The sequence below is a fragment of the Cetorhinus maximus genome, chromosome 21 (genome assembly GCF_964194155.1).
Source record: "Cetorhinus maximus chromosome 21, sCetMax3.hap1.1, whole genome shotgun sequence".
NCBI lineage: Eukaryota > Metazoa > Chordata > Chondrichthyes > Lamniformes > Cetorhinidae > Cetorhinus > Cetorhinus maximus.
In genome coordinates, this window is record NC_135899.1 from 31,266,236 (window position 1) to 31,410,414 (window position 144,179).

At 48.8% G+C, this 144,179-nt stretch overlaps 2 protein-coding genes across 4 annotated transcripts in view; both read left to right on the forward strand.

The window, feature by feature from the left end:
- The first annotated feature begins 6,315 nt into the window (after positions 1 to 6,315).
- LOC144695822 (class I histocompatibility antigen, F10 alpha chain-like) lies at positions 6,316 to 111,230 on the forward strand. 3 transcript variants are annotated; one of them, XM_078566838.1, is made up of 8 exons: positions 6,316 to 6,498; positions 10,854 to 11,114; positions 102,129 to 102,404; positions 102,522 to 102,800; positions 108,879 to 108,995; positions 109,759 to 109,791; positions 110,258 to 110,293; positions 110,723 to 111,230. In XM_078566838.1, exons 1-7 carry the CDS (start codon positions 6,447 to 6,449, stop codon positions 110,287 to 110,289), a joined length of 1,050 nt encoding a protein of 349 aa, XP_078422964.1. In that variant the 5' UTR covers positions 6,316 to 6,446; the 3' UTR covers positions 110,290 to 110,293; positions 110,723 to 111,230. The 3 variants fall into 3 exon arrangements, with proteins under 3 accessions (XP_078422964.1, XP_078422966.1, XP_078422965.1); XM_078566840.1 differs by having other exon boundaries at positions 6,331 to 6,498; positions 102,615 to 102,800; XM_078566839.1 differs by lacking the exon at positions 109,759 to 109,791 and having other exon boundaries at positions 6,331 to 6,498.
- A 17,539-nt stretch (positions 111,231 to 128,769) lies between these two features.
- Positions 128,770 to 144,179, forward strand: part of LOC144695818 (uncharacterized) — a 21,038-nt gene continuing 5,628 nt past the window's right edge. The window contains exons 1-2 of the mRNA XM_078566830.1: positions 128,770 to 128,829; positions 142,937 to 143,995. Of these exons, the coding sequence (XP_078422956.1) occupies positions 143,342 to 143,995 (654 nt within the window). The 5' untranslated portion in view covers positions 128,770 to 128,829; positions 142,937 to 143,341. The remainder of the gene's footprint in view (positions 128,830 to 142,936; positions 143,996 to 144,179) is intronic.

Sequence of the window (144,179 nt, forward strand, 5' to 3'; positions counted from 1 at the left end):
ATAGCCACAGCGGCTATGAACTATAACAAAGGATGGAAACAGTGCTCTCTGGAAGGACACAATGTGGCCATTAACAATGTGACCTTAGACCTGGTTATCGGTGGACAAGTTCTGCCTAAACCAATAATGAGGATAGTAATAAATGAAAACCTCACAGTCCAACGTACCGATATAGACCAAGATCTGCGGAAATATGTTCCTACCGAGCTACCACCCATTCCGCACCTGACTGCAGATTGGATGCAAATAGTGGAGGGAGCCAATGAGATAATTCATCAATGGACTAAACACACTAAAATAATTAGAACTCATGCTGATAAAGCAGAGGAACTGCTACGGGACCCCGGGTTCTGGGATAAGTTTTGGAATTGGGGATCTAATGTTCAAATACATCCATGGGTCAGGATTTTATCACACGCTGCTGTAATTGTAATCATATGTGCTTTAATACTTGTCATATTCAACATATATCAGCTTAGAAGGTGGAAAATTGAAATTTTGCACCGATTGAATGTTAGTGCTATAATGAAACAGAAGAAACAATTATCAATATAAGGACACTGTGTGAACTATGTTTTATATACGCTTCTCTTTTATATTTTTATATAACCATATGATATCGCGGATGTAACATGCCCATTGGGGGACAATGACAACCTCAGGAGTGGTACATAGAAAGGGAGAATAATGATCCTAAGATAAGTACCTTTGGATCAAAAGTGGGGAGATGCTGGCCAGGAGCTGCAGCCTAACTGCTGACACATAGGCAAAAGCAACTTTTGACCTGATTCCAGTCACTGGCCTGAGCTGGCTGGAACCGGTCTGAAGTAGCTGAGTTTCTTGAAGAACAAAGGGAATGAGATAAGACACAAGTCCTTATTTAGGAAAGGAGTAATGAGGTAATGCTACCTAAGTCCTTGGGACAGAGCCAATGAGAAGATGACACAGACTAGGCAAGCAAGCTTAAACCAACGGGAGAGAGACAGCACAGCTTGAAGAGATAAGATTCAGTGTAAGAGTGGAGAATTTCAGGTGTGGACCCAGCGAGAACTCTGGAGTCCAACCTTCGCAGAAGCGGAAGAACCTACATCAACAATGTAGAGACGACGTCGAGAGAGAGAGAATGGAACACTTGGCCAGCGCCAGCTCTCCTTTTCGGGTATTAGCTTTTATATTCTATGACCACTCAGGGAGTGTCAGAGAAACCTAGTGGGTGTGCGTTTATATCCTAGTTTTGGGTATGAAACTGTATAACCTGCTGTAAACTTCATGTCTGTATTTAACCAGATGTATAAACTATATACAGATGATCTAACGACGTGAATAAAGCGAATTTAGAGTTAAGAGAGAAGTGACTCTTCTCCTCTTTGTACTATGCTAACAACCGTTACCGGTGACCTCCGGCAACAATTAGTTGGTACAGAGAGTATGAGGGGCCATGGTGGGGTGAGTGAATGGCATTAGTTGGTACAGAGGGTATGAGGGGCCATGTTGGGTGGAGTGAATGCCATTGGTTGGTACAGAGGGTATGAGGGGCCACGGGTGGGGGGCGGTAAATTAATGGCATTAGTTCATACAGAAGGTATGAGGGGCCATGGTGGGGTGAGTGAAAGGCATTAGTTGGTACAGAGGGTATGAGGGGCCATGGTGAGGTGACTGAAAGGCATTAGTTGATACAGAGGGTATGAGGGGCCATGGTGTGGTGGGTGAATGGCATTAGTTATTACAGAGGGTATGAGGGGCTATGGTGGGTTGAGTGAATGGCATTAGTTGGTACAGAGGGCATGAGGGGCCATGGTGAGGTGAGTGAATGGCATTAGTTGGTACAGAGGGTATGAAGGGCCATGGTGGGATGAGTGAATGGCATTGATTGGTATAGAGGGTATGAGGGGCCATGGGGGGGGTGAGTGAATGGCATTAGTTGGTACAGAGGGTATGAGGAGCCATGGTGGGGTGAGCGAATGGCATTAGTTGGTACAGAGGGTATGAGGGGCCATGGTGGGTTGAGTGAATGGCATTAGTTGGTACAGAGGGTATGAGGGGCCATGGTGGGGTGAGCGAATGGCATTAGTTGGTACAGAGGGTATGAGGGGCCATGGTGGGGTGAGTGAATGGCATTAGTTGGTACAGAGGGTATGAGGGGCCATGGTGGTGTAAGCGAATGGCATTAGTTGGTACAGAGGGTATGAGGGACCATGGTGGGCTGAGTGAATGGCATTAGTTGGTACAGAGGGTATGAGGGGCCATGGTGGGGTGAGTGAATGGCATTAGTTGGTACAGAGGGTATGAGGGACCATGGTGGGACGGAGTGGGTGGGTTTCTTCTATAAAGCTGGAGAACTGAGGTTGTTCTTTCGACCAGTGCACCTCCACACCCGGCACCTTGTGAACTCTTTCTGGGGTCGCCCACCATGATTCCCATTTTCACCCTCCCGCCAACTTCTCCTCCCCTCTACCCCCTGGAACCAAAACCCTACCTCCCAGGGCACCTTTCTCCAGGTAGGGTTTGTGGAGCAGGGTATTGTCCTGAGTCTGTGATCATGTCACAGGACTGAAAATTCAGGCCATAGTCTTCAGTGCGTTTTGGGCCATGTGGAAACTCAAGTTTGACTCTTGAGTCCTTGAGGATTAGTGTTTGGGAACTTTCCCTGTCCTTGTTTAGATCCTTAAACACCATTCCTGCCAACCAGACCTCTGGTACATTCCCTTTGACCTCAGCTGCTTTTACCTCAGCTCCTTTACATTCCTCTGCATTGGCTTCCTTAAATCCTTAAATCCTACTGGCTTTCCTTTAGCCTCTTTCACCTTTATTGGATCTATCGTGCCCTGTCAGATTTTTGGGACCTCCTCAGCCCGAGTGCACTGCTCCTGTTCTAAATTCACATGTTCATATGTAGAATGTAGCAGAGCTCTGATGCCTTCAAGCTTTCTATCCATGTCTATCTGCTCTTCTGTGCCTAGTATTAAGAAATAAATCCACAACCTGTTTACCCAATCCCTTATCAGTGATCGCTGCCTTTATATCGTTATCAAAACATGACAGTCATCACCAGGAAACATGTGGTGTGAGTGAATTCCGGATTGAAATGAAGAGAAACAGGAATATTTGGGAGGATGAAGTGTGATACCATAGGGGGCGAACAGTCACTGTATGAACAGTCTGACTGTCAAACAGGGTGATGGACGATTCAGAGCAGGATCTCCACTGTCCCTCACAGAGATTTTTAATCACCCCTTTATACAGGGTCAGGAGAATGTTGGTGGTCTGAGATAACCTGCTCTATTCAACCGGAAGGGCATCACAGCTGATCCTGAGGTGGGTTAAACATGGATTATCCTTCTCCTTCCCGTAGTGTTTTGAAGACTTTAGACCGGGAGTGATTAAACTGTTTTGCTTCTCCCAATCGATGTGAAAATTAAGAGTGTCCATTTGAAGCATTTTCCATTTGCTCCGAGCTTCTCTGCTCTCGGTGTTTCTACATCCTGCTGTCAGGAGAGCTGGACACAAAACCCATCAGAGTCTTACAGACTGTGCTGACTTCAATGGTGTAAAATATCAGAACAAAAACAAAAATACCTGGAAAAACTCAGCAGGTCTGACAGCATCTGCGGAGAGGAGCACAGTTAACGTTTCGAGTCCATATGACTCTTCAACAGAACTAAGGAAAAATAGAAAAGAGGTGAAATATAAGCTGGTTTAAGGTGGGGGTGGGACAGGTAGAGCTGGATAGAGGGCCAGTGATAGGCGGACATAACCAAAAGATGTCACAGACAAAAGGACAAAGAGGTGGTGAAGGTGGTGATATTAACTAATGATTGTGATAATAAAGGTACAGATAGCCCAAGTGGGGGTGGGGTGGGAGGCAGGGATCAAAATAGGCTAAAAGGCAAAGATAAAACAATGGATGGAAATACATTTAAAAATAATGGAAATAGGTGGGAAAAGAAAAATCTATATAAATGATTGGAAAAAAGGGGGATCGGAAAGGGGGTGGAGATGGAGGAGAGAGTTCATGATCTAAAATTGTTGAATTCAATATTCAGTCTGGAAGGCTGTAAAGTGCCTAGTCGGAAGATGAGGTGCTGTTCCTCCAGTTTGCGTTGAGCTTCACTGGAACAATGCAGCAGGCCAAGGACGGACATGTGGGCAAGAGAGCAGGGTGGAGTGTTAAAATGGCAAGCGACAGGGAGGTCTGGGTCACGCTTGCGGACAGACCGAAGATGTTCCACAAAGCGGTCACCCAGTCTTCATTTGGTCTCTCCAATGTAGAGGAACCCGCATTGGTAGCAGCGAATGCAGTAGACTAAATTGAGGGAAGTGCAAGTGAAATGCTGCTTCACTTGAAAGGAGTGTTTGGGCCCTTGGACGGTGAGGAGAGGGGAAGTAAAGGGGCAGGTGTTGCAGCTTCTGCGGTTGCATGGGAAGGTGATGTGGAGGGTGTTGAGGAGTAGGGGGTGATGGAGGAGTGGACCAGGGTGTCCCGGATGGAACGATCCCTGTGGAATGCCGCCGGGGGGGGTGAAGGGAAGGTGTGTTTGGTGGTGGCATCATGCTGGAGTTGGCAGAAATGGCGGAGGATGATCCTTTGAATGCGGAGACTGGTGGGGTGATAATTGAGGACAAGGGGGACCCTATCATGTTTCTGGGAGGGAGAGGAAGGTGTGAGGGCGGATGCGCGGGAGATGGGCTGGACACGGTTGAGGGCCCTGTCAACCACCATGGGTGGAAAACCTCGGTTAAGGAAGAAGGAAGACATGTCAGAGGAACTGTTTTTGAAAGTGACATCATCAGAACAGATGCGATGGAGGCGAAGGAACTGAGAGAATGGATGGAGTCCTCACAGGAAGCAGGGTGTGAGGAGCTGTAGTCGAGGTAGCTGTGGGAGTCGGTAGGCTTGTAATGAATATTGGTGGACAGTCTATCATCAGAAATTGAGACAGAGAGGTCAAGGAAGGGAAGGGAAGTGTCAGAGATGGACCATGTGAAAATGATGGAGGGGTGGAGACTGGAAGCAAAATTAATAAATTTTTCCAGGTCCAGTCGAGAGCATGAAGCAGCACCGAAGCAATCATCGATGTACCGGAGAAAGAGTTGTGGGAGGGGGCCGGAGTAAGACTGGAACAAGGAATGTTCCACATACCCCATAAAGAGACAGGCATGGCCCCCTTCGGTCTGTCCGCAAGCGTTACCTAGACCTCCCTGTTGCTTGCCATTTTAACACTCCATCCTGCTCTCATGCCCACATGTCCATCCTTGGCCTGCTGCATTGTTCCAGTGAAGCTCAACGCAAACTGGAGGAACAGCACCTCATCTTCCGACTAGGCACTTTACAACCTTCCGGACTGAATATTGAGTTCAACAATTATAGATCATGAACTCTCTCCTCCATCTCCACCCCCTTTCCGATCCCCCTTTTTTCCAATCATTTATATAGATTTTCTTTTCCCACCTATTTCCATTATTTTTAAATGTATTTCCATCCATTGTTTTATCTTTGCCTTTTAGCCTATTTCGATCCCTGCCTCCCACTCCACCCCCACTTGGGCTATCTGTACCTTTATTATCACAATCATTAGATGATATCACCACCTTCATCACCTCTTTGTCCTTTTGTCTGTGACATCTTTTGGTTATGTCCACCTATCACTGGCCCTCTATCCAGCTCTACTTGTCCCCCCCACCCCCTTAAACCAGCTTATATTTCACCTCTTTTCTATTTTTCCTTAGTTCTGTTGAAGAGTCATGCGGACTCGAAATGTTAACTGTGTTCCTCTCCGCAGATGCTGTCAGACCTGCTGAGTTTTTCCAGGTATTTTTGTTTTTGTTTCGGATTTCCAGCATCCGCAGTTTTTTGCTTTTATCTCATTGTAAAATATCAGGCTGGCCAGTGAGATCCATCAACAGGAACGACAATCACCCCCTCAAAGTCCTCCTGGTCTGTGACCACAACAAGAGCTCCCTCCATGTGATGTCTGTCGTGGGGAGTGTCAATCAGTCCCACACTTCATCTGACCCAGCTCCATCCCCACCCCCACTGGCTCTAAGTGGACAGGGAACCTGTCTCCAGAACACTTACAGGGGCAACCCTGTGAAAATCTGAACTTCCATCACTTTCCCCACCGGAGGCAGCTTCCTGACCCCAAAACACACCCGGATCCTGTTTCCTGCTGAAATTTCAGCTTTTATTCTTGTTTCCCAGCCTGAATCTCACTGTGTCTGTGTTTGATCTTCCTGGTAACTGGTGACAAACGACTGTTTATTTATTTAATTGGATATTTTTCTGAAACTAACCAATCATTCAGCCTCTGGTTCTGTAATCAGGAAATGATCAAGTCTTGTGATAAACAGTTTGTGTTGGTTTTCCCAGTTTATAAACAGTATTAGTTTCTCCCTCAGAGTGTTTCATTCCCAATCCCTGATTGGAACAGGGACAGTGGATTCCCAGAATGTTGCTGATCCTTTTCTCCATCTCCCTGTGTATTTCCTGGGTCTCTCCCGGTAAGTACAGAATTCAGCCCTCCATTCTCACTCTCTCTCTCTCTCTGGGGTGAATTGGAATGTTTTGGTGAGAGTTTGAAATGGGTGATGTTTGATCAGCCGCCTGTTATACAGTCAGCCTGATATTTTACACCATTGAAGTCAGCACAGTCTGTAAGACTCTGATGGGATTTGTGTCCAGCTCTCCTGACAGCAGGATGTAGAAACACCGAGAGCAGAGAAGCTTGGAGCAAATGGAAAATGCTTCAAATGGATAATTTTAATTTTCACATCGACTGGGAGAAGCAAAACAGTTTCATCGCTCCCGGTCTAAAGTCTTTAAAACACTACGGGGAGGAGAAGGATAATCCATGTTTAACCCACCCCAGGATCAGCTGTGATGCCCTCCCGGTTGAATAGACCAAGTTATCTCAGGCCACCAACATCCTCCTGACCCTGTATAAAGGGGTGATTATAAAGCTCTGTGAGGGACAGTGGAGATCCTGCTCTGGATTGTCCATCACCCTGTTTGACAGTCAGACTGTTCATACAGTGACTGTCCCCCCTACTATGGTATCACACTTCATCCTCCCAAATATTCCTGTTTCTCTTTATTTCAATCTGGAATTCACTTACACCACAAGTTTTCTGGTGATGACTGTCATGTTTTGAAATGATATAAAGGCTCCAATCACTCATAAGGGATTGGGTAAAGACACTGGGGTTCATTTCTGAAGAGGTTGACACAGGAGAGCAGATAGACATGGGTAGAAAGCTTGAAGACATCAGAGCTTTGCTACATTCCACATATGAAGATATGAATTTAGAGCAGGAGTAGGCCACTCAGTCCCTCGAGCTTGCTTTGCCATTCAATAAGATCATGGCTCATCTGAATTTAACCTCAACCCCACATTCCTGCCTACCCCCGATAACCTTTCACCCCCTTGTTAATCAAGAATCTATCTAGCGCTGCCTTAAAATATACACAGACTGTCCATCCATCGCCTTTTGAGGAAGAGAGTTCTGAAGACTCGCTGCCTTTTGAGAGAAAAAAATTCTCCTCATCTCTGTCTTAAATGAGCGACTCCATCTGCTCACAGCCAAGAGTGAAGCTAAAACTGTGACACACTTTCCTTCAGGTGATTTAGAGCGACTACCCCTTAAAAGTACATTACAACATCCCCATTTCTTTTTAAAGAGACTGTTCCCCCTTCCAAAGAAGTTGAACTATTTACAATACATGTTCATGTCTCATTACCATTACGCAAGGTGCAGAGCAGATGTATCTACCAGTCTCTAAAGTGTAGAAGTAATCTGCTCATACCTCCTGATCTTGTCATGGTAACCTTGTCTGGAGGTGTCTTTAATTGATCACAGTGATCTGTGGGATTGTCATTATTGGATGTTGATCCCATTTGGATTCGGGATCTTGTTTCAGATGCAAAAGGACTGTACGGTGGTTGGGGAGCTGGAGTGGATCTGATTTGTTGTTGATTTATGCTTCATCATTGTGCCTTTGTGTGTAATGACTTCATCGGAATTTGGTTCTGAACAAATCCTTGTCATCTCATCTGGTTGCCATGTACCTTCTGTGGGATCCTGGATGCAAATCTGTTGTCCCAGCTGTAAACTTGACAATTCTGTACCTGCTTTTTTATCTTCTACGTTGGTAATCTTCTCTTGCAGTTTTTATAGTTCGGTTCCAGTTTTTGAGAGGGTAGAATGGGTAAGAGTAGGTAAATTGGTGTGCACCGATCTATCAAACATGAGCTCTGCTGGTGATGCACATAAAGGTGTCACTCTCAGATGTAACATTGCAATGTGTAGACCTTGCTTGGTCGATCTACACTTGAGAATGAAGGATTTCATTGTGCAAATCATTCGTTGATCTGAGCCGTTAGAAGTGAAGAAGTAGTGTGATTGATATTCCACTTCCCCCACACATCCTGAAATGGCTTAGCAATAAATTGCAGACCGTTATCCAGAATGATCTCTCTATTCACACCAAATAAACTGAAAATAGCATTTAGTGTGTGTGCTACAGTTTTGCTTGATGTATTGTGCAATTGCTGAATAATGGGCTACTTTGTGAAGCAGTTGACGATGACGATGAAGTCAGTGTCATGGACATGAAAGAGGCTGAATGTGATTTTGGACCAAGGATGGGTAGGAACTTCATGTGGAATCAATGGTTCTCTGTGCTGACCTGGCATATGCTCTTGACATGCCTTGTCCTGCTTGACGATAACTTCAATGTCATTGTTCATACTCGGCCAATAGACGGTCTCTCTTCTCATCCGATCTATGCCCATGTGTGAGTGAATGATGAAATCTATGTTGTCCATGAGATTGACAGTGTGAAAACTGTGTTACTGCTCTTCATCTCATCCGGCACATTGTCATTCTCTGGTTGTTAATCACCTCATGTATATGTTTCTGAGAGGATACCGGATGGTCATTCTTATTGGTTGAAGATACCTGTTGTGTCCGGTCTGTTTGGATCTGTGCACGGCTCTTCACAGCTGCATCAGCCTTTGCTCTAGTGCACCACTGCTGCCAATGGCCCTTTCTGCCGAATGCCTTGCAGAATTGCTGGAAAGCCGGGCATTTCCTTGGTGTCTGGAGAAGGCCACACCTTCCACATGTCTTGCTAGGTTTAGATGGTCTAGTGAGTGCATCAATAACTGGGGATGTATTTAGGACCTGTAAGCTTTATTAACCTGTGAGGATCGGTTAATACTCACATCCATCCTTCAGTAGATCTCCAATGCTAAATGTTTTGGGTTTGTCTAGCAGATCTTTCTGGAAGGTTTTCATGGGAGTGGATGTGATCAGAAAATCAACAATTCTGTCTGCCAGCTCTGTGTTTGAAAACTCACAGTACGTCCCCTTTTCTCTGTATCTACTGACCAAGTGGTCTATGGATTCTGTAGACTGTTGTTGAAATGACATGAGCTCTTGTCGATGAATACGGAAGTTTAACCTGATTCTGAACCGGTCTTCCAATGTAGTCCATATCTCCTGGGGACCCTTTTGCTCTTCTGCTGTCAATCCTGATGTGTTCAGCCTGTGTAGACCTTCGTTCCCAATTGCTAGGTGAATTTTTATAGCTGGCTTGTCTGGTTCAGACACACATGAATCAAGAAACCATAGCTCTGTGCACTGTTTAAACATGTTTAATTCGGGCATTGGGTCAGCTGCATCCCAGTTCAATCTGGGGAATCTTGTGGATATTTTGACAATAACCCTTTGACATTCCTTCTTCTATTGTACCCAGGCTGAGTGTCACTCGAGCCACATTTACACACTTCGAATCACAACCTTCTCTGGCCGATCTTTATGATATGTTTGGGTTTTTTTGGTTTGACTTCCTCCACTCGCTATCAGGCCAGCCCACCCCCTGGACACTCCCCTTTCCCGACAGAGCTAACCCAGCGCTGGTCCTCTTGACGCACTGACCCACTTACTGAACTGACAGGCTTTGCACTGCAATCTAACCATGAGGGATCGGTCTGTTTCCCAGCTCTTTATTTGAGCACTATCCTGGCACTGTGCCTTCAAAGCTGATCTGTGCAGTCACCACATTGCGATTTCCACACTCTCCAACGCCTCGGCTTTGTTGCAGTCTGACCCAAACACCAAGGGTCATCTCACGCCATGTGGTACAATCTAAGCTGTTCATCATGTCGTATCTTAATCTCGCTGCCAGGCCATTTGACCACCACTGAACACCATGTTGTGTTTTGATAATGATATAAAGGCACCAATCACTCAAAAGGGATTGGGTAAACAGGTTGTGGATTTATTTCTTAAGACGAGGCACATGAGAACAGATATACATGGATAGAAAACTTGAAGACATCAGAGCTGTGCTACGTTCTGCTCATAGCCAAAAGTAAAACTAAAACTGGATCACATGACACACTTCTTTTCTAATGATGTAAGGTTACTATCGCTTAAAAACATATTACAACAAAGACGCTAAACAACAGACCAGCCCAGAGTGACTCTGATTCTGGGTTTACTCCCTGTTCTGAGAGGCTGCAGCATCTTAATTCTGACCCAGTTTAATCAGATTCTGTTTATAATATCAGACAGGATTCTGACCTTGTGATAAAGTGGTGGATTATTGGAGATTGTCACTGTGTGGATGGGCCTCACTTTGATCAGGTGGCAGTGTGTGCAAATGTTTATTAACCTGTCCCTTTAATTGTTTAAGTGTTTTACAGACACTAACACATTTACAGTGATTTTCACACCATCTGTGATGTTCCTGAGCTTTCTGGTATCATTATGATCAGAGAGGTTCAGGTGAGATGATTCTGATGCTCATGTTGGTGTTTATTAAACAGTCCCTTTAACTGTTTCCTTCACAGACACAAACTCACTAACTGCGATATACACTGTAACCTCCGGCATTGAAGGTTTTCCTGAGATTACAAATGCTGCGATGGTGAATGGAGTCCAAATCGGTTATTATGACAGTGATGTCCGTCGGTGCATCCCCAGGCAGCAGTTCATGGCTGAATATTTCAATGTGAAACACTGGGACTATGTCTCAAATCTGATAAGCTCACATTCAAAACTGGCAAAGGAGAATCTGAATGAAATACTGAAGATGACAAACCAGACATCCGGTAAGATAACAATGTAAAAATTCGTTGTTGATTGTCCCCCATTATACCCAGTGCCACTCCACTCAGCCCATCCCCCAGCGCTTACCCCTGGGTCACTGCAATCAGTTCGTCTCCCAGCACTGACCCCTGGGTCACTCCACTCAGCCGATCTCTCAGCACTGACACCTGGGTCACTCCAATCATTCCATCTCCCAGCACTGATCCCTGGGTCACTGAACTTAGCCCATCTCCCAGCACTGACCCCTGGGTCACTCCACTCAGCCCATCTCCCAGCACTGACCCCTGGGCTCCTCCACTCAGTCCATCACCCAACACTGACCCCTGCGTCACTCCACTCAGTCCATCTCCCAGCACTGACCCCTGGGTCGCTCCATTCAGTCCATCTCCCAGCATTAACCCTTGGTTCACTCCACTCAGTCCATCACCCAGCACTGACCCCTGGGCCACTCCACTCAGTCCATCTCCCAGCACTGACCCCTGGGTCGCTCCACTCAGTTCATCTCCCAGCACTGACCCCTGGGTCACTCCGGTCAGTCCATCTCCCAGCACTGACCCCTGGGTCACTCCACTCAGTCCATCTCCCAGCACTGACCCCTGGGTCACTCCACTCAGCCCATCTCCCAGCACTGACCCCTGGGTCACTCCACTCAGCCCATCTCTCAGCTCTGACCCCTGGTCACTCCACTCAGTCCATCTCCCAGCACTGACTCTGGGTCAGTCCACTCAGTATCCCCCCCACCACTGACCCCTGGGTCACTCCACTCAGCCCAACTCCCAGCGCTAACCCCTGGGTCACTCCGCTCAGTCCATCTCTCAGCACTGATGCTTGGGTTACTCCACTCAGTCCATCTCACAACATCTGACCCCAGGGTCAACCGCTCAGTCCATTTCTCAGCACTAACCTCTGGGTCACTCGGCTCAGCCCATCTCCCAGCACTGACCCCTGGGTGACTCCACTCAGTCCATCACCCAGCACTGACCCCTGGGTCACTCCACTCAGCCCATCTCCCAGCACTGACCCCAGGGTCACTCCACTCAGTCTATCTCGCAACACTGACCCCTGGGTCGCTCCATTCAGCCCAACTCCCAACATCTGACCCAAGGGTGAACCTCTCAGTCCAACTCTCAGCACTGACCTCTAGGTCACTCCACTCAGTCCGTCGCCCAGCACTAATCCCTGGGTCACTCCGCTCAGTCCATTTCTCAGCACTGACCCCTGGGTCACTCCACTCAGTCCATCTCCTAGCACTGACCTCTGGGTCACTCCACTCAGTCCTTGTCCCAGCACTGACCCCTATGTCACTGGCCTCAGTCCATCTCTTTGCACTGTCCACTGCAACACTCCACTCAGTCCATCTCCCAGCATTGACCCCTGTGTAACGCTACTCAGTCCATCACCCAGCACTGACCCCTGGGTCACTCCACTCAGTATCCCGCCACCACTGACCCATGGGTCACTCCACTCTGTCCATCAAACAGCACTGACCGCTGGGTTACTCCACTCAGTCAATCACCCAGGACTGACCCCTGGGTTACTCCACTCAGCCCATCTCCCAGCACTGACCCCTGGGTCACTCCACTCAGTCCATCACTCAGCACTGACCCCTGGGTGACTCCGCTTAGTCCTTCTCCCAGCACTGACACCTGGGTCACTCCGCTGAGTCCATCTCGCAGCACTGACTCCAGGGTCACTCCACTTAGCCCACCTCCCAGCACTGACCCTGAGTCACTCCACTCAGCCCATCTCCCAGCACTGACCCCTGGGTTGCTCCACTCAGTCCATCACCCAGCACTGACCCCTGGGTCACTCCACTCAGTCCATCTCCCAGCACTGACCCCTGGGTCACTCCACTCAGTCCTTCTCCCAGCACTGACCCCTGGGTCACTCCACTCAGCCCATCTCCCAGCACTGACCACAGGGTCACTCCACTCAGCTCATCTCCGAGCACTGACCCCAGGGTCAGTCCGCTCAGTCCATCACCCTGTACTGACCCCTGGGTCACTCCACTCAGTCCATCTCCCAGCACTGACCCCTGGGTCACTCTACTCAGCCCATCTCTCAGCACTGACCCCTGGGTCACTCAACTCAGCCCATCTCCCAGCACTGACCCCTGGGACACTCCGCTCATTCCATGTCTCAGCACTGACACCTGGATCACTCCACTCAGTCCATCACCCAGCACAGACCCCTGGGTTACTCCACTCATCCTATCTCGGAGCACTGACCCCTGGGTCGCTCCATTCAGCCCAACTCCCAACATCTGACCCAAGGGTGAACCTCTCAGTCCAACTCTCAGCACTGACCTCTAGGTCACTCCACTCAGTCTGTCGCAAAGCACTAATCCCTGGGTCACTCCACTCAGTCCATCACTCAGCACTGACCCCTGGGTCACACGGCTCAGTCCATCTCTCAGCACTGACCCCTGGGTGACTCTGCTTAGTCCTTCTCTCAGCACTGACCCCTGGGTCACTCCGCTGAGTCCATCTCACAGCACTGACTCCTGGGTCACTCCACTTATCCCACCTCCCAGCACTGACCCCTGAGTCACTCCACTCAGCCCATCTCCCAGCACTGACCCCTGGGTTGTCCACTCAGTCCATCACCCAGCATTGACCCCTGGGTTACTCCACTCAGTAGCCCCCCACCACTGACCCCTGGGTCACTCCACTCTGTCCATCACACAGCACTGACCGCTGGGTTACTCCACTCAGTCCATCATCCAGCACTGACCCCTGGGTTACTCCACTCAGCCCATCTCCCAGCACTGACGCTTGGGTCACTCCACTCTGCCCATCTCCCAACATCTGACTCCGGGGTCAACCGCTCAATCCATTTCTCAGCACTAACCTCTGGGTCACTCCGCTCAGCCCATCTCCCAGCACTGACCCCTGGGTCACTCCACTCAGTCCATCACTCAGCACTGACCCCTGGGTCACTCAGCTCAGTCCATCTCTCAGCACTGACCCCTGGGCCACTCCACTTAGCCCATCTCCCAGCACTGACCCCTGAGTCACTCCACTCAGCCCATCTCCAGCAATGACCCCTGGGTTGCTCCACTCTGTCCATCACCCAGCACTGACCCCTGGGTCACTCCACTCAGTCCATCTCCCAGCACTGACCCCTGGGTCACTCCACTCAGTCCATCACCCAGCACTGACCCCTGGGTCACTCCACTCAGTCCATCTCCCAGCACTGACCCATGGGTCACTCCACTCAGCCCATCTCCCAGCACTGACCCCTGGGTTACTGCACTCATCCCATCTCCCAGCACTGACGCTTGGGTCACTCCACTCTGCCCATCTCCCAACATCTGACTCCGGGGTCAACCGCTCAATCCATTTCTCAGCACTAACCTCTGGGTCACTCCACTCAGCCCATCTCCCAGCACTGACCCCTGGGTCACTCCACTTAGTCCATCTCTCAGCACTGACCCCTGGGTCACTCAGCTCAGTCCATCTCTCAGCACTGACCCCTGGGCAACTCCACTTAGCCCATCTCCCAGCACTGACCCCTGAGTCACTCCACTCAGCCCATCTCCCAGCAATGACCCCTGGGTTGCTCCACTCTGTCCATCACCCAGCACTGACCCATGGGTCACTCCACTCAGCCCATCTCCCAGCACTGACCGTAGGGTCACTCCACTCAGCCCATCTCCCAGCACTGACCCCAGGGTCAGTCCGCTCAGTCCATCTCCCAGCACTGACCCCTGGGTCACTCCACTCAGCCCATCTCCCAGCACTGACCCCTGGGTCACTCCACTCAGCCCATCTCTCAGCACTGACCCCTGGGTCACTCCACTCAGCCCATCTCCCAGCACTGACCCCTGGGACACTCCGCTCAGTCCATCTCCCAGCTCTGACCACTGGGATACTCCGCTCATTCCATGTTTCAGTACTGACCCCTGGGTCACTCCACTCAGCTCATGTCCCAGCACTGACACCTGGATCACTCCACTCAGTCCATCACCCAGCACAGACCCCTGGGTTACTCCACTCAGCCTATCTCGGAGCACTGACCGCTGGGTCTTTCCACTCAGTCCATCTCCCCGCAGTGACTCCTGCGACATTCCGCTCAGTCCATCTCCCAGCACTGACCCCTGGGTTACTCGACTCAGCCCATCTCCCAGCACAGATTAGTGGGTTACTCCACTTATCCTATATCGGAGCACTGACCGCTGGGTCTCTCCACTCAGTCCATCTCCCAGCACTGACCTCTGGTTCGATCCACTCAGCCCATCTCCCAGCACTGACCCCTGGGTCACTCCAATCAGTCCATCGCCCAGCTCTGACCCCTGGGACACTCCAGTCAGTCCATCTCCTAGCACTAACCTCTGGGTCACTCAACTCAGCCCATCTCCCAGCACTGACCCCTGGGTCACTCCACTCAGTCCATCACTCAGCACTGACCCCTGGGTCACTCAGCTCAGTCCATCTCTCAGCACTGACCCCTGGGCCACTCCACTTAGCCCATCTCCCAGCACTGACCCCTGAGTCACTCTACTCTGCCCATCTCCCAGCAATGACCCCTGGGTTGCTCCACTCTGTCCATCACCCAGCACTGACCCCTGGGTCACTCCACTCAGTCCATCTCCCAGCACTGACCCCTGGGTCACTCCACTCAGTCCATCACCCAGCACTGACCCCTGGGTCACTCCACTCAGTCCATCTCCCAGCACTGACCCATGGGTCACTCCACTCAGCCCATCTCCGAGCACTGACCGTAGGGTCACTCCATTCATCCCATCTCCCAGCACTGACGCCAGGGTCAGTCCGCTCAGTCCATCACCCTGTACTGACTCCTGGGTCACTCCACTCAGCCCATCTCTCAGCACTGACCCCTGGGTCACTCCACTCAGCCCATCTCCCAGCTCTGACCACTGGGACACTCCACTCAGCCTATCTCGGAGCACTGACCGCTGGGTCTCTCCACTCAGTCCATCTCCCCGCAGTGACCCCTGCGACATTCCGCTCAGTCCATCTCCCAGCACTGACCACTGGGTTACTCGACTCAGCCCATCTCCCAGCACAGATTAATGGGTTACTCAACTTATCCTATATCGGAGCACTGACCGCTGGGTCTCTCCACTCAGTCCATCTCCCAGCACTGACCCCTGGGACACTCCAGTCAGTCCATCACCCAGCACTGACCCCAGGTTCGCTCCACTCAGCCCATCACCCAGCACTGACCCCTGGGACACTCAACTCAGCCCATCTCCCAGCACTGACCCCTGGGTCACTCAACTCAGCCCATCTCCCAGCACTGACCCCTGGGACACTCAACTCAGCCCATCTCCCAGCACTGACCCCTGGGTCACTCCACTCAGCCCATCTCCCAGCACTGACCCCTGGGACACTCAACTCAGCCCATCTCCCAGCACTGACCCCTGGGTTACTCCACTCTGCCCATCTCCCAACATCTGACTCAGGGGTCAACCGCTCAATCCATTTCTCAGCACTAACCTCTGGGTCACTCCACTCAGCCCATCTCCCAGCACTGACCCCTGGGTTGCTCCACTCTGTCCATCACCCAGTACTGACCCCTGGGTCACTCCACTCTGCCATCTCCCAACACTGAACCCTGGGTCACTCCACTCAGTCCATCTCCCAGCACTGACCCCTGGGTCACTCCACTCAGTCCATCTCCCAGCACTGACCCATGGGTCACTCCACTCAGCCCATCTCCCAGCACTGACACCTGGGTCAGTCCGCTCAGTCCATCACCCTGTACTGACCCCTGGGTCACACCACTCAGTCCATCTCCCAGCAGTGACCCCTGGGTCACTGCGCTCAGTCCATTTCTCAGCACTGACCCCTGGGTCACTCCGCTCAGCCCATCTCACAGCACTGACCCCAGGTTCGCACCACTCAGCCCATCACCCAGCACTGACCCCTGGGTCTCGCCACTCAGTCCATCACCGAGCACTGACCCCTGGGTTACTCCACTCAGTCCATGTTTCAGCACTGACCACTGGGTCACGGCGCTCAATCCATCACTCAGCACTGACCCATGGGTCGCTCCACTCAGTTCATTTCCTATCAATGACGCCTAGGTTACTGCAATCAGCCCATCGCCCAGCACTGAACCCTGGGACACTCAACTCAGCCCATCTCCCAGCACTGACCCCTGGTACACTCAACTCAGCCCATCTCCCAGCACTGACCCCTGGGACACTCAACTCAGCCCATCTCCCAGCACTAACCCCTGGGTCACTCCACTCAGCCCATCTACCAGCACTGACCCCTGGGTTACTCCACTCAGTCCATCACCCAGCACTGACCCCTTGGTCACTCCACACCGCCCATCACCCAGCACTGACCCCTGGAACACTCAACTCAGCCCATCTCCCAGCACTAACCCCTGGGTCACTCCACTCAGTCCATCTCCCAGCACTGACCCCTGCGACATTCCGCTCAGTCCATGTCTCAGCACAGACCCCTAGGTCACTCCACTCAGCCCATCTCCCAGCACTAACCCCAGGTTCATTCTGCTCAGTCCATCACCCTGCACTGACCCCTGGGTCACTCCACTCAGTCCATCTCCCAGCACTGACCCCTGGGTCACTCCACTCAGCCCATCTCTCAGCACGGACCCCTGGGTCACTCCACTCAGCCCATCTCCCAGCACTGACCCCTGGGACACTCTGCTTAGTCCATCTCCCAGCTCTGACCCCTGGGACACTCCGCTCAGTCCATGTCTCAGCACTGACCCCTGGATCACTCCACTCAGTCCATCACCCAGCACAGAACCCTGGGTTACTCCATTCATCCTATCTCAGAGCACTAACCGCTGGGTCTCTCCACTCAGTCCATCTCCCAGCACTGACCCCTGCGACACTCCGCTCAGTGCATCTCCCAGCACTGACCCCTGGGTTACTCCACTCAGCCCATCTCCCAGTACTGATCCCTGGATGACTCCACTCAGTCCATCACCCAGCACAGACCAGTGGGTTACTCCACTCATCCTATCTCGGAGCACTGACCGCTGGGTCTCTCCACTCAGCCCATCTCCCAGCACTGACCCCTGGGTCACTCCAATCAGTCCATCGCCCAGCACTGCCCCCTGGGACACTCCGCTCCGTCCATGTCTCAGCACTGACCCCAGGGTCACTGCGCTCAGTCCACTGCTCAGCACTGATCGCTGGTCCTCTCCACTCAGTCCATCTCCCAGCACTGACACCTGGGTCACTCTACTCAGCTCATCTCCCAGCACTGACCTCTGGGTCACTCCACTCAGCCCATCTCCCAGCACTGACCCTTGGATCACTCCACCCAGTTCATCTCCCAGCACAGACCCCTGGGTCACTCCACTCAGCCCATCTCCCAGCACTGACCTCTGGTTCGCTCCACTCAGCCCATCTCCCAGTACTGACCCCTGGGTCTCTGCACTCAGTCCATCTCCCAGCACTGCCCCCTGGGACACTCCGCTCCGTCCATGTCTCAGCACTGACCCCTGGGTCACTGCGCAAAGTCCTTTGCTCAGCACTGACCGCTGGGCCTCTCCCCTCAGTCCATCTCCCAGCACTGACACCTGGGTCACTCCGCACAGTCCATCTCCCGGCACTCACCCCTGGGACACTCCGCTCAGTCCATGCCTCAGCACTGATCCCTGGGTCACTCCACTCAGCCCATCTCCCAGCACTGACCCCTGGATCACTCCACTCAGTCCATCACCCAGCACAGACCCCTGGGTTACTCCACTCATCCTATCTCGGAGCACTGACCGCTGGGCCTCTCCACTCAGTCCATCTCCCAGCACTGACCCCTGGGTCACTCCACTCTGCCATCTCCCACCACTGAACCCTGGGTCACTCCACTCAGTCCATCTCCCAGCACTGACCCCTGGGTCACTCCACTCAGTCCATCTCCCAGCACTGACCCATGGGTCACTCCACTCAGCCCATCTCCCAGCACTGACACCTGGGTCAGTCCGCTCAGCCCATCACCCTGTACTGACCCCTGGGTCACACCACTCAGTCCATCTCCCAGCAGTGACCCCTGGGTCACTGCGCTCAGTCCATTTCTCAGCACTGACCCCTGGGTCACTCCGCTCAGCCCATCTCACAGCACTGACCCCAGGTTCGCACCACTCAGCCCATCACCCAGCACTGACCCCTGGGTCTCGCCACTCAGTCCATCACCGAGCACTGACCCCTGGGTTACTCCACTCAGTCCATGTTTCAGCACTGACCACTGGGTCACGGCGCTCAATCCATCACTCAGCACTGACCCATGGGTCGCTCCACTCAGTTCATTTCCTATCAATGACGCCTAGGTTACTGCAATCAGCCCATCGCCCAGCACTGAACCCTGGGACACTCAACTCAGCCCATCTCCCAGCACTGACCCCTGGTACACTCAACTCAGCCCATCTCCCAGCACTGACCCCTGGGACACTCAACTCAGCCCATCTCCCAGCACTAACCCCTGGGTCACTCCACTCAGCCCATCTACCAGCACTGACCCCTGGGTTACTCCACTCAGTCCATCACCCAGCACTGACCCCTTGGTCACTCCACACCGCCCATCACCCAGCACTGACCCCTGGAACACTCAACTCAGCCCATCTCCCAGCACTAACCCCTGGGTCACTCCACTCAGTCCATCTCCCAGCACTGACCCCTGCGACATTCCGCTCAGTCCATGTCTCAGCACAGACCCCTAGGTCACTCCACTCAGCCCATCTCCCAGCACTAACCCCAGGGTCATTCCGCTCAGTCCATCACCCTGCACTGACCCCTGGGTCACTCCACTCAGTCCATCTCCCAGCACTGACCCCTGGGTCACTCCACTCAGCCCATCTCTCAGCACGGACCCCTGGGTCACTCCACTCAGCCCATCTCCCAGCACTGACCCCTGGGACACTCTGCTTAGTCCATCTCCCAGCTCTGACCCCTGGGACACTCCGCTCAGTCCATGTCTCAGCACTGACCCCTGGATCACTCCACTCAGTCCATCACCCAGCACAGAACCCTGGGTTACTCCATTCATCCTATCTCAGAGCACTAACCGCTGGGTCTCTCCACTCAGTCCATCTCCCAGCACTGACCCCTGCGACACTCCGCTCAGTGCATCTCCCAGCACTGACCCCTGGGTTACTCCACTCAGCCCATCTCCCAGTACTGATCCCTGGATGACTCCACTCAGTCCATCACCCAGCACAGACCAGTGGGTTACTCCACTCATCCTATCTCGGAGCACTGACCGCTGGGTCTCTCCACTCAGCCCATCTCCCAGCACTGACCCCTGGGTCACTCCAATCAGTCCATCTCCCAGCACTGCCCCCTGGGACACTCCGCTCCGTCCATGTCTCAGCACTGACCCCAGGGTCACTGCGCTCAGTCCACTGCTCAGCACTGATCGCTGGTCCTCTCCACTCAGTCCATCTCCCAGCACTGACACCTGGGTCACTCTACTCAGCTCATCTCCCAGCACTGACCTCTGGGTCACTCCACTCAGCCCATCTCCCAGCACTGACCCTTGGATCACTCCGCCCAGTTCATCTCCCAGCACAGACCCCTGGGTCACTCCACTCAGCCCATCTCCCAGCACTGACCTCTGGTTCGCTCCACTCAGCCCATCTCCCAGTACTGACCCCTGGGTCTCTGCACTCAGTCCATCTCCCAGCACTGCCCCCTGGGACACTCCGCTCCGTCCATGTCTCAGCACTGACCCCTGGGTCACTGCGCAAAGTCCTTTGCTCAGCACTGACCGCTGGGTCTCTCCCCTCAGTCCATCTCCCAGCACTGACACCTGGGTCACTCCGCACAGTCCATCTCCCGGCACTCACCCCTGGGACACTCCGCTCAGTCCATGTCTCAGCACTGACCCCTGGGTCACTCCACTCAGCCCATCTCCCAGCACTGACCCCTGGATCACTCCACTCAGTCCATCACCCAGCACAGACCCCTGGGTTACTGCACTCATCCTATCTCGGAGCACTGACCGCTGGGCCTCTCCACTTAGTCCATCACCCAGCACTGACCCCTGCGACACTCTGCTCAGTCCATCTCTCAACATTAAACCTGGGTGACTCCGGTCAGTCCATCTCCCAATACTGAAGTATGGGTTACTCTGCTCAATTCATCTCTCAGCACTGACCTCTGGGTCACTCCACTCAGTCCATCTCCCAGCACTTACCCCTGGGTCACTCCGCTCAGTCCATCTCTCAGCTCTGACCCCTGGGTCACTCCACTCAGTCCATCTCCCAGCACTGACCTCTGGGTCACTCCACTCAGTCCATCTCCCAGCACTGACCCCCGGGTAACTCCGCTCAGTCCAATTATCATCACTGACCCCGGGTCATTCTGCTCAGTCTGTCTCTCAGGACTGAACTCTGGATCACTCCACTCAGCCCATCTCTCAGCACTAACCCTTGGGTCACTCTACTCTGCCCATCTCCCAGCACTGACCTCAGGGTCGCTCCACTCAGTCCATCACCCAGCACTGACCCCTGAGTCACTCCACTCAGTCCATCACGCAGCACTGACCCCTGGGTCACTCCACTCAGCCCATCTCCCAGCACTAACCCCTGGGTCACTCCATTCAGTCCATCTCTCAGCATTAACCCTGGGCGACTCCTCTCAGTCCATCTCTCAGCACTGTCCCGTGGGTCACTCCACTCAGTTCATCTCTCAGCTCTGACCCCTGGGTCACTCCACTCAGTCCATCTCTCGGCACTGACCTCTGGGTCACTCCACTCAGTCCATCTCCCAGCACTGACCCCCAAGTCACTCCGCTCAGTCCAATTATCATCACTGACCCCGGGTCATTCTGCTCAGTCTGTCTCTCAGGACTGAACTCTGGATCACTCCACTCAGCCCATCTCTCAGCTCTGACCCCTGGGTCACTCCGCTCAGTCCATCTCCCAACACCTGACCCCAGGGTCAACCGCTTAGTCCATCACTCAGCACTGACCTCTGGGTCACTCCACTCAGCCCATCTCCCAGCGCTGACCCCTGGGTCACTCCACTCAGCCCATCTCCCAGCACTGACCCCTGGGTCACTCCAATCAGTCCATCTCCCAGCACTGCCCCCTGGGACACTCCGCTCCGTCAATTTCTCAGCACTGACCCCTGGGTCACTGCGCTTAGTCCATCTCCCAGCACTGACCCCATGGTCACTCTACTCAGCCCATCTCCCAGCACTGACCTCTGGGTCACTCCACTCAGCCCATCTCCCAGCACTGACCCTTGGATCACTCCGCCCAGTTCATCTCCCAGCACTGACCCCTGTGTCACACCGCACAGTCCATCTCCCAGCACTGACCCCTGCGACATTCCGCTCAGTCCATGTCTCAGCAAAGACCCCTTGGTCACTCCACTCAGCCCATCTCCCAGCACTGATCCCTGGATCACTCCACTCAGTCCATCACGCAGCACAGAGTCCTGGGTTACTCCACTCATCGTATCTCGGATCACTGACCGCTGGGTCTCTCCACTCAGTCCATCTCCCAGCATTACTTCCTGGGACACTCCGCACCGTCCATCTCTCAGCACTGACCTCTGGGACACCCCGCTCATTCCATGTCTCAGCACTGACCCCTGGGTCTCTCCACTCAGTTCATCTCCAAGCACTGACCCCTGGGTCACTGCGCTCAGTCCATTGCTCAGCACTGATCGCTGGGCCTCTCCACTCAGTCCATCTCCCAGCACTGCCCCCTGGGTCACTCCACTCAGCCCATCTCCCAGCACTGACCCCTGGATCACTCCACTCAGTCCATCACCCAGCACAGACCCCTGGGTTACTCCACTCATCCTATCTCGGAGCACTGACCGCTGGTCCTCTCCACTTAGTCCATCACCCAGCACTGACCCCTGCGACACTCTGCTCAGTCCATCTCTCAACATTAAACCTGGGTGACGCCGGGCAGTCCATCTCCCAATACTGAAGTATGGGTTACTCTGCTCAATTCATCTCTCAGCACTGACCTCTGGGTCACTCCACTCAGTACATGTCCCAGCACTGACCCCTGGGACACTCCGCTCAGTCCATCTCTCAGCACTGTCCCGTGGGTAACTCCACTCAGTTCATCTCTCAGCTCTGACCCCTGGGTCACTCCACTCAGTCCATCTCCCAGCACTGACCTCTGGGTAACTCCACTCAGTCCATCTCCCAGCACTGACACCCAGGTCACTCCGCTCAGTCCAATTATCATAACTGTCCCCGGGTCATTCTGCTCAGTCTGTCTCTCAGGACTGAACTCTGGATCACTCCACTCAGCCCATCTCTCAATACTGACGTCTGGGTCGCTCCACTCAGTCTATCACCAAGCACTGACCCCTGGGTCACTCCACTCAGTCCATCACGCAGCACTGACCCCTGGGTCACTCCACTCAGTCCATCACGCAGCATTGACCCCTGGGTCACTCCACTCAGTCCATCTCTCAGAATTAACCCTGGGCGACTCCGCTCAGTCCATCTCTCAGCACTGACCCCTGGGTCACTCCGCTCAGTCCATCTCTCAGCACTGACGCTTGGGTTACTCCACTCAGCCCATCTCCCAACACCTGACCCCAGGGTCAACCGCTCAGTCCATCTCTCAGCACTAACCTCTGGGTCACTCCACTCAGCCCATCTCCCAGCGCTGACCCCTGGGTCACTCCACTCACTCCATCACCCAGCACTGACCCCTGTTTCACTCGGCTCAGTCCATCTCCCAGCACTGACCCCTGGGTCACTCCCCTCAGTACATAACCCAGCACTGACCCCTGTGTCACTCCACTCAGTCCATCTCCCAGCTCTGACCCCTGGGACACTCTACTCAGTCCATCTCCCAGCACTGACCCCTGGGTCACTGCGCTCAGTCCATTTCTGAGCACTGACCCGTGGGTCACTCCGCTCTGCCCATCTCACAGCACTGACCCCATGGTCACTTCACTCAGCCCATATCCCAGCACTGACCCCAGGTTCGCTCCACTCAGCCCATCACCCAGCGCTGACCCCTGGGTCTCGCCACTCAGTCCATCACCGAGCACTGACCCCTGGGTTACTCCACTCAGTTCATGTTTCAGCACTGACCACTGGGTCACGTCGCTCCGTCCATCTCTCAGCACTGACACATGGGTCGCTCCACTCAGTCCATTTCCTATCAGTGAAGCTTGGGTCACTGCAATCAGCCCATCGCCCAGTACTTACCCCTGGGACACTCAACTCAGCCCATCTCTCAGCACTAACCCCTGGGTCACTCCACTCAGCCCATCTACCAGCACTGACCGCAGGGTTACTCCACTCAGTCCATCACCCAGCACTGACCCCTTGGTCACACCACACAGCCCATCTCCCAGCACTGACCCCTGGGTCACTCCACACAGCCCATCTCCCAGCACTGACCCCTGGGTCACTCCACTCTGTCCATCTCCCAGCACTGACCCCTGGGTGACTCCACTCAGCTCATCTCTCAGCACTGACCCCTGCGTCACTCCACTCATCCCATCTCCCAGCACTGACCCCCAGGGACACTCCGCTCAGACCATGTCTCAGCACTGACCCCTGGGTCACTTCGCTCAGTCCATGTCTCAGCACTGACCCCTGGGTCACTACGCTCAATCCATTGCTCAGGACTGACCGCTGTGTCACTCCACTCAGTCCATCTACCAGCACTGACCTCTGGCTCACTCCACGCAGTCCATCTCCCAGCTCTGACCCCTGGGACACCCCACTCAGTCCATCACCCAGCACTGAACCCTGGGTCACTGCGCTCAGTCCATTTCTCAGCACTGACACCTGGGTTACTCTACTCAGTCCATCTCCCAGCACTGACCCCTTGGTCACTCCACTCAGTCCATCTCGCAGCACTGACCCCTGGGTCACTCCACTCATCCCATCTCCCAGCACTGACCCCCTGGGACACTCCGCTCAGTCCATGTGTCAGTACAGACCCCTGGGTCACTTCGCTCAGTCCATTTCTCAGCACTGACCCCATGGTCACTCTACTCAGCCCATCTCCCAGCACTGACCTCTGGGTTACTTCTCTCAGCCCATCTCCCAGCACTGACCCTTGGGTCACTCCACTTAATCCATCACCCAGTACTGACCACTGGATCACTCCGCTCAGTTCATCTCCCAGCACTGACCCCTGTGTCACACCGCACAGTCCATCTCCCAGCACTGACCCCTGGGACACTCCACTCAGTCCATCTCCCAGCACTGACCCCTGCGTCACTCCACTCAATCCATCTCCCAGCACTGACCCCTGGGACACTCCACTCAGTCCATCTCCCAGCACTGACCCCTGGGACACTCAACTCAGTCCATGTCTCAGCACTGACCCCTGCTACACTCCGCTCAGTCCATGTCTCAGCACTGACCTCTGCTACACTCCACTCAGCTCACCTCTCGGCACTGACCCCTGGGTCAGTCCACTCATCCCATCTCCCAGCACTGACCCCTGGGATACTCAGCTTAGTCCATTTCTCAGCGCTGACCCCTAGGTCACTTCGCGCAGTCCATGTCTCAGCACTGACCACTGGGTCACTTCGATCAGTCCATTTCTCAGCACTGACCCCATGGTCACTCTACTCAGCCGCTCTCCCAGCACTGACTACTGGGTAACTCCACTCAGCCCATCTCCCAGCACTGACCATTGGGTCACTCCACTTAATCCATCACCCAGTACTGACCACTGGATTACTCCACGCAGTCCATTTCCCAGCACTGACCCCTGGATCATTCCGCTCAGTCCAACTCCCAGCACTGACCCCTGGGACACTCCACTCAGTCCATCACCCAGCACTGACCCCCGGGACACTCCGCTTAGTCCATGTCTCAGCACTGACCCCTGTGACACTCCACTAAGTCCATCTCCCAGCACTGACCCCTGGGTCACTGCGTTCAGTCCATTTCTCAGCACTGACCCCTGGGTCACTCCGCTCAGCCCACCTCACAGCACTGACCCCATGGTCACTTCACTCAGCCCATATCCCAGCACTGACCCTTGGGTCACTCCACTTAATCCATCGCCCAGTACTAACCACTGGATTACTCCACGCAGTCCATTTCCCAGCACTGACCCCTGGATCATTCCGCTCAGTCCATCTCCCAGCACTGACCCCTGGGTCACTGCGCTCAGTCCATTTCTCAGCACTGACCCATGGGTCACTCCACTCAGTCCATTTCCTATCAATGACCCCTGCGTCACTGCGCTCAGTCCATTTCTCAGCACTGACCCCTGGGACACTCAACTCAGCCCATCTCCCAGCACTAACCCCTGGGTCACTCCACACAGCCCATATACCAGCACTGACCCCTGGGTTACTCCACTCAGAGCATCACCCAGCACTCACCCCTTGGTCACTCCACACAGCCCATCTCCCAGCACTGACCCCTGTGTCACACCGCACAGTCCATCTCCCAGCACTGACCCCTACTACAATCCGCTCAGTACATGTCTCAGCACTGACCCCTGCTACACTCCACTCAACTCATCTCTCGGTACTGACCCCTGGGTCACTCCACTCACCCATCTCCCAGCACTGACCCCTGGGACACTCCGCTCAGTCCATTTCTCACCACTGACCCCTGGGACACTCCGCTCAGTCCATTTCTCAGCACTGACCCCTAGGTCACTTCGCCCAGTCCATTTCTCAGCACTGACCCCTGGGCCACTGCACTCAGTCCATCTCCCAGCACTGACCCCCGGGACACTCCGCTCAGTCCATGTCTCAGCACTGACCCCTGGGACACTCCACTCAGTCCATCTCCCAGCACTGACCCCTGGGTCACTGCGTTCAGTCCATTTCTCAGCACTGATCCCTGGGTCACTCCGCTCAGACCACCTCACAGCACTGACCCCATGGTCACTTCACTCAGCCCATATCCAAGCACTGACCCTTGGGTCACTCCACTTAATCCATCACCCAGTACAGACCCCTGGATCATTCCGCTCAGTCCATCTCCCAGCACTGATCCCTGGGACACTCCACTCAGTCCAACTCCCAGCAAAGACCCTTGGGTCACTCCACTCAGTCCATCTCCCAGCACTGACCCCTGGGTCACTGCGCTCAGTCCATTTCCTATCAATGACACCTGGGTCACTGCACTCAGTCCATCTCCCAGCACTGACCCCTGGATCAATCCGCTCAGTTCATCTCCCAGCACTGGCCCCTGTGTCACACCGCACAGTCCATCTCCCAGCACTGACCCCTGCTACACTGCGCTCAGTCCATGTCTCAGCACTGACCCCTGCTACACTCCACTCAACTCATCTCTCGGCACTGACCCCTGGGTCACTCCACTCACCCATCTCCCAGCACTGACCCCTGGGCCACTGCACTCAGTCCAGCTCCCAGCACTGACCCCTGGGACACTCCGCTCAGTCCATGTCTCAGCACTGACCACTGGGACACTCCACTCAGTCCATCTCCCAGCACTGACCCCTGGGTCACTGCGTTCAGTCCATTTCTCAGCACTGACCCCTGGGTCACTCCGCTCAGCCCACCTCACAGCACTGACCCCATGGTCACTTCACTCAGCCCATATCCCAGCACTGACCCCTGGGACACTCAACTCAGCCCATCTCCCAGCACTGACCCCTGGGTCACTCCACTCAGCCCATCTACCACCACTGTCCCCTGAGTCACTCCAGTCAGTACATAACCCAGCACTGACTCCTGGATCACTCCACTCAGTCCATCTCCCAGCACTGACCCCTGGATCACTCCACTCAGTCCATCTCCCAGCACTGACCCCTGGGTCACTGCGCTCAGTCCATTTCTCAGCACTGACCCCAGGTTCGCTCCACTCAGCCCATCACCCAGCACTGACCGCTTGGTCTCTCCACTCAGTCCATCACCCAGCACTGACCACTGGGTCACTGCACTCAGTCCATTTCTCAGCACTGACCCCTGGGACACTCAACTCAGCCCATCTCTCAGCACTGACCCCTGGGACACTCAACTCAGCCCATCTCCCAGCACTAACCCCTGTGACACTCCACTAAGTCCATCTCCCAGCACTGACCCCTGGGTCACTGCGTTCAGTCCATTTCTCAGCACTGACCCCTGGGTCACTCCGCTCAGCCCACCTCACAGCACTGACCCCTGGGTCACTCCGCTCAGCCCATATCCCAGCACTGACCCTTGGGTCACTCCACTTAATCCATCGCCCAGTACTGACCACTGGATTACTCCACGCAGTCCATTTCCCAGCACTGACCCCTGGATCATTCCGCTCAGTCCATCTCCCAGCACTGACCCCTGGGTCACTGCGTTCAGTCCATTTCTCAGCACTGACCCCTGGGTCACTCCGCTCAGCCCACCTCACAGCACTGACCCCATGGTCACTTCACTCAGCCCATATCCCAGCACTGACCCTTGGGTCACTCCACTTAATCCATCGCCCAGTACTGACCACTGGATTACTCCACGCAGTCCATTTCCCAGCACTGACCCCTGGATCATTCCGCTCAGTCCATCTCCCAGCACTGACCCCTGGGTCACTGCGCTCAGTCCATTTCTCAGCACTGACCCATGGGTCGCTCCACTCAGTCCATTTCCTATCAATGACCCCTGCGTCACTGCGCTCAGTCCATTTCTCAGCACTGACCCCTGGGACACTCAACTCAGCACATCTCCCAGCACTAACCCCTGGGTCACTCCACGCAACCCATATACCAACACTGACCCCTGGGTTACTCCACTCAGAGCATCACCCAGCACTCACCCCTTGGTCACTCCACACAGCCCATCTCCCAGCACTGACACCTGGGTCTTCCACTCAGTACATCTCCCAGCACTGACCCCTGGATCAATCTGCTCAGTTCATCTCCCAGCACCGGCCCCTGTGTCACACCGCACAGTCCATCTCCCAGCACTGACCCCTGCTACACTCCGCTCAGTACATGTCTCAGCACTGACCCCTGCTACACTCCACTCAACTCATCTCTCGGCACTGACCCCTGGGTCACTCCACTCACCCATCTCCCAGCACTGACCCCTGGGCCACTGCACTCAGTCCAGCTCCCAGCACTGACCCCTGGGACACTCCGCTCAACTCATCTCTCGGTACTGACCCCTGGGTCACTCCACTCACCCATCTCCCAGCACTGACCCCTGGGCCACTGCACTCAGTCCAGCTCCCAGCACTGACCCCTGGGACACTCCGCTCAGTCCATGTCTCAGCACTGACCACTGGGACACTCCACACAGTCCATCTCCCAGCACTGACCCCTGGGTCACTGCGTTCAGTCCATTTCTCAGCACTGACCCCTGGGTCACTCCGCTCAGCCCACCTCACCCACTGACCCCATGGTCACTTCAGTCAGCCCATATTCCAGCACTGACCCCAGGTTCACTCCACTCAGCCCATCACCCAGCACTGACCGCTTGGTCTCTCCACTCAGTCCATCACCCAGCACTGACCACTGGGTCACTGCGCTCAGTCCATCTCTCAGCACTGACCCATGGGTCGATCCACTCAGTCCATTTCCTATCAATGACCCCTGGGTCACTGCAATCAGCCCATCGCCCAGCACTGACCCCTGGGACACTCAACTCAGCCCATCTCCCAGCACTGACCCCTGGGACACTCAACTCAGCCCATCTCCCAGCACTGACCCCTGGGACACTCAACTCAGCCCATCTCCCAGCACTGACCCCTGGGACACTCAACTCAGCCCATCTCCCAGCACTGACCCCTGGGACACTCAACTCAGCCCATCTCCCAGCACTGACCGCTGGGACACTCAACTCAGCCCATCGCCCAGCACTGACCCCTGGGACACTCAACTCAGCCCATCTCCCAGCACTGACCCCTGGGACACTCAACTCAGCCCATCTCCCAGCACTGACCCCGGGACACTCAACTCAGCCCATCGCCCAGCACTGACCCCTGGGTCACTGCGCTCAGTCCATTTCTCAGCACTGACCCCAGGTTCGCTCCACTCAGCCCATCACCCAGCACTGACCCCTGGGTCTCGCCACTCAGTCCATCACCGAGCACTGACCCCTGGGTTACTCCACTCAGTCCATGTTTCAGCACTGACCCCTGGGTCGCTCCACTCAGTCCATTTCCTATCAATGACGCCTGGGTCACTGCAATCAGCCCATCGCCCAGCACTGACCCCTGGGTCACTCCACTCAGCCCATCTCCCAGCACTGACCCCTGGGTCACTCAACTCAGTCCATCTCCCAGCACTGACCCCTGGGTCACTGCAATCAGCCCATCTCCCAGCACTGACCCCTGGGACACTCAACTCAGCCCATCACCCAGCACTGACCCCTGGGTTACTCCACTCAGCCCATCTCTCAGCACTGAACCCTGGGACACTCAACTCAGCCCATCTACCAGCACTGACCCCTGGGACACTCAACTCAGCCCATCTCCCAGCACTGACCCCTGCGTCACTCTGCTCAGTCCATCTCTCAACATTAAACCTGGGTGACTCCGGTCAGTCCATCTCCCAATACTGAAGTATGGGTTACTCTGCTCAATTCATCTCTCAGCACTGACCTCTGGGTCACTCCACTCAGTCCATGTCCCAGCACTGACCCCTGGGCCACTCCGCTCAGTCCATCTCTCAGCACTGTCCCCTGGGTCACTCCACTCAGTCCATCTCTCAGCTCTGACCCCTGGGTCACTCCACTCAGTCCATCTCCCAGCACTGACCTCTGGGTCACTCCACTCCGTACATCTCCCAGCACTGACCTCTGGGTCACTCCACTTGGTCCATCTCCCAGCACTGACCCCTGGGACACACGGCTCAGTCCATCTCTCAGCACTGACCCTGGGTCAGTCTGCACAGTCTGTCTCTCAGGACTCCGCCCATCTTCCAGCACTGACCCCCTGGATCACTGCGCTCAGTCCATCTCTCAGCATTAACCCTGGGTGACTTTGCTCAGTCTATCTCTCAGCACTGACCCCTGGGTCACTCAACTCAGTCCATGCCTCAGCACTGACCCCTGGGTCACTCCGCTCAGTCCATCTCCCAGCACTGACCCCTGGGTTACTCCACTCAGCCCATCTCCGAACACTGACCCCTGGGTAGCTCCACTCAGTCCATCTCCCAGCACTGACCGTTGGGTTACTCCACTCAGTGCATCACACAGCACTGACCCCTGGGTTACTTCACTCCGTACATCTCCCAGCACTGACCTCTGGGTCACTCCACTTGGTCCATCTCCCAGCACTGACCCCTGGGACACACGGCTCAGTCCATCTCTCAGCACTGACCCTGGGTCAGTCTGCACAGTCTGTCTCTCAGGACTAAAGTCTGGATTACTCCACTCAGTCTATGTTCCAGCACTGACCATTGGGTCACGGCGTTCAGTCCATCTCTCAGCACTTACCCCTGGGTCGCTCTACTCAGTCCATTTCCTAGCAATGACGCCTGGGTTACTGCAATCAGCCCATCGTGCAGCACTGACCCCTGGGCCACTCCACTCAGCCCATCTACAAGCACTGACCCCTGGGTCACTCCACTCAGCCCATCTCCCAGTACTACCCCATGGTCACTCTACTCAGCCCATCTCCCAGCACTAACCCCTGGGTCACTCCACTCAGCCCATCTCTCAGTACTACCCCATGGGCACTCTACTCAGCCCATCTCCCAGCACTGATCCCTGGGTCACTCCGCTAAGTTCATCTCTTGGCAGTGACCCCTGGGTCACTCCACTCGGTGCATCTTCCAGCACTGACCCCTTGGTCACTCCACTCAGACCATCTCACAAAACTGACCCCTGGGTCAATCTGCTCAGTCCATCTCTCAGCACTGACCTGTGGGTCACTCCACTCAGCCCATGTTCCAGCACTGTCCCCTGGGTCACTGCACTCAGTCCTTTGCCTAGCGCTGTCCGCTGGGTTCCTCTACTCAGTCCATCTGTCAGCAATGACCTGTGGGTCACTCCACTCAGTCCATCTCCCAGCACTGACCCCTGGGTCACTCCGCTCAGTCCATCTCCCGGCACTGACCCCTATGTCACTGCACTCAGTCCATCTCCCAGCACTGACCACTGGGTCACTCCGCTCAGTCCATCTCTGAGCACTGACCCCTGTGTCACTCCACTAAGTCTATTTCCGAGCTCTGACCCCTGGGTCACTCCACTCAGCCCATCTCCCAGCACTGAACCCTGGGTCACTCCACTCAGTCCATCACCCAGCACTGACCCCTGGGTCACTCAACTCAGTCCATCTCCCAGCACTGACCCCGGGACACTCTGCTCAGTCTGTCTCTCAGGACTGACCTCTGGGTCACTCCACTCAGTCCATGTCCCAGCACTGACCCCTGGGTCACTGCGCTCAGTCCATCTCTCAGCACTGACCCCTGGGTCACTCCGCTCTGTGCATCTCTCAGCACTGACCCCTGGGTCACTGCGCTCAGTCCATCTCCCAGCACTGACCTGTGGGTCACTCCTCTCAGCCCATGTCCCTGCACTGACCCTTGGGTCACTCCACTCAGTCCATCAGACAGCACTGACCCCTGGGTTACTCCACTCAGTCCATTTCCCAGCACTGACCCCTGGGTCACTCCACTCAGCCCATCTCCCAGTAATAACCCCATGGTCACTCCACTCAGTCCATCACGCAGCACTGACCTCTGGGTCACTCCGCTCAGTCCATCTCTCAGCATTAACCCTGGGTGACTCCGCTCAGTCCATCTCTCATCACTGACCCCTGGGTCACTCCGCTCAGTCCGTCTCTCAGCACTGACCCCTGGGTCACTGCACTCGGTCCATTTTCCAGCACTGACCCCTTGGTCACTCCACTCAGTCCATCTCGCAGAACTGACCCCTTAGTGACTCTGCTCAGTCCATCACTCAGCACTGACCTGTGGGTCACTCCACTCAGCCCATGACCCGGCACTGACCCTTGGGTAACTCCACTCAGTCCTTTGCCAAGCACTGTCCCCTGGGTCCCTCTACTCTATCCATCTGTCAGCAATGACCCGTGGGACGTTCCGCTCAGTCCTTCTCCAAGCACTGACCCCTGGGTCACTACACTTGGTCCATCTCCCAGCACTGACCACTCTGCCACTCCACTCAGTCCATCTCTCAGCACTTACCCCTGGGTCACTCCGCTCAGTCCTTCTCCAACACTGACCCCGGGTCACTCCACTTGGTCCATCTCCCAGCACTGACCAATGTGTCACTCCACTCAGTCCATCTCCCAGCACTGATCCATGGTTCACTCCACTCAATCCATCTGTATGTACTAACCCCTGGGTCACTCTGCTCAGTCCTTCCCCCAGCACTGACCCCTGGGTTACTCCGTTGTGTCCATCTCTTAAAACCGATTCCTGAGTCACTCCACTCAGGCCACGTCTCAGCACTGTCCCCTGGATCACTCCACTCAGTCCATCCCGCAGGACTGACCTCTGGGTCACTCCACTCAGTCCATCTCCCAGCACTGACCCTTGGGTCACTCCATTCAGTCCATCTCCCAGCACTGATCCCTGGGTCACTCCACTCAATCCATCTGCCTGTATGACCCCTGGGTCACTCCACTCAGACCACCTCTCAGCACAGACCCCTGGGTCACTCCACTCAGTCCAATTCCCAGCACTGACCTCTGGGTCACTCCGCTCAATCCATCTGTCTGTACTGACACCCGGGTCACTCCACTCAGTCCATTTCCCAGCACTAACCCCTTGGTCACTCCCCTCAGGCCACCTCTCAGCACTGTCCCCTGCGTCATTCCACTCAGTCTATCCCCCAGCTCTGACCCCTGGGTCACTCCACTCAGTCCATCTTCCAGCACTGACCCCTGGGCCACTCCACTCAATCCATATCCCACACTGACCCCTGGGCTAGGAAGTAACTCCAGTCATTTTTGTGCTGGGAAAAATAAAAATTCCTGTCATTATCGTTTCGGGAATTAACTCCTGTCGTTAACGCGTTGGGAATTAACTCCTGTCCTTAATGCGCTGGGAATTAGCTCCTGTCGTTAACGCGCTGGAAATTAACTCCTGTCGTTAATGTGCTGGGAATTAACTCCTGTCCTTAACGCGCTGGGAATTAACTCCTGTCGTTAACGCGCTGGAAATTAACTCCTGTCCTTAACGCGCTGGGAATTAACTCCCGTCGTTACCGCGCTGGAAATTAACTCCTGTCGTTAACGCGCTGGAAATTAACTCCTGTCGTTAACGTGCTGGGAATTAAGTCCTGTCGTTAACGCGCTGGGAATTAACTCCAGTCATTAACGTGCTGGGAATTAACTCCAGTCGTTAACGCGCTGGGGATTAACTCCTGTCGTTAACGTGCTGGGAATTAACTCCTGTCCTTAACGCGCTGGGAATTAACTCCTGTCGTTAACGCGCTGGGAATTAACTCCTGTCCTTAACGCGCTGGGAATTAACTCCTGTCGTTACCGCGCTGAGAATTAACTCCTGTCGTTAACGCGCTGGGAATTAACTCCCGTCGTTAACGTGCTGGGAATTAACACTTGTCAGTAACGTGCTGGGAATTAACTCCTGTCGTTAACGTGCTGGGAATTAACTCCTGTCATTAACGCGCTGGGAATTAACTCCTGTCGTTAACGCGCTGGGAATTAACTCCTGTCGTTAACACGATGGGAATTAACTCCTGTAATTAAATCGTTGGGAATTAACTCTTGTCGTTAACCGGCTGGGAATTAACTCCTGTCATTAAATCGCTGGGAATTAACTCCTGTTGCTAACGCGCTGGGAATTAACTCCAGTCATTAACGTGCGGGGATTTAACTCCTGTCCTTATCGTGCTTGGAATTAATTCCTGTCCTTAACGTGCTTCGAATTAACTCCTGTCATTAACGTGCTGGGAATTAACTCCTGTCGTTAACGTGCTGGGAATTAACTCCTGTCCTTAACGCGCTGGGAATTAACTCCTGTCCTTAACGCGCTGGGAATTAACTCCTGTCGCTAACGCGCTGGGAATTAACTCCTGTCGTTAACCTGCTGGGAATTAACTCCTGTCGCTAACGCGCTGGGAATTAACTCCTGTCGTTAACCTGCTGGGAATTAACTCCTGTCGTTAACGCTCTGGGAATTAACTCCTGTCGTTAACGCGCTGGGAATTAACTCCCGTCGTTAACGCGCTGGGAATTAACTCCCGTCGTTAACGCGCCCGGAATTAACTCCTGTCGTTAACGCGCCCGGAATTAACTCCTGTCGTTAACGCGCCCGGAATTAACTCCTGTCGTTAACGCGCCGGGAATTAACTCCTGTCTTTAACGCGCCGGGAATTAACTCCTGTCGTTAACGCGCCCGGAATTAACTCCTGTCGTTAACGCGATGGGAATTAACTCCTGTCGTTAACGCGCTGGGAATTAACTCCTGTCGTTTACGCGCTGGGAATTAACTCCTGTCGTTAACGCGCTGGAAATTAACTCCTGTCGTTAACGCGCTGGGAATTAACTCCTGTCTTTAACACAATGGGAATTAACTCCTGTCGTTAACACGCTGGAAATTAACTCCTGGCGTTAACGCGCTGGGAATCAACTCCTGGCATTAACGCGCTGGGAATCAACTCCTGGCGTTAACGCGCTGAGAATCAACTCCTGTCGTTAACGCGCTGGGAATCAACTCCTGTCGTTAACGTCTCGGGAATTAACTCCTGTCGTCAACGCGCTGGGAATTAACTCCTCTCGTTAACGCTCTGGGAATTAACTCCTGTCGTTAACGCGCTGGGAATTAACTCCTGTCGTTAACGTGCTGGGAATTAACTCCTGTCGTTAACGTCTCGGGAATTAACTCCTGTCGTTAACGCGCTGGAAATTAACTCCTGGCGTTAACGCGCTGGGAATCAACTCCTGTCGTTAACGCGCCGGGAATTAACTCCTGTCGTTAACGCGCTGGGAATTAACTCCTGTCGTTAACGTCTTGGGAATTAACTCTTGTCATTAACGCGCTGGGAATTAACTCCTGGCGTTAACGCGCTGGGAATTAACTCCTATCGTTAACGTCTTGGGAATTAACTCTTGTTGTTAACGTGCTGGAAATTAACTCTTGTCCTTAACGTGCTGGAAATTAACTCTTGTCTTTAAAGCGCTGGGAATTAACTCCTGTCGTTAACGTGCCAGGAATTAACTCTTTTCATTAAATCGCTGGGAATTAACTCCTGTCATTAACGTGCTGGGAATTAACTCCTGTCATTAACACGCTGGGAATTAACTCCTTTCGTTAACGCGCTGGGAATTAAGTACTGTCCTTTAAGTGCGGGGAATTAACTCTTGTCGTTCACATGCTTGGGATTAACTCCTGTCATTAACGTGCTGGGAATTAACTCCTGTGGTTAACGTGCTGGGAATTACCTCCTGTCGTTAACTTGCTGGGAATTAACTCCTATCATTAACACGCTGGGAATTAATTCCTGTCACTACCACGCTGGGAATTAACTCCTGTCGTTAACATGCTGGGAATTAACTCCTATCATTAACACGCTGGGAATTAACACTTGTTATTAACGCGCTGGGAATTAACTCCTGTAATTAAATCGCTGGGAATTAACTCCTGTCGTTAACGTGCTGCGAATTAACTCTTGTCGTTAACCTGCTGGGAATTAACTCCTGTCATTAAATCGCTGGGAACTAACTCCTGTCGTTAACGTGCTGGGAATTAACTCCTGTCCTTAACGTTCTTGGAATTAACTCCTGTCGTTAATGCGCTGGGAATTTACTCCTGTTGCTAACGCGCTGGGAATTAACTCCAGTCATTAACGTGTGGGAATTTAACTCCTGTCGTTATCGTGCTTGGAATTAATTCCTGTCCTTAACGTGCTTCGAATTAACTCCTGACGTTAACGCGCTGGGAATTAACTCCTGTCGTTCACATGCTTGGGATTAACTCCAGTCATTTACGTGCTGGGAATTAACTCCTGTCGTTACCGCGCTGGGAATTAAATCCTGTCGTTAACGCGCTGGGAATTAACTCCTGTCGTTAACGCGCTGGGAATTACACTTGTCATTAACGTGCAGGGAATTAACTCCTGTCGTTAACGCACTGGGAATTAACTCATGTCGTTAACGCGCTGGGAATTAACTCCTGTCGTCAACGCGCCGGGAATTAACTCCTGTCGTCAACGCGCCGGGAATTAACTCCTGTCGTTAACGCGCTGGGAATTAACTCATGTCTTTAACGCGCTGGGAATTAACTCCTGTCGTTAACGCGCTGGGAATTAACTCCTGTCGCCAACGCGCTGTGAATTAACTCCCGTTGTTAACTCGCTGGGAATTAACTCCTCTCGCTAATGCGCTGGGAATTAACTCCTGTCATTAACGCGCTGGGAATTAACTCCTGTCGCTAACGCGCTGGGAATTAACTCCCGTCGTTAACGCGCTGGGAATTAACTCCTGTCGTTAACGTCTCGGGAATTAACTCCTGTCGTTAACGCGCTGGGAATTAACTCCTGTCGTTAGTGCACTGGGAATTAACTCCTGTTGTTAACCTGCTGGGAATAACTCCTGTCGTTAACGTCTCCGGAATTAACTCCTGTCGTTAACGCGCTGGGAATTAACTCCTGTCATTGACACGCTGGGAATTAACTCCTGTCATTAACACGATGGGAATTAACTCCTGTAATTAAATCGTTGGGAATTAACTCCTGTCGTTAACCTGCTGGGAATTAACTCCTGTCATTAAATCGCTGGGAATTAACTCCTGTCGTTAACGTTCTTGGAATTAACTCCTGTCGTTAACGCGCTGGGAATTTACTCCTGTTGCTAACGCGCTGGGAATTAACTCCAGTCAGTAACGTGCGGGGATTTAACTCCTGTCCTTATCGTGCTTGGAATTAATTCCTGTCCTTAACGTGCTTCGAATTAACTCCTGTCATTAACGTGCCGGGAATTAACTCCTGTTGTTAACCTGCTGGGAATTAACTCCAGTCATTAACGCGCTGGGGATTAACTCCTGTCGTTACCGCGCTGGGAATTAACTCCTGTCATTAAAGTGCGGGGAATTAACTCTTGTCCTTAACGTGCTGGAAATTAACTCTTGTCTTTAACGCGCTGGGAATTAACTCCTGTCGTTAACGCGCCGGGAATTAACTCTTTTCATTAAATCGCTGGGAATTAACTCCTGTCATTAACGTGCTGGGAATTCACTCCTGTCATTAACACGCTGGGAATTAACTCCTTTCGTTAACGCGCTGGGAATTAACTCCTGTCGTTCACATGCTTGGGATTAACTCCTGTCATTAACGTGCTGGGAATTAACTCCTTTGGTTAACGTGCTGGGAATTACCTCCTGTCGTTAACTTGCTGGGAATTAACTCCTGTCGTTAACATGCTGGGAATTAACTCCTATCATTAACACGCTGGGAATTAATTCCTGTGCCTACCACGCTGGGAATTAACTCCTGTCATTAACATGCTGGGAATTAACTCCTATCATTAACACGCTGGGAATTACACTTGTCATTAACGCGCTGGGAATTAACTCCTGTCATTAACGTGCTGGGAATTAACTCCTGTCATTAACGTGCTGGGAAATAACTCCTGTCGTTAACGTGCTGGGAATTAACTCCTGTCGTTAACGTGCTGGGAAATAACTCCTGTCGTTAACCTGCTGGGAATTAACTCCTGTCGTTAACGCGCTGGGAATTAACTCCTGTCGCTAACACGATGGGAATTAACTCCTGTCATTAACGTCTCGGGAATTAACTCCTGTCGTTAACGCGCTGGGAATTAACTCCTGTAATTAAATCGCTGGGAATTAACTCCTGTCGTTAACGTGCTGGGAATTAACTCCTGTTGTTAACCTGCTGGGAATTAACTCCAGTCATTAACGTGCTGGGAATTAACACCTGTCGTTACCGCGCTGGGAATTAACTCCTGTCATTAAAGTGCGGGGAATTAACTCTTGTCGTTCACATGCTTGGGATTAACTCCTGTCATTAACGCGCTGGGAATTAACTCCTGTCGTTAACGCGCTGGGAATTAACTCCTGTCGTTAACGCGCTGGGGATTAACTCCTGTCTTTAACGCGCTGGGAATTAACTCCTGTCGTTAACGCGCTGGGAATTAACTCCTGTCGTGAACACGCTGGGAATTTACTCCTGTCATTAACGTGCTGGAAATTAACTCTTGTCTTTAACGCGCTGGGAATTAACTCCTGTCGTTAACGCGCCGGGAATTAACTCTTTTCATTAAATCGCTGGGAATTAACTCCTGTCATTAACGTGCTGGGAATTAACTCCTGTCATTAACACGCTGGGAATTAACTCCTTTCGTTAACGCGCTGGGAATTAACTCCTGTTGTTCACATGCTTGGGATTAACTCCTGTCATTAACGTGCTGGGAATTAACTCCTTTGGTTAACGTGCTGGGAATTACCTCCTGTCGTTAACTTGCTGGGAATTAACTCCTGTCGTTAACATGCTGGGAATTAACTCCTATCATTAACACGCTGGGAATTAATTCCTGTCACTACCACGCTGGGAATTAACTCCTGTCATTAACACGCTGGGAATTAACTCCTATCATTTACACGCTGGGAATTACACTTGTCATTAACGTGCTGGGAATTAACTCCTGTCATTAACGTGCTGGGAATTAACTCCTGTCATTAACGTGCTGGGAAATAACTCCTGTCGTTAACGTGCTGGGAATTAACTCCTGTCGTTAACGTGCTGGGAAATAACTCCTGTCGTTAACCTGCTGGGAATTAACTCCTGTCGTTAACGCGCTGGGAATTAACTCCTGTCGCTAACACGATGGGAATTAACTCCTGTCATTAACGTCTCGGGAATTAACTCCTGTCGTTAACGCGCTGGGAATTAACTCCTGTAATTAAATCGCTGGGAATTAACTCCTGTCGTTAACGTGCTGGGAATTAACTCTTGTCGTTAACCTGCTGGGAATTAACTCCTGTCATTAAATCGCTGGGAATTAACTCCTGTCGTTAACGTGCTGGGAATTAACTCTTGTCGTTAACCTGCTGGGAATTAACTCCTGTCATTAAATCGTTGGGAACTAACTCCTGTCGTTAACGTGCTGGGAATTAACTCCTGTCCTTAACGTTCTTGGAATTAACTCCTGTCGTTAACGCGCTGGGAATTTACTCCTGTTGCTAACGCGCTGGGAATTAACTCCAGTCATTAACGTGCGGGGATTTAACTCCTGTCCATATCGTGCTTGGAATTAATTCCTGTCCTTAACGTGCTTCGAATTAACTCCTGACGTTAACGCGCTGGGAATTAACTCCTGTCGTTCACATGCTTGGGATTAACTCCAGTCATTTACGTGCTGGGAATTAACTCCTGTCGTTACCGCGCTGGGAATTAACTCCTGTCGTTAACGCGCTGGGAATTAACTCCTGTCGTTAACGCGCTGGGAATTACACTTGTCATTAACGTGCTGGGAATTAACTCCTGTCGTTAACGCACTGGGAATTAACTCCTGTCGTTAACGCGCTGGGAATTAACTCCTGTCGTCAACGCGCCGGGAATTAACTCCTGTCGTCAACGCGCCGGGAATTAACTCCTGTCGTTAACGCGCTGGGAATTAACTCATGTCTTTAACGCGCTGGGAATTAACTCCTGTCGTTAACGCGCTGGGAATTAACTCCTGTCGCCAACGCGCTGTGAATTAACTCCCGTCGTTAACTCGCTGGGAATTAACTCCTCTCGCTAACGCGCTGGGAATTAACTCCTGTCATTAACGCGCTGGGAATTAACTCCTGTCGCTAACGCGCTGGGAATTAACTCCCGTCGTTAACGCGCTGGGAATTAACTCCTGTCGTTAACGTCTCGGGAATTAACTCCTGTCGTTAACGCGCTGGGAATTAACTCCTGTCGTTAGCGCACTGGGAATTAACTCCTGTTGTTAACCTGCTGGGAATAACTCCTGTCGTTAACGTCTCCGGAATTAACTCCTGTCGTTAACGCGTTGGGAATTAACTCCTGTCATTGACACGCTGGGAATTAACTCCTGTCATTAACACGATGGGAATTAACTCCTGTAATTAAATCGTTGGGAATTAACTCCTGTCGTTAACGTGCTGGGAATTAACTCTTGTCGTTAACCTGCTGGGAATTAACTCCTGTCATTAAATCGCTGGGAATTAACTCCTGTCGTTAACGTTCTTGGAATTAACTCCTGTCGTTAACGCGCTGGGAATTTACTCCTGTTGCTAACGCGCTGGGAATTAACTCCAGTCATTAACGTGCGGGGATTTAACTCCTGTCCTTATCGTGCTTGGAATTAATTCCTGTCCTTAACGTGCTTCGAATTAACTCCTGTCATTAACGTGCCGGGAATTAACTCCTGTTGTTAACCTGCTGGGAATTAACTCCAGTCATTAACGCGCTGGGGATTAAAACCTGTCGTTACCGCGCTGGGAATTAACTCCTGTCATTAAAGGGCGGGGAATTAACTCTTGTCGTTCACATGCTTGGGATTAACTCCTGTCATTAACGTGCTGGGAATTAACTCCTGTCGTTAACGCGCTGGGAATTAACTCCTGTCGTTAACGCGCTGGGAATTAACTCCTGTTCTTAACGCGCTGGGAATTAACTCCTGTCGTTAACGCGCTGGGAATTAACTCCTGTCGTTAACGCGCTGGGGATTAACTCCTGTCTTTAACGCGCTGGGAATTAACTCCTGTCGTTAACGCGCTGGGAATTAACTCCTGTCGTTAACACGCTGGGAATTAACTCCTGTCCTTAACGCGCTGGGAATTAACTCCTGTCATGAACACGCTGGGAATTTACTCCTGTCATTAACGTGCTGGAAATTAACTCTTGTCCTTAACGTGCTGGAAATTAACTCTTGTCTTTAACGCGCTGGGAATTAACTCCTGTCGTTAACGCGCCGGGAATTAACTCTTTTCATTAAATCGCTGGGAATTAACTCCTGTCATTAACGTGCTGGGAATTAACTCCTGTCATTAACACGCTGGGAATTAACTCCTTTCGTTAACGCGCTGGGAATTAACTCCTGTCGTTCACATGCTTGGGATTAACTCCTGTCATTAACGTGCTGGGAATTAACTCCTTTGGTTAACGTGCTGGGAATTACCTCCTGTCGTTAACTTGCTGGGAATTAACTCCTGTCATTAACATGCTGGGAATTAACTCCTATCATTAACACGCTGGGAATTAATTCCTGTCACTACCACGCTGGGAATTAACTCCTATCATTAACACGCTGGGAATTACACTTGTCATTAACGCGCTGGGAATTAACTCCTGTCATTAACGTGCTGGGAATTAACTCCTGTCATTAACGTGCTGGGAATTAACTCCTGTCGTTAACGTGCTGGGAAATAACTCCTGTCGTTAACCTGCTGGGAATTAACTCCTGTCGTTAACGCGCTGGGAATTAACTCCTGTCCTTAACGCGCTGGGAATTAACTCCTGTCGTTACCGCGCTGAGAATTAACTCCTGTCGTTAACGCGCTGGGAATTAACTCCCGTCGTTAACGTGCTGGGAATTAACACTTGTCAGTAACGTGCTGGGAATTAACTCCTGTCGTTAACGTGCTGGGAATTAACTCCTGTCATTAACGCGCTGGGAATTAACTCCTGTCATTAACGCGCTGGGAATTAACTCCTGTCGTTAACGCGCTGGGAATTAACTCCTGTCATTAACGCGCTGGGAATTAACTCCTGTCATTAAATCGTTGGGAATTAACTCCTGTCGTTAACGTGCTGGGAATTAACTCCTGTCGTTAACACGATGGGAATTAACTCCTGTAATTAAATCGTTGGGAATTAACTCTTGTCGTTAACCGGCTGGGAATTAACTCCTGTCATTAAATCGCTGGGAATTAACTCCTGTTGCTAACGCGCTGGGAATTAACTCCAGTCATTAACGTGCGGGGATTTAACTCCTGTCCTTATCGTGCTTGGAATTAATTCCTGTCCTTAACGTGCTTCGAATTAACTCCTGTCATTAACGTGCTGGGAATTAACTCCTGTCGTTAACGTGCTGGGAATTAACTCCTGTCCTTAACGCGCTGGGAATTAACTCCTGTCCTTAACGCGCTGGGAATTAACTCCTGTCCTTAACGCGCTGGGAATTAACTCCTGTCGCTAACGCGCTGGGAATTAACTCCTGTCGTTAACCTGCTGGGAATTAACTCCTGTCGCTAACGCGCTGGGAATTAACTCCTGTCGTTAACCTGCTGGGAATTAACTCCTGTCGTTAACGCTCTGGGAATTAACTCCCGTCGTTAACGCGCTGGGAATTAACTCCCGTCGTTAACGCGCTGGGAATTAACTCCCGTCGTTAACGCGCCCGGAATTAACTCCCGTCGTTAACGCGCCCGGAATTAACTCCTGTCGTTAACGCGCCCGGAATTAACTCCTGTCGTTAACGCGCCCGGAATTAACTCCTGTCGTTAACGCGCCGGGAATTAACTCCTGTCTTTAACGCGCCGGGAATTAACTCCTGTCGTTAACGCGCCCGGAATTAACTCCTGTCGTTAACGCGCCGGGAATTAACTCCTGTCTTTAACGCGATGGGAATTAACACCTGTCGTTAACGCGCTGGGAATTAACTCCTGTCGTTTACGCGCTGGGAATTAACTCCTGTCGTTAACGCGCTGGAAATTAACTCCTGTCGTTAACGCGCTGGGAATTAACTCCTGTCTTTAACACAATGGGAATTAACTCCTGTCGTTAACGCGCTGGAAATTAACTCCTGGCGTTAACGCGCTGGGAATCAACTCCTGGCCTTAACGCGCTGGGAATCAACTCCTGCCGTTAACGCGCTGAGAATCAACTCCTGTCGTTAACGCGCTGGGAATCAACTCCTGTCGTTAACGTCTCGGGAATTAACTCCTGTCGTCAACGCGCTGGGAATTAACTCCTCTCGTTAACGCGCTGGGAATTAACTCCTGTCGTTAACGTGCTGGGAATTAACTCCTGTCGTTAACGCGCTGGGAATTAACTCCTGTCGTTAACATGCTGGGAATTAACTCCTATCATTAACACGCTGGGAATTAACACTTGTTATTAACGCGCTGGGAATTAACTCCTGTCATTAACGTGCTGGGAATTAACTCCTGTCATTAACGTGCTGGGAATTAACTTCTGTCGTTAACGCGCTGGGAATTAACTCCTGTCATTGACACGCTGGGAATTAACTCCTGTCATTAACACGATGGGAATTAACTCCTGTAATTAAATCGTTGGGAATTAACTCCTGTCGTTAACGTGCTGGGAATTAACTCTTGTCGTTAACCTGCTGGGAATTAACTCCTGTCATTAAATCGCTGGGAATTAACTCCTGTCGTTAACGTTCTTGGAATTATCTCCTGTCGTTAACGCGCTGGGAACTTACTCCTGTTGCTAACGCGCTGGGAATTAACTCCAGTCATTAATGTGCGGGGATTTAACTCCTGTCCTTATCTTGCTTGGAATTAATTTCTGTCCTTAACGTGCTTCGAATTAACTCCTGTCATTAACGTGATGGGAATTAACTCCAGTCATTAACGCGCTGGGAATTAACTCCTGTCATTAAAGTGCGGGGAATTAACTCTTGTCGTTCGCATGCTTGGGATTAACTCCTGTCGTTAACGCGCTGGGGATTAACTCCTGTCGTTAACGCGCTGGGAATTAACTCCTGTCGTTAACGCTGGGAAATAACTCCTGTCGTTAACGCGCTGGGAACTAACTCCTGTCGTTAACGCGCTGGGGATTAACTCCTGTCGTTAACGCGCTGGGGATTAAATCCTCTCGTTAACGTGCTGGGAATTAACTCCTGTCGTTAACGCGCTGGGAATTAACTGCTGTCCTTAACGCGCTGGGAATTAACTCCTCTCATTAACACGCTGGGAATTAACTCCTTTCGTTAACGCGCTGGGAATTAAATCCTGTTCTTAACGCGCTGGGAATTAACTCCTGTCGTTAATGCGCTGGGAATTAACTCCTGTCGTTAACGCGCTGGGGATTAACTCCTGTCTTTAACGCGCTGGGAATTAACTCCTGTCGTTACCGCGCTGAGAATTAACTCCTGTCGTTAACGCGCTGGGAATTAACTCCCGTCGTTAACGTGCTGGGAATTAACACTTGTCAGTAACGTGCTGGGAATTAACTCCTGTCATTAACGTGCTGGGAATTAACTCCTGTCATTAACGCGCTGGGAATTAACTCCTATCGTTAACGCGCTGGGAATTAACTCCTGTCGTTAACGCGCTGGGAATTAACTCCTGTCATTAACGCGCTGGGAATTAACTCCTGTCATTAAATCGTTGGGAATTAACTCCTGTCGTTAACGTGCTGGGAATTAACTCCTGTCGTTAACACGATGGGAATTAACTCCTGTAATTAAATCGTTGGGAATTAACTCTTGTCGTTAACCGGCTGGGAATTAACTCCTGTCATTAAATCGCTGGGAATTAACTCCTGTTGCTAACGCGCTGGGAATTAACTCCAGTCATTAACGTGCGGGGATTTAACTCCTGTCCTTATCGTGCTTGGAATTAATTCCTGTCCTTAACGTGCTTCGAATTAACTCCTGTCATTAACGTGCTGGGAATTAACTCCTGACGTTAACGTGCTGGGAATTAACTCCTGTCCTTAACGCGCTGGGAATTAACTCCTGTCCTTAACGCGCTGGGAATTAACTCCTGTCCTTAACGCGCTGGGAATTAACTCCTGTCGCTAACGCGCTGGGAATTAACTCCTGTCGTTAACCTGCTGGGAATTAACTCCTGTCGCTAACGCGCTGGGAATTAACTCCTGTCGTTAACCTGCTGGGAATTAACTCCTGTCGTTAACGCTCTGGGAATTAACTCCCGTCGTTAACGCGCTGGGAATTAACTCCCGTCGTTAACGCGCTGGGAATTAACTCCCGTCGTTAACGCGCCCGGAATTAACTCCCGTCGTTAACGCGCCCGGAATTAACTCCTGTCGTTAACGCGCCCGGAATTAACTCCTGTCGTTAACGCGCCCGGAATTAACTCCTGTCGTTAACGCGCCGGGAATTAACTCCTGTCTTTAACGCGCCGGGAATTAACTCCTGTCGTTAACGCGCCCGGAATTAACTCCTGTCGTTAACGCGCCGGGAATTAACTCCTGTCTTTAACGCGATGGGAATTAACTCCTGTCGTTAACGCGCTGGGAATTAACTCCTGTCGTTTACGCGCTGGGAATTAACTCCTGTCGTTAACGCGCTGGAAATTAACTCCTGTCGTTAACGCGCTGGGAATTAACTCCTGTCTTTAACACAATGGGAATTAACTCCGGTCGTTAACGCGCTGGAAATTAACTCCTGGCGTTAACGCGCTGGGAATCAACTCCTGGCGTTAACGCGCTGGGAATCAACTCCTGGCGTTAACGCGCTGAGAATCAACTCCTGTCGTTAACGCGCTGGGAATCAACTCCTGTCGTTAACGTCTCGGGAATTAACTCCTGTCGTCAACGCGCTGGGAATTAACTCCTCTCGTTAACGCTCTGGGAATTAACTCCTGTCGTTAACGCGCTGGGAATTAACTCCTGTCGTTAACGTGCTGGGAATTAACTCCTGTCGTTAACGCGCTGGGAATTAACTCCTGTCGTTAACATGCTGGGAATTAACTCCTATCATTAACACGCTGGGAATTAACACTTGTTATTAACGCGCTGGGAATTAACTCCTGTCATTAACGTGCTGGGAATTAACTCCTGTCATTAACGTGCTGGGAATTAACTTCTGTCGTTAACGCGCTGGGAATTAACTCCTGTCATTGACACGCTGGGAATTAACTCCTGTCATTAACACGATGGGAATTAACTCCTGTAATTAAATCGTTGGGAATTAACTCCTGTCGTTAACGTGCTGGGAATTAACTCTTGTCGTTAACCTGCTGGGAATTAACTCCTGTCATTAAATCGCTGGGAATTAACTCCTGTCGTTAACGTTCTTGGAATTATCTCCTGTCGTTAACGCGCTGGGAACTTACTCCTGTTGCTAACGCGCTGGGAATTAACTCCAGTCGTTAATGTGCGGGGATTTAACTCCTGTCCTTATCTTGCTTGGAATTAATTTCTGTCCTTAACGTGCTTCGAATTAACTCCTGTCATTAACGTGATGGGAATTAACTCCAGTCATTAACGCGCTGGGAATTAACTCCTGTCATTAAAGTGCGGGGAATTAACTCTTGTCGTTCGCATGCTTGGGATTAACTCCTGTCGTTAACGCGCTGGGGATTAACTCCTGTCGTTAACGCGCTGGGGATTAACTCCTGTCGTTAACGCTGGGAAATAACTCCTGTCGTTAACGCGCTGGGAACTAACTCCTGTCGTTAACGCGCTGGGGATTAACTCCTGTCGTTAACGCGCTGGGGATTAAATCCTCTCGTTAACGTGCTGGGAATTAACTCCTGTCGTTAACGCGCTGGGAATTAACTGCTGTCCTTAACGCGCTGGGAATTAACTCCTGTCGTTAACGCGCTGGGAATTACACTTGTCATTAACGTGCTGGGAATTAACTCCTGTCGTTAACATGCTGGGAATTAACTCCTGTCGTTAACGCACTGGGAATTAACTCATGTCGTTAACGCGCCGGGAATTAACTCCTGTCGTCAACGCGCCGGGAATTAACTCCTGTCGTCAACGCGCCGGGAATTAACTCCTGTCGTTAACGCGCTGGGAATTAACTCATGTCTTTAACGCTCTGGGAATTAACTCCTGTCGTTAACGCGCTGGGAATTAACTCCTGTCGCCAACGCGCTGTGAATTAACTCCCGTCGTTAACTCGCTGGGAATTAACTCCTCTCGCTAACGCGCTGGGAATTAACTCCTGTCATTAACGCGCTGGGAATTAACTCCTGTCGCTAACGCGCTGGGAATTAACTCCCGTCGTTAACGCGCTGGGAATTAACTCCTGTCGTTAACGTCTCGGGAATTAACTCCTGTCGTTAACGCGCTGGGAATTAACTCCTGTCGTTAGCGCACTGGGAATTAACTCCTGTTGTTAACCTGCTGGGAATAACTCCTGTCGTTAACGTCTCCGGAATTAACTCCTGTCGTTAACGCGCTGGGAATTAACTCCTGTAATTAAATCGCTGGGAATTAACTCCTGTCGTTAACGTGCTGGGAATTAACTCTTGTCGTTAACCTGCTGGGAATTAACTCCTGTCATTAAATCGCTGGGAATTAACTCCTGTCGTTAACGTGCTGGGAATTAACTCTTGTCGTTAACCTGCTGGGAATTAACTCCTGTCATTAAATCGTTGGGAACTAACTCCTGTCGTTAACGTGCTGGGAATTAACTCCTGTCCTTAACGTTCTTGGAATTAACTCCTGTCGTTAACGCGCTGGGAATTTACTCCTGTTGCTAACACGCTGGGAATTAACTCCAGTCATTAACGTGCGGGGATTTAACTCCTGTCCATATCGTGCTTGGAATTAATTCCTGTCCTTAACGTGCTTCGAATTAACTCCTGACGTTAACGCGCTGGGAATTAACTCCTGTCGTTCACATGCTTGGGATTAACTCCAGTCATTTACGTGCTGGGAATTAACTCCTGTCGTTACCGCGCTGGGAATTAACTCCTGTCGTTAACGCGCTGGGAATTAACTCCTGTCGTTAACGCGCTGGGAATTACACTTGTCATTAACGTGCTGGGAATTAACTCCTGTCGTTAACGTGCTGGGAATTAACTCCTGTCGTTAACGCACTGGGAATTAACTCCTGTCGTTAACGCGCTGGGAATTAACTCCTGTCGTCAACGCGCCGGGAATTAACTCCTGTCGTCAACGCGCCGGGAATTAACTCCTGTCGTTAACGCGCTGGGAATTAACTCATGTCTTTAACGCGCTGGGAATTAACTCCTGTCGTTAACGCGCTGGGAATTAACTCCTGTCGCCAACGCGCTGTGAATTAACTCCCGTCGTTAACTCGCTGGGAATTAACTCCTCTCGCTAACGCGCTGGGAATTAACTCCTGTCATTAACGCGCTGGGAATTAACTCCTGTCGCTAACGCGCTGGGAATTAACTCCCGTCGTTAACGCGCTGGGAATTAACTCCTGTCGTTAACGTCTCGGGAATTAACTCCTGTCGTTAACGCGCTGGGAATTAACTCCTGTCGTTAGCGTCTCCGGAATTAACTCCTGTCGTTAACGCGCTGGGAATTAACTCCTGTCATTGACACGCTGGGAATTAACTCCTGTCATTAACACGATGGGAATTAACTCCTGTAATTAAATCGTTGGGAATTAACTCCTGTCGTTAACGTGCTGGGAATTAACTCTTGTCGTTAACCTGCTGGGAATTAACTCCTGTCATTAAATCGCTGGGAATTAACTCCTGTCGTTAACGTTCTTGGAATTAACTCCTGTCGTTAACGCGCGGGGATTTAACTCCTGTCCTTATCGTGCTTGGAATTAATTCCTGTCCTAACGTGCTTCGAATTAACTCCTGTCATTAACGTGCCGGGAATTAACTCCTGTTGTTAACCTGCTGGGAATTAACTCCAGTCATTAACGCGCTGGGGATTAACACCTGTCGTTACCGCGCTGGGAATTAACTCCTGTCATTAAAGTGCGGGGAATTAACTCTTGTCGTTCACATGCTTGGGATTAACTCCTGTCATTAACGTGCTGGGAATTAACTCCTGTCGTTAACGCGCTGGGAATTAACTCCTGTCGTTAACGCGCTGGGAATTAACTCCTGTTCTTAACGCGCTGGGAATTAACTCCTGTCGTTAACGCGCTGGGAATTAACTCCTGTCGTTAACGCGCTGGGGATTAACTCCTGTCTTTAACGCGCTGGGAATTAACTCCTGTCGTTAACGCGCTGGGAATTAACTCCTGTCGTTAACACGCTGGGAATTAACTCCTGTCCTTAACGCGCTGGAAATTAACTCCTGTTCTTAACGCACTGGGAATTAACTCCTGTCATGAACACGCTGGGAATTTACTCCTGTCATTAACGTGCTGGAAATTAACTCTTGTCCTTAACGTGCTGGAAATTAACTCTTGTCTTTAACGCGCTGGGAATTAACTCCTGTCGTTAACGCGCCTGGAATTAACTCTTTTCATTAAATCGCTGGGAATTAACTCCTGTCATTAACGTGCTGGGAATTAACTCCTGTCATTAACACGCTGGGAATTAACTCCTTTCGTTAACGCGCTGGGAATTAACTCCTGTCGTTCACATGCTTGGGATTAACTCCTGTCATTAACGTGCTGGGAATTAACTCCTTTGGTTAACGTGCTGGGAATTACCTCCTGTCGTTAACTTGCTGGGAATTAACTCCTGTCATTAACATGCTGGGAATTAACTCCTATCATTAACACGCTGGGAATTAATTCCTGTCACTACCACGCTGGGAATTAACTCCTGTCATTAACACGCTGGGAATTAACTCCTATCATTAACACGCTGGGAATGACACTTGTCATTAACGCGCTGGGAATTAACTCCTGTCATTAACGTGCTGGGAATTAACTCCTGTCATTAACGTGCTGGGAAATAACTCCTGTCGTTAACGTGCTGGGAATTAACTCCTGTCGTTAACGTGCTGGGAAATAACTCCTGTCGTTAACCTGCTGGGAATTAACTCCTTTTGTTAACGCGCTGGGAATTAACTCCTGTCGCTAACATGATGGGAATTAACTCCTGTCATTAACGTCTCGGGAATTAACTCCTGTCATTAAAGTGTGGGGAATTAACTCTTGTCGTTCACATGCTTGGAATTAACTCCTGTCGTTAACGCGCTGGGAATTAACTCCTGTCGTTAACGCGCTGGGAATTAACTCCTGTTCTTAACGCGCTGGGAATTAACTCCTGTCGTTAACGCGCTGGGGATTAACTCCTGTCTTTAACGCGCTGGGAATTAACTCCTGTCGTTAACGTGCTGGGAATTAACTCCTGTCCTTAACGCGCTGGGAATTAACTCCTGTCCTTAACGCGCTGGGAATTAACTCCTGTCATGAACACGCTGGGAATTTACTCCTGTCATTAACGTGCTGGAAATTAACTCTTGTCCTTAACGTGCTGGAAATTAACTCTTGTCTTTAACGCGCTGGGAATTAACTCCTGTCGTTAACGCGCCGGGAATTAACTCTTTTCATTAAATCGCTGGGAATTAACTCCTGTCATTAACGTGCTGGGAATTAACTCCTGTCATTAACACGCTGGGAATTAACTCCTTTCGTTAACGCGCTGGGAATTAACTCCTGTTGTTCACATGCTTGGGATTAACTCCTGTCATTAACGTGCTGGGAATTAACTCCTTTGGTTAACGTGCTGGGAATTACCTCCTGTCGTTAACTTGCTGGGAATTAACTCCTGTCGTTAACATGCTGGGAATTAACTCCTATCATTAACACGCTGGGAATTAATTCCTGTCACTACCACGCTGGGAATTAACTCCTGTCATTAACACGCTGGGAATTAACTCCTATCATTAACACGCTGGGAATTACACTTGTCATTAACGCGCTGGGAATTAACTCCTGTCATTAACGTGCTGGGAATTAACTCCTGTCATTAACGTGCTGGGAAATAACTCCTGTCGTTAACGTGCTGGGAATTAACTCCTGTCGTTAACGTGCTGGGAAATAACTCCTGTCGTTAACCTGCTGGGAATTAACTCCTGTCGCTAACACGATGGGAATTAACTCCTGTCATTAACGTCTCGGGAATTAACTCCTGTCGTTAACGCGCTGGGAATTAACTCCTGTAATTAAATCGCTGGGAATTCACTCCTGTTGTTAACGTGCTGGGAATTAACTCTTGTCGTTAACCTGCTGGGAATTAACTCCTGTCATTAAATCACTGGGAATTAACTCCTGTCGTTAACGTGCTGGGAATTAACTCTTGTCGTTAACCTGCTGGGAATTAACTCCTGTCATTAAATCGCTGGGAACTAACTCCTGTCGTTAACGTGCTGGGAATTAACTCCTGTCCTTAACATTCTTGGAATTAACTCCTGTCGTTAACGCACTGGGAATTTACTCCTGTTGCTAACGCGCTGGGAATTAACTCCAGTCATTAACGTGCGGGGATTTAACTCCTGTCCTTATCGTGCTTGGAATTAATTCCTGTCCTTAACGTGCTTCGAATTAACTCCTCACGTTAACGTGCTGGGAATTAACTCCTGTCGTTCACATGCTTGGGATTAACTCCAGTCATTTACGTGCTGGGAATTAACTCCTGTCGTTACCGCGCTGGGAATTAACTCCTGTCGTTAACGCGCTGGGAATTAACTCCTGCCGTTAAAGTCTCGGGAATTAACTCCTGTCATTTACGTGCCGGGAATTAATTCCTGTCATTAACGCGGTGGGAATTTACTCCTGTCGTTAACACGCTGGAAATTAACTCTTGTCCTTAACGTGCTGGAAATTAACTCCTGTCGTTACCGCGCTGGGAATTAACTCCTGTCGTTAACGCGCTGGGAATTAACTCCTGTCGTTAACGCGCTGGGAATTAACTCTTTTCATTAACGCGCTGGGAATTAACTCCTTTCGTTAACGCGCTGGGAATTAACTCCTGTCCTTTAAGTGCGGGGAATTAACTCTTGTCGTTCACATGCTTGGGATTAACTCCTGTCATTAACGTGCTGGGAATTAACTCCTGTGGTTAACGTGCTGGGAATTACCTCCTGTCGTTAACTTGCTGGGAATTAACTCCTGTCGTTAACATGCTGGGAATTAACTCCTATCATTAACACGCTGGGAATTAATTCCTGTCACTACCACGCTGGGAATTAACTCCTGTCGTTAACATGCTGGAATTAACTCGTATCATTAACACGCTGGGAATTAACACTTGTCATTAACGCGCTGGGAATTAACTCCTGTCATTAACGTGCTGGGAATTAACTCCTGTCATTAACGTGCTGGGAAATAACTTCTGTCGTTAACGCGCTGGGAATTAACTCCTGTCATTGACACGCTGGGAATTAACTCCTGTCATTAACACGATGGGAATTAACTCCTGTAATTAAATCGTTGGGAATTAACTCCTGTCGTTAACGTGCTGGGAATTAACTCTTGTCGTTAACCTGCTGGGAATTAACTCCTGTCATTAAATCGCTGGGAATTAACTCCCGTCGTTAACGCGCTGGGAATTAACTCCCGTCGTTAACGCGCTGGGAATTAACTCCTGTCGTTAACGCGCTGGGAATTAACTCCCGTCGTTAACGTGCTTCGAATTAACTCCTGACGTTAACGCTCTGGGAATTAACCCCTGTCGTTAACGCGCTGGGAATTAACTCCTGTCGTTAACGTGCTTCGAATTTACTCCTGTCGTTAACGCGCCGTGAATTAACTCCAGTCGTTAACGCGCCGGGAATTACTCCTGTCGTTAACGAGCCGGGAATTAACTCCTGTCGTTAACGCGCCGGGAATTAACTCCTGTCGTTAACGCGCCGGGAATTAACTCCTGTCGTTAACGCGCCGGGAATTTACTCCTGTCGTTAACGCGCTGGTAATTTACTCCTGTCGTTAACGTCTCGGGAATTATCTCCTCTCGTTAACGCTCTGGGAATTAACTACTGTCGTTAACGCTCTGGGAATTAACTCCTTTCGTTAACGCGCTGGGAATTAACCCCTGTCGTTAGCGCGCTGGGAATTAACTCCTGTCGTTAACGCGCCGGGAATTAACTCCTGTCGTTAACGCGCCGGGAATTAACTCCTGTCGTTAACGCCCCGGGAATTATCTCCCGTCGTTAACGCGCTGGGAATTTACTCCCGTCGTTATCGCGCCGGGAATTCACTCCCTTCGTTAACGCGCCGGAAATTAACTCATGTCGTTAACGTGCCGGGAATTAACTCCTATCGTTAACGCGCTGGGAATTAACTCCTGTCGTTAACGCGCTGGGAATTAACTCCTGTCGTTAATACGCTGGGAATTAACTCCTGTCGTTAACGCGCTGGCAATTAACTCCCGTCCTTAACGCGCTGGGAATTAGCTCCCATCGTTAACGCGCTGGGAATTAACTCCCGTCTTTACCGCGCTGGCAATTAACTCCCGTCGTGAACGCGCTGGCAATTAACTCCCGTCCTTAACGCGTTGGGAATTAGCTCCCGTCGTTAACGCGCTGGCAATTAGCTCCCGTCGTTAATGCGCTGGCAATTAGCTCCCGTCGGTAACGCGCTGGGAATTAGCTCCCGTCGTTAACGTGCTGGGAATTAACTCCTGTCGTTGACGCGCTGGGAATTAACTCCTGTCCTTAACCTGCTTGGCATTAACTCCTGTCGTTAACCTGCTGGGAATTAACTCCTGTCGTTAACGCGCTGGGAATTAACTCCTGTCGCTAACGCGCTGGGATTTAACTCCTGTCGTTGACGCGCCGGGAATTAACTCCTGTCCTTAACGCGCCGGGAATTAACTCCTGTCGTTAACGCGCTGGGATTTAACTCTTGTCGTTAACGCGCTGGGAATTAACTGCTGTCGCTAACGCGCTGGGATTTAACTCCTGTCGTTGACGCGCCGGGAATTAACTCCTGTCCTTAACGCGCTGGGAATTAACTCCTGTCGTTAACGCGCTGGGATTTAACTCCTCTCGTTAACGTGCTTGGAATTAACTCCTGTCGTTAACGTTTTGTGAATTAACTCCTGTCATTTACGCGCTGGGAATTTACTCCTCTCGTTATCCTGCTGGGAATTAACTCCTGTCGTTAACGCGCTGGGAATTAACTCCTGTCATTAACACGCTGGGAATTTACTCCTGTCATTAACGTGCTGGAAATTGACTCTTTTCCTTAACGCGCTGGGAATTAACTCTTTTCATTAAATCGCTGGGAATTAACTCCTGTCATTAACGTGCTGGGAATTAACTCCTGTCATTAACACGCTGGGAATTAACTCCTTTCGTTAACGTGCTGGGAATTAACTCCTGTCGTTAAGCTGCTGGGAATTAACTCCTGTCGTTAACGCGCTGGGAATTAACTCCTGTCGTTAACACGCTGGGAATTAACTCCTCTCGTTATCCTGCTGAGAATTAACTCCTGTCGTTAACGCGCTGGGAATTAACTCCTGTCATTAACACGCTGGGAATTTACTCCTGTCATTAATGTGTTGGAAATTAACTCTTGTCCTTAACGTGCTGGAAATTAACTCTTGTCTTTAACGCGCTGGGAATTAACTCCTGTGGTTAACGTGCTGGGAATTACCTCCTGTCGTTAACTTGCTGGGAATTAACTCCTGTCGTTAACATGCTGGGAATTAACTCCTATCATTAACACGCTGGGAATTAATTCCTGTCACTGCCACGCTGGGAATTAACTTCTGTCATTAACATGCTGGGAATTAACTCCTATCATTAACACGCTGGGAATTACACTTGTCATTAACGCGCTGGGAATTAACTCCTCTCATTAACGTGCTGGGAATTAACTCCTGTCATCAACGCGCTGGGAATTAACTCCTGTCATTAACGCGCTGGGAATTAACTCCTGTCGCTAACGCGCTGGGAATTAACTCCCGTCGTTAACGCGCTGGGAATTAACTCCTGTCGTTAACGTCTCGGGAATTAACTCCTGTCGTTAACGTGCTGGGAATTAACTCCTGTCATCAACGCGCTGGGAATTAACTCCTGTCATTAACGCGCTGGGAATTAACTCCTGTCGCTAACGCGCTGGGAATTAACTCCCGTCGTTAACGCGCTGGGAATTAACTCCTGTCGTTAACGTCTCGGGAATTAACTCCTGTCGTTAACGCGCTGGGAATTAACTCCTGTCGTTAGTGCACTGGGAATTAACTCCTGTTGTTAACCTGCTGGGAATAACTCCTGTCGTTAACGTCTCCGGAATTAACTCCTGTCGTTAACGCGCTGGGAATTAACTCCTGTCATTGACACGCTGGGAATTAACTCCTGTCATTAACACGATGGGAATTAACTCCTGTAATTAAATCGTTGGGAATTAACTCCTGTCGTTAACGTGCTTGGAATTAACTCTTGTCGTTAACCTGCTGGGAATTAACTCCTGTCATTAAATCGCTGGGAATTAACTCCTGTCGTTAACGTTCTTGGAATTAACTCCTGTCGTTAACGCGCTGGGAATTTACTCCTGTTGCTAACGCGCTGGGAATTAACTCCAGTCAGTAACGTGCGGGGATTTAACTCCTGTCCTTATCGTGCTTGGAATTAATTCCTGTCCTTAACGTGCTTCGAATTAACTCCTGTCATTAACCTGCTGGGAATTAACTCCAGTCATTAACGCGCTGGGGATTAACTCCTGTCGTTACCGCGCTGGGAATTAACTCCTGTCATTAAAGTGCGGGGAATTAACTCTTGTCTTTAACGCGCTGGGAATTAACTCCTGTCGTTAACGCGCCGGGAATTAACTCTTTTCATTAAATCGCTGGGAATTAACTCCTGTCATAACGTGCTGGGAATTAACTCCTGTCATTAACACGCTGGGAATTAACTCCTTTCGTTAACGCGCTGGGAATTAACTCCTGTTGTTCACATGCTTGGGATTAACTCCTGTCATTAACGTGCTGGGAATTAACTCCTTTGGTTAACGTGCTGGGAATTACCTCCTGTCGTTAACTTGCTGGGAATTAACTCCTGTCGTTAACATGCTGGGAATTAACTCCTATCATTAACACGCTGGGAATTAATTCCTGTCACTACCACGCTGGGAATTAACTCCTGTCATTAACACGCTGGGAATTAACTCCTATCATTTACACGCTGGGAATTACACTTGTCATTAACGCACTGGGAATTAACTCCTGTCATTAACGTGCTGGGAATTAACTCCTGTCATTAACGTGCTGGGAAATAACTCCTGTCGTTAACGTGCTGGGAATTAACTCCTGTCGTTAACGTGCTGGGAAATAACTCCTGTCGTTAACCTGCTGGGAATTAACTCCTGTCGTTAACGCGCTGGGAATTAACTCCTGTCGCTAACACGATGGGAATTAACTCCTGTCATTAACGTCTCGGGAATTAACTCCTGTCGTTAACGCGCTGGGAATTAACTCCTGTAATTAAATCGCTGGGAATTAACTCCTGTCGTTAACGTGCTGGGAATTAACTCCTGTTGTTAACCTGCTGGGAATTAACTCCAGTCATTAACGTGCTGGGAATTAACACCTGTCGTTACCGCGCTGGGAATTAACTCCTGTCATTAAAGTGCGGGGAATTAACTCTTGTCGTTCACATGCTTGGGATTAACTCCTGTCATTAACGCGCTGGGAATTAACTCCTGTCGTTAACGCGCTGGGAATTAACTCCTGTCGTTAACGCGCTGGGGATTAACTCCTGTCTTTAACGCGCTGGGAATTAACTCCTGTCGTTAACGCGCTGGGAATTAACTCCTGTCGTGAACACGCTGGGAATTTACTCCTGTCATTAACGTGCTGGAAATTAACTCTTGTCTTTAACGCGCTGGGAATTAACTCCTGTCGTTAACGCGCCGGGAATTAACTCTTTTCATTAAATCGCTGGGAATTAACTCCTGTCATTAACGTGCTGGGAATTAACTCCTGTCATTAACACGCTGGGAATTAACTCCTTTCGTTAACGCGCTGGGAATTAACTCCTGTTGTTCACATGCTTGGGATTAACTCCTGTCATTAACGTGCTGGGAATTAACTCCTTTGGTTAACGTGCTGGGAATTACCTCCTGTCGTTAACTTGCTGGGAATTAACTCCTGTCGTTAACATGCTGGGAATTAACTCCTATCATTAACACGCTGGGAATTAATTCCTGTCACTACCACGCTGGGAATTAACTCCTGTCATTAACACGCTGGGAATTAACTCCTATCATTTACACGCTGGGAATTACACTTGTCATTAACGCGCTGGGAATTAACTCCTGTCATTAACGTGCTGGGAATTAACTCCTGTCATTAACGTGCTGGGAAATAACTCCTGTCGTTAACGTGCTGGGAATTAACTCCTGTCGTTAACGTGCTGGGAAATAACTCCTGTCGTTAACCTGCTGGGAATTAACTCCTTTTGTTAACGCGCTGGGAATTAACTCCTGTCGCTAACACGATGGGAATTAACTCCTGTCATTAACGTCTCGGGAATTAACTCCTGTCGTTAACGCGCTGGGAATTAACTCCTGTAATTAAATCGCTGGGAATTAACTCCTGTCGTTAACGTGCTGGGAATTAACTCTTGTCGTTAACCTGCTGGGAATTAACTCCTGTCATTAAATCGCTGGGAATTAACTCTTGTCGTTAACGTGCTGGGAATTAACTCTTGTCGTTAACCTGCTGGGAATTAACTCCTGTCATTAAATCGTTGGGAACTAACTCCTGTCGTTAACGTGCTGGGAATTAACTCCTGTCCTTAACGTTCTTGGAATTAACTCCTGTCGTTAACGCGCTGGGAATTTACTCCTGTTGCTAACGCGCTGGGAATTAACTCCAGTCATTAACGTGCGGGGATTTAACTCCTGTCCATATCGTGCTTGGAATTAATTCCTGTCCTTAACGTGCTTCGAATTAACTCCTGACGTTAACGCGCTGGGAATTAACTCCTGTCGTTCACATGCTTGGGATTAACTCCAGTCATTTACGTGCTGGGAATTAACTCCTGTCGTTACCGCGCTGGGAATTAACTCCTGTCGTTAACGCGCTGGGAATTAACTCCTGCCGTTAACGCGCTGGGAATTAACTCCTGTCGTTAACGCGCTGGGAATTACACTTGTCATTAACGTGCTGGGAATTAACTCCTGTCGTTAACGTGCTGGGAATTAACTCCTGTCGTTAACGCACTGGGAATTAACTCCTGTCGTTAACGCGCTGGGAATTAACTCCTGTCGTCAACGCGCCGGGAATTAACTCCTGTCGTCAACGCGCCGGGAATTAACTCCTGTCGTTAACGCGCTGGGAATTAACTCATGTCTTTAACGCGCTGGGAATTAACTCCTGTCGTTAACGCGCTGGGAATCAACTCCTGTCGCCAACGCGCTGTGAATTAACTCCCGTCGTTAACTCGCTGGGAATTAACTCCTCTCGCTAACGCGCTGGGAATTAACTCCTGTCATTAACGCGCTGGGAATTAACTCCTGTCGCTAACGCGCTGGGAATTAACTCCCGTCGTTAACGCGCTGGGAATTAACTCCTGTCGTTAACGTCTCGGGAATTAACTCCTGTCGTTAACGCGCTGGGAATAAACTCCTGTCGTTAGCGCACTGGTAATTAACTCCTGTTGTTAACCTGCTGGGAATAACTCCTGTCGTTAACGTCTCCGGAATTAACTCCTGTCGTTAACGCGCTGGGAATTAACTCCTGTCGTTGACACGCTGGGAATTAACTCCTGTCATTAACACGATGGGAATTAACTCCTGTAATTAAATCGTTGGGAATTAACTCCTGTCGTTAACGTGCTGGGAATTAACTCTTGTCGTTAACCTGCTGGGAATTAACTCCTGTCATTAAATCGCTGGGAATTAACTCCTGTCGTTAACGTTCTTGGAATTAACTCCTGTCGTTAACGCGCTGGGAATTTACTCCTGTTGCTAACGCGCTGGGAATTAACTCCAGTCATTAACGTGCGGGGATTTAACTCCTGTCCTTATCGTGCTTGGAATTAATTCCTGTCCTTAACGTGCTTCGAATTAACTCCTGTCATTAACGTGCCGGGAATTAACTCCTGTTGTTAACCTGCTGGGAATTAACTCCAGTCATTAACGCGCTGGGGATTAACACCTGTCGTTACCGCGCTGGGAATTAACTCCTGTCATTAAAGTGCGGGGAATTAACTCTTGTCGTTCACATGCTTGGGATTAACTCCTGTCATTAACGTGCTGGGAATTAACTCCTGTCGTTAACGCGCTGGGAATTAACTCCTGTCGTTAACGCGCTGGGAATTAACTCCTGTTCTTAACGCACTGGGAATTAACTCCTGTCATGAACACGCTGGGAATTTACTCCTGTCATTAACGTGCTGGAAATTAACTCTTGTCCTTAACGTGCTGGAAATTAACTCTTGTCTTTAACGCGCTGGGAATTAACTCCTGTCGTTAACGCGCCTGGAATTAGCTCTTTTCATTAAATCGCTGGGAATTAACTCCTGTCATTAACGTGCTGGGAATTAACTCCTGTCATTAACACGCTGGGAATTAACTCCTTTCGTTAACGCGCTGGGAATTAACTCCTGTCGTTCACATGCTTGGGATTAACTCCTGTCATTAACGTGCTGGGAATTAACTCCTTTGGTTAACGTGCTGGGAATTACCTCCTGTCGTTAACTTGCTGGGAATTAACTCCTGTCATTAACATGCTGGGAATTAACTCCTATCATTAACACGCTGGGAATTAATTCCTGTCACTACCACGCTGGGAATTAACTCCTGTCATTAACACGCTGGGAATTAACTCCTATCATTAACACGCTGGGAATGACACTTGTCATTAACGCGCTGGGAATTAACTCCTGTCATTAACGTGCTGGGAATTAACTCCTGTCATTAACGTGCTGGGAAATAACTCCTGTCGTTAACGTGCTGGGAATTAACTCCTGTCGTTAACGTGCTGGGAAATAACTCCTGTCGTTAACCTGCTGGGAATTAACTCCTTTTGTTAACGCGCTGGGAATTAACTCCTGTCGCTAACATGATGGGAATTAACTCCTGTCATTAACGTCTCGGGAATTAACTCCTGTCATTAAAGTGTGGGGAATTAACTCTTGTCGTTCACATGCTTGGGATTAACTCCTGTCATTAACGTGCTGGGAATTAACTCCTGTCGTTAACGCGCTGGGAATTAACTCCTGTCGTTAACGCGCTGGGAATTAACTCCTGTTCTTAACGCGCTGGGAATTAACTCCTGTCGTTAACGCGCTGGGGATTAACTCCTGTCTTTAACGCGCTGGGAATTAACTCCTGTCGTTAACGTGCTGGGAATTAACTCCTGTCGTTAACGCGCTGGGAATTAACTCCTGTCCTTAACGCGCTGGGAATTAACTCCTGTCATGAACACGCTGGGAATTTACTCCTGTCATTAACGTGCTGGAAATTAACTCTTGTCCTTAACGTGCTGGAAATTAACTCTTGTCTTTAACGCGCTGGGAATTAACTCCTGTCGTTAACGCGCCGGGAATTAACTCTTTTCATTAAATCGCTGGGAATTAACTCCTGTCATTAACGTGCTGGGAATTAACTCCTGTCATTAACACGCTGGGAATTAACTCCTTTCGTTAACGCGCTGGGAATTAACTCCTGTTGTTCACATGCTTGGGATTAACTCCTGTCATTAACGTGCTGGGAATTAACTCCTTTGGTTAACGTGCTGGGAATTACCTCCTGTCGTTAACTTGCTGGGAATTAACTCCTGTCGTTAACATGCTGGGAATTAACTCCTATCATTAACACGCTGGGAATTAATTCCTGTCACTACCACGCTGGGAATTAACTCCTGTCATTAACACGCTGGGAATTAACTCCTATCATTAACACGCTGGGAATTACACTTGTCATTAACGCGCTGGGAATTAACTCCTGTCATTAACGTGCTGGGAATTAACTCCTGTCATTAACGTGCTGGGAAATAACTCCTGTCGTTAACGTGCTGGGAATTAACTCCTGTCGTTAACGTGCTGGGAAATAACTCCTGTCGTTAACCTGCTGGGAATTAACTCCTGTCGTTAACGCGCTGGGAATTAACTCCTGTCGCTAACACGATGGGAATTAACTCCTGTCATTAACGTCTCGGGAATTAACTCCTGTCGTTAACGCGCTGGGAATTAACTCCTGTAATTAAATCGCTGGGAATTCACTCCTGTTGTTAACGTGCTGGGAATTAACTCTTGTCGTTAACCTGCTGGGAATTAACTCCTGTCATTAAATCGCTGGGAATTAACTCCTGTCGTTAACGTGCTGGGAATTAACTCTTGTCGTTAACCTGCTGGGAATTAACTCCTGTCATTAAATCGCTGGGAACTAACTCCTGTCGTTAACGTGCTGGGAATTAACTCCTGTCCTTAACATTCTTGGAATTAACTCCTGTCGTTAACGCGCTGGGAATTTACTCCTGTTGCTAACGCGCTGGGAATTAACTCCAGTCATTAACGTGCGGGAATTTAACTCCTGTCCTTATCGTGCTTGGAATTAATTCCTGTCCTTAACGTGCTTCGAATTAACTCCTCACGTTAACGTGCTGGGAATTAACTCCTGTCGTTCACATGCTTGGGATTAACTCCAGTCATTTACGTGCTGGGAATTAACTCCTGTCGTTACCGCGCTGGGAATTAACTCCTGTCGTTAACGCGCTGGGAATTAACTCCTGCCGTTAAAGTCTCGGGAATTAACTCCTGTCATTTACGTGCCGGGAATTAATTCCTGTCATTAACGCGGTGGGAATTTACTCCTGTCGTTAACACGCTGGAAATTAACTCTTGTCCTTAACGTGCTGGAAATTAACTCCTGTCGTTACCGCGCTGGGAATTAACTCCTGTCGTTAACGCGCTGGGAATTAACTCCTGTCGTTAACGCGCTGGGAATTAACTCTTTTCATTAACGCGCTGGGAATTAACTCCTTTCGTTAACGCGCTGGGAATTAACTCCTGTCCTTTAAGTGCGGGGAATTAACTCTTGTCGTTCACATGCTTGGGATTAACTCCTGTCATTAACGTGCTGGGAATTAACTCCTGTGGTTAACGTGCTGGGAATTAACTCCTGTTGTTCACATGCTTGGGATTAACTCCTGTCATTAACGTGCTGGGAATTAACTCCTTTGGTTAACGTGCTGGGAATTACCTCCTGTCGTTAACTTGCTGGGAATTAACTCCTGTCGTTAACATGCTGGGAATTAACTCCTATCATTAACACGCTGGGAATTAATTCCTGTCACTACCACGCTGGGAATTAACTCCTGTCATTAACACGCTGGGAATTAACTCCTATCATTAACACGCTGGGAATTACACTTGTCATTAACGCGCTGGGAATTAACTCCTGTCATTAACGTGCTGGGAATTAACTCCTGTCATTAACGTGCTGGGAAATAACTCCTGTCGTTAACGTGCTGGGAATTAACTCCTGTCGTTAACGTGCTGGGAAATAACTCCTGTCGTTAACCTGCTGGGAATTAACTCCTGTCGTTAACGCGCTGGGAATTAACTCCTGTCGCTAACACGATGGGAATTAACTCCTGTCATTAACGTCTCGGGAATTAACTCCTGTCGTTAACGCGCTGGGAATTAACTCCTGTAATTAAATCGCTGGGAATTAACTCCTGTCGTTAACGTGCTGGGAATTAACTCCTGTTGTTAACCTGCTGGGAATTAACTCCAGTCATTAACGTGCTGGGAATTAACACCTGTCGTTACCGCGCTGGGAATTAACTCCTGTCATTAAAGTGCGGGGAATTAACTCTTGTCGTTCACATGCTTGGGATTAACTCCTGTTATTAACGCGCTGGGAATTAACTCCTGTCGTTAACGCGCTGGGAATTAACTCCTGTCGTTAACGCGCTGGGGATTAACTCCTGTCTTTAACGCGCTGGGAATTAACTCCTGTCGTTAACGCGCTGGGAATTAACTCCTGTCGTGAACACGCTGGGAATTTACTCCTGTCATTAACGTGCTGGAAATTAACTCTTGTCTTTAACGCGCTGGGAATTAACTCCTGTCGTTAACGCGCCGGGAATTAACTCTTTTCATTAAATCGCTGGGAATTAACTCCTGTCATTAACGTGCTGGGAATTAACTCCTGTCATTAACACGCTGGGAATTAACTCCTTTCGTTAACGCGCTGGGAATTAACTCCTGTTGTTCACATGCTTGGGATTAACTCCTGTCATTAACGTGCTGGGAATTAACTCCTTTGGTTAACGTGCTGGGAATTACCTCCTGTCGTTAACTTGCTGGGAATTAACTCCTGTCATTAACATGCTGGGAATTAACTCCTATCATTAACACGCTGGGAATTAATTCCTGTCACTACCACGCTGGGAATTAACTCCTGTCATTAACACGCTGGGAATTAACTCCTATCATTTACACGCTGGGAATTACACTTGTCATTAACGCGCTGGGAATTAACTCCTGTCATTAACGTGCTGGGAATTAACTCCTGTCATTAACGTGCTGGGAAATAACTCCTGTCGTTAACGTGCTGGGAATTAACTCCTGTCGTTAACGTGCTGGGAAATAACTCCTGTCGTTAACCTGCTGGGAATTAACTCCTTTTGTTAACGCGCTGGGAATTAACTCCTGTCGCTAACACGATGGGAATTAACTCCTGTCATTAACGTCTCGGGAATTAACTCCTGTCGTTAACGCGCTGGGAATTAACTCCTGTAATTAAATCGCTGGGAATTAACTCCTGTCGTTAACGTGCTGGGAATTAACTCTTGTCGTTAACCTGCTGGGAATTAACTCCTGTCATTAAATCGCTGGGAATTAACTCCTGTCGTTAACGTGCTGGGAATTAACTCTTGTCGTTAACCTGCTGGGAATTAACTCCTGTCATTAAATCGTTGGGAACTAACTCCTGTCGTTAACGTGCTGGGAATTAACTCCTGTCCTTAACGTTCTTGGAATTAACTCCTGTCGTTAACGCGCTGGGAATTTACTCCTGTTGCTAACGCGCTGGGAATTAACTCCAGTCATTAACGTGCGGGGATTTAACTCCTGTCCATATCGTGCTTGGAATTAATTCCTGTCCTTAACGTGCTTCGAATTAACTCCTGACGTTAACGCGCTGGGAATTAACTCCTGTCGTTCACATGCTTGGGATTAACTCCAGTCATTTACGTGCTGGGAATTAACTCCTGTCGTTACCGCGCTGGGAATTAACTCCTGTCGTTAACGCGCTGGGAATTAACTCCTGTCGTTAACGCGCTGGGAATTAACTCCTGTCGTTAACGCGCTGGGAATTACACTTGTCATTAACGTGCTGGGAATTAACTCCTGTCGTTAACGTGCTGGGAATTAACTCCTGTCGTTAACGCACTGGGAATTAACTCCTGTCGTTAACGCGCTGGGAATTAACTCCTGTCGTCAACGCGCCGGGAATTAACTCCTGTCGTCAACGCGCCGGGAATTAACTCCTGTCGTTAACGCGCTGGGAATTAACTCATGTCTTTAACGCGCTGGGAATTAACTCCTGTCGTTAACGCGCTGGGAATCAACTCCTGTCGCCAACGCGCTGTGAATTAACTCCCGTCGTTAACTCGCTGGGAATTAACTCCTCTCGCTAACGCGCTGGGAATTAACTCCTGTCATTAACGCGCTGGGAATTAACTCCTGTCGCTAACGCGCTGGGAATTAACTCCCGTCGTTAACGCGCTGGGAATTAACTCCTGTCGTTAACGTCTCGGGAATTAACTCCTGTCGTTAACGCGCTGGGAATAAACTCCTGTCGTTAGCGCACTGGTAATTAACTCCTGTTGTTAACCTGCTGGGAATAACTCCTGTCGTTAACGTCTCCGGAATTAACTCCTGTCGTTAACGCGCTGGGAATTAACTCCTGTCATTGACACGCTGGGAATTAACTCCTGTCATTAACACGATGGGAATTAACTCCTGTAATTAAATCGTTGGGAATTAACTCCTGTCGTTAACGTGCTGGGAATTAACTCTTGTCGTTAACCTGCTGGGAATTAACTCCTGTCATTAAATCGCTGGGAATTAACTCCTGTCGTTAACGTTCTTGGAATTAACTCCTGTCGTTAACGCGCTGGGAATTTACTCCTGTTGCTAACGCGCTGGGAATTAACTCCAGTCATTAACGTGCGGGGATTTAACTCCTGTCCTTATCGTGCTTGGAATTAATTCCTGTCCTTAACGTGCTTCGAATTAACTCCTGTCATTAACGTGCCGGGAATTAACTCCTGTTGTTAACCTGCTGGGAATTAACTCCAGTCATTAACGCGCTGGGGATTAACACCTGTCGTTACCGCGCTGGGAATTAACTCCTGTCATTAAAGTGCGGGGAATTAACTCTTGTCGTTCACATGCTTGGGATTAACTCCTGTCATTAACGTGCTGGGAATTAACTCCTGTCGTTAACGCGCTGGGAATTAACTCCTGTCGTTAACGCGCTGGGAATTAACTCCTGTTCTTAACGCGCTGGGAATTAACTCCTGTCGTTAACGCGCTAGGAATTAACTCCTGTCGTTAACGCGCTGGGGATTAACTCCTGTCTTTAACGCGCTGGGAATTAACTCCTGTCGTTAACGCGCTGGGAATTAACTCCTGTCGTTAACACGCTGGGAATTAACTCCTGTCCTTAACGCGCTGGGAATTAACTCCTGTCCTTAACGCACTGGGAATTAACTCCTGTCATGAACACGCTGGGAATTTACTCCTGTCATTAACGTGCTGGAAATTAACTCTTGTCCTTAACGTGCTGGAAATTAACTCTTGTCTTTAACGCGCTGGGAATTAACTCCTGTCGTTAACGCGCCTGGAATTAACTCTTTTCATTAAATCGCTGGGAATTAACTCCTGTCATTAACGTGCTGGGAATTAACTCCTGTCATTAACACGCTGGGAATTAATTCCTTTCGTTAACGCGCTGGGAATTAACTCCTGTCGTTCACATGCTTGGGATTAACTCCTGTCATTAACGTGCTGGGAATTAACTCCTTTGGTTAACGTGCTGGGAATTACCTCCTGTCGTTAACTTGCTGGGAATTAACTCCTGTCATTAACATGCTGGGAATTAACTCCTATCATTAACACGCTGGGAATTAATTCCTGTCACTACCACGCTGGGAATTAACTCCTGTCATTAACACGCTGGGAATTAACTCCTATCATTAACACGCTGGGAATGACACTTGTCATTAACGCGCTGGGAATTAACTCCTGTCATTAACGTGCTGGGAATTAACTCCTGTCATTAACGTGCTGGGAAATAACTCCTGTCGTTAACGTGCTGGGAATTAACTCCTGTCGTTAACGTGCTGGGAAATAACTCCTGTCGTTAACCTGCTGGGAATTAACTCCTTTTGTTAACGCGCTGGGAATTAACTCCTGTCGCTAACATGATGGGAATTAACTCCTGTCATTAACGTCTCGGGAATTAACTCCTGTCATTAAAGTGTGGGGAATTAACTCTTGTCGTTCACATGCTTGGGATTAACTCCTGTCATTAACGTGCTGGGAATTAACTCCTGTCGTTAACGCGCTGGGAATTAACTCCTGTCGTTAACGCGCTGGGAATTAACTCCTGTTCTTAACGCGCTGGGAATTAACTCCTGTCGTTAACGCGCTGGGGATTAACTCCTGTCTTTAACGCGCTGGGAATTAACTCCTGTCGTTAACGTGCTGGGAATTAACTCCTGTCCTTAACGCGCTGGGAATTAACTCCTGTCCTTAACGCGCTGGGAATTAACTCCTGTCATGAACACGCTGGGAATTTACTCCTGTCATTAACGTGCTGGAAATTAACTCTTGTCCTTAACGTGCTGGAAATTAACTCTTGTCTTTAACGCGCTGGGAATTAACTCCTGTCGTTAACGCGCCGGGAATTAACTCTTTTCATTAAATCGCTGGGAATTAACTCCTGTCATTAACGTGCTGGGAATTAACTCCTGTCATTAACACGCTGGGAATTAACTCCTTTCGTTAACGCGCTGGGAATTAACTCCTGTCGTTCACATGCTTGGGATTAACTCCTGTCATTAACGTGCTGGGAATTAACTCCTTTGGTTAACGTGCTGGGAATTACCTCCTGTCGTTAACTTGCTGGGAATTAACTCCTGTCGTTAACATGCTGGGAATTAACTCCTATCATTAACACGCTGGGAATTAATTCCTGTCACTACCACGCTGGGAATTAACTCCTGTCATTAACACGCTGGGAATTAACTCCTATCATTAACACGCTGGGAATTACACTTGTCATTAACGCGCTGGGAATTAACTCCTGTCATTAACGTGCTGGGAATTAACTCCTGTCATTAACGTGCTGGGAAATAACTCCTGTCGTTAACGTGCTGGGAATTAACTCCTGTCGTTAACGTGCTGGGAAATAACTCCTGTCGTTAACCTGCTGGGAATTAACTCCTGTCGTTAACGCGCTGGGAATTAACTCCTGTCGTTAACACGATGGGAATTAACTCCTGTCATTAACGTCTCGGGAATTAACTCCTGTCGTTAACGCGCTGGGAATTAACTCCTGTAATTAAATCGCTGGGAATTCACTCCTGTTGTTAACGTGCTGGGAATTAACTCTTGTCGTTAACCTGCTGGGAATCAACTCCTGTCATTAAATCGCTGGGAATTAACTCCTGTCGTTAACGTGCTGGGAATTAACTCTTGTCGTTAACCTGCTGGGAATTAACTCCTGTCATTAAATCGCTGGGAACTAACTCCTGTCGTTAACGTGCTGGGAATTAACTCCTGTCCTTAACATTCTTGGAATTAACTCCTGTCGTTAACGCGCTGGGAATTTACTCCTGTTGCTAACGCGCTGGGAATTAACTCCAGTCATTAACGTGCGGGAATTTAACTCCTGTCCTTATCGTGCTTGGAATTAATTCCTGTCCTTAACGTGCTTCGAATTAACTCCTCACGTTAACGTGCTGGGAATTAACTCCTGTCGTTCACATGCTTGGGATTAACTCCAGTCATTTACGTGCTGGGAATTAACTCCTGTCGTTACCGCGCTGGGAATTAACTCCTGTCGTTAACGCGCTGGGAATTAACTCCTGCCGTTAAAGTCTCGGGAATTAACTCCTGTCATTTACGTGCCGGGAATTAATTCCTGTCATTAACGCGGTGGGAATTTACTCCTGTCGTTAACACGCTGGAAATTAACTCTTGTCCTTAACGTGCTGGAAATTAACTCCTGTCGTTACCGCGCTGGGAATTAACTCCTGTCGTTAACGCGCTGGGAATTAACTCCTGTCGTTAACGCGCTGGGAATTAACTCTTTTCATTAACGCGCTGGGAATTAACTCCTTTCGTTAACGCGCTGGGAATTAACTCCTGTCCTTTAAGTGCGGGGAATTAACTCTTGTCGTTCACATGCTTGGGATTAACTCCTGTCATTAACGTGCTGGGAATTAACTCCTGTGGTTAACGTGCTGGGAATTACCTCCTGTCGTTAACTTGCTGGGAATTAACTCCTGTCGTTAACATGCTGGGAATTAACTCCTATCATTAACACGCTGGGAATTAATTCCTGTCACTACCACGCTGGGAATTAACTCCTGTCGTTAACATGCTGGAATTAACTCCTATCATTAGCACGCTGGGAATTAACACTTGTCATTAACGCGCTGGGAATTAACTCCTGTCATTAACGTGCTGGGAATTAACTCCTGTCATTAACGTGCTGGGAAATAACTTCTGTCGTTAACGCGCTGGGAATTAACTCCTGTCATTGACACGCTGGGAATTAACTCCTGTCATTAACACGATGGGAATTAACTCCTGTAATTAAATCGTTGGGAATTAACTCCTGTCGTTAACGTGCTGGGAATTAACTCTTGTCGTTAACCTGCTGGGAATTAACTCCTGTCATTAAATCGCTGGGAATTAACTCCTGTCGTTAACGTTCTTGGAATTAACTCCTGTCGTTAACGCGCTGGGAATTTACTCCTGTTGCTAGCGCGCTGGGAATTAACTCCAGTCATTAACGTGCGGGGATTTAACTCCTGTCCTTATCGTGCTCGGAATTAATTCCTGTCCTTAACGTGCTTCGAATTAACTCCTGTCATTAACGTGCCGGGAATTAACTCCTGTTGTTAACTTGCTGGGAATTAACTCCAGTCATTAACGCGCTGGGAATTAACACCTGTCGTTACCGCGCTGGGAATTAACTCCTGTCATTAAAGTGCGGGGAATTAACTCTTGTCGTTCACATGCTTGGGATTAACTGCTGTCATTAACGTGCTGGGAATTAACTCCTGTCGTTAACGCGCTGGGAATTAACTCCTGTCGTTAACGCGCTGGGAATTAACTCCTGTTCTTAACGCGCTGGGAATTAACTCCTGTCGTTAACGCGCTGGGAATTAACTCCTGTCGTTAACGCGCTGGGGATTAACTCCTGTCTTTAACGCGCTGGGAATTAACTCCTGTCGTTAACACGCTGGGAATTAACTCCTGTCGTTAACGTGCTGGGAAATAACTCCTGTCGTTAACGTGCTGGGAATTAACTCCTGTCGTTAACGTGCTGGGAAATAACTCCTGTCGTTAACCTGCTGGGAATTAACTCCTGTCGTTAGCGCACTGGGAATTAACTCCTGTCGCTAACACGATGGGAATTAACTCCTGTCATTAACGTCTCGGGAATTAACTCCTGTCGTTAACGCGCTGGGAATTAACTCCTGTCGTTAACGCGCTGGGAATTAACTCCAGTCGTTTACGTGTTGGGAATTAACTCCTGTCGTTAACGCGCCGGGAATTAACTCCTGTCGTTAACGCGCTGGGAATTAACTCCTGTCCTTAACGCACTGGGAATTAACTCCTGTCGTTTACGTGCTGGGAATTAACTCCTGTCGTTAACGCGCTGGGTATTAACTCCTGTCGTTAACGCGTCGGGAATTAACTCCTGTCGTTAAAGCGCCGGCAATTAACTCCTGTCGTTAACGCGCCGGGAATTAACTCCCGTCGTTAACGCGCCGGGAATTAACTCCCGTCGTTAACGCGCCGGGAATTAACTCCCGTCGTTAACGCGCCGGGAATTAACTCCCGTCGTTAACGCGCCGGGAATTAACTCCCGTCGTTAATGCGCCGGGAATTAACTCCCGTCGTTAACGCGCTGGGAATTAACTCCCGTCGTTAACGCGCCGGGAATTACCTCCCGTCGTTAACGCGCTGGGAATTAACTCCCGTCGTTAACGCGCTGGGAATTAACTCCTGTCGTTAACGCGCTGGGAATTAACTCCCGTCGTTAACGTGCTTCGAATTAACTCCTGACGTTAACGCTCTGGGAATTAACCCCTGTTGGTAACGCGCTGGGAATTAACTCCTGTCGTTAACGTGCTTCGAATTTATTCCTGTCGTTAACGCGCCGGGAATTAACTCCAGTCGTTAACGCGCTGGGAATTAACTCCTGTCGTTAACGCGCCGGGAATTAACTCCTGTCGTTAACGAGCCGGGAATTAACTCCTGTCGTTAACACGCCGGGAATTAACTCCTGTGGTTAACGCGCCGGGAATTTACTCCTGTCGTTAACGCGCTGGGAATTTACTCCTGTCGTTAACGTCTCGGGAATTATCTCCTGTCGTTAACGCTCTGGGAATTAACTCCTGTCGTTAACGCTCTGGGAATTAACTCCTGTCGTTAACGCGCCGGGAATTAACTCCTGTCGTTAACGCTCTGGGAATTAACTCCTGTCGTTAACACGCCGGGAATTAACTCCTGTCGTTAACGTCTCGGGAATTAACTCCTGTCGTTAACGCGCTGGGAATTAACTCCCGTGTTAACGTGCTGGGAATTAACTCCTGTCGTTAACGTGCTGGGAATTAACTCCCGTCGTTAACGCGCTGGGAATTAACTCCCGTCGTTAACGCGCTGGGAATTAACTCCCGTCGTTAACGCGCTGGGAATTAACTCCTGTCGTTAACGCGCTGGGAATTAACTCCCGTCGTTAACGTGCTTCGAATTAACTCCTGACGTTAACGCTCTGGGAATTAACCCTTGTCGTTAACGCGCTGGGAATTAACTCCTGTCGTTAACGTGCTTCGAATTTACTCCTGTCGTTAACGCGCCGGGAATTAACTCCAGTCGTTAACGCGCCGGGAATTAACTCCAGTCGTTAACGCGCCGGGAATTAACTCCTGTCGTTAACGCGCCGGGAATTAACTCCTGTCGTTAACGCGCCGGGAATTAACTCCTGTCGTTAACGCGCCGGGAATTTACTCCTGTCGTTAACGCGCTGGTAATTTACTCCTGTCGTTAACGTCTCGGGAATTATCTCCTCTCGTTAACGCTCTGGGAATTAACTACTGTCGTTAACGCTCTGGGAATTAACTCCTTTCGTTAACGCGCTGGGAATTAACCCCTGTCGTTAGCGCGCTGGGAATTAACTCCTGTCGTTAACGCGCCGGGAATTAACTCCTGTCGTTAACGCGCCGGGAATTATCTCCCGTCGTTAACGCGCTGGGAATTTACTCCCGTCGTTAACGCGCCGGGAATTCACTCCCTTCGTTAACGTGCCGGAAATTAACTCATGTCGTTAACGTGCCGGGAATTAACTCCTATCGTTAACGCGCTGGGAATTAACTCCTGTCGTTAACGCGCTGGGAATTAACTCCTGTCGTTAATACGCTGGGAATTAACTCCTGTCGTTAACGAGCCGGGAATTAACTCCTGTCGTTAACACGCCGGGAATTAACTCCTGTGGTTAACGCGCCGGGAATTAACTCCTGTCCTTAACGCGCCGGGAATTAACTCCTGTCGTTAACGCGCTGGGATTTAACTCTTGTCGTTAACGCGCTGGGAATTAACTGCTGTCGCTAACGCGCTGGGATTTAACTCCTGTCGTTGACGCGCCGGGAATTAACTCCTGTCCTTAACGCGCTGGGAATTAACTCCTGTCGTTAACGTGCTGGGATTTAACTCCTCTCGTTAACGTGCTTGGAATTAACTCCTGTCGTTAACGTTTTGTGAATTAACTCCTGTCATTTACGCGCTGGGAATTTACTCCTCTCGTTATCCTGCTGGGAATTAACTCCTGTCGTTAACGCGCTGGGAATTAACTCCTGTCATTAACACGCTGGGAATTTACTCCTGTCATTAACGTGCTGGAAATTGACTCTTTTCCTTAACGCGCTGGGAATTAACTCTTTTCATTAAATCGCTGGGAATTAACTCCTGTCATTAACGTGCTGGGAATTAACTCCTGTCATTAACACGCTGGGAATTAACTCCTTTCGTTAACGTGCTGGGAATTAACTCCTGTCGTTAAGCTGCTGGGAATTAACTCCTGTCGTTAACGCGCTGGGAATTAACTCCTGTCGTTAACACGCTGGGAATTAACTCCTCTCGTTATCCTGCTGAGAATTAACTCCTGTCGTTAACGCGCTGGGAATTAACTCCTGTCATTAACACGCTGGGAATTTACTCCTGTCATTAATGTGTTGGAAATTAACTCTTGTCCTTAACGTGCTGGAAATTAACTCTTGTCTTTAACGCGCTGGGAATTAACTCCTGTGGTTAACGTGCTGGGAATTACCTCCTGTCGTTAACTTGCTGGGAATTAACTCCTGTCGTTAACATGCTGGGAATTAACTCCTATCATTAACACGCTGGGAATTAATTCCTGTCACTGCCACGCTGGGAATTAACTTCTGTCATTAACACGCTGGGAATTAACTCCTATCATTAACACGCTGGGAATTACACTTGTCATTAACGCGCTGGGAATTAACTCCTGTCATTAACGTGCTGGGAATTAACTCCTGTCATCAACGCGCTGGGAATTAACTCCTGTCGTCACCGCGCTGGGAATTAACTCCTGTCGTTAACGCGCTGGGAATTAACTTCTGTCGTTAACGTCTCGGGAATTAACTCCTGTCGTCAACGCGCTGAGAATTAACTCCTCTCGTCAACGCGCTGGGAATTAACTCCTGTCGTTAACGCTCTGGGAATTAACTCCTGTCGTTAACGCGCTGGGAATTAACTCCTGTCGGTAACGCGCTGGGAATTAACTCCTATCATTAACACGCTGGGAATTACACTTGTCATTAACGCGCTGGGAATTAACTCCTGTCATTAACGTGCTGGGAATTAACTCCTGTCATTAAAATGCTGGGAAATAACTCCTGTCGTTAACGTGCTGGGAATTAACTCCTGTCGTTAACGCGCTGGGAATTAACTACTGTCATTAACGCGCTGGGAATTAACTCCTGTCGCTAACACAATGGGAATTAACTCCTGTCGTTAACGTCTCGGGAATTAACTCCTGTCGTTAACGCGCTGGGAATTAACTCCTGTAATTAAATCGCTGGGAATTAACTCCTGTCGTTAACGTGCTGGGAATTAACTTTTGTCGTTAACCTGCTGGGAATTATCTCCTGTCATTAAATCGCTGGGAATTAACTCCTGTCGTTAACGTGCTGGGAATTAACTCTTGTCGTTAACCTGCTGGGAATTAACTCCTGTCATTAAATCGCTGGGAACTAACTCCTGTTGTTAACGTGCTGGGAATTACCTCCTGTCCTTAACGTTCTTGGAATTAACTCCTGTCGTTAACGCGCTGGGAATTTACTCCTGTTGCTAACGCGCTGGGAATTAACTCCAGTCATTAACGTGCGGGGATTTAACTCCTGTCCTTATCGTGCTTGGAATTAATTCCTGTCCTTAACGTGCTTCGAATTAACTCCTGACGTTAACGCGCTGGGAATTAACTCCTGTCGTTAACGCGCTGGGAATTAACTCCTGTCGTTAACGCGCTGGGAATTAACTCCTGTCGTTAACGCGCTGGGAATTACACTTGTCATTAACGCGCTGGGAATTAACTCCCGTCGTTAACGCGCTGGGAATTAACTCCCGTCGTTAACGCGCTGGGAATTAACTCCCGTCGTTAACGCGCTGGGAATTAACTCCCGTCGTTAACGCGCTGGGAATTAACTCCCGTCGTTAACGCGCTGGGAATTTACTCCCGTCGCTAACGCGCTGGGAATTAACTCCCGTCGCTAACGCGCTGGGAATTAACTCCCGTCGCTAACGCGCTGGGAATTAACTCCCGTCGCTAACGCGCTGGGAATTAACTCCCGTCGCTAACGCGCTGGGAATTAACTCCCGTCGCTAACGCGCTGGGAATTAACTCCCGTCGTTAACGCGCTGGGAATTAACTCCCGTCGTTAACGCGCTGGGAATTAACTCCTGTCGTTAACGCTCTGGGAACTAACTCCCGTCGTTAACGTGCTTTGAATTAACTCCTGACGTTAACACGTTGGGAGTTAACCCCTGTCGTTAACGCGCTGGGAATTAACTCCTGTCGTTAACGTGCTTCGAATTAACTCCTGTCGTTAACTCGCTGGGAATTAACTCCTGTCGTTAACGCGCTGGGAATTAACTCCTGTCGTTTACGTGTTGGGAATTAACTCCTGTCGTTAACGCGCCGGGAATTAACTCCTGTCGTTAACGCGCTGGGAATTAACTCCTGTCGTTAACGCGCTGGGAATTAACTCCTGTCCTTAACGCGCTGGGAATTAACTCCAGTCGTTTACGTGCTGGGAATTAACTCCTGTCGTTAACGCGCTGGGAATTAACTCCTGTCGTTAACGCGCTGGGAATTAACTCCTGTCGTTAACGTGCTGAGAATTAACTCCTGTCGTTAACGCGCTTGGAATTAACTCCTGTTGTTAACGTCTCGGGAATTATCTCCTGTCGTTAACGTCTCGGGAATTAACTCCTGTCGTTAACGCGCTGGGAATTAACTCCTGTCGTTAACGTCTCGGGAATTAACTCCTGTCGTTAACGTCTCGAGAATTAACTCCTGTCGTTAACGCGCTGGGAATTAACTCCTGTCCTTAACGCGCTGGGAATTAACTCCTGTCGTTAACACGCTGGGAATTAACTCCTGTCGTTAACGCGCTGGGAATTAACTCCTGTCGTTACCGCGCTGGGAATTTACTCCTGTCGTTTACGCGCTGGGAATTAACACCTGTCGTTGACGCGCTGGGAATTAACTCCAGTCGTTAACGCGCTGGGAATTAACTCCTGTCGTTAACGCGCTGGGAATTAACTCCTGTCGTTAACGCTTTGGGAATTAACTCCTGTCGTTAAGCTGCTGGGAATTAACTCCTGTCGTTAACGCGCTGGGAATTAACTCCTGTCGTTAACGCGCTGGGAATTAACTCCTCTCGTTATCCTGCTGAGAATTAACTCCTGTCGTTAACGCGCTGGGAAATAACTCCTGTCGCTAACACGATGGGAATTAACACCTGTCGTTAACGTCTCGGGAATTAACTCCTGTCGTTAACGCACTGGGAATTAACTCCTGTAATTAAATCGCTGGGAATTAACTCCTGTCGTTAACGTGCTGGGAATTAACTCTTGTCGTTAACCTGCTGGGAATTAACTCCTGTCATTAAATCGCTGGGAATTAACTCCTGTCGTTAACGTGCTGGGAATTAACTCTTGTCGTTAACCTGCTGGGAATTAACTCCTGTCATTAAATCGCTGGGAACTAACTCCTGTCGTTAACGTGCTGGGAATTAACTCCTGTCCTTAACGTTCTTGGAATTAACTCCTGTCGTTAACGCGCTGGGAATTTACTCCTGTTGCTAACGCGCTGGGAATTAACTCCAGTCATTAACGTGCGGGGATTTAACTCCTGTCCTTATCGTGCTTGGAATTAATTCCTGTCCTTAACGTGCTTCGAATTAACTCCTGACGTTAACGCGCTGGGAATTAACTCCTGTCGTTAACGCGCTGGGAATTAACTCCCGTCGTTAACGCGCTGGGAATTAACTCCCGTCGCTAACGCGCTGGGAATTTACTCCCGTCGCTAACGCGTTGGGAATTAACTCCCGTCGCTAACGCACTGGGAATTTTCTCCCGTCGCTAACGCGCTGTGAATTAACTCCCTTCGCTAACGCGCTGGGAATTAACTCCCGTCGTTACCTCGCTGGGAATTAACTCCTGTCGTTAACGCGCTGGGAATTAACTCCCGTCGTTAACGCTCTGGGAATTAACTCCCGTCGTTAACGTGCTTCGAATTAACTCCTGACGTTAACGCGCTGGGAGTTAACCCCTGTCGTTACCGCGCTGGGAATTAACTCCTGTCGTTAACGTGCTTCGAATTAACTCCTGTCGTTAACGCGCTGGGAATTAACTCCTGTCGTTAACGCGCTGGGAATTAACTCCAGTCGTTTACGTGTTGGGAATTAACTCCTGTCGTTAACGCGCCGGGAATTAACTCCTGTCGTTAACGCGCTGGGAATTAACTCCTGTCGTTAACGCTCTGGGAATTAACTCCCGTCGTTAACGCGCTGGGAATTAACTCCCGTCGTTAACGCGCTGGGAATTTACTCCTGTCGTTAACGCGCTGGGAATTAACTCCCGTCGTTAACGTGCTTCGAATTAACTCCTGACGTTAACGCTCTGGGAATTAACCCCTGTCGTTAACGCGCTGGGAATTAACTCCTGTCGTTAACATGCTTCGAATTAACTCCTGTCGTTAACGCGCCGGGAATTAACTCCAGTCGTTTTCGTGCTGGGAATTATCTCCTGTCGTTAACGCGCCGGGAATTAACTCCTGTCGTTAACGCGCCGGGAATTAACTCCGGTCGTTAACGCGCCGGGAATTAACTCCTGTCGTTAACGAGTCGGGAATTAACTCCTGTCGTTAACGCTCTGGGAATTAACTCCTGTCGTTAACGCGCCGGGAATTAACTCCTGTCGTTAACGCGCCGGGAATTTACTCCTGTCGTTAACGCGCTGGGAATTAACTCCTGTCGTTAACGTCTCGGGAATTATCTCCTGTCGTTAACGCTCTGGGAATTAACTCCTGTCGTTAACGCTCTGGGAATTAACTCCTGTCGTTAACGGGCCGGGAATTTACTCCTGTCGTTAACGCGCTGGGAATTAACTCCTGTCGTTAACGTCTCGGGAATTATCTCCTGTCGTTAACGCTCTGGGAATTAACTCCTGTCGTTAACGCTCTGGGAATTAACTCCTGTCGTTAACGAGCTGGGAATTAACCCCTGTCGTTACCGCGCTGGGAATTATCTCCTGTCGTTAACGCGCCGGGAATTAACTCCTGTCGTTAACGCGCCGGGAATTAACTCCCGTCGTTAACGCGCCGGGAATTAACTCCCGTCGTTAACGCGCCGGGAATTAACTCCCTTCGTTAACGCGCCGGGAATTAACTCCCGTCGTTAACGCGCCGGCAATTAACTCCCGTCCTTAACGCGCTGGCAATTAACTCCCGTCGTTAACGTGCTGGGAATTAACTCCCGTCGTTAGCGCGCTGGGAATTAACTCCCGTCGTTAACGCGCTTGCAATTAGCTCCCGTCGTTAAATCGCTGGCAGTTTGCTCCCGTCGTTAACGCGCTGGTAATTAGCTCCCGTCGTTAACGCGCTGGCAATTTGATCCCGTCGTTAACGCGCTGGGAATTAGCTCCCGTCGTTAACGTGCTGGGAATTAACTCCTGTCGTTGACGTGCTGGGAATTAACTCCTGTCGTTAACGCGCTGGGAATTAACTCCTGTCGCTAACGCGCTGGGATTTAACTCCTGTCGTTGACGCGCCGGGAATTAACTCCTGTCCTTAACGCGCCGGGAATTAACTCCTGTCGTTAACGCGCTGGGATTTAACTCCTGTCTTTAACGCGCTGGGAATTAACTCCTGTCGTTAACGCGCTGGGAATTAACTCCTGTCGCTAACGCGCTGGGATTTAACTCCTGTCGTTGACGCGCCGGGAATTAACTCCTGTCCTTAACGCGCTGGGAATTAACTCCTGTCGTTAACGCGCTGGGATTTAACTCCTGTCGTTAACGCGCTGGGAATTAACTCCTGTCGTTAACGCGCTGGGAATTAACTCCTGTCGTTAACGCGCTTGGAATTAACTCCTGTCGTTAACGTTTTGCGAATTAACTCCTGTCATTTACGCGCTGGGAATTTACTCCTCTCGTTATTCTGCTGGGAATTACCTCCTGTCGTTAACGCGCTGGGAATTTACTCCTGTCATTAACACGCTGGGAATTTACTCCTGTCATTAATGTGCTGGAAATTAACTCTTGTCCTTAACGTGCTGGAAATTGACTCTTGTCCTTAACGCGCTGGGAATTAACTCTTTTCATTAAAACGCTGGGAATTAACTCCTGTCATTAACGTGCTGGGAATTAACTCCTGTCATTAACACGCTGGGAATTAACTCCTTTCGTTAACGCGCTGGGAATTAACTCCTGTCGTTCACATGCTTGGGATTAACTCCTGTCATTAACGTGCTGGGAATTAACTCCTGTCGTTAACGCGCCGGGAATTAACTCATGTCGTTAACGCGCCGGGAATTAACTCCTGTCGTTAACGCGCCGGGAATTAATTCCTGTCGTTAACGCGCTGGGAATTAACTCCTGTCGTTCACATGCTTGGGATTAACTCCTGTCATTAACGTGCTGGGAATTAACTCCTTTGGTTAACGTGCTGAGAATTACCTCCTGTCGTTCACTTGCTGGGAATTAACTCCTGTCGTTAACATGCTGGGAATAAACTCCTATCATTAACACGCTGGGAATTAATTCCTGTCACTACCACGCTGGGAATTAACTCCTATCATTAACACGCTGGGAATTAACACTTGTCATTAACGTGCTGGGAATTAACTCCTGTCGTCAACGCGCTGGGAATTAACTCCTGTCATTAACGTGCTGGGAATGAACTCCTGTCATTAACGTGCTGGGAAATAACTTCTGTCATTAACGCGCTGGGAATTAACTCCTGTCATTAACACGATGGGAATTAACTCCTGTAATTAAATCGCTGGGAATTAACTCCTGTCGTTAACGTGCTGGGAATTAACTCTTGTCGTTAACCTGCTGGGAATTAACTCCTGACATTAAATCGCTGGGAACTGTCTCCTGTCGTTAACGTGCTGGGAATTAACTCCTGTCCTTAACGTTCTTGGAATTAACTCCTGTCGTTAACGCGCTGGGTAATTAACTCCTGTCGTTAACGCGTTGGGAATTTACTCCTGTTCCTAACGCGCTGGGAATTAACTCCTGTCGTTAACTCGCTGGGAATTAACTCCTGTCGTTAACGCGGCGGGAATTAACTCCTGTCATTAACGCGCCGGGAATTAACTCCTGTCGTTAACGCACCGGGAATTAACTCCTGTCCTTAACGCGCCGGGAATTAACTCCTGTCCTTAAAGCGCTGGGAATTAACTCCAGTCGTTTACGTGCTGGGAATTAACTCCTGTCGTTAACGCGCTGGGAATTAACTCCTGTCGTTAACGCACTGGGAATTAACTCCTGTCGTTAAAGCGCCGGGAATTAACTCCTGTCGTTAACGCGCCGGGAATTAACTCCTGTCGTTAACGCGCCGGGAATTAACTCCCGTCGTTAACGCGCTGGGAATTAACTCCCGTCGTTAACGCACTGGGAATTAACTCCTGTCGTTAACGCGCTGGGAATCAACTACCGTCGTTAACGCGCTGGGAATTAACTCCCGTCGTTAACGCGCTGGGAATTAACTCCCGTCGTTAACGCGCTGGGAATTACCTCCCGTCGTTAACGCGCCGGGAATTAACTCCCGTCGTTAACGCGCTGGTAATTAACTCCCGTCCTTAACGCGCTGGGAATTAGCTCCCGTCGTTAACGCGCTGGCAATTAGCTCCCGTCGTTAAATCGCTGGCAATTTGCTCCCGTCGTTAACGCGCTGGTAATTAACTCCCGTCGTTAACGCGCTGGCATTTAGCTCCCGTCGTTAACGCGCTGGGAATTAGCTCCCGTCGTTAACGTGCTGGGAATTAACTCCTGTCGTTGACGCGCTGGGAATTAACTCCTGTCCTTAACCTGCTTGGAATTAACTCCTGTCGTTAACCTGCTGGGAATTAACTCCTGTCATTTACGCGCTGGGAATTTACTCCTCTCGTTATCCTGCTGGGAATTAACTCCTGTCGTTATCACGCTGGGAATTTACTCCTGTCATTAATGTGCTGGAAATTAACTCTTGTCCTTAACGTGCTGGAAATTGTCTCTTGTCCTTAACGCGCTGGGAATTAACTCTTTTCATTAAATCGCTGGGAATTAACTCCTGTCATTAACGTGCTGGGAATTAACTCCTGTCATTAACACGCTGGGAATTAACTCCTTTCGTTAACGCGCTGGGAATTAACTCCTGTTGTTCACATGCTTGGGATTAACTCCTGTCATTAACGTGCTGGGAATTAACTCCTGCGGTTAACGTGCTGGGAATTACCTCCTGTCGTTCACTTGCTGGGAATTAACTCCTGTCGTTAACATGCTGGGAATTAACTCCTATCATTCACACGCTGGGAATTAATTCCTGTCACTACCACGCTGGGAATTAACTCTATCATTAACACGCTGGGAATTAACACTTGTCATTAACGTGCTGGGAATTAACTCCTGTCGTCAACGCGCTGGGAATTAACTCCTGTCATTAACGTGTTGGGAATGAACTCCTGTCATTAACGTGCTGGGAAATAACTTCTGTCATTAACGCGCTGGGAATTAACTCCTGTCATTGACACGCTGGGAATTAACTCCTGTCATTAACACGATGGGAATTAACTCCTGTAATTAAATCGCTGGGAATTAACTCCTGTCGTTAACGTGCTGGGAATTAACTCTTGTCGTTAACCTGCTGGGAATTAACTCCTGTCATTAAATCGCTGGGAACTGTCTCCTGTCGTTAACGTGCTGGGAATTAACTCCTGTCCTTAACGTTCTTGGAATTAACTCCTGTCGTTAACGCGCTGGGTAATTAACTCCTGTCGTTAACGCGTTGGGAATTTACTCCTGTTCCTAACGCGCTGGGAATTAACTCCTATCGTTAACTCGCTGGGAATTAACTCCTGTCGTTAACGCGGCGGGAATTAACTCCAGTCATTAACGCGCCGGGAATTAACTCCTGTCGTTAACGCGCTGGGAATTAACCCCTGTCGTTACCGCGCTGGGAATTAACCCCTGTCGTTAACGCGCCGGGAATTAACTCCTGTCGTTAACGCGCCGGGAATTAACTCCCGTCGTTAACGTGCTGGGAATTAACTCCCGTCGTTAACGCACTGGGAATTAACTCCTGTCGTTAACGCGCTGGGAATCAACTACCGTCGTTAACGCGCTGGGAATTAACTCCCGTCGTTAACGCGCTGGGAATTAACTCCCGTCGTTAACGCGCTGGGAATTACCTCCCGTCGTTAACGCGCCGGGAATTAACTCCCGCCGTTAACGCGCCGGGAATTAACTCCCGTCGTTAACGAGCCGGGAATTAACTCCTGTCGTTAACGCGCCGGGAATTAACTCCTGTCGTTAACGCGCCAGGAATTAACTCCTGTCGTTAACGCGCCGGGAATTTACTCCTGTCGTTAACACGCCGGGAATTAACTCCTGTCGTTAACGTCTCGGGAATTATCTCCTGTCGTTAACGCTCTGGGAATTAACTCCTGTCGTTAACGCTCTGGGAATTAACTCCTGTCGTTAACGCGCTGGGAATTAACCCCTGTCGTTACCGCGCTGGGAATTAACCCCTGTCGTTAACGCGCTGGGAATTAACTCCTGTCGTTAACGCGCTGGGAATTAACTCCCGTCGTTAACGCGCTCGGAATTAACTCCCGTCGCTAATGCGCCGGGAATTAACTCCCGTCGTTAACGCGCCGGGAATTAACTCCCGTCGTTAACGCGCCGGGAATTAACTCCTGTCGTTAACGCGCCGGGAATTAACTCATGTCGTTAACGCGCCGGGAATTAACTCCTGTCGTTAACGCGCCGGGAATTAATTCCTGTCGTTAACGCGCCGGGAATTAACTCCTGTCGTTAACGCGCTGGCAATTAACTCCCGTCCTTAACGCGCTGGGAATTAGCTCCCGTCGTTAACGCGCTGGGAATTAACTCCCGTCCTTACCGCGCTGGCAATTAACTCCCGTCTTTAACGCGCTGGCAATTAACTCCCGTCCTTAACACGCTGGCAATTAACTCCCATCGTTAACGTGCTGGGAATTAACTCCCGTCGTTAACGCGCTGGGAATTAACTCCCGTCGTTAACGCGCTGGTAATTAACTCCCGTCCTTAACGCGCTGGGAATTAGCTCCCGTCGTTAACGCGCTGGCAATTAGCTCCCGTCGTTAAATCGCTGGCAATTTGCTCCCGTCGTTAACGCGCTGGGAATTAGCTCCCGTCGTTAACGTGCTGGGAATTAACTCCTGTCGTTGACGCGCTGGGAATTAACTCCTGTCCTTAACCTGCTTGGAATTAACTCCTGTCGTTAACCTGCTGGGAATTAACTCCTGTCGTTAACGCGCTGGGAATTAACTCCTGTCGCTAACGCGCGGGGATTTAACTCCTGTCGTTGACGCGCCGGGAATTAACTCCTGTCCTTAACGCGCCGGGAATTAACTCCTGTCGTTAACGCGCTGGGATTTAACTCCTGTCGTTAACGCGCTGCGAATTAACTCCTGTCGTTAACGCGCTGGGAATTAACTCCTGTCGCTAACGCGCTGGGATTTAACTCCTGTCGTTGACGCGCCAGGAAATAACTCCTGTCCTTAACGCGCTGGGAATTAACTCCTGTCGTTAACGCGCTGGGATTTAACTCCTGTCGTTAACGCGGTGGGAATTAACTCCTGTCGTTAACGCGCTTGGAATTAACTCCTGTCGTTTACGCGCTGGGAATTAACTCCTGTCGTTAACGCGCTTGGAATTAACTCCTGTCGTTAACGTTTTGCGAATTAACTCCTGTCATTTACGCGCTGGGAATTTACTCCTCTCGTTATCCTGCTGGGAATTATCTCCTGTCATTAACACGCTGGGAATTAACTCCTTTCGTTAACGCGCTGGGAATTAACTCCTGTCGTTCACATGCTTGGGATTAACTCCTGTCATTAACGTGCTGGGAATTAACTCCTTTGGTTAACGTGCTGGGAATTACCTCCTGTCGTTAACATGCTGGGAATTAACTCCTGTCACTACCACGCTGGGAATTAACTCCTATCATTAACACACTGGGAATTAACACTTGTCATTAACGTGCTGGGAATTAACTCCTGGCGTCAACGCGCTGGGAATTAACTCCTGTCATTAACGTGCTGGGAATGAACTCCTGTCATTAACGTGCTGGGAAATAACTTCTGTCATTAACGCGCTGGGAATTAACTCCTGTCATTGACACGCTGGGAATTAACTCCTGTCATTAACACGATGGGAATTAAATCCTGTAATTAAATCGCTGGGAATTAACTCCTGTCGTTAACGTGCTTGGAATTAACTCTTGTCGTTAACCTGCTGGGAATTAACTCCTGTCATTAAATCGCTGGGAACTGTCTCCTGTCGTTAACGTGCTGGGAATTAACTCCTGTCCTTAACGTTCTTGGAATTAACTCCTGTCGATAACGCGCTGGGTAATTAACTCCTGTCGTTAACGCGTTGGGAATTTACTCCTGTTGCTAACGGGCTGGGAATTAACTCCTGTCGTTAACGCGCTGGGAATTAACTCCTGTCGTTAACGCGCCGGGAATTAACTCCTGTCATTAACGCGCCGGGAATTAACTCCTGTCGTTACCGCGCTGGGAATTAACCCCTGTCGTTAACGCGCCGGGAATTAACTCCTGTCGTTAACACGCCGGGAATTAACTCCTGTCGTTAACGCGCCGGGAATTAACTCCTGTCGTTAACGCGCCGGGAATTTACTCCTGTCGTTAACACGCCGGGAATTAACTCCTGTCGTTAACGTCTCGGGAATTATCTCCTGTCGTTAACGCTCTGGGAATTAACTCCTGTCGTTAACGCTCTGGGAATTAACTCCTGTCGTTAACGCGCTGGGAATTAACCCCTGTCGTTACCGCGCTGGGAATTAACCCCTGTCGTTAACGCGCTGGGAATTAACTCCTGTCGTTAACGCGCTGGGAATTAACTCCCGTCGTTAACGCGCTCGGAATTAACTCCCGTCGCTAATGCGCCGGGAATTAACTCCCGTCGTTAACGCGCCGGGAATTAACTCCCGTCGTTAACGCGCCGGGAATTAACTCCTGTCGTTAACGCGCCGGGAATTAACTCATGTCGTTAACGCGCCGGGAATTAACTCCTGTCGTTAACGCGCGGGGTATTAATTCCTGTCGTTAACGCGCCGGGAATTAACTCCTGTCGTTAACGCGCTGGCAATTAACTCCCGTCCTTAACGCGCTGGGAATTAGCTCCCGTCGTTAACGCGCTGGGAATTAACTCCCGTCCTTACCGCGCTGGCAATTAACTCCCGTCTTTAACGCGCTGGCAATTAACTCCCGTCCTTAACACGCTGGCAATTAACTCCCATCGTTAACGTGCTGGGAATTAACTCCCGTCGTTAACGCGCTGGGAATTAACTCCCGTCGTTAACGCGCTGGTAATTAACTCCCGTCCTTAACGCGCTGGGAATTAGCTCCCGTCGTTAACGCGCTGGCAATTAGCTCCCGTCGTTAAATCGCTGGCAATTTGCTCCCTTCGTTAACGCGCTGGGAATTAGCTCCCGTCGTTAACGTGCTGGGAATTAACTCCTGTCGTTGACGCGCTGGGAATTAACTCCTGTCCTTAACCTGCTTGGAATTAACTCCTGTCGTTAACCTGCTGGGAATTAACTCCTGTCGTTAACGCGCTGGGAATTAACTCCTGTCGCTAACGCGCGGGGATTTAACTCCTGTCGTTGACGCGCCGGGAATTAACTCCTGTCCTTAACGCGCCGGGAATTAACTCCTGTCGTTAACGCGCTGGGATTTAACTCCTGTCGTTAACGCGCTGCGAATTAACTCCTGTCGTTAACGCGCTGGGAATTAACTCCTGTCGCTAACGCGCTGGGATTTAACTCCTGTCGTTGACGCGCCGGGAAATAACTCCTGTCCTTAACGCGCTGGGAATTAACTCCTGTCGTTAACGCGCTGGGATTTAACTCCTGTCGTTAACGCGGTGGGAATTAACTCCTGTCGTTAACGCGCTTGGAATTAACTCCTGTCGTTTACGCGCTGGGAATTAACTCCTGTCGTTAACGCGCTTGGAATTAACTCCTGTCGTTAACGTTTTGCGAATTAACTCCTGTCATTTACGCGCTGGGAATTTACTCCTCTCGTTATCCTGCTGGGAATTAACTCCAGTCGTTAACGCGCTGGGAATTAACTCCTGTCATTAACACGCTGAGAATTTACTCCTGTCATTAATGTGCTGGAAATTAACTCTTGTCCTTAACGTGCTGGGAATTAACTCTTTTCATTAAATCGCTGGGAATTAACTCCTGTCATTAACGTGCTGGGAATTATCTCCTGTCATTAACACGCTGGGAATTAACTCCTTTCGTTAACGCGCTGGGAATTAACTCCTGTCGTTCACATGCTTGGGATTAACTCCTGTCATTAACGTGCTGGGAATTAACTCCTTTGGTTAACGTGCTGGGAATTACCTCCTGTCGTTAACATGCTGGGAATTAACTCCTGTCACTACCACGCTGGGAATTAACTCCTATCATTAACACGCTGGGAATTAACACTTGTCATTAACGTGCTGGGAATTAACTCCTGGCGTCAACGCGCTGGGAATTAACTCCTGTCATTAACGTGCTGGGAATTAACTCCTGTCATTAACGTGCTGGGAAATAACTTCTGTCATTAACGCGCTGGGAATTAACTCCTGTCATTGACACGCTGGGAATTAACTCCTGTCGTTAACGCGTTGGGAATTTACTCCTGTTGCTAACGGGCTGGGTAATTAACTCCTGTCGTTAACGCGTTGGGAATTTACTCCTGTTGCTAACGGGCTGGGAATTAACTCCTGTCGTTAACGCGCTGGGAATTAACTCCTGTCGTTAACGTGCTGGGAATTAACTCTTGTCGTTAACCTGCTGGGAATTAACTCCTGTCATTAAATCGCTGGGAACTGTCTCCTGTCGTTAACGTGCTGGGAATTAACTCCTGTCCTTAACGTTCTTGGAATTAACTCCTGTCGATAACGCGCTGGGTAATTAACTCCTGTCGTTAACGCGTTGGGAATTTACTCCTGTTGCTAACGGGCTGGGAATTAACTCCTGTCGTTAACGCGCTGGGAATTAACTCCTGTCGTTAACGCGCCGGGAATTAACTCCTGTCATTAACGCGCCGGGAATTAACTCCTGTCGTTAACGCGCCGGGAATTAACTCCTGTCCTTAACGCGCTGGGAATTAACTCCAGTCGTTTACATGCTGGGAATTAACTCCTGTCGTTAACGCGCTGGGAATTAACTCCTGTCGTTAACGCGCTGGGAATTAACTCCTGTCGTTAAAGCGCCGGGAATTAACTCCTGTCGTTAACGCGCTGGGAATCAACTACCGTCGTTAACGCGCTGGGAATTAACACCCGTCGTTAACGCGCTGGGAATTAACTCCTGTCGTTAACGCGCTGGGAATTACCTCCCGTGGTTAACGCGCTGGGAATTAACTCCCGTCGTTAACGCGCTGGGAATTAACTCCTGTCGTTAACGCGCTGGTTATTAACTCCCGTCGTTAACGTGCTTCGAATTAACTACTGACGTTAACGCTCTGGGAATTAACTCCTGTCGTTAACGCGCTGGGAATTAACTCCTGTCGTTAACGTGCTTCGAATTAACTCCTGTCGTTAACGCGCCGGGAATTAACTCCAGTCGTTTTCGTGCTGGGAATTAACTCCTGTCGTTAACGCGCCGGGAATTAACTCCTGTCGTTAACGCGCCGGGAATTAACTCCTGTCGTTAACGCGCCGGGAATTTACTCCTGTCGTTAACGCGCCGGGAATTTACTCCTGTCGTTAACATCTCGGGAATTATCTCCTGTCGTTAACGCTCTGGGAATTAACTCCTGTCGTTAACGCTCTGGGAATTAACTCCTGTCGTTAACGCGCCGGGAATTAACTCCCGTCGTTAACGTGCTGGGAATTAACTCCTGTCGTTAACGCGCTGGGAATTAACTCCTGTCGTTAACGCGCTGGGAATCAACTACCGTCGTTAACGCGCTGGGAATTAACTCCCGTCGTTAACGCGCTGGGAATTAACTCCCGTCGTTAACGCGCTGGGAATTACCTCCCGTCGTTAACGCGCTGGGAATTAACTCCCGTCGTTAACGCGCTGGGAATTTACTCCTGTCGTTAACGCGCTGGGAATTAACTCCTGTCGTTAACGTGCTTCGAATTAACTCCTGACGTTAACGCTCTGGGAATTAACCCCTGTCGTTAACGCGCTGGGAATTAACCCCTGTCGTTAACGCGCTTCGAATTAACTCCTGTCGTTAACGTGCTTCGAATTAACTCCTGTCGTTAACGTGCCGGGAATTAACTCCAGTCGTTTTCGTGCTGGGAATTAACTCCTGTCATTGACACGCTGGGAATTAACTCCTGTCATTAACACGATGGCAATTAAATCCTGTAATTAAATCGCTGGGAATTAACTCCTGTCGTTAACGTGCTGGGAATTAACTCTTGTCGTTAACCTGCTGGGAATTAACTCCTGTCATTAAATCGCTGGGAACTGTCTCCTGTCGTTAACGTGCTGGGAATTAACTCCTGTCCTTAACGTTCTTGGAATTAACTCCTGTCGTTAACGCGCTGGGTAATTAACTCCTGTCGTTAACGCGTTGGGAATTTACTCCTGTTGCTAACGGGCTGGGAATTAACTCCTGTCGTTAACGCGCTGGGAATTAACTCCTGTCGTTAACGCGCCGGGAATTAACTCCTGTCATTAACGCGCCGGGAATTAACTCCAGTCGTTAACGCGCCGGGAATTAACTCCTGTCCTTAACGCGCTGGGAATTAACTCCAGTCGTTTACGTGCTGGGAAATAACTTCTGTCATTAACGCGCTGGGAATTAACTCCTGTCATTGACACGCTGGGAATTAACTCCTGTCATTAACACGATGGGAATTAAATCCTGTAATTAAATCGCTGGGAATTAACTCCTGTCGTTAACGTGCTGGGAATTAACTCTTGTCGTTAACCTGCTGGGAATTAACTCCTGTCATTAAATCGCTGGGAACTGTCTCCTGTCGTTAACGTGCTGGGAATTAACTCCTGTCCTTAACGTTCTTGGAATTAACTCCTGTCGTTAACGCGCTGGGTAATTAACTCCTGTCGTTAACACGTTGGGAATTTACTCCAGTTGCTAACGGGCTGGGAATTAACTCCTGTCGTTAACGCGCCGGGAATTAACTCCTGTCATTAACGCGCCGGGAATTAACTCCTGTCGTTAACGCGCCGGGAATTAACTCCTGTCCTTAACGCGCTGGGAATTAACTCCAGTCATTTACGTGCTGGGAATTAACTCCTGTCGTTAACGCGCTGGGAATTAACTCCTGTCGTTAACGCGCCGGGAATTAACTCCCGTCGTTAAGGCGCCGGGAATTAACTCCCGTCGTTAACGTGCTTCGAATTAACTCCTGACGTTAACGCTCTGGGAATTAACCCCTGTCGTTAACGCGCTGGGAATTAACCCCTGTCGTTAACGCGCTTCGAATTAACTCCTGTCGTTAACGTGCTTCGAATTAACTCCTGTCGTTAACGTGCCGGGAATTAACTCCAGTCGTTTTCGTGCTGGGAATTAACTCCTGTCATTGACACGCTGGGAATTAACTCCTGTCATTAACACGATGGCAATTAAATCCTGTAATTAAATCGCTGGGAATTAACTCCTGTCGTTAACGTGCTGGGAATTAACTCTTGTCGTTAACCTGCTGGGAATTAACTCCTGTCATTAAATCGCTGGGAACTGTCTCCTGTCGTTAACGTGCTGGGAATTAACTCCTGTCCTTAACGTTCTTGGAATTAACTCCTGTCGTTAACGCGCTGGGTAATTAACTCCTGTCGTTAACGCGTTGGGAATTTACTCCTGTTGCTAACGGGCTGGGAATTAACTCCTGTCGTTAACGCGCTGGGAATTAACTCCTGTCGTTAACGCGCCGGGAATTAACTCCTGTCATTAACGCGCCGGGAATTAACTCCAGTCGTTAACGCGCCGGGAATTAACTCCTGTCCTTAACGCGCTGGGAATTAACTCCAGTCGTTTACGTGCTGGGAAATAACTTCTGTCATTAACGCGCTGGGAATTAACTCCTGTCATTGACACGCTGGGAATTAACTCCTGTCATTAACACGATGGGAATTAAATCCTGTAATTAAATCGCTGGGAATTAACTCCTGTCGTTAACGTGCTGGGAATTAACTCTTGTCGTTAACCTGCTGGGAATTAACTCCTGTCATTAAATCGCTGGGAACTGTCTCCTGTCGTTAACGTGCTGGGAATTAACTCCTGTCCTTAACGTTCTTGGAATTAACTCCTGTCGTTAACGCGCTGGGTAATTAACTCCTGTCGTTAACGCGTTGGGAATTTACTCCAGTTGCTAACGGGCTGGGAATTAACTCCTGTCGTTAACGCGCCGGGAATTAACTCCTGTCATTAACGCGCCGGGAATTAACTCCTGTCGTTAACGCGCCGGGAATTAACTCCTGTCCTTAACGCGCTGGGAATTAACTCCAGTCGTTTACGTGCTGGGAATTAACTCCTGTCGTTAACGCGCTGGGAATTAACTCCTGTCGTTAACGCGCCGGGAATTAACTCCCGTCGTTAACGCGCCGGGAATTAACTCCCGTCGTTAACGCGCTGGGAATTAACTCCTGTCGTTAACGCGCTGGGAATCAACTACCGTCGTTAACGCGCTGGGAATTAACTCCCGTCGTTAACGCGCTGGGAATTAACTCCTGTCGTTAACACGCTGGGAATTACCTCCCGTCGCTAACGCGCTGGGAATTAACTCCCGTCGCTAACGCGCTGGGAATTAACTCCCGTCGCTAACGCGCTGGGAATTAACTCCCGTCGTTAACTCGCTTGGAATTAACTCCCGTCGTTAACGCGCTGGGAATTAACTCCCGTCGTTAACGCGCTGGGAATTAACTCCCGTCGTTAAAGCTCTGGGAATTAACTCCCGTCGTTAACGTGCTTCGAAGTAACTCCTGACGTTAACGCGCTGGGAATTAACCCCTGTCGTTACCGCGCTGGGAATTAACTCCTGTCGTTAACGTGCTTCGAATTAACTCCTGTCGTTAACGCGCTGGGAATTAACTCCTGTCGTTAACGCGCTGGGAATTAACTCCAGTCGTTTACGTGTTGGGAATTAACTCCTGTCGTTAACGCACCGGGAATTAACTCCTGTCGTTAACGCGCTGGGAATTAACTCCTGTCCTTAACGCGCTGGGAATTAACTCCAGTCGTTTACGTGCTGGGAATTAACTCCTGTCGTTAACGCGCCGGGAATTAACTCCTGTCGTTAACGCGCCGGGAATTAACTCCTGTCGTTAACGCGCCGGGAATTAACTCCTGTCGTTAACGCGCCGGGAATTTACTCCCGTCGTTAACGCGCCGGGAATTAACTCCCGTCGTTAACGCGCCTGGAATTAACTCCTGTCCTTAACGCGCCGGGAATTAACTCCTGTCCTTAACGCGCTGGGAATTAACTCCAGTCGTTTACGTGCTGGGAATTAACTCCTGTCGTTAACGCGCTGGGAATTAACTCCTGTCGTTAACGCGCCGGGAATTAACTCCTGTCGTTAAAGCGCCGGGAATTAACTCCTGTCGTTAACGCGCCGGGAATTAACTCCTGTCGTTAACGCGCCGGGAATTAACTCCCGTCGTTAACGTGCTGGGAATTAACTCCCGTCGTTAACGCGCTGGGAATTAACTCCTGTCGTTAACGCGCTGGGAATCAACTACCGTCGTTAACGCGCTGGGAATTAACTCCCGTCGTTAACGCGCTGGGAATTAACTCCCGTCGTTAACGCGCTGGGAATTAACTCCCGTCGTTAACGCGCTGGGAATTACCTCCCGTCGTTAACGCGCTGGGAATTAACTCCCGTCGTTAACGCGCTGGGAATTTACTCCTGTCGTTAACGCGCTGGGAATTAACTCCCGTCGTTAACGTGCTTCGAATTAACTCCTGACGTTAACGCTCTGGGAATTAACCCCTGTCGTTAACGCGCTGGGAATTAACTCCTGTCGTTAACGTGCTTCGAATTAACTCCTGTCGTTAACGTGCCGGGAATTAACTCCAGTCGTTTTCGTGCTGGGAATTAACTCCTGTCATTAACGTGCTGGGAATTATCTCCTGTCATTAACACGCTGGGAATTAACTCCTTTCGTTAACGCGCTGGGAATTAACTCCTGTCGTTCACATGCTTGGGATTAACTCCTGTCATTAACGTGCTGGGAATTAACTCCTTTGGTTAACGTGCTGGGAATTACCTCCTGTCGTTAACATGCTGGGAATTAACTCCTGTCACTACCACGCTGGGAATTAACTCCTATCATTAACACGCTGGGAATTAACACTTGTCATTAACGTGCTGGGAATTAACTCCTGGCGTCAACGCGCTGGGAATTAACTCCTGTCATTAACGTGCTGGGAATTAACTCCTGTCATTAACGTGCTGGGAAATAACTTCTGTCATTAACGCGCTGGGAATTAACTCCTGTCATTGACACGCTGGGAATTAACTCCTGTCGTTAACGCGTTGGGAATTTACTCCTGTTGCTAACGGGCTGGGTAATTAACTCCTGTCGTTAACGCGTTGGGAATTTACTCCTGTTGCTAACGGGCTGGGAATTAACTCCTGTCGTTAACGCGCTGGGAATTAACTCCTGTCGTTAACGTGCTGGGAATTAACTCTTGTCGTTAACCTGCTGGGAATTAACTCCTGTCATTAAATCGCTGGGAACTGTCTCCTGTCGTTAACGTGCTGGGAATTAACTCCTGTCCTTAACGTTCTTGGAATTAACTCCTGTCGATAACGCGCTGGGTAATTAACTCCTGTCGTTAACGCGTTGGGAATTTACTCCTGTTGCTAACGGGCTGGGAATTAACTCCTGTCGTTAACGCGCTGGGAATTAACTCCTGTCGTTAACGCGCCGGGAATTAACTCCTGTCATTAACGCGCCGGGAATTAACTCCTGTCGTTAACGCGCCGGGAATTAACTCCTGTCCTTAACGCGCTGGGAATTAACTCCAGTCGTTTACATGCTGGGAATTAACTCCTGTCGTTAACGCGCTGGGAATTAACTCCTGTCGTTAACGCGCTGGGAATTAACTCCTGTCGTTAAAGCGCCGGGAATTAACTCCTGTCGTTAACGCGCTGGGAATCAACTACCGTCGTTAACGCGCTGGGAATTAACACCCGTCGTTAACGCGCTGGGAATTAACTCCTGTCGTTAACGCGCTGGGAATTACCTCCCGTGGTTAACGCGCTGGGAATTAACTCCCGTCGTTAACGCGCTGGGAATTAACTCCTGTCGTTAACGCGCTGGTTATTAACTCCCGTCGTTAACGTGCTTCGAATTAACTACTGACGTTAACGCTCTGGGAATTAACTCCTGTCGTTAACGCGCTGGGAATTAACTCCTGTCGTTAACGTGCTTCGAATTAACTCCTGTCGTTAACGCGCCGGGAATTAACTCCAGTCGTTTTCGTGCTGGGAATTAACTCCTGTCGTTAACGCGCCGGGAATTAACTCCTGTCGTTAACGCGCCGGGAATTAACTCCTGTCGTTAACGCGCCGGGAATTTACTCCTGTCGTTAACGCGCCGGGAATTTACTCCTGTCGTTAACATCTCGGGAATTATCTCCTGTCGTTAACGCTCTGGGAATTAACTCCTGTCGTTAACGCTCTGGGAATTAACTCCTGTCGTTAACGCGCCGGGAATTAACTCCCGTCGTTAACGTGCTGGGAATTAACTCCTGTCGTTAACGCGCTGGGAATTAACTCCTGTCGTTAACGCGCTGGGAATCAACTACCGTCGTTAACGCGCTGGGAATTAACTCCCGTCGTTAACGCGCTGGGAATTAACTCCCGTCGTTAACGCGCTGGGAATTACCTCCCGTCGTTAACGCGCTGGGAATTAACTCCCGTCGTTAACGCGCTGGGAATTTACTCCTGTCGTTAACGCGCTGGGAATTAACTCCTGTCGTTAACGTGCTTCGAATTAACTCCTGACGTTAACGCTCTGGGAATTAACCCCTGTCGTTAACGCGCTGGGAATTAACCCCTGTCGTTAACGCGCTTCGAATTAACTCCTGTCGTTAACGTGCTTCGAATTAACTCCTGTCGTTAACGTGCCGGGAATTAACTCCAGTCGTTTTCGTGCTGGGAATTAACTCCTGTCATTGACACGCTGGGAATTAACTCCTGTCATTAACACGATGGCAATTAAATCCTGTAATTAAATCGCTGGGAATTAACTCCTGTCGTTAACGTGCTGGGAATTAACTCTTGTCGTTAACCTGCTGGGAATTAACTCCTGTCATTAAATCGCTGGGAACTGTCTCCTGTCGTTAACGTGCTGGGAATTAACTCCTGTCCTTAACGTTCTTGGAATTAACTCCTGTCGTTAACGCGCTGGGTAATTAACTCCTGTCGTTAACGCGTTGGGAATTTACTCCTGTTGCTAACGGGCTGGGAATTAACTCCTGTCGTTAACGCGCTGGGAATTAACTCCTGTCGTTAACGCGCCGGGAATTAACTCCTGTCATTAACGCGCCGGGAATTAACTCCAGTCGTTAACGCGCCGGGAATTAACTCCTGTCCTTAACGCGCTGGGAATTAACTCCAGTCGTTTACGTGCTGGGAAATAACTTCTGTCATTAACGCGCTGGGAATTAACTCCTGTCATTGACACGCTGGGAATTAACTCCTGTCATTAACACGATGGGAATTAAATCCTGTAATTAAATCGCTGGGAATTAACTCCTGTCGTTAACGTGCTGGGAATTAACTCTTGTCGTTAACCTGCTGGGAATTAACTCCTGTCATTAAATCGCTGGGAACTGTCTCCTGTCGTTAACGTGCTGGGAATTAACTCCTGTCCTTAACGTTCTTGGAATTAACTCCTGTCGTTAACGCGCTGGGTAATTAACTCCTGTCGTTAACACGTTGGGAATTTACTCCAGTTGCTAACGGGCTGGGAATTAACTCCTGTCGTTAACGCGCCGGGAATTAACTCCTGTCATTAACGCGCCGGGAATTAACTCCTGTCGTTAACGCGCCGGGAATTAACTCCTGTCCTTAACGCGCTGGGAATTAACTCCAGTCATTTACGTGCTGGGAATTAACTCCTGTCGTTAACGCGCTGGGAATTAACTCCTGTCGTTAACGCGCCGGGAATTAACTCCCGTCGTTAAGGCGCCGGGAATTAACTCCCGTCGTTAACGTGCTTCGAATTAACTCCTGACGTTAACGCTCTGGGAATTAACCCCTGTCGTTAACGCGCTGGGAATTAACCCCTGTCGTTAACGCGCTTCGAATTAACTCCTGTCGTTAACGTGCTTCGAATTAACTCCTGTCGTTAACGTGCCGGGAATTAACTCCAGTCGTTTTCGTGCTGGGAATTAACTCCTGTCATTGACACGCTGGGAATTAACTCCTGTCATTAACACGATGGCAATTAAATCCTGTAATTAAATCGCTGGGAATTAACTCCTGTCGTTAACGTGCTGGGAATTAACTCTTGTCGTTAACCTGCTGGGAATTAACTCCTGTCATTAAATCGCTGGGAACTGTCTCCTGTCGTTAACGTGCTGGGAATTAACTCCTGTCCTTAACGTTCTTGGAATTAACTCCTGTCGTTAACGCGCTGGGTAATTAACTCCTGTCGTTAACGCGTTGGGAATTTACTCCTGTTGCTAACGGGCTGGGAATTAACTCCTGTCGTTAACGCGCTGGGAATTAACTCCTGTCGTTAACGCGCCGGGAATTAACTCCTGTCATTAACGCGCCGGGAATTAACTCCAGTCGTTAACGCGCCGGGAATTAACTCCTGTCCTTAACGCGCTGGGAATTAACTCCAGTCGTTTACGTGCTGGGAAATAACTTCTGTCATTAACGCGCTGGGAATTAACTCCTGTCATTGACACGCTGGGAATTAACTCCTGTCATTAACACGATGGGAATTAAATCCTGTAATTAAATCGCTGGGAATTAACTCCTGTCGTTAACGTGCTGGGAATTAACTCTTGTCGTTAACCTGCTGGGAATTAACTCCTGTCATTAAATCGCTGGGAACTGTCTCCTGTCGTTAACGTGCTGGGAATTAACTCCTGTCCTTAACGTTCTTGGAATTAACTCCTGTCGTTAACGCGCTGGGTAATTAACTCCTGTCGTTAACGCGTTGGGAATTTACTCCAGTTGCTAACGGGCTGGGAATTAACTCCTGTCGTTAACGCGCCGGGAATTAACTCCTGTCATTAACGCGCCGGGAATTAACTCCTGTCGTTAACGCGCCGGGAATTAACTCCTGTCCTTAACGCGCTGGGAATTAACTCCAGTCGTTTACGTGCTGGGAATTAACTCCTGTCGTTAACGCGCTGGGAATTAACTCCTGTCGTTAACGCGCCGGGAATTAACTCCCGTCGTTAACGCGCCGGGAATTAACTCCCGTCGTTAACGCGCTGGGAATTAACTCCTGTCGTTAACGCGCTGGGAATCAACTACCGTCGTTAACGCGCTGGGAATTAACTCCCGTCGTTAACGCGCTGGGAATTAACTCCTGTCGTTAACACGCTGGGAATTACCTCCCGTCGCTAACGCGCTGGGAATTAACTCCCGTCGCTAACGCGCTGGGAATTAACTCCCGTCGCTAACGCGCTGGGAATTAACTCCCGTCGTTAACTCGCTTGGAATTAACTCCCGTCGTTAACGCGCTGGGAATTAACTCCCGTCGTTAACGCGCTGGGAATTAACTCCCGTCGTTAAAGCTCTGGGAATTAACTCCCGTCGTTAACGTGCTTCGAAGTAACTCCTGACGTTAACGCGCTGGGAATTAACCCCTGTCGTTACCGCGCTGGGAATTAACTCCTGTCGTTAACGTGCTTCGAATTAACTCCTGTCGTTAACGCGCTGGGAATTAACTCCTGTCGTTAACGCGCTGGGAATTAACTCCAGTCGTTTACGTGTTGGGAATTAACTCCTGTCGTTAACGCACCGGGAATTAACTCCTGTCGTTAACGCGCTGGGAATTAACTCCTGTCCTTAACGCGCTGGGAATTAACTCCAGTCGTTTACGTGCTGGGAATTAACTCCTGTCGTTAACGCGCCGGGAATTAACTCCTGTCGTTAACGCGCCGGGAATTAACTCCTGTCGTTAACGCGCCGGGAATTAACTCCTGTCGTTAACGCGCCGGGAATTTACTCCCGTCGTTAACGCGCCGGGAATTAACTCCCGTCGTTAACGCGCCTGGAATTAACTCCTGTCCTTAACGCGCCGGGAATTAACTCCTGTCCTTAACGCGCTGGGAATTAACTCCAGTCGTTTACGTGCTGGGAATTAACTCCTGTCGTTAACGCGCTGGGAATTAACTCCTGTCGTTAACGCGCCGGGAATTAACTCCTGTCGTTAAAGCGCCGGGAATTAACTCCTGTCGTTAACGCGCCGGGAATTAACTCCTGTCGTTAACGCGCCGGGAATTAACTCCCGTCGTTAACGTGCTGGGAATTAACTCCCGTCGTTAACGCGCTGGGAATTAACTCCTGTCGTTAACGCGCTGGGAATCAACTACCGTCGTTAACGCGCTGGGAATTAACTCCCGTCGTTAACGCGCTGGGAATTAACTCCCGTCGTTAACGCGCTGGGAATTAACTCCCGTCGTTAACGCGCTGGGAATTACCTCCCGTCGTTAACGCGCTGGGAATTAACTCCCGTCGTTAACGCGCTGGGAATTTACTCCTGTCGTTAACGCGCTGGGAATTAACTCCCGTCGTTAACGTGCTTCGAATTAACTCCTGACGTTAACGCTCTGGGAATTAACCCCTGTCGTTAACGCGCTGGGAATTAACTCCTGTCGTTAACGTGCTTCGAATTAACTCCTGTCGTTAACGTGCCGGGAATTAACTCCAGTCGTTTTCGTGCTGGGAATTAACTCCTGTCGTTAACGCGCCGGGAATTAACTCCTGTCGTTAACGCTCTGGGAATTAACTCCTGTCGTTAACGCGCCGGGAATTAACTCCTGTCGTTAACGCGCTGGGAATTAACTCCTGTCGTTAACGCGCTTGGAATTAACTTCTGTCCTTAACGCGCTGGGAATTAACTCCTGTCCTTAACGCGCCGGGAATTAACTCCTGTCGTTAACGCGCCGGGAATTAACTCCTGTCGTTAACGCGCTGGGAATTACCTCCTGTCGTTAACGCGCCGGGAATTAACTCCTGTCGTTAACGCGCCGGGAATTAACTCCTGTCGTTAACGCGCCGGGAATTAACTCCTCTCGTTAACGCGCCGGGAATTAACTCCTGTCGTTAAAGCGCCAGGAATAAACTCCTGTCCTTAACACGCCGGGAATTAACTCCTGTCCTTAACGCGCCGGGAATTTACTCCTGTCGTTAACGCGCTGGGAATTAACTCCTGTCATTAACGTGCTGGGAATTAACTTCTGTCTGTAATGTGCTGGGAATTAACTCCTGTCGTTTATGCGCTGGGAATTAACTCCTGTCATTAACGTGCTGGGAATTAACTTCTGTCTGTAATGTGCTGGGAATTAACTCCTGTCGTTAACGCGCTGGGAATTAACTCCTGTCATTAACGCGCCGGGAATTAACTCCTGTCATTAACGCGCTTGGAATTAACCGCTGTCGTTAACGTCTCGGGAATTAACTCCTGTCGCTAACGCGCTGGGAATTAACTCCTGTCGTTAACGCGCTGGGACTTAACTCCTGTTGTTAATGTGCTGGTAATTAACTCCTGTCATTTTCTCGCTGGGAATTAACTCCTGTCATTAATGTGCTGAGAATTAACTCCTGTTGTGAACGTGCTGGGAATTAACTCCTGTTGTTAACGCGCTGGGAATTAACTCCTATCGTTAACATGCTCGGAATTAATTCCTATCATTGACGTGCTGGGAATTAACTCCTGTCGGTAATGTGCTGGGAATTAACCCCTTTCATGAACCTATTTAAAAATATCTACTTTCGTTAGGTTGCTGCTAATTAACTCCTCTTGACGTGCTTGGAAGTTAAATCTGCATCGAGGAACGATCTCGAGGGGCAATGTGATGTTCTCATGCTGCTCCTCCTTGTGGACACATCAATCTGTTTTTCCCTGAAAGATTTTTTGTTGGGTCAGCCCCTCTCTGGGAGCAGATGTCATGTTAACAGAAGTCTATATCTGCCCAAGTTGGATTTGATATTGTTTCCAAGTTGCCAAGCATACGGACTTTGTGATTGATGGGAAATATCTCAATTCCACTTACAGGTGCCTGAGCTGGTGGGGGAACGGAGCGCTGTGCAGGTTCTAACGTGTGCTTTTCATGCCAGAGCTCTGTATATCAGCGTAGCTTGGTGCATGCAAATGATCAAACCACCAGCAGGGCAGACGTTAAGTTGTGCAATTTAATTCATTCCTCATAAATCAAGGTACATTAAAGCAAAGTATCATATTTGTAACCAAGATGGAGCTGGGGCCTTCCAGTCAACAGAGGATAGAGAACCAAATAGTGAAGTAAATGTCTTGGAATCTTACTGTGCCTGGAATCTGCCAGCTATCAGATTGTCATGAGCCTCTCTGCCGTGTCATACCCTCACAATGGCCTTTGCATGTACCTCCACGACATCCCTGGCCCTGATCTCCATTGTCTTCACTGTCCTCATCGTCAGAGGAGACATCTCAGTCCTGCAGATCTCCCTCAGCCAAGACATTCCCCCTTTGTAGCGCTAATTTGTGCAGGACACAGCGCGTGATGATGATCCTGGACACTCTGGGTGGTGAGTATTGGAGAGCCCCGCCTGAGCGGTCCAAACATCTAAACCTCATCTTTAGGAGGCCTATCATCTGCTCAATGGTGTACATTGTGGAGACATGTGCGGCATCATTGCACCCCTCAGCAGCACTTTGTGCGTGGCGAAGTGGTGTCATCAGACAGATTTTCTTGGGGTATCCCTTGTCCCCAAGGAGCCAGCCCTGTGATTGCTGAGGTTCTTCAAAAAGCTATGGCATCTGGGAGTAGGTGTCATGAGAGTTCCCTGGGAACTGAGCACAAACATGCAGGATTTCTCTGTTGTGATCACATATCAGCTGCATATTTCCTATTGATGAATGTGACCGGCTGTTGCCAGGGAGCTCTCAAGGCCACATGTGTGCAGTGAGTTATTCCCTGCTGCAAATCCCAACACTCTTGCAGCCTAGTATTCCAGACCCAATTGCTGCGCTCTCCTGAACAGGGAATCTGTCACCTCCCAGATGTACTGTGTGTCACTGACTGAGAGATGTCATACAAGCCCCCAGTGGAGCCCTGGAAGGAAGTTTAAGTGGCTGTGACATTTAATGCCACTGGCATGGGATTGTCGCCAAGTCCTTGCAGCCACAGCTCATCCAGGAGAAGCTGACAGATGTGTGCAACCAAATTCCGGGACATTCTAAGGTGCCTTTGGCATTGCCTTTCACTCATCTGTAGATAGGAACATAGGAGCAGGAGTAGGTCATTCGGCCCCTCGAGCCTACTTCACCATTTAACTAGATCATGGCTGATCTTCTATCTCAACCCCATCTCCCTGCACTGTCCCCGTATCCCTTAATGTCATTCGTATCTAGAAATCTATTGACCTCTGCTTTAAACATACTCAGTGACGGAGCCTGGTTCCCATCCAGTTGCCTCATAATTATTAGGGTGTCCCTTTGGTCGGCCAATTGTGCTGACCCTGAACTCCATCCACGGGAAAAGACCCTCCCCCCACTTAATGATTTGCTTATTTCAAAAGCAATTTCTTTAATGGCTGGGGGAAAAAACTTGCAAAGACAGAGGCCCTGGTGATTTACTGGAAATCACCTGATGAAGATTATCTTTATGTTTTGAACTTGTTTTTTTTGAACTCAGTTGGAAATAAGCTGAGCTGGGGAAAGCTGCCATACCCGCACAATCCTTCCCTTGCCTGAAAAGTGTGGTCATCAGTATTCAGCTGGCAATCCTCATCTCAGTGGAACTTGTCTGTATTTGGAAACCCACGAGGCCGAGACAAGGATTCTTGAGCCTATTCTCTATTTTCCTCCAAGCCGAAGCTTTGTTGGTGAGAACCTCCAGGCATCTACTTGGACCAATGATCTGTCTTCACATGAGGGAGCTCCAGATCAACAGCTTCAAAACCCTGTCAACTTTATCCTTTTTTTCATAAAGCCTTTTCTTCAACTGCCCACCTTTGCAGAGACCCTATTTGTTTTTCTTTTGTTTGTTTGTGTGTGTGCTGGGAAAATTTAATAGCGACAGATAGTAACACTAGAAGATTACAAATTGTGTGTTAACCAGTTCTTGCAACTTGTTTTAAAGAGAGAATTCATTTTGTTATAAATCAATCACTCTGAGTTTATTGAAAGAAGCCTGGTTAGTGTCTCTTTTATTCAGTGTCTAACAGCAACGAAGATTCATAATTGGCCATTTTGGTGAGTGAATTAAACATTTATGCTAATGATGTGACCTGTGGAGTAGTGGGACTAGATAAACTGCGCACTCCTCCCATCCTGGTCTTAACAGAACTTCATTCCAGCAAGGTGGCCTTTTGATGAACATGCATCACATGCTAATCTGTGCAAAAGGGCTTCCTGACATTGTTCGTCGGGAACCTTTCCCACCTTAAGCCTGCCTTTACATTCCTAAGAACATACTTCGCAAAGTTCATTCCGCCGTTTGGAAACTGACTTCTGACCGCTCGCCAAATTAACTAACCCACCCACCAAGCTTCCCGCTGCTGGTGGGACTGGAAAATTCCATCCTGTGACACTACTCCTCCGATTCTATATTATACAAGATCCCCTTTAGTACGACCCTCTTCCTGGTCTAAAGGTTTCTGTCTTGGATATCAACTTTACACAACAACTTGGATGCAGTTCCACAAAAGATGATGCATCTTTATTAAACCACTAAGCAATTGTACACACTCACAACAATACCGGTTACTTATCTTCCCTGTGAGCTGGAGTCCGTCTCATTGGTCAATCCAATGACGAATCCTCCGTGCACGTCTTCTGAACAACTGACCAACTTGACCTGACCGCTGCAGGAATGGTGATTCTGTGGACTCTTTATACTTTTTCTTGCTATGGTCCTGTGCCCTATAAGGTAAAGCCAGATTTTAGTCCATTTAATTGGTTTTTAATTACATCCCCGTGCATGTACCCTGGCGTAACCCCCTTTGAAGGTCACACTTGATTTAACAAAGCCAGCTTGACTCCGCTTTGTTATCTCCAACACTTAGCAATCTCCAGAATGGGAAGAAGGCAGCACATTTATTGCCCCTTAATGAAGCTCAGTCTGTTTATCTTCCCTGCTACGAGCCCTCCTACAGGTTAAGCCATTTTACAGAACTTGCTGATTCTAGCAAGACTTTCACTTGACTAAATTAACCATCATGCTTTGTGTTTTGAGCCCACAGTGCAGTTCAGTGCAGTTCTTTATATACCTTCCATCTGGGCCCTTCTTATACCTTGATGTTCCGTGTTACCCCCATGACACACACTCCACAGACGGGGTTAAACCACAACCAGTCTATATTAATTAATATAAAATAAATGAAGAAACAATTACATAGTTGAAATGTGATTGTACATTAAGAAGGTAGATAATATGTTGCTTTACACTTTCACCACTGATCAGACACTTTGTGATTGCTGATTAACTGTTTGGTCACTGACAGGAATTCACATTCTTCAATGGATTCGGTCTGTTGAGATCACTGAAGACGGCTCCATTAAGAGATCGATGCGAGTTGGGTTTGATGGAAGGGACTATATTAGTTTGGAGCAAGGCAGAATGAGATGGGTCGCATCTAATCACATTGCAGTGAAGACTAAAGAGAAATGGGATTCTGATGAAACCTGGAACAACTACTGGGAAAATCATCTACAACAAGTATATGTTCAACGTTTAAAGCAATATTTACGAGCTGGGAAGGAATATTTTGAAAGGAAAGGTATTTATTTCAGTTTTGATCCCATGTTGTGATCTATCTTCACTGGTCTATGAAAGCGTTCTCCCATTCCATTCAGTGTCTGTCTATTGTTTGTGTTTTCACCCTTTCCCATTACAGTTCAGCCTGAAGTGTTCATCTCCAGAAGTGAGCCCAATAGTCAGTACAAGCCGCTCACTCTCTCCTGCCTGGTTACTGGGTTTTATCCTGTAGACATCGAGGTGAGCTGGCTAAGGGATGGAGAGGTAATGTCTGAGACACTATCCTCGGGGGTTCGACCCAACCACGATGGGACCCATCAGATCCAGAAAGAGATTGAAATAAATGCTGGAGATGAGGATCAATACTCCTGTCAAATTGAACACTGCAGCCTGGCAGAGACCCAGCTCTATCAGTGGGGTAAGGAACTGTAGTGGATTGTAGTGGTTGTGTGTGTGTGTGTGTGTGTAGGTGTGGGTGTGTGTGTTTATGGAGACACACAAGTGTCATGTGCAGACTCGCAAAATGCATATTGAGAAAATGAGTCTTTCACTGACCACCATGACAGCTAAAGCCTCTACTCAGCAGCTTCTGCATAATATTTGTGGGCCAGGCTCTGAATCCCGAGACTAAGATCATGCTTCATCAGACAGCAGTGATCCCTGCGCTCCCGTCTGCGCCAGAGACTTGGACAGCCTACAGCAGGAACCTCAAAGCACTGGAGAAGTATCACCATCAGTTCCCTCACTAGATTCTCCATATCCAGTGGCAAGAATGGCGGAGCAACAGCAGTGTGCTCTTCCAAGCTAACATACACTGCATCAGAGTGCTAACCCCTCAAAACCAGCTCCGCTGTGTGTGGATGGAGGATCATATACCAGAGGACAGCAGAAATCCTTGAGTGAAATCTTCAAAGCATCTGTGAAGAGGAGAAACATTTCACTGAATCACTGGAGAGCCGGAACTTGTGATCAACTAAAATGGAGAAGGGTTAATTCAGGAAGGCACTGAACACATTGAGAGACTTTATCAGGAGCCAGGAGAGGCAAAGTCGAGGCATTAGAGAGAGAGAACAAACACCTCAAAACGCTTCATCTACCTGATTGTTCTTCAAGCACAATCTGTCCCTCATGTGGCAGAGGCTGCAGATCGCACATTGGACTTATCCATCATCTCAGAACCCACTGAACTGGAGTGGAAACAAGTCATCCTCGATACCAAGGGACTGGCTAAGAAGAGCAATATAGCAACAGGACTAGGCTATTCGACCGCTTGAGTCTACTCCACCATTCATTGGGATCCTGACTGATCTGTACCTCAGCTCCATTTACCCACTATTGCTCCATATCTCTCGCTGCTCTTACCCAACAAAGATCTCTCCATCTGAGTCTGGAAAATTTCAGCTGACCCCCAGCTCCCACAGCCTCTTGCTGGAGAGAGTTCCAGATGTCCACTGCACTTTTTGTGAAGAATTACTTCCTGATCTCACTCCTAAATGACCTCACTCTAATTGAAGATGATGCTCTCTTGTTCTGGATTCTATCACCAGAGAAAATAGTTTCTCTCTATCGACCTTATCGACTCCCTTTATCATTTTAGACATCTCCATCAGATCATCCTTAACCCTGTTAAACACAAGGAAATACATGTCAGCTTTATAGAAGCAGTCCTCATAACTGAACCCTCTGAGCTGTGGGATCATTCTGCTGAATCTACACTGTTCCCCCTCCAAGGCCAGTATATCTGATGTGAGGTTTGGTGTCCAGAACTGAATGTCATTCTCCAGATGGAGTCTGACCAAAGCTCTGTACAACTGAAGCATCATTTCCTCACTTTGTGTTCAAACCCCCTTGAGATAAAGGACAACAGCCCATTAGCCTTTCTGACTGTTTTTTTATAACAGTGAACGAGCTTTTAGTGACTTGTGTACATGGCCATCCACATCTCTGATTTTTTACAGCTCCCAGACTCTGAACATAATGAAAATATTCCAATTTGTCTTTCCCAGATTTAATGCGGATGATCCCACACTTCCCCACATTGGGGAAAACTCATTTCAATAAATTCACTCATTTAATCTGTCAATGTCCCTACACTGTGTCTCCTAGCTTTGTGTCATCTGTAAACTTGGATATACAACTCTCTGTTCCTGCATCCAAGCCATGAATATAGATGGTGAAAAGCTGAGGTCCCAATACAGATCCCTGGGGAATACAACTTATCACATCCTGCCAATGTCCCCGATCAGACATGGGAATGAAACATAGAAACATAGAAAATTGGAACGGGAGTAGGTCATTCGGCCCTTTGAGCCTGCTCTGCCCTTCAACATGATCATGGCTGATCCTCTATCTCAATACCAAAGTCCCTCTCTCTCCCCATACCCCTTGATGCATTCAGAGTTTAGAAATCTATCTATTTCCTTCTTAAATATATTCAATGACTTGACCTCCATAGCCCTCTGTGATAGAGAATCCCACAGGTTCACCACCCTCTGAGTGAAGACGTTTCTCTTCATCCCAGCACTAAATGGCCTACCCTGTATTCTGAGATTGTGACCCCCTTGTTCTAGACCCCCCAGCCAGAGGAAACATCCCTGCATCCAGTCTGTCCAGCCCTGTCAGAATTTTATACGTTTCAGTGAGATCTCCTCTCATTCTTCTAAACCCCAGTGAATACAGGCCTAGTCGGCCCAATCTCTCCTCATACAACAATCCTGCCATCCCAGGAACTAGTCTGGGGAACCTTCACTGCACTCCCTCTATGGCAAGTATATCCTTTCTTATATAAGGAGTCCAAAACTGCACACAATACTCCAGGTGTGGTCTCACCAAGGCCCTGTACAGCTGCACTAAAACATCCTCACTCCTGTACTCAAGTCCTATCGCAATGAAGGCCACCATAGAATTTACCTTCTTCACTGCTTGCTGCACCTGCATGCTTACTCTCGGTGATGGATGTACAAGGGCACCCAGGTCCCTTTGTACATCAACATTTCCCAATTTATCACCACTTAAGTAATACTCTGCCATTCTGTTTTTCCCACCAAAGTGGATAACTTCAAACTTATCCACGTTATACTGCATCTGCCATGCATTTGCTGATTCACTCAACTTGTCTAAATCGCCTTGAAGCCTCTTAACATCCTCCTCACTACTCACATTCCCACCTAGTTTTGTGTTGTCTGCAAACTTGGAAATATTATATATTACATTCCCTCATCCAAATGGCTGATACATATTGTGAATAGCTGGGGCACATGTACTGATCCCTGCGGTACCCTACTAGTCACTGCCTGCCATTCCAAAAAAGACCCATTTATTCCCATTCTCTGTTTCCTGCCTGCAAACCAATTATCAATCCATGCCAATGTATTACCCTCAATCCTATATGCTTTAATTTTACACACTAATCTCTTATGTGGGAGTTTATCAAAAGCTTTCTGGAAATCTAAATACACCACATCACTGGTTCTTCCTTATCTAATCTGCTAGTTACATCCTCAAAAAACTCTGATAGGTTTGTCAAAAATGATTTCCCTTTCATAAATCCATGTTGACTTTGTCTAATCCTGTTGATATTTTCTAAGTGTCCTGTTATCACATCCTTTCTAATAGACTCTAGCATTTCCCCTACCACTGATGTTAGGCTAACCGGTCTTTAATTCCCTGGTTCCTTCCTCCCTCCTTTTCTAAATAGTGGGGTTACATTTGCCACCCTCCAATCAGCGGGGATTGTTCCAGAATCTACAGAATTTCCAGGGCTGCCTCTTTTAGTACCTGGGATGTAGATTATCAGGTCCTGGGGATTTATTGGCTTTTGGTCCCATTAATTTCTCCAGCACTGTTTTTTCAGTAATACTAATTTCCTTCAATTCCTTCTCCTCACTAGGACCTCGATTCCCTAGCATTTCTGGGAAGTTATTTGTGTCTTGCTCCATGAAGACAGAACAAAAGTAGTTGTTTAATTGCTCTGCCATTTTCATGTTCTCTATTATAAACTCTCCCGTTTCGGACTGTAAGGGACCTACATTTGTCTTCACTAATCTTTTTCTTCTTACATACTTATAGAAACTTATATAATTCTCTTTTATGCTCCTTGCAAGTTTACTCTCAAACTCTATTTTTCCCCTTTTAATCAATCTCTTGGTCTCCCTTTGCTGAATTCTAAACTGCTCCCAATCCTCAAGCTTGTTACTTTTTCGAGCAACTTTCTATGACTCCTCTTTGGATCTAAAACTAACCCTAATTTCTTTTGTTAGCCATGGTTGGGCTACTTTTCATGTTGTGTTTTTGTGCCAGAAAGGAATATATAACTCTTGCATTGCATGCATTCATTCCTTCAGTATTAGCCATTGCCTATACACCATCATGCCTTTTAATGAAGTTCCCCAGTCTACCTTAGCCAACTCATGCCCTATACTTTCATAGTTTCCTTGTTTAGATTTAGGACCATAGTTTCGGTTTGGACTACTTCACTTTCCTACCTAAGGAAGAATTCTATCATATGGTCACTGTTCCCTAAAGGACCCTGCACAAGACTATTTGCTAACCCCATCTCATTGCATAATACCAAATCTAGGAGAGCCTGTTCACTAGTTGGTTCATCGGCATACTGGTCTAAAAAAAAATCCTGTACATACTCCAGGAATTGATCCGTCACAGTATTATTGCTAAATCGGTTTGCCCAGTCTATATGTAGATTAAAGTCACCCATGGTTACTGTAGCACCCTTGTTACATGCATCTCTAATTTCCTGTATAATACCATCCCCTACCTTACCACTACTGTTTGGAGGCCTATGGACAACTCCCACTAATGTTTTCCGCCACTTGTTGCTACTTAGCTCCACCCAGACTGATTCTAAATCTAGATTTTCTGAGCCAATATCCTCTCTCACTATTGCACTGATCTCATCCTTAACTAACAACGCCACTCCACCTCCTTATCCTTTTTGCCTGTCCACCCTAAATATTGAGTACCCTTGGATATTCAGTTCCCAGCCTTGGTCACCTTGCAGCCATTTCTCCATAATTGCAATCATATCGTAACCGTTTACATCTATTTGCGCTGTTAATTCATCTACCTTATTGCGAATGCTCCATGCATTCAGATCCAGTGCCTTTAGACTTGTCTTTCCACATATCTTTTTTGTACTATGGCCTTATTTTCTGCTAGCCCTTGTTCCCTCTGCCTTCCACTTTTGCTTTTTATTTTTCTGTCTTTCATTCTATCTTTATTTCCCTCTCTTGTGTCTCCCCACTCAGGTTCCCATCCCCCTGCCAACCTAGTTTAATCCCTCCCTCACAGTACTAGGGAATACCCTGTGAGAATATTGGTCCCAGTCCTGCTGGGGTGCCAACTGTCCAGCTTGTACAAGTCCCACCTTCCCCAGAATCAGTCCCAAAGCCTCAGGAATTTAAATCCCTCCCTCCTACAGCATCTCGCCAGCCATGGATTTGTCTGATCTATTATCCTAATCCTGATCTCGCTAGCTCATGGCACTGGGAGTAATCCTGAGATTAATACCTTTGAGATCCTGCTTTTTAATTTATTTCCTAGCTCCTTATATTCTGCTTGCAGGACCTCAGCGCTATTTTACCTATGTCATTGGTACCGATATGGACAACGACCTGGCTATTCACCCTCCCCCTTCAGAAAGTCCTGCAGCCGCCCAGTGACATCCTTCACCCTGGAACCAGGGAGGCAATAAACCATCCTGGTGCCACAGAAACATCTATCTGCTCCCCCTACAATAGAATCCCCGATCACTATTGCTCCCCCACTCTGTTTTCTCCCCTGCTGTGCAGCTGAGACACTCATGGTGCCACAGACTTGGCTCCTGCTGTATTCCCTTGAGACACCATCTCCCCCAGCAGTATCCAAAACGGAAAAGCTGTTAGAGAGGGAGATGGACCCAGGGGGCTCCTGCAGTACCTGCATCGTGCTTTTACTCTATCTGGCAGTCACCCATTCCCTATCTGTCTGTGCACTCTTCACCTGCGGTGTGACCACCTCACTGCTGTGCCATCCACGAAGATCTCAGCCCTACAGATGCTCCACAGTGACTCCAGCTGCTGCTCCAGATCCAAAAAGCGGAATTCAAGTAGCTGCAGCTGGAGACACTTCTTACACATATGGTCACCATGAAATCTGGAAGTGCCCCTGACTTCCCACATTGCACAGGAGGAGCATTCCATGTGACTTAGCTACCCTGCCATGACTTACCCTTAAATTACTCTCTTTCATATTACTTCCACTAGTTTAGAGAATATTAAGGGCAGTAGAAATATTCACCAAGGCTGCTGCACTTCTTTCTGAGGAAATGTTGAAACTGAAAGGATCACCTCATCCCTTCTTCACTGAACTCCCTCATTCATCAAACTCCAACTGAAGCACTCATATGCAGCCAAAGTCAACACTCAGTGCAGGCAGGGCAGTAATGTAGAACGATCCGGGAACAGAGAGACAATCCTCATGTTATTGAAATGTGTTTCAGAAATCCCGGAAAAGAGTGGACAACTCCTGCATCCTGGAATTGTAACAGGATTAGTGATCGTTGGAATTTGCATGTTCGGGATAATTGCAATCTACATTTGCAAAAGGCAACAGAGAGGTAAGAATCCGAGAGAGTGGAATGTAGAACTGAGGGGACAGAGTGAGTGTGGGGGGATCTCCAGTACTGGGAGTACAGGACACTGAGAGGGGAGAGTGAGAGAGAGGGGAATGTGGAACTGAGGGGACAGAGTGAGTGTGGGGCAACCTCCAGTACTGGGAGTACAGGACTCTGAGAGGGGAGAGTGAGAGAGAGGGGAATGTAGAACTGAGGGGACAGAGTGAGTGTGGAGGAATCTCCAGTACTGGGAGTACAGGACACTGAGAGGGGAGAGTGAGAGAGAGGGGAATGTGGAACTGAGGGGACAGAGTGAGTGTGGGGTAATCTCCAGTACTGGGAGTACAGGACACTTAGAGGAGAGAGTGAGAGAGAGGGGAATGTGGAACTGAGGGGACATAGTGAGTGTGGGGAATCTCCAGTACTGGGAGTACAAGACACTGTGTTGAATGGAACTGATTTAATTCCCACACACAGATACACACGTATAAACACGTCTTGTTCCCTGTCTGACCTTCCTTTGTGTGATCAGCCCAGACCGGGTCTAATATTGATCATTAAACCCACCACACACACTCACATCCTCACCTACTGAATATCGATGGAATGGAAGAGATCAACAGGATCTCCATAAAGTGTAAGGATGGAGGGGAGTGTGGGAATGAGTATTTCTTACCCAATCTCCATTCCCTCACACTTGTTGTGTTCTCACTGTCTGATAATGGATTATTCCCCATTCTAACTGACATTTATTTTGCTTCTGCAGATCCACCAAGTGTGACCTACACAACAGCTCAGAGTAAGTGACTGAGGGACAGATAGTTGGGAATGAAATAGGAGGGATTGAAACTTGTAGAATTACATTCTCCTGACAGTAACTCAGGGTTGCACAGGGGGGAACCTCATCCTCCTCTCCCTCACCTTCAACTCCCTCACAACCTGCTCCCTCACCCTCCACTCATTCTCTCTCCAGTCCCTCACCCTCCACTTGCTGGTTCCTCTAGTCCCTCAGCCTCCACTCCCTCACCCTCCACTCACTGAAGCTCCACTCACTCAGCCTCCACCCTCTCACCCTCCACACCCTGTTTTTGCACCCTCTGCCTCCAATCCCTCACACTCCACTCCCTTGGTGCTCATTTATCATTTGTGAGTCAGTTTAGTTAATGCTGAGAGGTGACTGAACCTCAGTGAGTGATATAGAATATCTCAAGTTCTCAATTTTTATATTTTATTCCATTTCTCACATTCAGTTTTTATTTTCACAGCTTCTGATCTCTCTGTTCCGGAACCTTCCTGATTCAGTGAGTGACATTTCAATTTCCCCCCCATTGATATTGTTGTAACTTTTTCACTACCTTCTGACCCTGTCTCATCCTCCCAGACACTGTTAGAACCTGTCAGACTAATTTCACTGCCCTCCTGACCCTGTCTCACCCTCCCAGACACTGTTAAAACCTGTCATACTAATTTCACTTCCCTGCTGACCCTGTCTCACCCTCCCAGACACTGTTAAAACCTGTCAGACTAATTTCACTGCCCTCCTGACCCTGTCTCACCCTCCCAGACACTGCTAAACCTGTCAGACTAATTGACTGCCCTCCTGACCCTGTCTCACCCTCCCAGACACTATTAAAACCTGTCAGACTAATTTCACTGCCCTCCTGACCCTGAACCGATTGCCCTGTTTCTGTCCATTCCTTACCACGTGGGTTTACTGTGTTCCACTGCAGGACATTCCCAGATCCTCATTGATGAATAACTGGATTCCCCTGTTCTAGTGTGAACATGGACATCATTGTCCATCCTTCCATATCACAGCAGACACACAGAATCACAGCTCATTGTTTACACTGAGTTCTTTGATGGTGGAGATCTATTTTTCCTGGGAATGTGCTTCCACAAATTGAACAGTGGATCCCGGATCCACCAGGTTGGGATCCTGATTATTCAAGTGGGACTTTCTCAAGTAGCGTTTCCATCCAGTATCTGCAATGTGATGGCTCTCACAGTCGAAGGGATCTTCAGGGATGATTTTCCCTCACACTCGTTTATCTTCAACAACTTGTTCAGGTCGAGTGATTGACCTGAACAGAGTAAATGTCGTGAGGCAACTCAGAGAGACACATTTTATATTGATAGAAGCTGATCTATTTTGTACTTTCTGTAATGTCAGATTTACACTGTTATATAATGTACATTTATAAAATTTTACGATTAAAGTATATTCATGGACAAAAATCTCATCATCAATGTGTCATTACAAGTGCTGATCATTGTGGTTTGTTGTCAATAAATAATTGTCAGTAGTTGACTTGTCTGAATTCTTCTTTACTGATTTCACAAGAAAGGTTTAATTCATTCACTCAGCAGCTTGTGGGTCTTGGAATGGGCAGTTGTTGAGGTTCAGTTCAATGTGAACTGGGTGAGTTAATACGAGTGTGAAATTTTCCCATCCCATTCTCATCAGACATCATGGACTCTGAAGGTGTGAAGGGTCTGGGGATAGAGCTGGTCAGTGGCATCGAGATAGAGGGACCCCATGATCATATTAAATGGCGGAGCAGGCTCGAAGGGCTGAGTGACCTACTACTGCTCCTAGTTTCTATGTTTCTGTGGTGGGTGTGAGTGGACAATATGGCAGGAAGGTCAAAAATCCGTTTCACAACGTAGTGAAAGCAGTTTCCAATTGTCTGCTCCGCCCGTCATTGGCGGGCTGTGTTTCCCATTGCCGTATATCAGGAACTTCATTTTAATACGTCTGTGTATCATTCTAACCCCAGCCTGCCGGAATCATCCCCTCATCCTGGACCATCCGGGCACATCATAGTGATTCCACACCAACATGTTTCACAACAGCATTTAAAAGGCGAGTGTGCACCTAGTGAGCTGAGGTTCGAGGGAAACTCGGAGGTGAGGACACACTCACATTGCCCAGCACACGGGAAGGTCGCCTGTTGGACCTCAAGGTTGACTCTCCGCGCATTCAGGCGAGGGCACAGGCCAGTCATTTTTTCCCAGCTGGTTGGCAGCATGGTGCCAGGGTAAGAGCTGCCCTGTGGTTAGGGTGAGTTGCGGGGGGACCAAGGTCTGCCCTGTGGTTAGTGCACAAGCACATGCGGGATAGGCGGGGGGCGGTGAAGTGGCCACACATTAGGGAAACCTGTATAAAGTGACTATTTCTCTGCAGCTGAGACAGTTCAGGCACAGCCACATTGACACGTGGACTCGGGTCTCTAGATTATCTGCCCCCTCAACAACACAGAGGTATCAAAGTGCCACCAAGTGCTCCTGAACATTTCACCCCTTGGGCACAGACTACAAACTAATGAGTGTTTTAGTGAACTGCAGAACAGTTGGCCGACTGGGCCTCAGGAAGAAGGGGTGGCTGGGGCTCCCACACACACTGCTGAAGAGCCACAGGCAGCCGATACTGGTCGGTGCCCGGCTAGACCCAGGGTCTATAGACAGTGCTTGTCATTCCTGCAAGTGACTGAGAACCAATGTCGCTGAAGGCTGCACATATCGAGGGAACTGGTCAGTCACATCTGCCACCTGCTGCAGGGTTTAACACCACAGGGACGTGGAGGTCATCCACTGCCAGTGGCTGTGAAAGTGACTGTGGCGCTCAATTTCTACACCAGTGGCTCCTTTCAGGGCTCCGCAGGCGACCTCTGTGGGATCTCACAACCCACAAACAAATGCATCCATGGGGTCACGGATTCCATCTTTGCGAGGGCACAATACTTTGTGCATTTCACCCGAGATGGAGAAAGCCAGGATGCAAGAGCGATTGGATTTGCCCAGATCTCAGGTTTCCCATAGGTGCAGCTACCATCGACTGCACTCACGTGTCACTCAGATCTCCATGGCAACAAGCGGACAACTACCTGAACCGTAAGGGCTTCCACTCGCTGAATGTTCAGCTGGTGTGTGACCACCACAAGTGCATCCTGCAGGTCTGTGCACGGCTCCCAGGGAGTGTGTGTGACTCCTACATCCTCAGTCGGTCTCAGATCCCTGACCTCTTCCAGTGTCCAGAGAAGCTGCAGAGTTGGCTCCTCAGGGACAAGGGCTACCCACAGAGGAGGTGGCTGATGACACCCGTGTGGCAGCCTCAGACTGCAGCAGAGCGAAGGTAAAATGAGGCTCATGCAGCAACTCACAACTTGGTGGAGCAGATCATCGGGATGTTGAAAATGAGATTCCGGTGCCTGGACCGGTCTGGTGGAGCCCTGCAATACAGTCCACAGAGGGTGTCACACATCGTCATTGTCTGCTGTGTCCTTCACAACCTGGCACTGCAACGGGGAGAGGAGCTGGCTGAGGAGGAGATGGAGGAAACCACGTCTCCTCCACTGAGGAGGACATCGACAGGGATGAGGGTGAGGAGGTCCTCGAAGGCGTTGATGATGGCGATGAGGCCCTCGCACTGGCCAGACGAGGCAGGCACGCTAGGGAGGCCTCATAGCTGCTAGATTCATGGAGGGTGATGATGACACCCTAGATCCTCATACTGTACCTGTGAACATTTGACTCTAGTCTGGCTGATGGCAGCGCACATACCCTCTGTGATAAGGCTCCAGTCATGGAGACGCAGCAGATACCCACAGTCCCTCCATTCCAGGAGGATGATGACATGCAGTTGGGACATTCCATAGATCCCCACGTATCTTATGTGAATGTCTGACTCCTGTCTGGCTGATGGCACCTCACTTTCCCTCTGTGAACAGAGTCATATCATGGAGACGCAGTGGGGAAACTTTAACTTCTCCTGATCCTATGTCATCCTTCGTGAGCTGAACCCTTCAGGACCAGACTGTCACCGGACACAGGTTGACATGACAGCGGATCATTGTCCCGAATTACTTACAGACATCTTGAACTTATGAAAATATACTATGTTTTTTTAAAAAGGACATACAAGCCAAAGCTGGCTGAGACTGTAACCACTGGATGGAAAATTCCCACGTGGATTACACTTGACCAACTAGTCCAGAGGGAACAGAATGTTACACCTAAAAAGGTGTCAGAGACTCCTTCAGACATAGACACTTCAAAAGAAGAGATGCAATGCCAAAAAAATACTGATCACCATCTGAGCAGAAACCATCTCCTGTTGAGTTATATCCCAGACTGTAGACATGATCCGTGTTGAAAAAGGCCATTCAGCCCATCGTGTCTGCAGCAGCCAAAACAAAGAAAAATGAAACTAGCCGCTCACTTTAATCCCACGTTCCAGCACCTGGTCCGTAGCCCTGCAGGTTACAGAGATTCAGGTGCAGGTCCAGGTACCTTTTAAATAAACTGAGCATTTCAACCTCAAACACCAACTTAGGCAGTGAATTCCAGACACCCACCACCCTCTGGGTGAAAATGTTTTTCCTCATGTCCCCTCTAATCCTTCTACCAATCACCTTCAATCTATTTCCCCTGGTAATTCACCCCTCATTAGGGGAAACAGGCCTTTCCTGTCTACCCCCTCTAGGCTCCTCATAATTTTGTACCCCTCGATTACTGTTCTGGTGTGTGTGATGTGAAGGTCACAGCTGAAGAACAGCGACTGGACATCTCTGTGTTTGCAGCTAAAGAAGACTTTCTCTCTGATTGCTGGAAGTAGGTGCCAAGTCAGCAAAGCCACAGTCAAAAAGGAAACAGGACAACTCATTTCAGCAAACCTGCAGAACCAAGTGTCTCCAGACCAACTGCTCAACTGCCAGAGTCAGCTCCACCGGAATCATCCAATCTCACAGCCGGAGCGTTTCACCATCTACCCCTCACGGACAAGCCAAAGACTGATTTGTTTATTGTTTTTAAGTGTTTTTTGGACTCACTTCATATTTCTATTCTGTGTGTTTTTGTATTTCATTTTTATTATTTTTTTTCATGATTTAGTAACCAGTAAACTGACTCTTTCTTAAACTTGATTAAATTGGCTCCTTCTAATACATAAGTACATTTGGACGGGGAAAAGGAATCCTCAAGGGAAGGGATCTTTTTTAAATTAACCTTTTTGTGACGAAATGAAGCAGTTGAATAAAGTAGGGGAACCAGGTCATTCCTCCTCACCCAAGATCAGAAGGATTTGGGGAATCTCGCCGGGATCATAAGAAATTAGAGAACCTCACCCGGGGGCCAGACGTAATAAAATGTAAGGATGGAGGGGAGTGTGGGAATGAGTATTTCTTACCCAATCTCCATTCCCTCACACTTGTTGTGATCTCACTCTCTGAAAATGGATTATTCCCCATTCTAACTGACATTTATTTTGCTTCTGCAGATTCACCATGTGTGACCTACACAACAGCTCAGAGTAAGTGACTGAGGGACAGATTGTTGGGAATGAAATACATTTGCATTTTCTGCACATTTCTCTCATTCTAATTTATCTCAGTTTTAAAAGGTCCTTAAATGTACAAGGGTTTTTATTAGGAGTTTTCTGACTCAATATAAAAGACTCGTAAACACGTCAAGTGGGACAATTGAGGGGATAAAATCCCATTTCTGGAGCTTGGACAGGTGAGGGGTCACTCTCCAACCCTCTCCTGTTAAAGTGTCGGGGTTTGTGTTGGTCTCTTCCCCATTGCACAACTTTCCCCTGCAGGAAGGACTGACCCTTCACCTCACTGACCAGATTGTTCCAGAAATCGATGGAACGGAGGATCCCAACATGGATGTGACTGGAGCCAGGCCTCACGGAGAAGCTGAGGAAACTCCGACTGCAGCTGTCGGGGCAGCTGGAGAGCAGCTGGGGGCTGATACATTTGGACATTGAGAGTGAGAAAATCCCTCTCCCTCCCCCAGGAAATCAGACCAAAGAACAGTGTAGATGGAGAGTGAAACAAGTGACATTTTATTTTAACAGCAAATCCCCATTGCAAGACCTTCGAGGTAATCAGTGTTGAACAATGTAAACCTCAGAAAATTAGTCTAAAACATTAAATAACATTTATGTTAATGAGCTATTTTTCTACCTTGTAAATTGTTGTAATCTTAAATGTTTCATGTTAATAAAAGTTATTTTGAATTATTTGGAATGACTCCAGGATGATGGGTAAATACAACAACAACAGACTCAAATAGAACACCAACAATTTATAATTTACAAATAGAATTCTCATTACATAAGACAACACAAACATTTCCTCAAAATGTAACAGCAACAAACACCCCCTCTCTGTGCCTGAGGGTCACTGTCACAAAGGGGGAGGGGGGGAGATAAAGACGTCCACTCTGCAAGAGCTGCCACCCTAATGCCTCCTGCATCTTCCCCGTACCTGTGTCCTGCCCCCTCTTGTGCCAGAGACATGCCCAGCAGCTGATAACTCCTCACTGGGGAGCTGCTGACCAGAAGCTGCATCCATTCGAGGTCCAGCTGCTGTCTCGTGGTCCTGCTCTGTTTATGTACTTGGAGCTGTCAGGAGTGGTTCTATTGGGGTTATTTGTATCACTGCAATGCTGAAGGTGCAACATGGGGGCAGGAGAGACAGTGTCACTTCACCTGCCCTCCCACCCAGAGTGCTCACCCTCCTGTTCATCTGGATGTCACTCCCCTTCCCCACCCAGCTCAGTCAGTGTCTCACTTGCCTCTGTGACCCGGGGCTCAGTGTCTTCTCCAGGTTTCCTTTCAACCCCCTGGGCTGCTCTCACTGACTCACCACCACCTCCAGCCGCTGTGTCCAAAGACAGCACCAGTCAGGAGAAAACAGGAGCCTCACTATACCCACAGTTACAGTTTATATTGAACATACTCATTTCATGTCCATCACTCAAACCGAATATTTTACATGGTTTTCAGCCCCTCAGTATAAAATGGCCGGAGGGTCTTAGTCAGTGGTATTTCCCAATTGAGCCTCTGCAGCAGCTGCTCCAAGTTTTAATATGTCCCTCAGCATTAGTCCTGGAACTTGGAATGTGCCAGTCTGCAACACTCACTCATCAACAACACTGGGCACTGGGAGAGAAACTAGTTTCAGACAGACCAAAGCACATCCTTCACTCAGTTGATGGTCCTCCAGCAGCAGATGCTGTTTATCTCGGTGTGTGTTCCTGGGAAGAGCCCGGAGAACACAGAGTCCTGCTTAATGGAGCTGCTGGGATGAACGGCCTGTGACTCTCTGGGAACTCACTGCCTCGATTCTCACCTTCTCATAGCACACGACTTGTAAAGTGAAGTGATTCACTCATTTCTGCCTGTAACTGTCTAGTACAACCATCCACACTGACTTCTGGAACCTGTTCCTCTCTGTCCTGATTTACATTGTACTTGTTCAACTTCCCTTCAGTATCTGTGAAGAGAATCTGTGGAGTGGTGTGTGTCACACACCCTCTGATATACATTGAAATGAAGTATAAAACCCTTTCCATTCAATTCACCAATCTGGGTGGTACATACGACCGAAGGGTGAATCCCTCGTCGTGTCAATCACTTCGAACAGTTGTGTAAGTCTTCCTGAAGAACTCTCGGTTCGTGAAGCCTGAATATCTCGATATGTCAGTCAGGAATCCAACACTCCCTAATATCTCAATCTGTCCACAACAAGGGACGAACCCCATCCCAGAAACAGTCATGGGATATTTCTGGATATATGGATCTATAACGATGGGCGGAATTTTACGGATCCTCCTGCTGTCGGAATCTTCCGGTCCCGCCGAAGCCAATGGGCTTTTAAACTGTTCACCACATTTTGGGCCCCGCCCCCACTGTGGTGGGTCTGTAAAATTCTGCCTTATGTGTCTGAGGTTTTTGTGTGTGTGTGTGACAGCGTGTGTGTGTGTGACAGCGTGTGTGTGTGTGATGTGTGTGTGTGTGACAGCGTGTGTGTGTGATGTGTGTGTGTGTGACAGCGTGTGTGTGTGTGATGTGTGTGTGTGACAGCGTGTGTGTGTGTGTGTGTGTGTGACAGCGTGTGTGTGTGGCAGTGTGTGTGTGTGTGTGACAGCGTGTGTGTGTGGCAGTGTGTGTGTGTGTGTGACAGCGTGTGTGTGTGGCTGTGTGTGTGTGACAGCGTGTGTGTGTGTGACAGCGTGTGTGTGTGTGAGACAGCATGTGCGTGGCAGTGTGTGTGTGACAGCGTGTGTGTGTGTGTTTGTTTGACAGCGTGTGTGTGGCAGTGTGTGTGTGTGTGTGAGACGTGTGTGTGAGTTTGTGTTTCAGAATGTGTGACGTTGTCAGAATTTGTGAGTTTGTGTCAGTGTGCGTGTGCACGCATGTGTCACTGTGTGTGTGTGTGTGTGTGTGCGCGCGTGGGTGTGTGTGCGAGTGTGCCAGTGTGTGTGCCTGTGTGTGCGCATGTGTCAGTGGGTCTATGCCTGTGCCTGTGTGTATGTGTATATGTGTCAACGTGTGTCACTCTTTGTGTCTATGTGTGTGTGTGTCTGTCACTGTTCGTGTATGTGTGTGTGTGTCTGTGTGTGTTGTGTATACTGATGTATCTGACATTGTATCCATATCTGTCTGTCTCCCTTTTCCTGTAAACTCTGTATGGATCTATCTATCCACAAGATCCTGCTTTATGTCTGTGAGATGTGGATCACATATTCTGACCACAATAAGAAATGGAATCACTTTCCCCCCGAGCTTCCTGTTTCCACAAATGAAGATCAGATGATTAAACAAGATCTCACACACCAAAGTTGTTATGACACAGCTGATGATAAATGCTGAGCTGTTCAAATCCCAGAGGGAGACTTGAAACAACTGTCATAACCAATTTTGCAATTTGTATGTTTCGAGATGCAGGCTTTGAATTCAGTAGTAATAAGACCACTGAGTTTCAAGAGGTTCTTATAAATTAAACATTTATTAATTAAAAGATTGTAAGCACATACATATGTCTACAAATTACTACTATAATCGCTTCTAAAAATCCCGTAATTGCTCTTATTCCCAGTTACACTTCTGTTAAGACAACAGTAAAACACAAATTTAAACACGCTCCTGGCAAAGCACACCCTGGACAGTCGCATTCAAAACAAGTTTCTTTCAGCTCTGGAACCATACAGACAATGCCTTAAGGGTTACAGGCTGGAGCCTTTAGGTCTTAGAATCCCTCTCCTTTTGCAAACAGACTTCTCTACCTTCATACATATTTTCCTCTTTGAATGCAAATTCTCATTGTATCACTAGATTCTTTGAACTTTACCTCTTCTAATAATAAGGCCTTTTCATAAATTCAATTTTATTAGAAAGCTTTGACAAAAAAATAAACACATTGTTTGGCTTCTTCTGGCTAGATGTAATATTTCACCCTCTCTTCAGACTGGTCTATTTAAAAATGCAAATTACCCCCATGTTTATTGAATTAATAATTCAAATCTACTTCTCTTCTATACATCATTCACGTTGACTAGCTAGCTTTAATCCAATTAAGGCTCACACACATAAACACAGGCACCACTAAACTCTATTTGAAATATAATTTCCAATAAAATTACAAACATTATTATATCTTATTGACAGAGACCATCAACAAGCTGAGCTTCCAGGTCTCAATGCTCCAATTGTGAATCACGGTGACAATGGTCAGCTCACGAGGTTCCAGTGTCTGATGCACCAATCCCCAAAATGATCTTTTCTAGAACATTTCAGGGTGATCCTGAGAGTTATAAACTGTGTGTAAAAGGGAAACAGAAACAGTGCAAGACGGATGTCCATAATTGGGAACAAGTTGTTGAAGGCAAGAAAGTGTGAGGGAAAACAATCCCTGAATGTCCCTTCGGCTGTGAGAGCCGACACATCACCGATACTTGAGAAAACCTCACGTGAAGAATCAGGATCCCGATCTGGAGGATCCGGGACCAATCCCTGGAAACACATTCCCAGGAAAAATAGATCTTCATCATCAAAGAACTCAGTGTAAACAATGAGCTGTGATTCTGTGTGTCTGCTGTGATATGGAAGGATGGACGATGATGTCCATGTTCACACTAGAACAGGGGAATCCAGTTATTCATCAATGAGGCTCTGGGAATGTCCCGCAGTGGAACACAGTAAACCCATGAGGTAAGGAATGGACAGAAACAGGGTAATCGGTTCAGGGTCAGGAGGGCAGTGAAATTAGTCTGACAGGTTTTAACAGTGTCTGGGAGGGTGAGACGAGGTCAGGAGGGCAGTGAAATTAGTCTGACAGGTTTTAACAGTGTCTGGGAGGGTGAGACAGGGTCTGTAGGGCAGTGAAATTAGTTTGACAGGTTTTAACAGTGTCTGGGAGGGTGAGACAGGGTCAGGAGGGCAGTGAAATTAGTCTGACAGGTTTTAACAGTGTCTGGGAGAGTGAGACAGGGTCAGGAGGGCAGTGAAATTAGTCTGACAGGTTTTAACAGTGTCTGGGAGGGTGAGACAGGATCAGGAGGGCAGTGAAATTAGTTTGACAGGTTTTAACAGTGTCTGGGAGGGTGAGACAGGGTCAGGAGGGCAGTGAAATTAGCCTGACAGGTTTTAACAGTGTCTGGGAGGGCGAGACAGGATCAGGAGGGCAGTGAAATTAGTCTGACAGGTTTTAACAGTGTTTGGGAGGGTGAGAGCATCAGGAGCAGAGTGGAAATGTAACTAATACATCAATATTGAAAATTGAAGATGTCACTTACTGAATCAGGAAGGTTCTGGAACAGAGACATCAGAAGCTGAGAAAATAAAAACAGAAGTTGAGAAACAGGATAACATATAAGAACCGAGAGTGTGAGACATTCTGTATCACTCACTGGGCCCAAGATCCATTCACTAATCGGCTCATAAACGTTTCCAGCACCGAAAGAGGCCATTCGGCCCATCGTGTCCACGCCGCTCAACAAAGGCCAGACACTCATCCAATTTTCCAGCGCTTGGCCCATAGCACTGGAGGCTATGGCAATGCAAGTGAATATCTAAATACTTCTTAAATGTTACGAGAGTTTCTGACTGAACCACCTTTTCAGGCAGTGAGTTCCAGACTCCCACCACCCTCTGGGTGAAAACATTTCTCCTCAACTCCCCTCTTAATCACCTCCCAGCATTAACTAAACTGACTCACACATGGTGAATGAACACAGAGGGAGTGGAGGGTGAGGGAAAGGAGGGTGAGGGAATGGAGGGTGAGGGAGTGGAGGGTGAGGGAGTGGAGGGTGAGGGAGTGGAAGATAATTGACTGGAGAAAGACAGTGAATCCCGCTGTGGAATTTGAGTAGAATGTTCCTATCTTCTCCAGTGTTGACTCAGATAAGAGGTGATCTCATTGAAACTGATAAAATTCTGAGAGGATTTGACTGGGAAGACATTGAGAATCTCTTTCCTCTGTCTGGAGAGTTTAGATCCAGGATTCCCAGTCTCAGGATAAGGGATCAGTCAGTTTGGGCTGAGATGGGGAAATGTCTTCACTCAGAGAGTTGTGAATCTTTGGAATTGTCTATCCAGAGGGTTGTGGATGATCAGGTGATGAGTACATTGAGCACCGAGATCCATCGATTCTGCAGCACTGAGGGGATCAAGGGATCTGGGAATGAAGTGGGAACGTGGAATTGTAACCGAGTTGAAGTGAAGCCCCCTAGAATCATAATAACTTTCAGCCCAAGAGGAAACCATTCTGCCCATCTACCTCTGCTGGCTCTTTGAAACAACCATTATGCTTTGTCCCAGATTCCCGCTTCTTGTCTTTATCCCTGTAAGTTCCTCATCCTCAAGTATCTGTTCAACCCCCTTTTAATATTATTTATGGGATCAGCTCCCACCACATTTTCAGGTGGAGCGTTCCAGATCCCGACAACTCCCAGAGTGAAAAACATTTCTCCTCTTCTCCTCCCTGGATCACTGAGCAATGATTGTAAATCTATAACCTCTCGTTATCGATCACTCACCAGACAGAATCATTTTTCTCCATCTACTCTATCAAAACCTTTCTTCATCGGGAAAATCTCTATTCAATGACCTCTTAACCTTCTCTGTTCCAAGGGGACAGTCTGAACATTTCCAATCTCTCCTGTTGATGTAGGGGATCAGCCATGATCTTATTGAATGGTGGAGCAGGCCTGAGGGCGGCGTATGGACTATTCCTGCTCTGATTCCTTATGTTCATCTTCCTGAGACCGCAACTCCCAGGAGTGGAGAGGCAGGGACAGAGAGGAGGGGAGGGAATGAGGGTAACAGAGTGGATGGGTAGGGAATGGTGGGTAAGGAAAGGAGGGTGAGGGTGTCGACGGCAAGGGAGGAGTGAGTGAGTGTCCCACCTTTGCAATCCTAAATTACTCCCAGGAGAATATAATTGTACAACTTGCAATCCCTCCTATTTCATTCCCAACAATCTGTCCCTCAGTCACTTACCCTGAGCTTTTGTGTAGGTCACACTTGGTGGATCTGCAGAAGCAAAATAAATGTCAGTTAGAATGGGGAATAATCCATTATCAGACAGTGAGAACACAACAAGTGTGAGGGAATGGAGATTGGGTAAGAAATACTCATTCCCACACTCCCCTCCATCCTTACACTTTATGGAGATCCTGTCGATCTCTTCCATTCCATCGATATTCAGTAGGTGAGGATGTGAGTGTGTGTAGTGGGTTTAATGATCAATATTAGACCTGGTCTGGGCTGATCACACAAAGGAAGGTCAGACAGGGAACAAGACGTGTTTATACGTGTGTATCTGTGTGTGGGAATTAAATCAGTTCCATTCAACACAGTGTCCTGTCCTGTCCCCAGTACTGGAGATTGCCCCACACTCACTCTGTCCCCTCAGTTCCACATTCCCCCCTCTCTCACTCTCCCCTCTCGGTGTCCTGTACTCCCAGTACTGGAGATGCCCCCACACTCACTCTGTCCCCTCAGTTCCACATTCCCCTCTCTCTCACTCTCCCCTCTCAGTGTCCTGTACACCCAGTACTGGAGATTGCCCCACACTCACTCTGTCCCCTCAGTTCCACATTCCCCTCTCTCTCACTCTCCCCTCTCAGTGTCCTGTACTCCCAGTACTGGGGATTCCCCCACACTCACTCTGTCCCCTCAGTTCCACATTCCCCTCTCTCTCACTCTCCCCTCTGTGTCCTGTGCTCCCAGTACTGGAGATTCCCTCACACTCACTCTGTCCCCTCAGTTCTACATTCCCCTCTCTCTCACTCTCCCCTCTCAGTGTCCCGTACTCCCAGTACTGGAGATTCCCCCACACTCACTCTGTCCCCTCAGTTCCACATTCCCGCCTCTTGGATTCTTACCTCTCCGTTGCCTTTTCCAAATGAACATTCCAATTATCCCGAATAAAAAAATTCCTGCGATCATTAATCCTGTTGCAGTTCCAAGAATTAAAAGATCTCCACTGTTTTCCAAGATTTCTGAAACACATTTGAATAATATCAGGATTGTCTCTCTGTTCCCGGATCCATTCCCAGGTCTGACCGGGGACATTGGCAGGATGTGATAAGTTGTATTCCCCAGGGATCTGTACTGGGGCCTCAACTTTTCACCATCTATATTCATGACTTGGATGCAGGAACAGAGAGTTGTATATCCAAGTTTGCAGATGACATTAAGTTAGGAGACAGAGTGAAGGGACATTGACAGATTAAATGAGTGAATTCCATCTGCCACAGTTTTCCCTAATGTGGGGAAGTGTGGGATCACCCTCATTAAATCTGGGAAACACAAATCGGAATATTTTCATCATGTTGAGAGTCTAGGAGCTGTAAAAAATCAGAGATGTGGATGGCCATGTACACAAATCACTAAAAGCTCGTTCACTGTTATAAAAAATCAATCAGAAAGGCTAATGGGCTGTTGTCCTTTATCTCAAGGGGGTTTGAACACAAAGTGAGGAAATGATGCTTCAGTTGTACAGAGCTTTGGTCAGACTCCATCTGGAGAATGACATTCAGTTCTGGACACCAAACCTCACATCAGATATACTGGCCTTGGAGGGGGAACAGTGTAGATTCAGCAGAATGATCCCACAGCTCAGAGGGTTCAGTTATGAGGACAGGTTCTATAAAGCTGACATGTATTTCCTTGTGTTTAACAGGGTTAAGGATGATCTGATGGAGATGTCTAAAATGCTAAAGGGAGTCGATAGTGTCACAGAGAGAAACTATTTTCTCTAGTGATAGAATCCAGAACAAGAGAGAATCATCTTTAAATTAGAGTGAGGAGTGAAATCAGGAAGCGATTCTTCACAAAAAGGGCAGTGGACATCTGGAACTCTCTCCAGCAAGAGGCTGTGGGAGCTGGGGGTCAACTGAACTTTTCCAGACTCAGATGAAGAGATCTTTGTTGTGTAAGAGCCGCGAGAGATATGGAGCAATAGTGGGTAAATGGAGCTGAGGTACAGATCAGTCAGGATCTCAAGGAATGGTGGAATAGGTTCAAGGTGCTTAATGGCCTTCTCTTGCTTATATTACCTTAATTTGTTTATTTTACATAAATACAGGCCCACACACACACACACATCCAGTACAGTTCCTTACCCCACTGATAGAGCTGGGTCTCTGCCAGGCTGCTGTGTTCAATTGGACAGGAGTATTGACCCTCATCCCCAGCATTTATTTCAATCTCTTTCTGGATCTGATGGGTCCCATCGTGGTTGGGTCGAACCCCCGAGGATAGTGTCTCAGACATTACCTCTCCATCCCTTAGCCAGCTCACCTCGATGTCTACAGGATAAAACCCAGTAACCAGGCAGGAGAGAGTGAGCGGCTTGTACTGACTATTGGGGTCACTTCTGGAGATGAACACTTCAGGCCGAACTGTAATGGGAAAGGGTGAAAACACAAACAATAGACAGACACCGAATGTTAAATTGAGGGGGCTTGGGGCCGTGTTTAACCCAGTCTGATGACTGCACAGGACTCTCAGTGTGTTAAATTGAGGGGGTTTGGGGCTGTGTTTAACCCCGTCAGAAGGCTGCACAGGGCTGTGTGTCTTCAGTATGTTAAGCTGGATAATACCCAAAAATGGATCACAATATGCAATTTATCTGCAGCCATCTTTTGCATTTCAGGGGCAAGTTAGATCCAAACAGCGGGCAGTGCTGGAAAAACTCAGTTGGTCTGGCAACATTTCTGGAGGGACAAACCGAGTCCAAATGTCTCTTCTTTGTAATGTCAGATCTGCTGAGTTATTCCAGCCTCTCCCGTTTTTATTTCAGATCTCCAGCATCCGCGGTATTTTGCTTTCATTTCAGAGCTTGATCTAAGCTGCCTGCTGTTTAACATAATTTCTGCGTATTGCAGCCATTGCTTTGAGTGCTGCTCATTGGATGTATGCATCAGCGGTGGACTCAATACTGTAATTGGTTAGCACTGCTGAATGGCAGCCTGCACCTCTTTATGGGGTAGTTAAGCCGGGGGGTGGGGTGGGGTGGGGCGGAGGGTGGAAGGGTGCATACTGGCTGATATATGTATCCAAGTCATTTGTGAACTGAAGCTGTGGTGTCAAAGCTTGAGAAATGGCTGGACATGCAACGTGGTCTCAGTTTTTCAGCCGCACTGGTGGTATTGGTGTATGAAGTGGAACAAAGGAGATTTAAAAAAATATATTGGTTCACAAGATGTGGGCATCACTGGCTAGGTCAACATTTATTGCCCATCCCTAATTGCCCTTGGGAAGGTGGTGGTGAGCTGCCTTCTTGAATCGCTGCAGTCCATGTGGTGTAGGTACACCCACTGTGCTGTTAGGAAGGGAGTTCCAGGATTTTGACCCAGCAACAGTGAAGGAACGGCGATATATTTCCAAGTCAGGATGGTGAGTGACTTGGAGGGGAATTTCCAGGTGGTGGTGCTCTCATCTATCGGCTGCCCTTGTCCTTCTAGGTGTCAGAGATCACAAGTTTGGAAGGTGCTGTCTAAGGAGCCTTGGTGAATTCCTGCAGTGCATCTTGTAGGTGGTGCACACTGCTGATAATGTGTGTCAGCAGTGGAGGGAATGTTTGTGGATGTGGTGCCAATCAAGTGGGCTGCTTTGTCCTGGATGGTGTCAAGCTCCTTGAGTGTTGTGGGAGCTGCACTCATCCAGGCAAGTGGGGAGTATTCCATCACACTCCTGACTTGTGCCTTGTAGATGGTGGACAGGCTTTGGAGAGACAGGAGGCAAGTTATACACTGCAGAATTCCCAGCTTCTGACCTGCTCTTGCAGCTTCAGTATTTATATGGCTAGTCCAGTTCAGTTTCTGGTCAATGGTAATCCGTAGAATGTTAACCTCAGGTTGGGAAAGTAATACTCCAGGCACAGAATTAATAGGCAGTCGGAATGGATAACCACAGAGGTTAATGGTAGGAATGTTGCTCCAACAATATGGATACAGTGCAGGAAGAAGCTTAATAACCTGACATAAGTTGTCAAGGTGAATGAGTCCAATCTTCAAATGGCATTTCCCACCCACTGCGCCACTCGCCTCATCCACTGCTTTAGTATACTCCTATCACCCACCTACTAACAATTTGTATCAATCAAGGCTCAACCCTCCCATTCATAAGCTTTACCTCATCCTCACATGTTTAGCATTGTTGGAAGTCTACATCTAAGACTCACAGCTCACACACACACTGGGAGCAATTCAAACATGACAGCCACATCACCCAAACAGATTGCAGGATACTCATCCTCTTCCCTCTTTCTCACAGAAAGAGGAAATAGCAGGAAAGACCTGGAGAAGGATACATCTGCCTGCATGTTTTAACCTCGCATGGAGGTGACATGGGGAAGGCTGTGAGGTCAAGCTGAAGCAATTGAAGGTGAGGGTGTCCTCATACTTACCCTCCTTCTCATGTCCCTCTTGCCCCTCATTCCACGTCTTCTGACTCACACGCTGCAGATGGTGTAAGCTTGCACTTCTCATGTTCTCCCCTCCCCTCAGGGCAGACCAGTCCTCGTCCCTTTTACATTTTGATATCCAGGAACAGGAGCCTTCACTTTCTAATTGACCCTGCTCTAAACCTGCACCACTGTTTGCCCTCAATACGAACCTGTTGAGAAATAGGCCTGCCTGTTGATCAATAAAAGGCCCCCCAACTTGCTGAAACCAAACTCCAACTCTGGCACCTCCCCCTAACTCCATCTGAACTGTTACCCGAAGCTATTATTTCCCAGACTTCAGTGACTGCTCTCCTCGTGACCTATCCCAACAGTACCTTGAAACCCATAGTTCCTTAACTCTGTCAAAACCACTTCTACCTCCTAGATCCTGTGTAAAGAAAGCAGAGCCCAGGGTAACATTGGAACAGTGTTCAACACAACCTATAGAAAGGCAAGTATAGCTAGGATCCATGTCTGCTTCTCCAATGGGTGGGATTGGTTAGGATCCAAATCAAAGACAGGATGCATGCAGGCTCCAACAGACTGTTGATCCATTGTGAAGAGACAATGATTGGGACTGAAAAATCCCAAATCATGGAAGTGGCAGAAAGGTGTCAAGGTCCTCACTGAAGTTGATTGGTAGGGCGAAAAGGTAAAGGTAAAGTCAACCTAGCAGGAAATTAGTTCAGATTGATGGTAAACAAGTGGGACAGGGGGGCTCGTGTATCTTGGGCAGGAGGAAGAAATGGGTTCTGCGGAGCTGGGGAACTATGAGATTCAAAGCAATATTGGGATAGGTCACCAGCTGTCTGGGGAATAATGGCATGGGATCACAGTTCATCTGGAGTTAAAAAGAGTTGTCAAAGTTGAAGTTTGGTCTTAGCAATTTGGAGGCTCTTCCACAACAGCCAGGCCTACTGCTCAACAGGTTCTGTCACCATGATGGTGTTCGAATTGAGGGAACGGAAGGCTGTAAGTTAAGGTCAGAGAGTAAGGGAGTTCTCATTGAAAAGGTGCAGAGATAGCAGGACCCCAGGGCACAGTTGTCAATTCTCCAGCATTGTGTTCAAGACTCCAGGATTAAAATTTAAGCTCGTCTGCACTGCTGCCAGTAACTATGAGAAAAATCATAGGGGAAACAGACAAAATTCTGCTTTGTGTTCATGATGATTGAACATTTTAATTTGAGTTACAAAGGTATTAGAGAGGGGGAAAGGAGGTTTGACTGAATGGGACAGAGGGAGGTTAGAAGCCTGTAGGATGTCCCCAGGTGGAAAGCCGAGAGATGGAGGAGAATGCTGAAAGCTGGACTCCGAGGTAAGGGTCCAGTGGCATGACGGTGACCCGGCTTGTGTCAGACTCCGTCTGTAAGACCGAGACCCTGCAGTACCTCCAACAAACTGGGGTTTAAATTGATGAGGGTTTAGGATTGGGGTCAGACTCAGGGTTTAAATTGATGAGGTTTTAGGATTGGGGTCAGACTCAGGGTTTAAATTGATGAGGGTTTAGGATTGGGGTCAGACTCAGGGTTTAAATTGATGAGGGTTTAGGATTGGGGTCAGACTCAGGGTTTAAATTGATGAAGGTTTAGGATTGGGGTCAGACTCAGGGTTTAAATTGATGAGGGTTTACGATTGGGGTCAGAGACGGGATTTAAATTGAAGAGGGTTTATGTTTGGGGTCAGAGACGGGATTTAAATTGATGAGGGTTTAGGATTGGAGTCAGAGACGGGATTTAAATTGATGAGGGTTGAGGATTGGAGTCAGACTCAGGGTTTAAAATGATGAGGGTTTAGGATTGGGTTTATATTTTAACCAGGTTTAAAGGTTCTCCCAGTGCTACCCTCCCTCTCACTATCTGAAGGGAAGTTCCACTCCCAGCTCACGCTGAATGGCTGGAATCTTTGATTGGCATTTTAGTTGTGGGTGGTTTCTCCTTGGAGTGCAGTTCCTGAGTGGCTGTGAACACTGTCAGTCTGTCTAATGTGCCCAGTGCCCCTGATTTCCTCCTCCTTTCTTTCAGCAGGTTCAGTCCCTCCTGTGTCTGCATTCAAAGTGTGAGCAATAAAGCCAGTCAGGGCTGGAAGAAGGTTTGTACAGATTTTATACAGTAAATTTGTTAATGTTGAGGCAGCCTGACTATCCTGCTGGGAATCAGGAAGGGGGCAGAAATGCCCCCTGCACTGTGTGTGAGGATCCCAGCTCAGAGGATTCTGTGCTTTGTGTTGAACTGTTCGGCTGGAGCTGAGAGTTGGAGATTGAGTGACTGTGCTTATTGGAAGCACCTCCCTTTCGTTGACAGGCTGAGTTTTATTTGTGGGCCATTGCTGAAATTGAGAAGGCGAGGGGTGAATTGCCGAGAGGTGCAGGAGGATTCTTATAGATTCCCTGCCTGTGATGAGAATGCATTTCTGGAGACCATTCTCTGGGAGGAGTCCTGCTGTAAAGGGAAATCTAGTTTGTTATGTGTAAATCTGTTTAAGAGTCAGGGCAAGCTCGGGCCTAGTTTTGAGGCCAGTCCATGCCAACATAGTTGACCCTTAGCTGCTCTCTCAAGTGGGCCAGCAGGCGATCGGAGCGTATCAGCGATGGGCAATCAACACCAATCTTTCAAAAATCATCAGAAACGGAGACCTAGCTGGAAATACAGAGCAGCTCAGCCAGCTCAGTGTGAAGAGCACTGGCGATGGTGTGATCGCATTTCCAAAGTCCTGCTTCTTTAAGAAAAACAGTTTCTATTTGTTTTTTCCAAGGCTGGGGCAGTTCGGCTCAGTGTGTATTGTTCAGCGGGTTTCTTAACTGGCAGCACTTTTTCAATGGAACAGCTCTGTTATTTAAGTAGTGCTCTGTTTGACTAGCAGTCTTTTTTCAAATCAGTGACTTTGAAGAGAGTTTGAGTGACCATAGAGGGTGCTTTCGCAGATAGTGAGAATAGGGAAACCTATCGCTGCTCCTTCACTGTCGCTGGGTCAAAATCCTGGAACTCCCTTCCTAACAACACTGTGGGTGTACCTACACCACATGGACTGCAGCGGTTCAAGAAAGCAGCTCACCACCACCTTCTCAAGGGCAATTAGGGATGGGCAGTAAATGCTGGCCCAGCCAGCAAAGCCCACATCCCATGAATGAATTTTAAAAAAGGAAAGGGCTGATGTATCATTTTAGCACAGGGGAAGGGAACTATTTAGTATTTCTACTCAAGGAGCTGCCTGTGATTTACTGATACCATTCACTTGTTCTCATGGTGTTTAATCATTGTGTTTATCAAAGTTTACAAGGGGCAGTTTAGTCTTACACTCCCACCTTTTAACTACAAACCGCATTCTGTGAGGATATGGGTTAGAGCAAGACACTGAAATAACCTGACTTCTTTATTCCTTACCTGGCCATGGCATGAATTTTATACAGATATCAAGGTAAATAAAAAGAGATGGAACAAGTGAGAACTCACCTACAATCTGAAACAAAGCTAAAGATTTTAAAAAAACAACGAAAAGGGCAAGAGACCAAAAAGGATGGCATGTCCAGTCCCTAACTCATGAATCATTAGTTTGATTTAGTCATTAGTTTTAGTGGTGCTGAGTGAATGTGCATCTCGAGGAGACCACAGTAGAACTGAGTGAGAGGGTCAGGGAGACAATAACCTTCACAGTGGGACTGAATTGTCAGGGAGACTGTAACCCACACACAATGGGACTGAGGGTCAGGGAGACTGTAACTCTCACACTGGGATTGATTGATATGGGTACTGGGGCTGTAACTCACACACTGGGATTGGTTGATATGGGTACTGGGGCTGTAACTCTCACACTGGGATTGATTGATATGGGTACTGGGGCTGTAACTCACACACTGGGATTGATTGATATGGGTACTGGGGCTGTAACTCACACACTGGGATTGATTGATATGGGTACTGGGGCTGTAACTCTCACACTGGGATTGATTGATATGGGTACTGGGGCTGTAACTCTCACACTGGGATTGGTTGATATGGGTACTGGGGCTGTAACTCTCACACTGGGATTGGTTGATATGGGTACTGGGGCTGTAACTCTCACACTGGGATTGGTTGATATGGGTACTGGGGCTGTAACTCTCACACTGGGATTGGTTGATATGGGTACTGGGGCTGTAACTCTCACACTGGGATTGATTGATATGGGTACTGGGGCTGTAACTCTCACACTGGGATTGATTGATATGGGTACTGGGGCTGTAACTCACACACTGGGATTGATTGATATGGGTACTGGGGCTGTAACTCTCACACTGGGATTGATTGATATGGGTACTGGGGCTGTAACTCTCACACTGGGATTGATTGATATGGGTACTGGGGCTGTAACTCTCACACTGGGATTGATTGATATGGGTACTGGGGCTGTAACTCTCACACTGGGATTGATTGATATGGGTACTGGGGCTGTAACTGACACACTGGGATTGATTGATATGGGTACTGGGGCTGTAACTCTCACACTGGGATTGATTGATATGGGTACTGGGGCTGTAACTCACACACTGGGATTGATTGATATGGGTACTGGGGCTGTAACTCACACACTGGGATTGATTGATATGGGTACTGGGGCTGTAACTCTCACACTGGGATTGATTGATATGGGTACTGGGGCTGTAACTCTCACACTGGGATTGATTGATATGGGTACTGGGGCTGTAACTCTCACACTGGGATTGATTGATATGGGTACTGGGGCTGTAACTCTCACACTGGGATTGATTGATATGGGTACTGGGGCTGTAACTCACACACTGGGATTGATTGATATGGGTACTGGGGCTGTAACTCACACACTGGGATTGATTGATATGGGTACTGGGGCTGTAACTCACACACTGGGATTGATTGATATGGGTACTGGGGCTGTAACTCTCACACTGGGATTGATTGATATGGGTACTGGAGCTGTAACTCTCACACTGGGATTGATTGATATGGGTACTGGGGCTGTAACTCTCACACTGGAATTGATTGATATGGGTACTGGGGCTGTAACTCACACATTGGGATTGATTGATATGGGTACAGGGGCTTGTAACCCGCACACTGGGATTGATTGATATGGGTACTGGGGCTGTAACTCACACACTGGGATTGATTGATATGGGTACTGGGGCTGTAACTCTCACACTGGGATTGATTGATATGGGTACTGGGGCTGTAACTCTCACACTGGGATTGATTGATATGGGTACTGGGGCTGTAACTCACACACTGGGATTGATTGATATGGGTACTGGGGCTGTAACTCACACACTGGGATTGATTGATATGGGTACTGGGGCTGTAACTCACACACTGGGATTGATTGATATGGGTACTGGGGCTGTAACTCTCACACTGGGATTGATTGATATGGGTACTGGGGCTGTAACTCTCACACTGGGATTGATTGATATGGGTACTGAGGCTGTAACTCTCACACTGGGATTGATTGATATGGGTACTGGGGCTGTAACTCTCACACTGGGATTGATTGATATGGGTACTGGGGCTGTAACTCTCACACTGGGATTGATTGATATGGGTACTGGGGCTGTAACTCACACACTGGGATTGATTGATATGGGTACTCGGGCTGTAACTCACACACTGGGATTGATTGATATGGGTAATGGGGCTGTAACTCTCACACTGGGATTGATTGATATGGGTACTGGGGCTGTAACTCTCACACTGGGATTGATTGATATGGGTACTGGGGCTGTAACTCACACACTGGGATTGATTGATATGGGTACTGGGGCTGTAACTCTCACACTGGGATTGATTGATATGGGTACTGGGGCTGTAACTCTCACACTGGGATTGATTGATATGGGTACTGGGGCTGTAACTGACACACTGGGATTGATTGATATGGGTACTGGGGCTGTAACTCTCACACTGGGATTGATTGATATGGGTACTGGGGCTGTAACTCTCACACTGGGATTGATTGATATGGGTACTGGGGCTGTAACTCACACACTGGGATTGATTGATATGGGTACTGGGGCTGTAACTCTCACACTGGGACTGAGGGTCAGGGAGACTGTAACTCTCACAAAGTGGGACTGATTGATATGCACGGAGAGACTAACCCTTACACAGTGGGATTGGTTGATATGGGCACTGGGACTGTAACCCTCACACAGTAGGACTGAGGGTCGAGGAGACTGTAACCCTCATACAGTTGGATTGAGGGTCAGGGAGTCAATAATCCTCACACAGTGACACTGAGGGTCAGAGAGACTGTTAAATCTCACACAGTGGGACTGAGGGTCAAGGAGACTGTAACCCTCAGTTGGATTGAGGTCAGTGAGACAATAACCCTCACACAGTGACACTGAGTGATAGGGTCAGGGGACTGTGACCCTCACACAGTGGGACTGAGTGATAGGGTCAGGGGACTGTGACCCTCACACAGTGGGACTGAGTGATAGGGTCAGGGAATGTGACCCTCACACAGTGGGACTGAGTGATAGGGTCAGGGGACTGTGACCCTCACACAGTGGGACTGAGTGATAGGGTCGGGGGACTGTGACCCTCACACAGTGGGACTGAGTGATAGGGTCAGGGGACTGTGACCCTCACACAGTGGGACTGAGTGATAGGGTCAGGGGACTGTGACCCTCACACAGTGGGACTGAGTGATAGGGTCAGGGGACTGTGACCCTCACACAGTGGGACTGAGTGATAGGGTAAGGGAATGTGACCCTCACACAGTGGGACTGAGTGATAGGGTCAGGGGACTGTGACCCTCGCACAGTGGGACTGAGTGATAGGGTCAGGGGACTGTGACCCTCACACAGTGGGACTGAGTGATAGGGTCAGGGGACTGTGACCCTCACACAGTGGGACTGAGTGATAGGGTCAGGGGACTGTGACCCTCACACAGTGGGACTGAGTGATAGGGTCAGGGGACTGTGACCCTCACACAATGGGACTGAGTGATAGAGCCAGGGAGACAGTAGCTCTCTCACAGTGGGACCTGTGGTTCAGGGAGACTAACCCTCACGCAGTGCAACTGATTAAGATGGGCACAGAGAACTGTAACACTCACACAGTGGGTCTGAGGGGCATGGAGACTGTAATGCTCACACGGTGGGACAGATTGACAGGGAGACCGTTACCTTCACACAGTGGGACTGAGGGCCAGGGAGACTCTAATCTTCACACAGTGGGACTGAGTGTCAGGAAGACTGTAAGCCTCACACAGTGGGACTGAGTAACAGGAAGGTTGTAAGCCTCACACAGTGGGACTGAGGGTCAGGGAGACTCTAATCCCCACTCTGTGGGACTGAGGGTCAGGAAGACTGTAACTCTCACACAGTGGGCCTGAGTGACAGGGAGACTGCAACCCTCAGAGTGGACTGAGAGTCAGGAAGACTGTAACTCTCACACAGTGGGCCTGAGTGACAGGGAGACTGTAGCCCTCACAGAGTGGGACTGAGGGTCAGGGAGACTGTAAGCCTCACACAGTGGAACTGAGGATCAGGGCGACTGTAACCCCACACAGTGGGACTGAGTGACAGGAAGATTGTAACCCTCGCACTGTGGGACTGAGGGTCAGGGAGATTGTAACCCTCACACAGTGGGATTGGTTGATATGGGCATTGGGACTGTAACCCTCATACAGTGAGTCAGAGAGTCAAGGAGACTGTTGGATTGAAGGTCAGGGAGACTGTTAACCCTCACACAGTGGGACTGAGTGACAGGGAAACTGTGACCCTCACACAGTGGGATTGAGTGATAGAGTAAGGGAGAAAGTAGCTCTTTCACAGAGGGACCTGTGGTTCAGAGAGACTAACCTTCACGCAATGCAACTGATTGATATGGGCACAGAGAACTAACACACAGTGGGACTGAGGGGCATGGAGACTGTAATGCTCACACGGTGGGACCGATTGACAGGGAGACTGTTGTAACCCTCACACATGGGACTGAGTGATATAGAGACTGTAACCCTCACACAGTGGGACTTAGTGATAGGGAGACTGTAACCCTCACACAGTGGGACTGAGGGTCAGGGAGACTGTAATCCTCACACAGTGGGACTGAGGGTCAGAGAGACTGTAACCCTCATACAGTGGGACTGAGGGTCAGGAAGACTGTAACCCCCACACAGTGGGATTGAGGGTCAGAGAGACTGTAACGCTCACACAGTGGGAGTGATAGGGAGACTAACCCACACACAGTGGGACTTAGTGACAGGGAGACTGTAACCCTCACACATTGGGACTTAGTGAAACGGAGACTGTAACCCTCACACAGTGGAACTGAAGGTCAGGGAGACTGTAACCCTCACACAGTGGGACTTAGTGATATGGAGACTGTAACCCTCACACAGTGGGACTGAGGGTCAGAGAGACTGTAACCCTCACACAGTGGGACTGAGGGTCAGGAAGACTGTAACCCCCACACAGTGGGATTGAGGGTCAGAGAGACTGTAACGCTCACACGGTGGGAGTGATAGGGAGACTATAACCCACACACAGTGGGATTTAGTGACAGGGAGACTGTAACCCTCACACATTGGGACTTAGTGAAACGGAGACTGTAACCCTCACACAGTGGAACTGAAGGTCAGGGAGACTGTAACCCTCACACAGTGGGACTGAAGGTCAGGGAGACTGTAACCCTCACACATTGGAACTGAAGGTCAGGGAGACTGTGGCCTTCAGGGCTGGGTATAAGTGGAACTGAGTGATATGATCTGGGAAACTACAACAAATCATCAGCTGAACAAGGTAGGAGTCTGGAATGTCAAAATCTCTTTGTCGATAATGCACTGGTTTGATTACCAAAGGCAGGTGAGCTGTGGGGAGTTGGGAGATGTCATGTAGGCACGGTTGATGTGCTATATTGTGCACAACGTTGTACAGTGCGATTGGGAGTCTCAGAGACAAAGAAGCAACTTACTGTATTCCTGGAAACCAGGCCATTGCCAGATCTTTGTTTCAAATGATCGCTGTCGGGAAACATCCTAATACAACAAACCTGTCAACAGCATGGAACCGCAACAGGGGGTGTGGCCAGCAAGCTGAGACAGTGTCCTGACTGAGCTGAGCACAGCTCCAGATTACACTCGAGTTATGGTCTCTATTGATATGACAGGCAGGGCGATAGCGGGAGTCACACTGAGTCAGGTGAATGAACAAGGGGAGGAGTAACAGTTGTTTACTCGAGCCACAAGCTATTGTTGTCTTGTAGCACTCACTGCCTGGGAAGAATTATGTTGCCATGTGAGTATTGTGAAGATTGAGCCATAGCTCTGCACATTTCACGGTATATGCAGATCACAATCCACTGACTCATTTAAACTCAGAATAGGGCAAAGCTGACCGTTTGCAACTTTGAGCACTGTTATAGAAGAACGACTCACTCATCCTCATTGCAGAGGTTGTGGTGAATGGGAATACAGGGGGGTTAGAGCATAAGAACATAAGAAATAGGAACAGGAGTAGACCATTCGGCCCCTCGAGCCTGCTCCACCATTCAATAAGATCATGGCGGATCTTCTTATGTTTCGATTTCCACATTCCGATTTAACTTCGATAACCTTTGATTCCCTGGCCTGACAGGAATCCTAACTACCTCTGCCTTAAAAATATTCAGTGACCCCGCCTCCACCGCCTTCTGAGGCAGAGAGTTCCAAAGTCGCACAACCCTCTGAGAGAAAAAAATCCTCCTCCTCTCTGTCCTAAAAGGGCGACCCCTAATTCTAAAACAGTGGCCCCTAGTTCTGGATTCACCCACAAGAGGAAACAGCCTTTTAATGTCCACCTTGTCAATAACATTCAGGATCTCATATACTTCAATCAAATCGCCCTTCACCCTTCTAAACACCAGCGGAAACAAGCCCAGTCTGTCCTTTCCTCGACAGTTATCTTGACAGTGAGCTCTGTGTTATAGAGGCTGACACTCTTACCCCCATTGCAGAGATTGAAGTGAATGGGACTACAGAGGCTTGAAAGCTTGAGAATATTTTCATTACGTCCGTCACAAACAGTTGCCATCTCACCATGTGATCATTAGTAAACTCCATTCATTTGAGAGGTCGCTCAGAGTGTGGTGCAGGATGATGCTAATGGTGCAGGTTCAATTTCATACAGGCTGTGGTAGTTTACAGAGACCTGCCTCCGTGCCTGGCCCATGCTTGAAGTGGAGAGGTGCCCCTCAAGCTGATCTCTCTCTAATGGAAAATGATGCCAATGGTCCTTTGTGGACCAAGACTAATCATCTTGATAATTCGAGCTAGGGAGCTATCTAACAAGGAGGAGAGAGTAAGCTATTATCACCATTGACTCTGCCATCATCCTCCAACTCCTCTCCTCAATTGTTCAGCTGGAGCTGCCCTTTCCTGGTCTCATACTTAGCTATCTAATCATAGCTGGAAAATCTCCTACAAAGAGTTTTTCTCCTGCTCCTGTACTGCTAAAGATTCCAAGCATCTCTCCCTTGGCCCCTCCCTATGTCTCATCTCCATGCTGTCCCTCAGCAACATCGTTGAAGTAAACAGCATCAGTTTTTGTGTGGACGCTGTCGACACCCAGCTTGACCTCGCCACCGCCTCTCTTGACCTCTCCACTGCTTGTCCGACACCCATTGATGCGCTTGATGGGAAATTTCCTCCAGTAGAGTATTGGAAAAACCAATGCCATTGTCTTTGGTTGCCATAAGAAACTCTGCTCCCTAGCTACAGTCTCCATTCGTCTCCCTGGCCACTGCCTGAATTCAGCTGAACTAGGCCGTCCACAACTCTTACAAAAGCAAAGCGCTTCAGATTCTGGAAACCTGCAATAAAAACAGGAAGTCTGCAACCGCTCAGGAGGCCCAGCAGCATCTGTGAGGAGAGAAACAGCGGTAATGGGTAAGATTTTACGGTTTCCAGCAAGGCTAAGGAAGGCAGAACGGGAAGTGCGCAGTCCGCTGTTTCAGTGCGCCAAATCGGCTGTCGGCCAGCCAGTGGGAATGCTGGCCAGTTAGCGTTGTCGGGGAGGGGGGGTTGGTGGGGGTGCTCTGCGCCCAATCGGGTGTCTAGGGCAGGATGTCCAGCGGGTGAGGGGTTAGGCTGTGAGCCGGAAATCAGTTGGGGCCAACAATTTAAAAGCCCCCCCTTCCCTCTCACTCTCTCCTTCATTGTTATGTCAAGCTATGAAAACTGAAGGAATAAAACCTACTAATAGCCAAACACGGCCACCTTCAGATTCTGCTGCCACGTGTGGGCCATGGTCCTGTTTGGAGGCTCCCTCACAACTGGCGTAACTCACCCCCAACGCTTTTCCCTTGTGTCTCGTGAGAAATGGAGCGGACAATGAAAGATTTCTGCCAATTGCCTCTTTAACAAAGCTCAATGGCAGTTCTGAAGCAGGGCCATGTTGGATTGGAAACATTGACCCTGCTTTTCCCTCTCCGCAGACCTGCTGAGTGTTTCCAGCATTTTCCACTTTTATTTCCAATTTCCAGCATCTGCAGGATTTTGCTTTTATGTTAACAGCTTATTAACTGTTTTCTCCAAAATGGTGGGTGGGTTTCTGATTTTGGCACCCGCTGGTCTTCCCTATTATCGGCGGTGGGGGGAGGGGGTGGTGGTGGTGGCAGGGTGGCGTGGATTGCCAACCCGGTGACACCGCATTTTACGTAAGCGTGGGGCCGATTCGAGACCGTAAACCCCACCCCGATGTTTCAGGTCCACGACCTTTCATCAGAACTGCTCACAAGTCTTCAGGACCTGGGCATCATATCGGGCCCTGGGCCTAGCTGCCGTCCACGTGACCACACCATCACCAGGAACAGCTATTTCCATCACATGGCCTGCGTTAGTTCATCAGCTCTCCTATGAATGACCTTGGGATGTTTCTCTATGTCATAAGACCATAAGACATAGGAGCAGAAATTAGGCCTTTCGGCCCATCAAGTCTGCTCCGCCATTCAATCATGGCTGATAAGTTTCACAACCCCATTCTCCCGCTTTCTCCCCGTAACCTTTGATCCCCTTACCAATCAAGAACCTATCTATCTCGGTCTTAAATACACTCAATGACCTGGCCTCCACAGCCTTCTGTGGCAATGAATTCCATAGATTCACCACTCTCTGGCTAAAGAAGTTTCTCCTCATCTCTGTTGTAAAAGGTCTTCCCTTTACTCTGAGGCTGTGCCCTCGGGTCCTAGTCTCTCCTATTAATGGAAACATCTTCCCCACGTCCACTCTATCCAGGCCTTTCAGTATTCTGTAAGTTTCAATCAGATCCCCCCTCATCCTTCTAAACTCCATCGAGTATAGACCCAGAGTCCTCAAACGTTCCTCATATGTTAAGCCTTTCATTCCTGGGATCGTTCTCGTGAACCTCCTCTGGACCCTCTCCAGGGCCAGCACATCCTTCCTGAGATACGGGGCCCAAAATTGCTCACAATATTCTAAATGTGGTCTGACCAGAGCCTTATAAAGCCTCAGCAGCACATCCCTGCTTTTATATTCTAGTCCTCTCGAAATAAATGCCAACATTGCATTTGCCTTCCTAACTACCGACTCAACCTGCAAGTTAACTTTAAGAGAATCCTGGACTAGGACTCCCAAGTCCCTTTGCACTCCAGATTTCTGAATTCTCTCCCCATTTAGAAAATAATCTATGCCTCTATTCTTCCTAGCAAAGTGCATGACCTCACACTTCCCCACGTTGTATTCCATCTGCCACTTCTTTGCCCATTCTCCTAACCTGTCCAAATCCTTCTGCAGCCCCCCCGCCTCCTCAATACTATCTGTCCCTCCACCTATCTTTGTATCATCTGCAAACTTAGCCAGGATGCCCTCAGTTCCTTCATCTAGATCATTTAATGTATAAAGTGAAAAGTTGTGGTCCCAACACTGACCCCTGCGGAACTCCACTAGTCACCGGCCGCCATCCTGAGAAGGACCCCCTTATCCCCACTCTCTGCCTCCTGCCAGACAGTCAATCTTTTATTCATGCTAATACCTTGCCTCTAACGCCATGGGCTCTTATCTTACTGAGCAGCCTTCTGTGCGGCACCTTGTCAAAGGCCTTCTGGAAGTCCAAGTAGATAACATCCATTGGCTCTCCTTTGTCTAACCTACTCGTTACCTCCTCAAAGAATTCTAACAGATTTGTCAGGCATGACCTCCCCTTGATGAAACCATGCTGACTTTGCCCTATTTTACAATGCACTTCCAGGTATTCTGAAATCTCATCCTTAACAATGGACTCTAAAATCTTACCAACAACCGAGGTCAGGCTAATCGGCCTGTAATTTCCCGTCTTTTGCCTCACTCCCTTCTTAAACAGGGGGGTTACATTAGCGATTTTCCAGTCCTCTGGGACCCTCCCTGACTCCAGTGATTCCAGAAAGATCACCACTAACGCCTCCACTATCTCTTCAGCTATCTCCTTCAGAACTCTGGGGTGTAATCCATCTGGTCCAGGTGATTTATCCACCTTCAGACCTTTCAGTTTTCCTGGCACCTTCTCATTGGTAATGGCCACCATACTCACCTCTGCCCCCCGACTCTCTTGAACTTTGGGGATGTCACTCGTGTCTTCCACCGTGAAGACTAACGCAAAGTACCTATTCAGTTCCTCCGCCATTTCTTTGTTCCCCATGACTACTTCTCCAGCGTCATTTTCCAGCAGCCCAATGTCCACTTTTGCCTCTCTCTTACTCTTTATATATCTAAAAAAAACTCTTGCAACCTTCTTTTATATTACTGGCTAGTTCATCCTCATATTTAATCTTCTCCCTCCTTATTTCTTTTTTAGTTGTCCTCTGTTGGTCTTTGTAGGCTTCCCAATCCCCTGGTTTCCCACTGCTCTTCACCGCATTGTATGCTTTCTCTTTAGCTTTTATGCTGTCCCTAACTTCCCTTGTCAGCCATGGTTGCCTCGTACTCCCTTTAGTATGCTTCTTCTTCCTAGGGATGAATTTTTGCTGTGTCTCCCAAATTACTCCCAGAAACTCCTGCCATTGCTGTTCCACTGTCTTTCCTGCTAGGCTCATCTCCCAGTCAATTCTGGCCAACTCCTCCCTCATGCTTCTGTAGTTGCCTTTATTCAACTGTAATACCGTTACATCTGATTCCAGCTTTTTCCTCTCAAATTGCAGGGTAAATTCTATCATATTATGGTCACTTCCTCCTAAGGGTTCCTTTACTTTAAGCTGCCTTATCAAATCTGCCTCATTACACATCACTAAATCTAGAATTGCCTGTTCCCTAGTGGGCTCCACCACAAGCTGCTCCAAAAAGCCATCTCGTAGACATTCCACAAATTCCTTTTCTTGGAATCCACTACCAACCTGATTTTCCCAGTCTACCTGCATATTGAAATCCCCCATGATCACTGTAGCCTTGCCTTTCTTACATGCTTTTTCTATCTCCTGGTGTATCTTGTGCCCCACATCCTGACTACTGTTCGGAGGCCTGTACATAACTCCCATTATGGTTTTTTTATCTTTGTGGTTCCTCAACTCTACCCACACAGATTCTACATCATCTGACCCTACGTCATTTCTTGCTATCGATTTAATTTCATTTCTTACTAACAAAGCAACCCCACCCCCTCTGCAAACCTGCCTATCTTTTCGATAGGATGTATATCCTTGGATATTTAGCTCCCAGTCCTGATCCCCCTGCAGCCATGTCTCCGTGATGCCCACCACATCATACCTGCCAATTTCAATCTGCGCCACAAGCTCATTTACCTTATTTCGTATGCTGCTTGCATTCAGATACAACACCTTCAGTTCTGTATTTCCCATCCCCTTTCTCATTGTCGTCCCTTTATCTGATGTGCTTGAAGTTAGATTCCTAGCCCTTTCCAAACACTCTGTCCTATTTTGTGTTCTGGAGACTTAAATAGCCTCTCCTGGGCTCTCCTTTCTTTTCAGTTTTTTCATAATTTTCCATGAAGTTGAATCCACCCCCCAACACGCTAACCTGCTGCTTTGTTTCCCATTAGTCATACTTCTTGGAGTTTTACCTTTCCCTCCCCCCCAACTTTCTAGTTTAAAGTCCTATTGACCACCCTATTTACCCTTTTCGCGAGAACATTGGTCCCAGATCGGTTCAGGTGGACACCGTCCCAATGGTACAGATCCCTCCTGTTCCAATACTGATGCCAGTGCCCCACGAAATGGAACCCCTCTTTCCCGTACCACTCCTTTAGCCACGTGTTTACTTCCCTTATTCTCGTGTCCCTATGCCAATTTGCACGTGGCTCGGGTAGTAATCCGGAGATTATAACCATTGAGGACCTTTTCTTTAATTTAGTTCCTAGTTCCTGATAATCCCCAAGCAGGTCCTTTTTCCTAGTCTTACCTATATTATTTGGCCTGGTGTGGACCACAACAACTGGATCCTCCCCGTCCCTCTCCAATATCCTTTCAAGCCGGTCAGAGATGTCCCTCACCCTGGCACCGGGCAGGCAACATACCATGCGGGACTCTCGATCCTGCTTACAAAGGATGCTATCAATTCCCCTAATTATAGAATCCCCTACAACTACCACACGTCTGTTTGCTCCCCCCTCTTGAATGGCTCCTGTGCCACGATGCTGTGGTCAACTGGCACATCCTCCCTACAACCCTGTTCCTCATCCACACAAGGAGCAAGTACCTCGTACCTGTTGGACAAGGTCAAGAGCTGAGGCTCCTCTGTTCCTGAACGCAGGATCCCTCTACCTGCCTCACTTGCAGACACACCCTGCTGACCCTGATCACTGACCGAACTTGAGGTACTTAATCTACCGGGTGTGAGCGCCTCCTGAAACAAAGCATCCAGGTAACTCTTCCCCTCCTGGATGTGCCGCAGCGTCCGGAGCTTGGACTCCAGCTCATCAATTCTGAGCCGGAGTTCCTCCAGCAACCAACACTTACTGCAGATGTGGTCACTGCGGCTCACAATTTGAGAAAAAACTTTTTTACCCAGAGGGTGGTGACGGTCTGGGGTGCACTGCCTGGCAGGGTGGTGGAGGCGGGTTGCCTCACATCCTTTAAAATGTACTTGGATGAGCACTTGGCATGTCATAAAATTCAAGGCGATGGGCCAAGTGCTGGAAAATGGGATTAGGTAGGTAGGTCAGGTGTTTCTCACGTGTCGGTGCAGACTTGATGGGTCAAAGGGCCTCTTCTGCACTGTGATTCTGTGACTTTTTTTTAACCTGTTTGTTGTATTGCAGGAAAAATCGCAACAATTTTAAAAACTTGTACGGAGAAAACCAGGAGGATTTAAAGCAAAGAGCTACTCTGGCCCACCAACTGGGAAACATCTCCATGTTCAAACTACTCAAACAGGAGGACATCGGCACAGTATCCAATCTGAAACTAGAGGATCAATGTTGGGCCTTCCCTGTGCCTGGGCAGAGTGAAGAGCGGCAGGCAGGCAGGCAGGAGAGACAGTTCACAGGTGAGGCTGGTGAGCAGCCCGACAAGCATGTTTGCCTTTCAACATTTGGCAATGAAACAGCGATGTGGCCCGTCCGACAATGAGATTGTGTGAGGAGTCTGCACAGGATCGAGCGTTTTAAGTTTTGGATGAAGCCCCAGTGTTAACGTTGTGCCTCCCATGACACCAGGGCAGCTACATGGGGGAGAAGCCGTACAAATGTGAATTGTGTGGCAAGGGTTTTGCACAGGCCTACACCCTCCAGGTCCACGAGCGTGCCCACCGGGGGGACAAACCCTTCAAGTGTGAGCTCTGCGGCAAGGCGTTCGTGACCTCTGTGGGCCTCTTGGAGCATCACCGCACCCACACGGGTGAGAGGCCGTTCCACTGCGATGTTTGTAACAAGACCTTCGTGAAGTCCTCCCGCCTCCGCGAGCACCAGCGCACCCACACCGGGGAGAAGCCCTTCAAGTGCGAGGTATGCGAGCAGGCCTTCACGCAGCTGGCATTCCTGGTCAGTCACCGGCGGGTCCACACGGGCGAGAAGCCCTTCAAATGCCAGGTGTGTGACAAGGCTTTCACTCAGTCGTCGACCCTCCTGCAACACCGACGGATCCACACGGGCGAGAAGCCCTTCAAGTGCGGGGTCTGTGACAAAGCCTTCTCCCGGTCACTGTGCCTCGTGGAGCACCAGCGCATCCACACCGGGGAGAAACCCTTCAAGTGCGAGGTCTGCGACAAGGGCTTCGCAAAGTCGACGCAGCTCCTGATCCACCAGCGCATCCACACGGGGGAGAAGCCATTCAGATGCAACACTTGCGACAAAGCCTTCACCCAGTTGATCTTCCTCCAGGTAAGCTTGGTGGGCGATGCTGAGCTGCAGGCACAGATAGCCCCTGGCTCAAAGAGCAGGGCTGGGTAAGAAACATTCCTGGATATGCAGTGTTCAGAAAAGATAGAGAAGGGAAAAAAGGAGGGGCGGCAGTGGTATTCATTATGGTGAATGTTGGAGACAGGAGGACTTAGCGGCAATTACC

Bases quoted from the DNA above. Each gene is read 5' to 3' on its own strand.
- LOC144695822 (XM_078566838.1), top strand. From the start codon at position 6,447: ATGTTGCTGATCCTTTTCTCCATCTCCCTGTGTATTTCCTGGGTCTCT. The intron at 108,996-109,758 runs GTAAGAATCCGA...TTGCTTCTGCAG, and splicing joins TTGCAAAAGGCAACAGAGAG to ATCCACCAAGTGTGACCTAC. The intron at 109,792-110,257 runs GTAAGTGACTGA...TTATTTTCACAG, and splicing joins GACCTACACAACAGCTCAGA to CTTCTGATCTCTCTGTTCCG.